Below are 144,179 nucleotides of genomic sequence, written 5' to 3' on the forward strand. Positions count from 1 at the left end.
AAAGAAATCGTGATTTTTGTCCTCCCAAAACAATTTGCTAAACACTCTCTCTCTTTCTCTCATGCACACGCATGAAAGACCTCGTTGTAAAGGTGACAAATCAACAATATCAATTGTATCAAATACAATACCGATTTGTATTTTCCTATTTGATTGTATAGAGCAGTGCAGTGGTTCTCAACCTTTTCAACAGGGGACCCCCCCCCTGACGAACATTACATGTTGTATAACACGGTTCTATTGTAAAAATATCAGATCTATGCTTGAGGCATTGTGAGCATGTAGATCAGCTATTTTTTACAATTTCTGCCTCCAATAGTAATATTTGACAATTTGACCAATGTTTAATTTCTCATTTTAGAGGCATTACAAAGTTCTTAAATTGTCACTTTAGAAATGTGCATATACCCTCTATAACTTTGTGTTGGTTTGTTTACTGTTGAGTGAGAAAACAATGTTGCACATTAACTTAATCATCATAATTTGGGGACCCCCCTGGGTCACCTGGCCCACAGGTTGAGAACCACTGGTATAGAGACTATGCATCAGTCTGTCAATGGAGCTGATCCTGAGTGGCAAAACATAAAACAACATGAAGCATTGGAGTTTGGAAGCGCTCCTCCTCACTCCTATACCGACTCCTCATGACTCTGTTTTTGCCACTCAGCAGCGTTTCCGCATTACTTCCGGGTACGGTAATGTCACGTGCATATCCTCTATTAAGGGTTCCCACACATTTTTTCTTGTGTTTTTTTTCCAAAACTTTTCCAGAATATTTAAGCCAATTTCCAGGACTATATAACAATAATTCAGCTCAATAACAGGTCGCTTACTCCTATGCGCAATGCCCAAAGACAGGTAGTGTATACCAGGTGGTTCTCACCTTTTCAGGCTGTGACCCCCGAAATAATCATGTTTTAACTGGGGACCCGGCACCCTGACGAGCACTAAGAGTTGAGGAATTTTGTATAACACGGTTCTATTGTGAAAATAGCAGATCTACATGCTCACAACGCCTCGCAACTATGTAGAGCATGTGAGCATGTAGATCACAATTTCTGCCTCTAATATTTGACAATTTGGCCAATGTTTAATTCGTCATTTCAGAGGTATTAACAAAATCAATAACAAAAGACAATGCATAGATATTTTTTCCAGGACCTTCCAGGACCCTTGATAAATTCCAGTACTGGAAAAATATTTTTCTAATTGCAAAATATTTCCAGGAATTTCCTGACCGTGGGAACCCTGTCTATTGCTTTTTGTTGCACTCATTTCTTTTGACCTGTACGGCACTTGGTCAACCAGTCATTTTTAATTGTGCTAAATAAAGTTTAATTTTGATTTTATTTCATGAGCAGCAATGAAACCGTTGTTGGGACGCAGGGTACAAATTCCCAAATGTATATTCTGTAGTTTTTTTGTATGACAAAAGTATAAACCAGGCTCCAGCAGGATAAGAACCGTCATAGAAGAGGCTTTCATCAGAGCAGTTGTTGAAATGTGTTTCATTGTTATAACAGTGCTGCATGCAGTATGATTGTTTTACCAAACAATATCACTCCTTCCTGTTGTCTGCACCAAATATATGCGGTATTAACATACACTGCATGAAGTGACTTGTGTGGTATTGCTTTAATCTTTTGAAAACAAAATATGCTCATGATTTTCTATATACACACACACACACACACACACACACAGCAATGCAAGAAATATACATGCTTTCTTCACAAGCACTAAAGCCACACACAAAAATATCTTCTCTTAACCACCTTTGTCAGGTTTTCCAAAACAATTAAATTAATCAAACAAAACAACTCTTGATGAGGTCAGTAAAGTAAAAAGTCTAGCTATTTAAAGGATATGTTCACTGTTCTTCAACCATATCACCCACTCTGTATATTATAAAGAAAATCAGCCAATCATAGACTTGTATGGAATGCGGTTAAGCTCAGTGTTTCATAAGTCAGTGCACGTGTACAAGCAGGTGGATACAGTAGAATAACATTTTCTCTGACCTTTTAGGAACACATTTTCAACACTGCAATAACCAATTGATCAGTATTCCAACAAATGAAACGTAAATTTAAAATATGACAGAACTTTAGCCAAATCATTACGAAAATGTGAATGGGTGAATGTGAAATACATTGTAAAGCAGTAAAGACGCCCTAAGGGCCCATGGGCTCGTGCACATGGGCGCGTGCACATGGGCACGTGCATGCATCCGCCTGGGTGACGGCAGACTGCTGGGTGACTCAGGGCGAGCGCTGGCGCTTTGGCAAGAGATCAACTTTGACTAACAAAAAAAAACGCACAGATCTGGTTGGTTGTTTAAGTTGGAAAAAATGTGGACATATATGGAGATGGCTCACCTATGACATCATACATTAGATGTCTGACATCATAGACCACATGAGACTGACACAATATGCGTCAGTCTCATAGTCTCTAATAATAAAGGGACAAGGATGTTTATTGATGACATCAGATCACGCCTCAGTGTGACATGAGGCATGCACGCACAGGATCAGCAGGTTTTCATTGTAAATGTGACCGTGGGTCGCAACAACGAAAATATAGGAATCAACAGTCTAATAAGGCTTAATTCATAGGAAAACAGACCATCTAGCTTGCAATCTAGCTTGGGATGTGACGTGTGGTGGGCCTTTAGCCTATTTTAACCCACTGAATGCCACCCTTTAATAAAAATCTACAAAACTGGTGCCAGCCATTTTGTTTAATTTCACCTTTTTATGGGGGCCAAAATCATATTTTGTACTTAAATTACATACATAAATCTATGCTTCTATCGAAAGCCACACTACCCCTCTTACAAAGGAAAAAAATATATATTTATATATATATATCCTATCATTAGATTTGGGCTTCAATAACTATGTCTTGATCATTATGATATGTATATGCTGTCATTAGGATTGTGCAATGGCCTTTGAAAACCACCAAGTGGTGCTCTCCTACTATCTGATCGTCATTTAGGATACAAGAGGCACCTTTTTATTTTTTTGGACTGGGGCCTATCCGTTTACATTATGACCAGGCCTTTTTTGCTAACATCCTGTAACAAATTCCGAGCCTTCGATCTCGATCAGGGGCTCATGAGTACATGTGTGTCATGAGTACCTTACTTTCGTCTGGGGAGCACGGGAAAGTGTATAAATGAACGTTTTTAGTTAACAGAGAAACCAATGTGAGAAATGTGCCCGGAACCAATGTCCGGACTGTGTTGCCCGTCGGACTGTATAAACGGTGCTACAGTCAAATCGGTCCGGTCGCGGAGGCAAACGGTATGAGTTTAGAGCAGTTTTTGGGAATCAAAATTAGATTATGAAATATAAAACTTTTGATTAATTAAAAAGACGTTTATTGCGTGTATGGCACTACAGATCAAAGACGTGTTTATGGCATGATATGAGTTAAAAGGTATGCAACTCCAAAATGCAACTAAGCATAAATCAGGCTTAAGGTCTAATAATGTTGAATAACAGCGAACCTATCCTTTAACCTCAGGGTTCCTCACAGATCTTCCAAATGGACCCTTGCAGATACGCAACTCAGAGAGTAGAAACGGAACCAAATGAACCCGGGTTTTTTCAAATTAAAACAAAGTCTGAGACCCATAAACGCTAGGTTAAGTAGCTTTAAGTCTCTTGGCCTCTGTGTTCCCTGGCATTGGTTCGTCCGGCTGGCGTTTGGCACCGTGTCCCTCCTTGTCCACCGCAGACAGCTGAGGCTCGGTGGCGCCGGCGGTGGCAGCAGCAGTGGCGGCAGCGGCCATCTCGTGGAACTGTCTCAGCTCCCTCCTCTCTCTGCGCTCCTCCATCTCGCCGATCTCCAACGCAAAGAGGGCTTTGAGGGCGGGGATGAGCCTGGGGATGACTCGAAAGTCTCGGAACCGCATCTGAGTTGGGTCAGGATGGGGAGGTAGAGGAGGGGAGAGGGACAAGAATGGATAGATGTAATTCACTGGTTTAACCCATCCAGACCTGAAAAATACCTCAAAAATGTCTTCTAAATCCTAATGGTTTTCTGAAAAACGTGTGTTTCTTTATCTGTTTATACCTCGTGCTGATTCCATTTCTGACTACCTTAACACAATCACCGCCAGGTATTTATTATTGAGGTTGGTAACCACCGCCAGCGATTTTAATTGATTTACCTTATTTTGAAGACCTGTGGAAGCCACTAGGTGCGCACGTTGTGCAAGTTCACGCACATTCTCACGTCCACCTCAGATGTCTTCTTTCACCCAGAGAAGAAACATTGTTACGGCGACGAGCCGCCGCTTAGATACAGCCCAGCCCGGTGAAAAAAGACGTTTCTCGACGATCGCCGTGATTTGTAGTAAATGGAGGCTTTCCACTATCTGGTGATCCCAAAGCATCCCCCTCATTTAGACCGCCCGTCCCCATCAGTGAAGCAGGTAAATACTCGAAAACAAAGGCGAAACGTTAATTTGCAACCTTAAGCTCACAGACGGCCCCACTAGCCATTGAGTCCTGCCGCCGGCCCTGTCCCAAAGCATCATGGTAAACTGCGTTCCTGCATAACTCTGTGTACAGGAGACCGGGGTGTAATATAAAACAATGAAAAGAGCAATTGAGGGACATTCTCCTCAATGTCGGGGAATCGCAGCTTTTTGAAATGAGAAGTGTTCTCCTCAATGGCAGGCGATGTGTTTTAGAAGTATTCAATCAATCAATCTAATAAAGTATTCAATCAATCAATAAAGAGCTGTGGTTTTTAAAATGTTTATGCCCAGTCGGAAAGTCAAAGTTTTAACATTTTAATTTGGTTGTTGGCAAGTTTATTTGTGAAGCTAATAAAGTTGCCTTATACAACATGTGCTGGGAATGCGACATCTAGTGGCTAAATGTTGTCTATTGCAGCTTTACAATGTACTACTAGACCATTAAAGGGTCTGTAACTCTGAGAGTGTACCGTAATTGGATAACGGGTCCACTTGGTTCCATTTTTACACTCTCAGCACTGAGGATTTTACAATCTAGACTGGGGTTCCGAGATAAAGAACAAAAACAACAACAAAAAGTATCAAATCGGGGTCTGTGCTCTGCGGCCTAATAATGCATATCAAACTGGGGGTCCATGAAATGAAATAAGTTAAGAATCACTGTAACTTAACTCATCCCAGCGTTGCTTTCGTCGACTAAAACTATGTGAGAAAAAAAGTCTGTCCTTTTTTCACAGAGGAAATCGAAATAACTAAATAAAAACTAAGCTATGATGACTAAAACTAATGCTAAATAAACAAATAAACACAAGACCAAAATATTAGGGAGGGACTAGTGGAGAAGACATCCTGTAGAACTAAAAGACAGTCATTTTACTGGTATGATTTGGTTGCATTTTGAAAATAGCAGATCTACAAGCACACGTTGCAGTGCGACGCGTTGTGAGCTTGTACAGTAGATCAGCTATTTTCAGCATGCAACCAAGTGTAAAATCAGGCATTAAGGCGTCATCAAGGCTTGCCAAAACAAATTTTTTGGTGGCAAAATCAACCGTAGATTTTGTCGACAAAAATCTTATGATATTTAGTCGACTAAAACTAGACTAATAAACCTTTTAGATGACTAAAATATGACTAAAAACCATTTTTTTTTTTTTTTTTTTTTAAATACCAGGACTAAAAACTAAATCCAAATTCCCTGTCCAAATCAACAGCGACTCACCCTCATGTGGTCGAAGGAGATGCCCACCCTGTCGTTAAATGGGTTTAACCTATTTAGGCCTGAACACATTATGACGCAATATTTTATGCTTTAAATATTAAAAAATAGCAGATATACAAGCTCACAGCGCGCTGCGAGCTTGTAGATCTGCTATTTTTGAAAAATCGTGAAAATTAGAATTTTGACCCGATTCTATAAGTGTCTTTTGAATCCTTCTAAGATTTTTGGAAAAAACCCATATTTCTATGGGGTGCATCTCTCCACTCCGACATGTCTCCTTTCCGACATGTCTCCATTCCGACACTAACCCTATCTCTACCCCTACCCTAAACCTTAGGCCCATGGGGAGTGTCGCCACTCCGACAATAAGAAGTCCATTTCGGAGTGGCGACATGTCGGAATGGAGAGAGCCTCCCATTTCTATGTCAGCAATCTGGCCAGCCATCGTCAAAGAAAAGGTACTTTTCACTTAACTGGAGCTCAGTTAGTCTGTTCTTGAGAGACTACTATGTCAGAGGTTCTCAAACCTTTTCATGTGAAGGACCCCCAAAATGATATGTATTTGGCCACGGACCCCCATTTCAAAATATCTAGTTCCAGGGACCACCCAGAATCAAAATTTGAGTTACAACCGTTCGCTTTGAAAATACATATATTCAAAGATTTGCAAACATTTTCATGACTTTTTCAAAAATAGCAGGATCTACAAGCTCGCAGCGCGGCACTCGGTGCCGCGCTGTGAGCTTGTAGATCTGCTATTTTTCACTGGTTAAAGCAGTCAATAATTCTAGGCCTAGATGGTTTTAACTCACCCTCATGTGGTCGAAGGAGATGCCCACCCTGTCGTTGAAGTCCTCACTGAACAGGGGGATCTTGGCGTAGCGCTGGCTGAAGTGGTTCAGCATGATGAACTCTGCCTTCATCTTCATGCCGATGCCGATGGCCTGGGAGGTGGTGCTGTCCGGGGAAAAGCAGATAAGCACGCAGGCCATGAGACTAAATACCAGTGTACAATTTTAATGACGGAAAAAAATATAATCCTGTTCCAGACAATGGATCCAATGGAGTTATGAGATTCAGTCCCAAGTTCTAATAAGGTTTCATTGGTTTACAACTTTCAACCTGGCTTTCCTATTTTTTGGGCATTATAAGCGATATAAATTGCAAAACTAACAGATCTACAAACTTGCAGATTGTCTAGCTTCAATATATTTTCAATTAAAAAAAGTATAGCTAACTAATTGTAACTAATTGTTACTAAACCCACAGAGAAACATAAAGTGCTGGCCTACTGGTCCGGGCGCACACCACTTAGGCATTGCCAAATAGGCATGGATGTTTGGTGGCGGCGCCGGTTCGATTCCCAATCCGGACGACCTTTGCCGCATGTCACTCCCCATCTCTCCCCCCATTTCCTGTCAGTCTACTGTCCTATCCAATAAAAGGCATAAAAGCCCCAAAACAAAGATACAAGGTTTCGAACTGGCAGTGACAATATGTTACACTGCTGGCATCTAAGATAGACCAGGCTCTATGGGGAAAACACAAGGAACTGCAACATGCACACAAAAAAAAAAAAATAACACTTTTTCTTTGCAAAAGCCAGTTGGCCAAATCAATGCATTTCTCAGAGGCATTATCTGTTTTCTTGATTTGTGTTAAATTCAGTGAGAGAGGAAGAAGGCAGCTTCTTAATACACAGCCTTGATGAAAGACACGAATAAAAAGAAAGCTAAAAGAAAAATCAATGGCAATTTTAGGGGAGAATGAAGCAGGTAACAATTTACTCAAAAAATGACTGCAATCTTAAAACAGCAGCAAGAGCATTTCCATTGTCCGCTGAAATAGAGTACTACTATGTCTCCCACTCCCATTGCAACTTTTTATTTTCTTGTGAGGGGAGGGTCATACATTTTGAGCATTTGCATTTCCACCGGTAAGGCCGTTAAAGCATTTGTGAACACGAAATGTTTGTTGATGCTCTAACTCTCTTTCTTGGCACTCTGCTATGACTCCTTTCCAATAAAGAACTAATATAAGTGAAGTGTGCCGTGTTAGCGTATTTCACAGCTCCAGGGTTTGTTCTCATGCGCTATGGCTCGGTTTCTTCAGAAAAAACTTCTCAGAACCTTATTTTGGGCCTTCATGCTCACCCTACTAGCCTTGAGTTCTGGGAACCCATGGCCGGGGCAACTGGTGCTGTGGCTGTGGACTGGTCAAGCTGAGGTGACTGACAACACAGGAACCCGACACTTTAAAACATTTAGGCCCAGAATTATTGAATGTTTTAACTATTGAAAAATAGCATCTGCTATTTTTGAAAAATCAAGATTTTTTTGCAAGTCTTTGAATATATCTATTTAAAAGCGAACATTTGTAACTCAAATGCAAATATCTTTGCTTCTGGGGGACCCCCCAGAAGCAAATTTTGCTTCTGGGGGCAGTGGGGGGTCCCCGGAACAACATATTTTAAGGCCAAATACCTGTAATACCTGTAATTTTGGGGGTCCTTGACAAGAAAAGGATTGAGAACCACTGATTCAGAGGAAGGATTTAGAAGTCGGGTCAAAGATCAGGTCAAAGATATTCAAAGACTTGCACACATTTTCACAATTTTTCTAAAATAGCAGATGTACAAGCTTGCAGCGCGGCACTGAGCTTGTATATCTGCCATTGTATATCTGTCATTTTAGATTTTAGCTGTTCAAAAACAGCACATAATACAAGCTTGTAGCACCATGAGGATTTGTGCAAATCTTTGTATAAAAGCAAACACTTTTACTCAAATCTTTGCTTCTGGGGGTCCCTGGAACGATATATTTTGAGATGGGGGTCGGCGGCCAAATACAGATAATTTTGGGGGTCCTTGACATGCTTCAACACCACTGATATAGAAACTGTTACGATTTAGAAGACATTTGTAGGTAAAGCTCCCGAGGCAATGGGCGACGCGTTGTCAGCTTGTAGATTAGGCTATTATTGGAAAAAGTCCATCCCTCTTCAAGGCTGGTTATTCTTTGCTTATTGTGTTTTGCGAATTGTACAGAGACCCATTGGGGTGATGATGCACTATAAATAAATAAAAACTGAACGGAACTGCTTCTGGTTATAATGGGAACGTAAACAAACAAACAAAAAAACATCATAGAACTTCACGGGCTGCAGAAAGTTTCAGGTGACGGAGGGTTCTGGGTAGAGATGGTCCGACTGCAAAATTCTTGGCCGATACCGATCCACCGGTTTTATGAAGGTCTGACCTGCCAAAACCGATTTTTCCGGTACCTATTTCTTTAGCTAAGAACTAGAAAATAGGGTTGCTCCAATACCCTTTTTTTCAGGCCAAGTAGGCCTACAAGACATACTTCAATTTGAGTACCAATAAGCTAGAAGAACACTAATGCCAAATCAATCACAATAGTACAATATCCAAAATCACAGACAATATCCAGTCTAATCTGGACTAGGCTGGAGGAAAGCAGGTGACACATTCTTTTTTTCCCCCTTCTTTTTGGAGACTACATTGACACAGGATTATGGAATATATCCTTACATTGCAAAGGTAATCAGCACCATCTGTATTCTGTTGGCTGCCACTAAGTAGACTGGCTGCTACTTGCTAATGATTACTTTAGTCACAGGACCAGCACATCATGCTGTGCAGTGCCATAGACACAATTGGCATAAAACCGGTATTTATGTCAGTGACCTGCCGGTCACCGATTCGGCTGGTTTGATATCATACCTGCCGCTTTTTTTATATTGGCCGATTCCGATTTCCATCCCTAGTTCTGAGTTCACCCTTTGTAGTGGAGAGCTGCCATCAGACATTAACTGTGACATGTACAGTACATACCTATGTCTCTTCTCCACAGCCTCCTCCTCCAACCCATCTTCCAGGGTCGCCTCGTGAATGAGTAATGTTGCGTCCTTTCCTTAAAAAAAATAAAAAGAAAGCAGAGGAATGAATGAACGTGAATCACACAGCCGCTGCAGCACTCAAACCTGATTCATACGTATACAGATCCATCTAGAAAAATTAGTATATTGTGTGAAAAAGCATTGCAGATGCCATAGCACCCCAAGTCATAACTGACTTTGGAAATATCCCACTGGACTTCAAGCAACTCTGACTTCAGAAGGTTGACATTGCTTATAAATCCTTGATTTGAGTGGTCTCATGTAATATTGTAATATTTTGTAATATGGACTTTTGATATTCATGAGCTGTATGCCATAAAAAAATCAAAATTGTAACAAAAAAGTTTGTATCTATATGAAAGTTTCAAGAAATATATGAAAGTTTCAAGTTATTTTACTTTTACGCAATATATATATTTTTTAGATGGATCTGTATAGTACCCCAGTGTCCAGGTCTGAAAATAACTGACCTACAACAAGCTCAGACACTTAGTTAGTAGGGGTACAACCGATAACTGATAGTTGCAGCCTAGGTTGTGGGCTGGTAGATCTGCTATTTTAAGCGTGGGATTTACAATTAATCGGGATTTACAGACACACTCATCGCCTGCTATGAGAGCAGATCGACGGTATCGGAAAGATATTCACGCAACTATGTAAGGCAGTGGTTGTCAACGTCTGGTCCGGGGACCACCAGCGGGTCCACAGGTGCACTTATATCTCTGTAACTCATAATAATAATATATATAATATATAATATTTTGTCTTCAACATATTTTTTTCCCAAAATTATATTTGAAAAATAGGGGTCGTCTCATAATCAGAGTCGTCCTATATTCGGGCCAATACGGGTATGTGGATCACTGAAATAACAAATCTAACACTCTGGGTTGAGGTGTACTGACCCATGAGCACCAAGGCGTCGCAGGGCATGGTGTCCCCAGAAAACACCAGCTTCCATCCCGACTGGTGAGTGATGCTGCAAGCGTAGGCGCTCTTACAGTGACGCACCAGACACGCCTGGACCTACAGTGAGAGAGCAGGAGAAGAAAACACTAGGGATGGGTCGATATGAAAATGTCATATCACGATTATTGTGACAAAAGAAATTGCGATTTACGATATTTTATCGCGATAATCCAAAACCATTATCCTGGGGCGGAACCAAAAAATAGCAGATCTACAAGCGTGAGCTTGTGGATCGGCTATTTTTTGGCAAAGACATTTGATAAGAGTGGGAAAAAAATACTGTATCAAGTACGTATATTATAAGTACCTTTTACCAGAGGGTTTAAGTGCTACCAGAAATGCAGCTCTGCAAAAAAAAGGTGAATTGATCCCAGTGCATGACGGAGGACGATATCGCGATAAATCAAATCTCTACGATACGATTATCGCGAGTGTTTTTTTATCAAGATAAACAATAACATCGCATATCGTCCCATCCCTAGATTGTGACCAAAGAAATTGCGATTTACGATATTATTGCGATAATCAAAATATCCCCCAAGATATTTTTTTGGCAAAGAGATTTGGTAGGCAGCTCAGCAAATAAAAGGTGAATCGATCCCAGTGCAGTGATGGAGGATAATTCCACACACCTTTTCCAAGTTGTTTTTCTTCAGCAACGCTTGGATGAAGGACTTCTGGTTATGGTTGTTCACCTCTGCTCCTTCACACAAAGCGTTGTTCGGGACAAAGCTGAGAAAAGATCAAATCAAATCTTATTATTAATGATATGTGTATGTACAGTTTCTGTCTGTTATTTCAATATCTACAGAACCGCCAACCCGACAAATACGGACATATAAAAGGCATGCATGGAGATTATTCAAAGCCAAAGATCCAACAGCTATGCCCAGATATGGTCATTCGCATATACTGTATGTGAAGAATCATGACATGATGGGTGGAGGAAGTTCCTACTGTAGTTGTACATTCTACATCAACAGTACTGTTACATTGTAAATGTCTCGCATTCAAAACCAGCTGCATGTGCAATGCTCTGGAGGCCACTCTGTTAAATATGAACATTATCTGTTAACTTTAAAATACAGCCAGTCAAAAGGCCAAGCATGCATTTATCACTATGCTGAAGATTCCTTTAGCTCGCATCACCCCAATTTCAGGCTCTTGAACACTTTTAGAACTGCCTTTAGGGATTACTTTTAGAGGTCCAGTAGGGTCAGAAACCTGCCTACTGTAACACTTCAGATCTTCCATCACTGCAATAGGCTCACGTAGAACACTCTGTTCCCTTCCAGAGTCTAGACCAAAGAGGGCCATCGTAACTTCAACATAAGGCCACACAAATGACTTGGCTAGTTTTGAAAGTTTTAGGGCTTAAAGGGATATTTCACTTTCAAAAAAACTTTTGGTCATTTTATCGTCTAATCAGGCATTTATGAACACCCTGAACAGTAATTTGCTTGATTCAATATTTAGATATTTGATGTAAATGTTACCAGGCCCTCCAGGCCCAGGGTCTCTCCCCACACACACCCATTATAACTTCAAACTTCCTTTTAACCATGATAGATTCATTAAAAACACCCATTATACCCTCCTAATACGTGAGCAAGCCGTGTTTTTTCGATAACTTTCTTCATTTATTTTTAATAATTATTTTTTGTATTTCATTTTTTCCATTTTCCCAAATCATTATTATCGGATCCAAACATCTGGTTGAGGTTTAGGAGGTTTTTAAGAGTGTGCGTCCACCTACTTGACGTGGCTCAGGACCTCCTCACAGTGGTCGTTGTACTGGTTGAGCCAGGTCATGATCTGGAGCGGGGCCATCAGGTAGATGGGGCTGAAGGCCTTCCCTAGAGTCTCCTACAGTCAGCACATAGAAAGATAGATATATAGATACTCACATGTCACTCACATGTAAAATAACCACTTATAGTCACACATCCAGACTGCACTGTACATTGGCTATTTTCAGCATGTGACTTGATAAAGGATCGATCTATTGGGATATTTTCCAAATACTAGACGTTTAAACCATAACTGATGCAGAAAAACGCAAATCTTAACAAATTCAAATCACTGTCTAATTACAGTAAGACAAACAGAAATTTTATCTACAATAATATTTCTATTTACACATTTTTATACAAATGAGGACCCTGAATGGAGGGTCCAGAGAAGCTCATTACCATCAGGATATGAAGCTGAGCAATGAGATCATGGAATTTAATTTATAACATTTCTTCTCAAATCATTCCTAAGCTATCAGTCAGATTCAATTACCATTGAAACGTAGGATTTGAAAAGGGGAGAAAATATTAAGTGAACTGACCAGTGCTCTTTTCCTCTGGTAGAGCAAGTTTAACAGTCCCTGGGATAGAATAGAACAAAAAAAGAACATACACAAATATCAGGAATACAATGACAGTCGGCTGGTATGACAATGATTACTTTAGGTGAGTCATTCTAAGAGAAAATAAGGCCTAACCCCAAAAAAATTGATACAAAAGGTTTTTTCAATGGATTCTGGTAGCATTGGGCATGCTAAATAACATACTCAAAATCTACCAAAATCTACCTCCCCGAAAGCCGCCATTTTCAAGATGGCGTCCCAGATGGTTGCGGGGAGCTTAAAATGGCTATATCTCGAATGGAAAAAATATTTCAAATGCTTTTTCAACTGATTCTGGTACCTCAGGACATGCTTGAGAACATACTAAAGATTTACGAAAATACACCTTCCAGAAAGGCTTCATTTTCAAGATGGCACGTCCATGATGGTTGCTTATAATGCTTATAACCTGGGATTTATATGTAAAAAATCATAACAATTATGCACTTGGTGACTAGTTTTAGATTGTTGGCATGGTGTTAGGTATGGGCATAAGGCCTTCAAAAAAGATAGCAAACAAGTTGGGCTCACCCCCTAGTCGTCTGTTTGCAATGAATCCAATATTAAATAGGTCAGTATATGGTTGAAACCCCAAATAATTGATGGAAGAGAATTTTCAATGGATTCTCTTACTAGTGGGTATGCTAAATCACATACTAAAAGCTGAGGGGAAAAAAACTACTGGAAATGCATACTTTTCAAGATGGCACATATTCCCTCCCAATTTATATGCATTTTAAGCTCCCATGGACGCCATCGTGAAGATTATGCCTTTTCAGTGGTTTGTTTGTCTTAAAGGGACTACACCATGAATTTACATTTTTCCAATTTTTATGTATTTTCTTGGTGTCCCACCAGCAACTTCTATCCTCACAAAGTCCTATTTCTGACCATTGTGTCTTTCTCAGTTTATGGGCAGATCTATGTTGGCATGTCTCAGAACGGTCCTGATTGTGAAAGGTCAGATTTGTGATGTCACAAGGCCTGAGAAGGAGGCAGGAGGAGCTGGGAGAGGGTTGGGGAGGGGTGGGCAGGCCTGAGAAGGAGGCAGGAGGAGCTGGGAGAGGGTTGGGGAGGGGTGGGCAGGCCTGCTGAGCAGGAGGTGGGGAGGAGTGTGGGGCCAAAACTGGCTCAATAGCGCAGTCCTCCCACTCAGGACAAGGTGGTACTGCAGCTGAAAATGCTCTGAAAGCCAGGCAGAAATGACAGGGGCTCTGTATTCGGGAGTGGTAATTTAGCCTCAAACCTTTTCAAAAACGTTTTTGGGACACAAACAGTGTTATATAAATTATTTTTAAATGCATGGTGTAGGACCTTTAAGCTTTTAGGATGTTATTTAGCATACCTAATAGTAACAGAATCAATTGAAAAATCTCTTCCATCAATTATTTGGGGTTTCAACCATGTATAGACCTATTTAATAATAGGTTAATTTCAAACAGACCACTAGGGGGCTAGCCCAAATTGTTGCCGATGGTTTTTGAAAACCTTATGTCCGTACCCAACACCATGCCAAAAGTCAAAAACGTGTCACCAAGTGCATAATTGTTATGATTTTTTACATATTAAATCCCAGTTTATAGGAATTTAAAGCTCCTGCAGCCACCGTGGACACCAGTCACACGCCATCTTGAAAATGAAGCCTTTCTGAATGGAATATTTTCCTCTATTTGTAGTATGCTCTAAAGAATGTCCAGAGGTACCAGAATCAGTTGACAAAATATTAGCAAAATCTTTTCTATTCGAGATATAGCCATTTTAAGCTCCCCATAGTCAACTAGGACGCCATCTTGAAAATGGCGGCTTTCGGGGAGGTAGATTTTGGTAGATTTTGAGTATGTTATTTAGCACACCCAATACTATCAGAATCCATTGAAAAACCTTTTGTATCAATTTTTTTGGGGTTAAACCTTATAATGACTCACCTACTTCAGAAATGGCAGAGTACATGGGCAACTGGCGGCCCGGGGGCCACATGCGGCCCCCACCTTCACTTAATGCAGTCCGCAGGTTAATACCAGAATACTGATATATTATTGATTTCAGCTGTTACAATTCCAAACATGACCTGCTTTAATTACATCATATTAGTAGCTTAATGACTAGTATGGTAATATTAAATTACTTAATTGTATAATTAATTGTATTTATTTAAGTTCATGAAGTTAACATGAGTATATAACTAAATGCGTTTGAAATGAAATCAAAATGTTACATTTCAGGATTCCAAAAAAAAAAAAAAAAAAAAAAAAAAAAGATTCCGGATTCCAATTCAAAAGAAGCACAAATAGCCGATCTACAAGCTCAAAACGCATCGCGAAGCGTTTTGAGCTTGTAGATCTGCTATTTTTTGCTGTATGACATTATGACAAAGTAGGGCGTAGCAATATGCAACGTGGCCCTCTGGAGTGAAGGTGGAAATATAGTGGCCTTCTCCATCATCAAAGTTGCCCACCCCTGGTGTAAGCAAACAAACTGTACCGTGTGGTGGTCAGCGTGCATGTGAGAGATGAACACCGTGGAGATGCTGGACAGAACTTGGTCGACGTCGTCTCCGTAGTGCCTGCACAGCTGACCGAACACCCCCTCACCACAGTCCAACATCACCGACTGACTCTGGCTGGACGGACGGACAACGACATGTCACCAACAGTGGAGGAGGAGGTACACAGACTTTTGTACAACAATATCAAAATATGTTGTTTGCGAGTAAAAGTCCCTTATTCAAATCTTGGTGGTCCCACCAGAACAACCTCCAGCCGTAAGGGTCCGTTCGGTTCCATTTGTACACTCTCTGAGTTAAATTAACTCATAAGATCTGGAACGTGTTATTACTTTAACCATTATGTTATGCTTTAACTATTAAAAAATAGCAGATATACAAGCCGCGAGCTTGTAGATCTGCTATTTTTGAAAAATCATGTTTTTGGGGCAAATCTTTGAATATATATATTTTTAAAGCAAATATTTGTAACTCAAATATTTGCTCCTGGGGGGTCCCTGATACATAATATTTTAAGACGGGTCGGTGGAAAAACATCTAATTCTAGGGGTCCTTGACATTAAAAACTTTGAGCAACACAGATATGGAAACATACGTTTTTCAGACAAACCATTAGGATTTAGAAGACATATTTAGTTATTTTTCATGTCTTATGATGATTTTACAAAGTAGATCGGGCACCGCACCAAGAGATTAAACATCATGTGAAATGGGGGTAATGCACATCAAACTGGGGGTCCTTGAAATGAAAAGAAATGACTGCTGTACCTGATGTTGACCAAGGTGCCGCTGACATTCCTCAGCTTGGTTGGGATTGCAGATCCTGTTCCCAGGAAGACCACCTCTGGATAGCTCTCTGCTGGTCCTGCATGAGGAACACAAGCCTACTGTAAACGACCTGCTCTACAAACCACCATGACCAACGATACCTTATCAACCATTACACACCACTGTGATGTCCAGTCCATCACCAATTCTAATCAATTAAACCCATTTAGGCCTAAAATTAGTGGATGCTTTAACTATAAAAAAAATTGCAGATATACAAGCTCACAGCGCGGCACCGAGTGCCGCGCTGCGAGCTTGTAGATCTGCTATTTTTGAAAAAGTCGTGAAAATGTGTGCAAATCTTTGAATATATGTATTTTCAAAGCGAACGTTTGTAACTCAAATTTTGCTTCTGGGTGGTCCCTGGAACTAAATATTTTGAGATGGGGGTCCGTGGCCAAATAAATATCATTTTGGGGGTCCTTCACATGAAAAGGTTTGAGAACCGCTGACATAGTAGTATAGTATCTGACATAGTAGTCTCTCAAGAACAGACTAACTGAGCTCCATTTAAGTAAAAAGGACCTTTTCTTTGACGATGGCTAGCCAGATTGCTGACATAGAAACACAGGTTTTTCAAAAAATCTTAGAAGGATTCAAAAGACACTTATAGAATCGGGTCAAAATTCTAATTTCCACGATTTTTCAAAAATAGCAGATCTACAAGCTCGCAGCGCGGCACTCGGTGCCACGCTGTGAGCTTGTATATCTGCTATTTTTCAATAGTTAAAGCATAAAATAATGATACACAATAATGTGTACCCGTTCTAAATGGGTTAAGCCTTACCTGTAGTTTCAGATCCCTTGCCATAATAAGAAGAAGATCTACAAGCTCACAACACATTGTAATATGATGATGCGTTGTGAGCTTGTAGATCTGGCATTTTGGGGACAGGGGCACACTCATTTTTAAACCAAATCTCTTTGCAGAAAATAGCACACAACACCAGATTAGCTTTTTTCACAGAATGTTCACCTATTATGACATGTCCAGAACGCTATTGACACTAGGGTTTATGTACCAGCTCAGTGGCCTTGTGGTTAGAGTGTCCGCCCCGAGATTGGGAGGTCGGTGTTCAATCCTCAGCCGAGTCATACCAAAGACCATAGAAATGGTACCTGATCCCTCCCTTGGGGATCAGCATCAAGTTGGACATACTACTATAACTAGTACATACTAACTATTACTAAATAGGAAATACTAACTAGTTGGACATACTAACCCATGTCCAGGGGATGAACTTGTACATCATGAAAAATACGTACTAAGTAGTGTCATGTCCAGGGGGTGAACTTCACGCTACAGGAGAAAGGCTCCTGACCTATGGGTCACAGGCTACTAAAAAGAAACACTTGTTGTCTTGTCTTGACCCTCACTCCTGAGCCTCATTAGTCAAGAGCGTTTCAGGCAAAAATCGTGCACTTTTTGAAAGAAGCATGAAATTTGGCACACAGTTAGAACATGCCATATGGAACATTTTTGGCTATAGGGCCATCGCAGATTTGTCTTGGGAAACTTGTGGGAGCCAATCAAAGTTGGGCTCTCATAGACTTTTTTGTAAAATAATACAAAAAATAAATATGCTTTAAGTAGCATGTAAGGGGTTTTTCGGGATTTTGAATCCAAGAAACGGCCGCCACAAAACTGTGAAAAGTGATGACTCATCACTAAACCATAGTTTTATGGGTCCGTTTTTAGCCCAAGGAATGTTTTTTCCTGCAAAACAAATGTTTGCATTGGATTCAGAATCCCGAAAAACACCTATTTTGACCCCTTACATGCTACTTAAAGCATATTTATTTTTTGTATTATTTTACTCTATTATAAAGTCTATGAGAGCCCAACTTTGATTGGCTCCCACAAGTTTCCCAAGACAATTATGCGATGGCCCTATAGCCAAAAATGTTCGGCATGTTCTAACTGTGTGCCAAATTTCATGCTTCTTTCATAAATTGCACGATTCCATCAAAATACTGCCCGAAACGCCTGGACTACATGGCTGTCCAGAGCAGAACTCACCAGACAGCAGTGCAGTGTCAGTGCTACAGAAGTGTCTGCACTCCTCCACTTCTCGCACAAAGTCGGGAACCTCCGCAGCCTCTTTCACAAACTCCTCCGTGTCACAGGAGGGGATCGCATCTCTAAACAAACAAGTGACAGAGTGAGAGGGGAGCGTGCACACAGTCACACACGCACACAGAAAACAATGGAGGGGAAAAGTGAGCGACTCTAAAAGCTGCAATCTGTATTTAAATTTCTCTCAACAGAGTAGAGGGACCAACCACCGAAATTGCATTAGTTATATTATATTACACAGTATATACTGTACAGTTATAACTTTTCATCATCTTCATCCATTTATTATTATTCATCATTACTTGATTTTTTTTTAATTGGAGGAAATTCATAATTATTTTAACCGATTGTCCAGATCGGTTAAATAACACTTTAATTTTCACATTTGACCTGGCAGGCCTTTCTACTGGCACTAGAGAAGTATGACAAAAAGAAAAGGCTTGTCAGATGGAGGGAAAGCAACTGTAGTCGAGTGCAGTGTTCCATTCCACATTGTTTTATGTGACAAGTTGACGAAGGACAAAAGCCAACCTTTGCCATTCCATCGCAGGTCTGAACTGAAACTTCAACAGGCACTCGGCTCTGACGGTGGGGACGGGCATGTTCGCCCGGCTCTCCTGGGGAACCAACAATAGAAAACTTCAGAATCTCACAAACAGAAGTGACAAGCACAACTGCAGTAATGCTGCACTCTAGGAATGGGACGATAATCGTTATCATCGTTTATCGTGATAAGAAACACTCACAATAATCGTATCATGGAGATTAGAATTTATCGTACAATTATCCTCCGTCATGCACTGGGGTCAGTTCACCTTTTATTTGCAGGGCTGCATATCAGGTAAAACAGACCTGGAAATAATGTACTTGATAGTCTTTTTTTTCACTCTACCAAATCTCTTTGCAAAAATTAATAAATAGACGATCTACAAGCTCACAACGAGTCGCAGTGCGATGCATTTTGAGCTTGTAGATCGTCTATTCTTTTTTATTATTTTTTTGTAGATCTGCTATTTTTTGGCAAATGTTCCGCCCCAGGATAATGGATGTTGGGGGATTCTTTGATTATCGCGATAGTAGGGCTGTCACGATATGACATTTTACATGACGATTAATTGTCACTCAAATAATTGCGATTAACGATTTAATTGTTTTTGTCGTTGATAATTACATTTCTGTTTGGCTTTTAGGCTTTGAAGTTGCACGTGGCAGATAAGACACATGACCTAAATATACAAAGAAATAATGGACATATTTGACAACTTTCCACTTAAAAAATAACATTGATAGTGGAAATGCGACGCGTTGTGAGCTTGTAGATCTGCTATTTCCACTATTTTGTACTTTAAAAAATATATATATGAAACATTTTCAACATTCACGATTATGACGATTATGAAAAATAATTGCGATTATGTAAAATAATTGCGATTAGACGATTATGTAATAATTGTGACAGCCCTACGCGATAGTATCGTAAATCGCATGACATTTTCATATCGTCCCATCCCTACTGCACTCCAAAGTAAATGGTGTATCTACAACAAACTACAGCCAAGGCATTACCGTTGCTTTGTAAGGCTTGAGGTTGGGAAAGATCTCTGGGTGAATCATGTTCAGCTGGGCCTGGATCTTCTGGCTTCTGATGTTGTGGACAGTGCAGGTGTGCTCGTTGAGGATCAGATGCTCGGTGGTGGAGGGGAACCTGGAAACAGACACGGCATTTTATGTTTGGTTGCGCTCAGGTGTTGCGCTCTGAAAATAGCAGATCTACAAGCTCACAACGCGTCGCAGCAGATCGGCTTTTTTCAGCATGCAACCAAGTGTAAAATCAGGCATTTGGACTAAAATCTTATATTTAGTCAAATACTAGACTAAAACTGTTCAGATGACTAAGGTTTTACTAAAACTACATTTGATTCAAAGACTGACAAAATCCACTGGCAAAATCCACCCTTGTCACCAAATGAGGTGACACACAGTAAGAAAGAGTACCTCTCCATCCACTCCTTGTATTCATCCGTCTTCAAGATGGATTCTGGAGTCATGTGGACCACTAGTGCAGCAGGGTCTTCACTGCCCCCGGTTTGGTATCTACAAAACATAAACACACAGCACTGGAGTCACTGGACTGTTACATGTACACTGCTCTCTACAACACAATACTAAGCCTTTATCTGGTTCAGTGGTTCTCAAACTTTTTCATGTCAAAGACCCCCAAATTGACACTTATTAGCCTGCGGATTTGAAAAGATTGCCAGAGACCTCCCATAAGAGAAGATTTTTACGACTCTAGCAGTGATTCTCAACCATTTTGATTTCAATGACCCCAGTTTGACATGCATTAGGCTACGATCCCCATTTAATCGTCAGGGTAACATTTCATAATAGTGATAGCCCTGCTTCTGTGGACCTGCACAGCGCGTTTACCTGCCCAGCTGCTGGTCGCTGCAGACGGCCTTCAGGAACTCTTTAGAGGGACACTCCACGATGAGGAAGGCCGGTCCCGGGTCTGTGGGAGTGCACACCTGCTCGGGCCGGATCTACAGAACAACAGGTCATTAACCACATGAACACCTAGCATCCCTAGTCTGGGCAGGGCATAATAGGAGAACATTCTGGGGAGAAAAAAATACCGGTAGCTTGAAAATTCAAGAAATCCTATCCTCCGTCGTTCTTTTGTCGAACACGACAAAAGAAAAAAGCAATGGCATAGTAATCTACTGACAGTGGGAAAGGAGTTCAGAAGAAGAAAGAGAAGAAAAAATAAAAACGCCAATTTAGGTGGGGAAAGGATGTAAGGAGTCCTGTTACGAGTAAGATGTTGAAAAAACGAAATCACTACCTCTTTTCCTTCGTAAATGACACTTTTCCCATCCTTAAGCTGTTTAATGAGTTGGCCGATGGCTGCTGTGCCGCTGCAAGAGAAAGAAGAACAAAATCTAAAAGTTTAGTGAGAAAGCACATTTACAGTAATGTACATTTGTATCTAAAGTACCTTTGTATCTAAAACACACAGTCCACTTACACGGGCAGACCCAGCTTCTTTGCTTCAGGGACCAAAAAGTTTCCTTTCTTGGGGTGCAGCTGCACATGGGGAGAGAACATTCCTTTCAGAAATGTGTGAATGTGACACAGCGGATCCGTAAGCTTACAACACGTAGCGTGAACTTGTAGATCTGCTGTTTTCAGCACGCGACACCATCATTAAAATACTGATTTCTTCCACGTGTGCCTCATATACTATGTAAAGGCCTCTTTACACACCGGGGCGTGACAAATCAATGATACAAAAATGCTTAATACTAGTGTTGTTTGTTTATGTATTGTGTGACTTCTGTGTCCTGATGGCTGCTTGGCAGAAAGGGAATTTAGGCAAGGACAAATAAAGAAATCAATCAATCTACTTACAGTACTTACTTCCAGGCAAATATTTCACCTCAACACTATGTGTCATTCACAGAGGTTGATGCGGAAGTTTGGAAATATCGTGGGGTTGTTCCGAACAATACTATTTTCACTACTTTTACACAAAAAGTAGTGAAAATACTACTCTATCAAGTAATTGATAGAATAATGGCTAAGCAAATAATGGATATCTGCAGCCCTATTAGCCATCCAGTCTCTTCACATTGTCTCTGTGACAGGTTTTAATAACAGTGGCTTCCCTGTGGATAATGGTGATCTCTGTATATGGGGGGAAGAACTACTTGAAAAAAATATATATATTTTTGGGCAAATTTAAACGCACAAAGAAAAAAAGAAACCGCCCAGATGTCTAAAGACCTTAAGAATATTTGGATATTCAGTACCTTGCAAACGAATGCTACCACCAAGGATTCATCTCTGGTTGTTCTGCGATGTCCACCTATATTCAAACAACATTATGCATAAACCCCATTAGGTATATGTGTTACACCACAGAACAGTGGTTCTCAAAACATTTTCATGTCAAGCTCCCCAAGACTGGTAGAGATTGAGAACCCCATCTGAAAATGATGTTGTGCCAGGGACCCTCATAAAAACAAAGCGAGGATTTTCAAAATGTTTTGATAATGGCAAATCTGCAAGTTGCAAAGCGTTGTTGTGAGCTTCTAGATGTGCCTGTGGTTTGGTGGTCTGTCTTACTAAGTATAGTGGGTTTAAGTGGTTATACTTAAGTGTATTATTCCAAATATCATCAAATAATATTGCAGCACCCCTGGACTTGCATCATGGCACCCTAAGGCAGTGGTTCTCAAACTGGATTCCAGGGACTCTGTGGGTTCCTTTAGAGGGGTCTAAATTGACCCATACAAACAAGTCTGTAACTCTGACTGTGTACAAATGGTAACATGTTCATTTGGTTCCATTTGTACACTGTCAGAGTTAAGGGGAGACATTGACGGCACACACTTTGAGAAGTAGTGCAAAGCCGGGCTCATTTGGTTCCATTTGTCAGAGTTAACTCTTTTAGTGCCACCCGTTCACCACTAGAGGGCGCCCAGGTGCCATAGAAAATCCCATAGAGATATGCTGGTATATGCAGAAGCCCTGCAGCCATGACTTGCCTGAACACTTTCCTTTGTGCATGTACAGGAAGAGGATGAAGTTAGCTTGAAGTTAGCTATTGGCTACCAAGCATTTTAGAAGCCTTATTTTCGTCAACTTAGCCATGATTAAACCTTGCACAGCTCATGCATGGGAAAAAAACAGAGAAGAATGAGCTCTAAAAAATCCAATGCAATCCTGGATTGCATTGGAGTGGATTTGTGCAGTTTGTTCACAGCTTTCAAACAAAAAAATCCGATTGGAAATCCGTTCAGGCATTCTTGAGATAATCGCCATTATGTTTTACATGTTATGTAAACAAACATGGCTGCCCTGTATGTTAGATGGGGTTGTATGGGGGTGGAACATGCAAAATCGCGATTGAAATCATGTTCACTAGATTTGATGGGGTCCAAAAAAAAAATTTCAATTTTTTTTTTTTTTTTTTTTTTTTTTTTTCAAAAACCGAACATGTTCGGTTTTTGTATTTCTTAATACGTTTTAATAAACCGAACATGTTCGGTTTTGGCACTAGATGAGTTAAGGGGAGACCTTGAAATATGAACGTTTTAGAAACACTGCCATAGGATAGTACGGCACCCACTTTGAGAAGTATTGCAAATCATTGAGGAGGGCCATGTGTCCCTTGGTGCTCACCTGGACTGCCAGACCTCCTGTTGGTCCGAGCGCCCTGGTCTCCCGCTGGCCGCTGGGATGCGCTGTTGCTGTTCTGTGTTGACCGGGCCGGGAGCTGTGTGCCGTCGCCTGTCCACTGAGCTGCAGAATGGACCATGGACAAAAGACGGATGCAGATTCTTAATAATCTCCACACACACACACACACACACACACACACACACACACACACACACACACACACACACACACACACACACACACACACACACACACACACACACACACACACACACACACACACACACACACACACACACACACACACACACACACACGGCTGGTGGGATTGGAGCAGTGATTCTCAACCCTTTTCTTTTCATGGACCCACACCCAGAGACCCCACATGGGATCCCAATGTACACCGCAAAGTATTGTTCTCGGTGTTATGTTAAGTGCCAGAGTATACAAATCTGGAAAGGGACACTGTTAAAAATAATACTGAAGACGAGGGTCCATTTGGTTCCCAACTATGAATCATTAAGCTTGATACCCCCCTGGAACCCCCTCAAGGACCCCCCTGAGGGTCCTCAGATGACAGGTTGGTAACCATTACACTACAGCTTGGCATTCAGCCCCAGGTTCTGGTACAATCAAGCATGGAACCAACAACTTCATTGTGTTGGCACACATCACATTATAAACACAAAATGTCAACCGCAAGATCTTCAAGGACGAAATTATAGAACATGTATAGAAGTGAAGTAACATTACAGGATATAGCTCCAAGAATGAGAGAAACTAAAGTCAATTGAATCCAGAGTTATTGTGGCTGATAACCACTTAAACCATAGCTTCCTTGTTATAGTTGTTATTCTAGAGGTTAAAATGAGAAATACATTTTCTGGACACAGTTTAGGTCAATCCAGACTCTTATAAAGGTAAAGGCTAGTATAAAAGAACATTCATATGTAAAAAACATTCTAAAACTAGATAACTCGCACCCAAGTGGTCTCTTCCAACATGAGAATGGCTCCACCTGCAGGGCACGAGTGGTGCTGCAGTTTGGGATGAACTCAACCACATGGAATGGTTTGTTTCATTGAATACTTAACAGATTTGCCATTAGCATAGTCACTTTACGTACTACTAGCTGTAGAATCCTCTGCATCCATACATTTAGATATCCTTCACTCAGACATTATAACTCACCAAATAAGGGCACTTGAAAGACCATCATGGTGTTGTCCGAGTACGTCTCTTCGGTATACGGTCTAACGGCTGCAAGATTACAATACACAGTTAATAAATATGGCGTCATCCACCCAATAGATCACATAATGTCACCATCATACTAGGCTGACTTCAAACATACATAGTTTGATGTCTTCCAGTGGTCCAGAAAACACCTTGATGGCATTCAGGTAATTCTCCTTTTGGGGACAGAAAGGGACAGACATGAGGAAAAAATGTGACATTAAAAAGGAATTAAGGATACAGAAAACAGACCAGGGGTCTTCAACAGGGGGTCCGGGACCCCTAGGGGGTCCTCAGAGTTACTACAGGGGGTCCTCCAAATCTTCCAATCCTTTTTATATATGTCCATATTCTGAGAACTTTAGCCAACAATAGCAGATCTCCAAGCTCACAACACCTCGCACTGCGAGGCGTTGTGAGCTTGAAGATCGGCTATTTTCGGCAAGGATGTTTGGTGTAGAGGGGGAAAAAAGAGTAAAGTTCCAGTTTATTAAGGAATTGACGGTTCAAGTGGTTAAATATCTGAAAACACAAATTGACATGAATCCAAAATACACTGATGATTGTGATGTCAAACAATGAAATTATATGGAATCTATCAAAAGGTTGTGGGGGGTCCCTGCTTCATTTCTCTCTCAACTAGACATCAAACTCCTTCCAGAAACATGTGCAGTTCATTCAACTCACCAGCTGAGGGGGTCCAGAGAGCACACACTCTGGGACACCCGTGTCCTTCAGTGTCAGTATCATCCCTGTAGCGAAAACACCACCATTAGCATACAGCTGATAGGTGGACACCATCAGCACATTAAACAAGCACTGAAATTGTTTTAACAGCACCCCACGCATCACTCCAATGGATTCTCATACTGTCTGCCAAACCAGCCACTGTTGACTGCAGCCGTTTAGCCCTCTTTTTTCATAAATCGGTGCTATTGAACACCCTTACGTCTGGTATCCAAGTTTCCTACATTATTTACCTTGTTGTAAAGTGACTAGAGTTCTTCCGTACTCTGCTTATTCTGATTCCATACTTGTAAGTCGCTCTGGATAAGCAATTTAGCGTCTGCTAAATTGCAAATTGTCTTTTTTAGCCTCAAACATTATATTACTCTACTGCAGGGGTGCCCAAAAGGTAGATCGTGATCTACCAGCAGATCACCAAGGGTGTGCAGGTAGACCATATGACATGCCTCTAAAAATATATAATTAAAATATAAAAAGAATACGTCAATATGACATCAAGAACGGCCTGTCAGCTCCATTCATGGCTTCTAAAGTAAACTTTGTTCAAGTAGTCAGTAGCATTACAAAGAACCCCAAAACCTACCACTTCCATACAGAATGGGATGAAGACTTTTCCCCCAGTATTTCCCATTTATTTCCCCCTTACAGTAAGTGTGTTTGTCTAAAATGTAACGCCAGTGCTGCTATTCCAAAGCCCCCCTCTGGCCCTCAGCTAAAACATTTTGGATGGTTAGATCATGTTGAGCTAGTCATTTTAAAAGTAGATCACACGTCAAAAAAGTGTGGGCACCCCTGCTCTACTGGGTCCAATATCATTTAACTGATATTGGACCCATTTTTTAGTTTCTTTCCTTCTCTCTCTCCACCTTTATTGAAACTGCAGTGATGGAGAGTTGGAGACTTTCACACACTTCTTTACTTCTATAAACATGTGATATTACGTTGAACTGAGATTCCAAACACAAACCTGATTTATACTTTGTCATACAAAAGTGTCGCTCAACAAAAGTAGCCGATCAACAAGCTCACCACACGCAGGATCCTCGTGACACGCCATGAGCTTGTTTTAATCTGCAATTATTTGCGAGCGTCACTATCGTATAACGGTGTATCATTTAAGCACAACACACAGCAAAACCGCGGGGGATTTAATATGTGTTGTTGGGTGGGTGCCAGACCTGATAAACCCCCAACATTCGGCCAGCTCACTCTGGTCAAGAAGATGTTATCCAGACGAGCAGCTTTCAACCTGTAAACAGGGAAACGACACAGTAGACATTTTGTTAAGTGACTGACTGGGCCAATGGCGATTTATTTGCATTTATATGAACCACTGGCAATGGGTCCCCACCAAGCAATGGGTCCCCAGCAAAAGGATTGATGATAGTTAAAGTAGGAACCAAACTGACCCTTATGAGACTGTAACTCTTGGAAGTGTACAAATGGAACATTGTACACTGTCAGAGTTATGGGGGTCTTATAAATATAAATGATACCAATCGCGGGGGTCCTTGAAATGGAGATTTGAGAAGCATTGGTATAAACCCCACCGGTTTTTACCAATATTTAACAACCAGTGGTCCTTGAGGGATTTCCAGGTGGTCTCCAGCTAAATGATGGAGAGTCATTAACCAAATGGACCCTTATCGATGTTTAACTTTTGAGTGTAAAATGAAACCAAATGCATCCGTAAAGGTCCATTTTGTCAGATTGTACACTCTCAAGAGTTACATTATTGTTAAACATCTGCATTACTTGATTTACAAGAAGTCTACACAATAACCGAATGTAGAAGAAATCTTATTTTGATCAACGTTTGCCTGCCTGTTATCTCTCCTATGGTACCACATCAATTCAGCATGGAAATGTGGACAAAGTCCAACAACAACAAAATATTCTTTTAAGTGTTGGGTCCGAGAGGCTAGATCTCATCAAATGGTGGCCGTGGCTCAAAGGTTGAGAACCATTGGTATAAAAAACACTGGAGGAAAGAACACTTACTTGTGTTCCTGCATGAGCCTCTGTGTGCCCTCACCACAGTTGAACAGGTACCTGCGGTAGTGGGGAGGAAAATAAGCATTTATCAGTGGTGGATCTGGGATCGAACTGGGAACCCTTTTGGAACCCTCTGTGTCTGTCTGTCCCTCTGTCACACTTTTGCCCCTACTCTTATCTCCGCCACCGTTGCCCATATGGCCCTATCCATGCCAAACTTTACACACAGTACATACTCCTTGGCTGGCAAACCACAACCTCCAGCCCTGATTTCTCACATGGCTTTCTTCTAGCGCTACCATGAGGCTGATTTTTGCAAAACACATTTTTGGACACTGCTCCTACAGATTTTGCCCTAAAATCACGCAAAGCGGTGCACAGTATCTCTAAAGTCATCTCATCAACATGGATCTGTCCCATGTCCCATATTCCCTCCTGATTGGAAGTTTGTGTATGCGACGTGACAGTCGCTTATCTCCCGATTAGGGAATCTTACTGGTAGGTTAAGTAAATAAAAAGGACTTTTGTTTGCAACAGTATTACTGTAGTATATAACTACATTGTGGCAATGCTACTAATCTGAGTACTTCTTCCAACGCTGGTATTGCTCCATTGTGGTCATTTCTACTTTTACTCCAGCAAAACAACAGAGTATTGTTGTTACCTGTTGTACTCTGAGAAGACGTAGAGCGCTGCAGCGTTACCCCTGCTCCCTGAAGACACCACCTGCAGGTCAGACATGGAATGTGCAACAATTAATCAAACATCCTTAATCAATTTATAAAACTACTTTTGATCATTGATTTTCATAAAATAGATTTAAATATTTTAACACTTGAAAGTAAACAAATTAAATTGGAATAGTAATGAAGTACATGCCGTGTATTCAATTACTTTTTCGATATTGTTGTGGTCATTCCAAAATGTGTTATACTCTTATCCACCTCAAGCTGACTCAGGGAACTATGCTCATTGCTCAACAATCCTCCAATATAAAGCACTGGTGCATTAAAACCTAAATTCAAGGACCTCCACTTTGGCATGCACTGCATGATTAGAACCAAATCAACACATTCTCAGCGTACAGGTCCATCTCATCAGCTAGCTGGGGACCCCCGGAGGTCCTTGAGGAGGCCATGGACTCCTGGGGGGTCCCCGGACCCCACTGAGAAGCAGTGATGTGATTGTTATACCTGCAGGTAGACGGTGGACGGTCCATGCATGTCCCCACCGCGTCTGCTCCTCTGCTCCTTGGTCTTCACATGCCGAAGAGGCTCTTTGATCTTCTTGGCTTTCTTTGAATTCATCATAGTTTTGATATTATTATCATTGTTGTTGTTGGTGTTGTTGTTGTTGTTGGTCGCCATGGCTCGTAAGAACAAACACTGGAGGAAGCGATAATGTTGATGATGATCAGAGCATGATCTGGTCGACTTGATGGAGTTCACAACATGCAGCAAGGTGAAAGAGCTTCTCAACGTGCGAGCAGCGTTCATAATAAACACACACTCACTCAACAGGGTTTGGCCGTCTACAACAATGTCACACACGAGTCTGGTTATAAGGTGTCATCGTCGTTAACTAAGGATAAACATCTATTCTACACGTTGCAAGGAGAGAGAATTTCATCCATGTGATGTTGTGGATTATTTTTTTCCTCCGGCGACTGTTGATGACGTGTACGCTTTTGAAGGCCAATCGCAGCTTGGGACTTCTTCTTCGTTTGGTTGTATGAAGGGTTGCATCCATTGATGCATACCGCCACCTACTGGGCCAGCGTGTATCTATTCTGCCACAAGACCCAAATTGTTATCTTTTTTTTTTAAACTGTTAGGATTTAAAAGACTTAAAATCAGCCTATATTATTTTGTTATTTTTCCAGAAAGGGAATGGAGCTTGAGCTATGCACCGTAAACCATGACATGATGACAATAAAGTTGAGGAATGAAGTTGATCCTCCCACTCCTTTCTCTATCTCTGCTCTCCACTCCTCTGTGGTGCTGAACGGTATCTGAATCAGAGAGTAGTGGGAGTGTCGAGTGTGTGTGCAAAGTTTCACACTGATCTCCTGCCAGGCAGCAATAGCTGCTCCCGGTCAGAGAAACAGATGTTCTGCCCCCGAATGTTAGAACTGCCTATTCTGTTCTAAACCGTAGCCTACTTCCTTCATTGACCAGCGTCCCCTAGGGTCCTATATCTTAGTCCCCTCCGTTTTCTCTCTACACTAAAGGGCCATACCCCTTGTGCCATTTTTTTTTACTATTTTGAAAAACATTTTTTTAATATTTCAAATAGCTGATCAAGCTCACAATGTAGATCGGCTGTTTGAAGTATTTTTTTATATTTTCCAAAATAGTAAAAGAAGGCAAAGAGGTTTAGGGATAAGGGGTAAGGCTGACATTGAACGAAAATATAGCTCTAAATCTCTTTGGCAAAAATAGCCGATCTGCCCCGTTTAACGGTTCAACAACTGTCATAGTAATTGTGTTGGACACTCAATCTTCCTGTTGTTTTGTTATTGTGACTGCTCTGAAGTGTGATCTTTGTCCTGGCAGGTACTGTTTTATAGAGGACCTAAGAAGAAGAGAAACATAAAAGAGTCAATAAGTACACACACGATTAAAAAGGTGAGATAAAGTTTAAGAGGTCTATAGATAACACTCACTCTGATTAGAGATAACAAGTGTGTGTGTGTGTGTGTGTGTGTGTGTGTGTGTGTGTGTGTGTGTGTGTGTGTGTGTGTGTGTGTGTGTGTGTGTGTGTGTGTGTGTGTGTGTGTGTGTGTGTGTGTGTGTGTGTGTGTGTGTGTGTGTGTTTTACCCTTTTGACAAGGCTACAAAATATATGTTCTTGACATATGCATTTGTGTTAATCTATATGATTTAAAACATCAATCATTGTGTATTGAATGAGAGTTGTTGCTGCTATCAACTCTACAGCAACATTGAAACTTTCATCTTTACTGTGGTAAGACCTTAGCTGTATGGGGTGTTGATGCATAAAATCATCCCTTAAAAAATAGGATTGTGTAGTTACTTAGTTTTATGCTTCTAAAGAAATTGAAATAAAAGGTTTGGTGACCCTGTGACAATTCCTTTAGTCTAGAGTCACGCTAAAGCCAAAATACTTGACATCAGATATCTAAAAATCAAATGGGTGGATTATCATAAAACATGTCCCATCCAACAGATTGGTCGCAAACAACATCTCTCTAAAAGTGCTGTGATCTTTGTCCTGGTTGTTTTATAGAGGAAATAAGGAGAGAAAAATAAAAGCATAATAAGTCACTGAACACAAGGAAGTTTAGATAATACTGGGTAATTAATAAGCACGTGGCAGAGATGTATTTAAACGGGTCAACAGAGAAGCTCAGAACACAAGAGAGAAGAGAGAATGATTGCATCCAGATACAGAGACACAATGTTGGCATTGCTGGGGTTGTTGTTACTAGGCTGCCTGCCCAGTGCAGAGGCAAGGGGAGACGAGGTCAGCTTGAATGAGATTCCACAGCAGCTTGGGAATGGAGCAGCAAGGATCAGTGCTGTTCAGTCTGACTCACAGGTAGGATTGTCACCAACACGACATTTCAGTCGATGCTTAACTGTCATGCAACTGACTATGATTAATGATATGATTGTATGTTTTTTTCCCTTATTTTTTGCATTCATTATTTGAACATACATTTAAAAAATAAATCCAAATTAATTTCTGTTTGCCTTTTAGGCATTTTGCAAACACAAATTACAAGTTGCAGATATACTGTATGAGTATGACAGATATACAAAAGACATGACTGACAATGACTGGAATCAAATATGCACTAAGGCCAAAACAGGCCATATATTAGTAGCCTATATCATTTGACACTTTTTTAAAAAAAATAGCCGATCTACAGGATCACAATTCATAGCATCACGATGCGTTGTGATTTTGTGAATGTGTTAATCGCCCATTTCAATAGATGATTTTATACATAGTTCTTACGATTATGCCAAATACTTGTGATTATCTCAAATACATAATTGTGAATCAGGTGACCATGTATGTACTAACTGTGCCAGGCCTACCCACAGGGAGACCAAGCAGCAGCATCTACCTTCACCCAACAGCCAGCCTGCCAGGCTGACATCCATGCTGTGCTGAGAGAGATGACCGCTCTGATGACAGAGCAGCGCATTGAGCTGAGACACACCCAGCACGAGCTACGAGCTGCCATGGAGAGACTCACAGAGAGTGAACGTCTGATGAAAGGTATGTTTATTGTCTATATTGTAATATTTTATGTATCCTTTATTCAACCAGTGCAATAACACATTTAGCCGTCCATCTCTTTTCCAAGTATGCCCTCACCAAGAAGGCAGCATAAACAGAAGTTTCATATTTAAATAAATACAGTATAAGAACAAGAATACACAAGTAGAATAAGGGGGGTGGGGGAATTACTGTAACAATTTAAAAACAAGTGCACTCCGGGTGTCCGGGTGTCAAAATTTAGCATTTAAGATTATCAATTCTAGTGAGGGAATCTAGCTTCAAATCCTTTTAGTAGATTCCAATAAAAGGGGGCAACATCGCTCAAATTCAGTTCTCACAGAGAGAACAAAAAATAAAAGTTTAGCAACTAAATACATTTGCAGACATATTTTACAAAAGTGTTTGCAAACTTCATATGAATATACATGTATATCATATATTTCCCAGCTGCTCTTCACACCATTGAAGTCAGATCCAATACCACTGAGCAGGAGGTACAGCTTCTACAGAAGCAGAATGAAGGTAATTGGCAGAAAATATGTGTGCGTGTGCATGTGCACTGGACTGCAGATGTTTAATTTCCCTGCTACTACATGTTTTACAGTCAAACAAGTGGCTTTCTCAGCCTCTCTTCTGGCATCTGGAGGTGGACACACAGGTCCCTTCAACGTTCACACTATACTGATCTACAGACATGTCATCTCCAATGTTGGTAACAGCTACAATCCAAACACAGGTATGGGATATCATTGTATCATACAAATTGTACATTTTTCACTCATGGTTGTACCACAAGGCAGCAGTGGTGGAAGATGTTTGACCCATTTAAACCGGGAACCCCTTTTGTGGTTTTTACCTTTCAATCCGGGAACCCCCGGGGTAGTTGTTGCTGCAGTATACAGTACATAGCAAAACATATTTGACGCTTTTCCTGAAATTGGTCAGGATTTAGAAGGTGTTTTTAGAATCAGCCTCAGGTATAAATGAAGTGAGTAAAAGCAGCAATAGCACAATAAATAGGCTACTCTGTTATTGTTATAATATAGCATTGAATACAGAACATATTATGTCCTGTATTCAAGTAGCAAAAGTTAATGTAGTCATTATGCAGAATGTAAACTAACTAAACTAAACTAAATTGTGTTTCCCATACACAGGTTTCTTTACTGCCCCAGTAAAAGGTGTCTACCAGTTCAGCTTCTTCCTCCATGGTGGGGGAGCAGGTCATGCTACAGGAGCTGTGTTGGTTAAGAACGGCCAGCATGTAGTTATCGCCTCGGCACATCAACCTACACACAGTGTGAACCCATCCAATGGAGCCTCTCTTCTGCTGGAGGCAGGGGATGTGGTCTATGTCAAACTCTGGAATCATGCATGGATATATGACAGTCAGAATCACCATAGTACATTCAGTGGCCATCTGCTGTTTACAGTGTGAGAGGAAGAGACATTGATTTCACTGTAACATAAATGACTGTTAATATTGCATCGCATCATCATCATTTTCATTGAATAGCAAGATTAGCAGAACTACAAACTCACAATGCATTGACATGCCAGGTTGAAAGTGGTTACATGTTTAAACAATGTTATTTTGCTTCATTATGATGTTACACGTGAGAGTTATCTATATTAAAGTTATAGGATAATAGATTCTGTATGACAAGTTGGACTGATATCACATTGAGAACATACAGCCAGTCAATGGATGAAAGTATGTTTTCATTTTGTGCAAAATGATGAACTACCTCCAAACATACAAGGCCTGACCCCGTTTTATTCCTTTTTATTTCCTCCTGCTCTTTCTGTTTCCGTTTATTTTTTATAGTGTTTATTTACTCTCAAACTAATTTGATGTAAAAACCTTTGTAACTGCAGCATTGAAAAGCTCAAAATGTAAATAAACGCATTGATCATAATGATGTTAATTATTTTGATATCTTTCTATTAACTCAGTAAATATACTGTACATCTTTCAATAAAGAAATATATATTTCATGCCCAGACCATTTGATGGAATCATGTTTGTAAAATACAATCAAACCACCGTTATAAATGAATGTTCCACTGTCTGACTTTAAATAGTGCAGTGGTGATTCCTGTGCAAGATCTAGGGAGGAGAATGAATGTTTACACACCCAGAGATGGGCAAAAATACAAAAAATCAAAAAGGTGTGGGGGTGGAACACAGTATTTCTGTAGCCATTAAAGTTGTACTATGTAACTTTTTTTATAAAACAAATCTTAAAATTCTCCTAACTATTAAATCACAAAAGTTTTAGAAGATCCGCGCCGTGAATTTCAGCCTGTAAAGCCTTCTCTATATGTAAACTGAGATCCTTGCCGTGGACCGGATCTCGCGCCAAAATTGCGTCATCACACTACCGGCCAATCACAGCGAGGGTTATACAACTGCCGGCCAATCACAGCGCATCTTGAAGTGGGGTCGCTATGGCAGCCATATTTGTTGTCGCCCGTTTGTACCATCCCTTCTCTAGGTAATTTCGCCTACCAGGCAGGGTGAAGGAGTCCGTATCTCTGGAATTACTGAACGCACAGGAACAAGGGACCCCTTAAAAGATAGATCTCAGCGAGGTGGAGGCAGACGCGGGGGTCTGAAGGTACGAAAAACGGACGAAAGACGCGGACGCGACCGCGGTTTGCTATAGGGCTAATGACCACTAGTTGGGCAACTTACACAGTATGGCTTTAAACAAAACGGGTATTTCTTACATTGATGCTCCTACATATTATCATGCAAGCACCAGTTAAAGTTACTTTCCATCCCTCATCCCTCATCCCACATCCCATAACCCACACACTGCACATCATTTCGGAGCTCATATCTTTGAACGGGTAAGGGCTAGTTATTATTAAGGATCAAATCAAATAAAAAGTACATATATGGGCATTCTCAGAAACAAAATCCCTTTTACGCCCATATTTATGGTTTTTTGATTGAAGGCTTTATTAGAAGTTTGCATAGGAAAATGTACAGTTTCATGACGGTACAGTTCACTGGTACAAGGTCTACTAAAAGGAGATCCATGAAAAGACTAAGCTTATTTCAACAGGAAACCATTTAAGTATCTCATATAACATTGAATGACAGACAAATAGAACACTATGCAGTAGACATGTGAAGAAAAGGAAAAAAAAAGAAAACAGTAAGTCTAAACAAACAGTAAGTATATACAAGGAAGGGGCAGGGGAGGGTAGGGTTGGGCTAGGTTTTTACCAGTTGCGAACAGCCTGTAAGTGGTTTTTCAGGGCAATTTTAAAGGATGCTAGTGATCCACACTCCTTTATGGCCTTCGGTAAGGCATTCCACATTTTTGTGGTATAGCAGAAGAACGAGTTTGACCCTTTCTTTGAGTTGACTCTGGGTTGAACGTGATCTGTGGCACTGCCTCTGGTGTTGTAATTATGGACATCCTTAACGTTTATAAAGTATTTTGACAGGTACTTGGGTATCATAGTGGTGTAGTGTATCTTGTACACCAGGCCCATTGCAAGTTGCTGTACTCTGTCATCTACTCTGAGCCACCCCACTCTTAACTGGTGAGTAGCGGTGAGGTGAGTCTCATAGGGAAGGTTAAGCAGGACCCTAATTAGTTTATTTTGGGCTGTTTGGAGTTTAGTTTTTAGGGCTTGTGGGGCGTCACGATACCATACGTGACGAGGGGCTGGATTATTGCACCAGCTATGGTCTTCAGTGTGTTGAAGTTGAGGGGCTGGATTATTGCACCAGCTATGGTCTTCAGTGTGTTGAAGTTGACCATTGGGGCGATCCTCTGTAGGAAACGAGTTCGTTGGTTGATTTTTTTTATTACTTTAGAAGTCATCTTTTCGCTGGAAAGATTAGCTTCAAGGATACATCCTAAGTAAGAGATTTCGTTTTTTCGTGTTATGACCTTGTCACCCACTTTGATTGTGAAGTTATCTACCTTTTTGAGGTTATGATTTGATCCAAAGAGGATGGACTCAGTTTTTCCCAGGTGAATTGATAATTTGTTGTCGTTAAGCCATGTGCAGATCTTACTCAGTTCAGAGTTAAGTGTCTTTTCAACCTGCAAGTGGTCCTTGCCCGAGACTAGGAGAGCCGAGTCATCCGCGAACAGGAACAGGTTGCAGTCGCAAGCAGATGCCATGTCGTTCACGTATATTAGGAACAACAGAGGTCCCAGTATGCTACCTTGAGGAACACCACAGCTTACTGGGAGGGGGGGGGGACAGGGTACCGTTAATCTCCACCACCTGTTCCCTCCCCACCAGGTAAGATTGCATCCAGCTCACTGCTGCGCTGTCAAGACCGATGGCTTTTAGTTTCTCAATCAAGATTGAATCAAGATGGAGATCTCTGATGTCATCAATCCCAGGCCCTAACTGGCCCAAGAGCCTGCTTTACTCTGATTTACACTCTACCTTCCCCGAAAACGTTAATATTATATTAATAAAGGATAAAATAAATAAAATGTCCATATACAGTATGGGCATTCCCAGATAATGCCCTGTTAGGGTACCCCCTTATGCCCAGGCATCAAACACAGGCCCTAACTCGCCAAGGCCCTGCTTGGCTTTACTAATTAATATAATTGTATGCCCATATATCCCTGTCCCAATGTCATCAATATTGGTAATGCCCATATATGGGCATGTTTTGACATAATTTTGTTGACTATCATGCAGGGGTCTCCATATATGGGTAACTGGTCCGATATACATCACTGGCCAGATGCCAGATGGCCAAGAATTGGCGCGACCTTGCCCTTTAGGGTGAGGTCGCATGTCACCCTGAGGCGTCTAGTGTGTACCTCCACCGGCTGTCTGTCAGTCTGTCAGTCAGTCTGTCCGTCATCTTAAAACATCACATTGATGGATTCCTGTTAATTAAGTAGGCTATGCCACTAAAACGTGTTACTCCACACAGATAGGGTACTATAGGGAACATCAGTGGAAGAGGGAGAGGAGGAAAATATACCAGCAGTCCTCCAGGGCCTAAACATCGACGATGGACCCTTCACAATCAGCGAGCTCGCCAGGGCAAAATCCACCCTGAGAGAGGGAAAAAGCGCTGGGCCGGATGGCATACCTCCAGAGGTCTTGAAGAACTGCGACCTAGACAACCTCATCCTAGACTTTTGCAACAATGCTCTACAGCACAACAAGCAACCTGAAATATGGTCTCTGTCTAACATCATCCCGGTGCCTAAAGCTGGGGACCTCTCAAAGCCAGACAACTACAGAGGCATCAGCCTGACATGTATCACTGCTAAGGTCTTCAACCGAATGATACTGAACAGGATACGGCATGCCATCGACCCTCACCTGAGAGAGAACCAAAATGGTTTTCGAGAGGAGAGAACAACCGTAGCACAGATCCTGGCATTAAGGAGATTAATAGAGGAGGTGAAAAAGGACAACCTAGCAGCTGTACTGTGCTTCATTGACTTCAAAAAGGCTTTTGATTCTATCCACAGAAGCAAGATGGTGAAGATCCTTGAGGCCTACAATGTCCCTCCCAACATTCTCCGGGCTATCGAGACCATGTACGCAAGAACAAGGGCCAAAGTGGTGACCCCAGATGGCAGCAGTGAGGTGTTTGACATCCGAGCTGGTGTAATGCAAGGAGACACCCTAGCCCCCTACCTCTTCATCATAGTTCTAGATTATGCGCTCAGGAAAGCCATAGGTGGACGAGAACAAGAGCTTGGCTTCACGCTAACACCAAGGAGGTCAAGGCGGCATCCCGCAGTAGTTCTGACAGACCTGGACTATGCGGACGACATCAGCCTGCTCTCCGACAGCATGGAACAAGCACAAGAACTCCTGAACAGGGTGGAGATAGAGTGTGCCAAAGTTGGTCTCAGGCTAAATGCTAAGAAAACTGAGGTTATCACCTATAACCTACCTGATCACTCACCTCTGACAACAACAGAAGGAGCTGTGTTGAAGGAAGTCAAGGACTTCAAGTACCTGGGCGCATGGGTCGACTCAACTGAGAAAGACCTTAAAGTAAGGAAGGCACTCGCTTGGAGGGCCCTGAACGGCATGAACAGTGTATGGAACTCTAGCCTCCCCCGCCAAATCAAACTTAGCTTCTTCTTTGCAACAGTGGAGTCTGTTCTCCTCTATGGCAGTGAATGCTGGACCCTGAAGCCAACCCTGCAGAAGTCTCTAGATGGGTGCTACACTAGAATGTTGCGTGCAGTACTCAACATCAACAGGAGTGCACATGTTACCAACAGGAGCCTGTGTGAGGGAATACCAAGGGTAAGCGAGAAAATTGCCACCAGAAGAATGAGACTAGCAGGACACTGCCAAAGACACCAGGAGCTTCCAGCCAGCAAATTGGTACTGTGGGAGCCAACACATGGGCACCGGTCGCGAGGACGTCCCACAAAAACATACGTGGACGTACTCAAGGAAGACGTAGGGACACAGAACACCAATGAGCTGGCCAGATGTATGGAGAACCGAGATGACTGGAAACAACGATGGAGGGCTCGTCTGAGGACGACCTAGAGAGAGAGGGATTCGTGAAGGGAATGTCTGGATTGAAAGGAATGCAGTGTCACAGCTATCGGAGCCAGGAGCCATTCAGAGAGGGACGGAGTTTGTGGTGTGGTTTACTGTAACATACAACACAGACCAGAAACAAATCAGGTCCAGTAACATTACCAAGGTAAATGCTTGCTTTCACACACAGTCAATGCCACAGCCAAATCATCGGAGCCAGGAGCCATTCAGAGAGGGATGGAGTTTGTGGTGTGGTTTACTGTAACATACAACACAGACCAGAAACAAATCAGGTCCAGTAAATGCTTGCTTTCACACACAGTCAATGCCACAGCCAAATCAAGTTCTTTATTCACCGACTTCAAATGAATCTGTCCCATATGCATACCCTTGCATGCGCTAAATGTGCTCTCACAGAGAGAACATGTTTGATGGTATTTTCTGCGTAGTACTGTGTTTTATTTGTCTGTCATTCAAGGACACCAATTGAAACGAGCCCGGAGGCTTTCTTGCTGTGTTTATCCTTTTAGTTGACCTTGTACCAGTGAACTGTACTGTCATGTAACTTTACTTTTTCCTATGCAAACTTCTATTAAAGTCTTCAATCAATCAATCAGAGAGTGAGAGAAAGAGAGAGAGAGAGAGAGAGAGAGAGAGAGAGAGAGAGAGAGAGAGAGAGAGAGAGAGAGAGAGAGAGAGACCAGGCCAGGGTGCCCCCAGCTTGTAGATCTGTATGTTTTGTATGACAAAAGTGCACTGCCTCTCTAAAATTCTCTGTGTGTCCCTAAAGTATCTGAACAGGCATTACTACCCATCGAAAGCCTAAATGGTAAATGGTGCATTTACCAGTATACCGCCTTTATCCAAGGCGCTTTTCAGAGATTATGCATTACATTCACCCATTCACACACATGGCAGAGGAAACCATGCAAGGCGCCACCAACCTGCTTACTGGGAGCAATCAAGGGATCAAACAGAGTCTTGCTCAAGGACTCTTCGACACTAACTCTGGGGGAGCCAGGATTGAACTGGGAACCCTTCTGGAACCCTCCGTGTTCTAAGACGGCAACTCTACCCCTGAGCCACTGCCACCCTATTGCCTGTTGCCTATTATGATGACAGAGAATATAACACTATAACACCAGAAAAATAACTGTTATTAAAACTCATATTTTACTTTCTATGTTGAACATCTCTGAATTGTACAGAGATGAAAACACATTTTCTCATTCACGTTAGCGTAGGGTGACCAGATGTCCCCCTTTGCGTGGGACAGTCCCACATTTCCATGACTTTTCAGGCGTCCCACAAATTGAGACTCTGTCCCACATCGAGACCGGCACGCAGGCTCCAGTAATAATCAAAGCGCAGGTGTTGATAGGTGAGCAAGCTAGATACCTTTATGATAGATACCTTTATTATCCCAAGGGGGAAATTCAGTTGTCCAGTTGTAGCATAGCAGTATACAGTATTTACAAAGTTACAGAGAAGTAAGAAAAAAGATAGATAAGAGTAAAAGAAAAAAAAAGAGCAGTACAGTACCAATAAAGAGAAGGTGCATCAATAGAGGGGGTGAATAATATATAAGTATATATACATAAAGTGACTTACAAAAAGAGACCGTAACAGTCAATGCTAGTTAGTGCAACAAGTATCTCACTGACATTGTTAAACAAAGCAGAATACTCAGAAACTACTACTACTAGCTAGACACGTACAGCATTGCTCTCTCACGTGAATAAATTATAGGGTTGGGTATCCTCCTAATAATTGGCTTTCCATTGTAAATCTCTCTCATTGTCTCTTTCCCTGCAAGATGTTTTTAAGCCTGTTAAAATATCATGAGAAAAATATCCCCTAAGGCTACAGCAGGTTACTAACAAAACGATAGGCAGTATCAAATGACCTCAAAGCATTTAATAGCAAGCAACTTAAGTAGCCTAAGTTGCTATTAAACCCCCCGCCTGCCTGAGTGCCCGTCCCACATTGTCCCACACAAACAATTCTTCTTTCCCTCGAATAACCAGTTTGGATCTGGTCACCCTACGTTAGCGTTAAGTCAGTCTGCTCTCTCGTTTCTACCCAGCTACATGTCGAGTGCACAGCATCAGCACCACTGAACAATGGTACAGTTGGTTTGTTGGTTGCATAACTTGTGAATTGCAACAAAATTATAACTGGTGAGAAAGAGACGGAAACTGGCACCGATAAATACTTCACACCCAGTGTTCTTTCGGGGAAACTAAAATGAAGGCATGAGGAAGAAAACTAAAAATAATTATGCACTTGTGGAGGTTGGAAGGCAAACAACTACATTTGCCAATTGCGGTCACACTCTCATTATACAGTAGGTTGATAACGTCATGTTTTAGATATCCTGTTTGGCTTGCTGGCTGGGTTGGTTACCAATACACACCAACACATTCTCACTGCCGAACACTTTGCAGGGGTACATTTGGTCAGTGTTCTTACAGTCTTGGTCAGGGAGTCTTACAACTGGACTCAAATATAGAGCTTGTATAAGACACAGTGAAACTGTTAACGTTCATGGTGCCCCCTATGGGCAGGAGTAAAAGCTTTTTAGGAGGTGCATTCTGTAGAGGCCCCTCACTCAGCCCTCAATATACAATAGGAGTCTATTTCTTTTTTCTTTGTTTTGTTTGGTTTTGAACAAATACTCTAAGTTCCACCCACACATATTGAAGGCAATTAAAGGCAAAACCCTGTTTGACACTCCTTGTCACATGACTCACGAGACCATAAGTGAAAATGGTTTATGTCTGAATGGGTTAATAAACACGTGGCGTGGATCTATTTAAACAGCTCTACAGAGACAAGGAGCTCAAAAGCCGAGAGTGAGGAGATCTGGAATGACTTCATCCAACAGATACGGAGTCACCATGATGCTTGCATTTGTGGGGTTGCTGCTACTAGGCTGCCTGTCATGTACCGAGGCAAAAGGAGAGGTGAAAAAGGTTAGCCTGGATGAGTTGGCTTGTTGTGAGCTTGTAGATCTGCAATTTTTTAATCGATGAAGTAGGCCTACCTATATTAATATGGGCTTAATTGGTTAATGTATTATTGTTAATGTATTATTTTGAATATAATATAATTCAAGTATCTTATATAAGTATATATGTTATTTTTTCCAAATTATTGTAATGTACTAAAAAGTACAACGTGTAGATGTGTAGGCCAGATGTATAAAATATTGAAAAAATCACACCCGTGTGAAGTGGTAAATGGTAAATGGTAAATGGTGCATTTATATAGCGCTTTTAATCCAAAGCGCTTTACATAGATTGTGCATTACATTCACCCATTCACACACACATTCATACACCGGTGGCGGAGGAAGCCATGCAAGGCACCAACCTACTCACCGGAGGCAATTAGGGGTTCAGAGTCTTGCCCAAGGACCCTTCGACATTAACTCAGGGGGAGCCCGGATTCGAACTGGGAACCCTTCGGGATTTATACCCTTCGTGCTCTAATACCAGTTTCTCTACCCCTGAGCTATGCCGCCCCTGTGCCACACACACACACACACACACACACAGACACACAGACCCACACAGCCACACAGCCACGTATAGTGGAGCTGTGTGTGTGTGTGTGTGTGTGTGTGTGTGTGTGTGTGTGTGTGTGTGTGTGTGTGTGTGTGTGTGTGTGTAGATCATGTGTACCGATTTTTGTGACATTTGAAGAAAATATGTAGGAAAAGGAGCAAAAAGTGTGTTTTGGAGAAAATTCAAGATGGCGGAAAATCTATCCTGGCGCAAATGGGCGTGGCCTATATGGGGAGATGCGTCTTGACCCAAGGAATCCAGGGAAAAAAGAATTTTAATTTTCCGATCTACGGTTCAAGAGTTACGGGGCAAAACGTAAAGTGGGCCGTTATAGCGCCACCATGAGGCAGAGTGATGTAATTATTTTTCGATTCATTCTTAAAATCATTATGAATCTCCTCTCCGAGGTTTGAAACTGTAGCTCCTATGGTTTACGAGAGAAAAATACTTGAAAGTGATTTCTTGCATTGTCCCATTATAAGTCAATGGGGACAATTAAGCGTCGTTTTTTGCCGATTACGTCGGCATGGTAAGGCGGATCGGAACGAAAGGTAATAGAACACCATTCCCGGCCGAGCCGCACATTTTGATGTATATATTGCGCGAGTGGCGTAAATGGTGCGGCACTAGTTACGCGCCGAAGTCAGGCTACATACACACACACACACACACAGACACACAGACCCACACAGCCACGTATAGGGAGCTGCACACAGCTCCAAAAAGTACATGCTCAAGTAAAGTAACTTTCCCCCACTGCACAGGGAGACAAGGCAGCAGCCTCTACCGTCATCCAACTGAGAGAGATGAGACACACCCAGCAGGAGCTACGAGCTGCCATGAAGAGACTCACGGAGAGCGAACGTCTGATGAAAGGTATGTTTATTGACTATATTGTAATATTTTATGTATCCTTTATTAAACCGGTGTAATAACACAGAGACAGATGTCCATCTCTTTTCCAAGTAGGCCCTCACCAAGAAGGCAGCCTAAACAGTAGTTTCAACATTTCAAAACATTAAAACAAATACAGTACACTGTAAGAACAAGAATACATAATTGGGATGAAATGAGGGAAAAAATAAAGGTTTCCCTGCTTTAGAGAGAACATAAAGTAAAAATAGCAACTAAATACTTTTACTGAAATATGTTACAAAAGTGTTTGCAAACGTGATATAAATATATCTGTATAATTTATTCTCAGCTGCTCTTGCCACCATTGAACTCAGATCCAAAGCCACAGAGCAGGAGGTACAACTTCTACAGAAGCAGAATAAAGGTAATTGGCAGAAATAAAGAAATAAATACTAAATGTGTGTGCGACCGTGCATGCGTGCGTGTATAGAGCTGCACTGGACTGCTTGAATGATTAGGTTCATTACCCGCACATCACATGTGTTTTACAGTCAAACAAGTGGCTTTCTCAGCCTCTCTTCGGGCATCTGGACATGGACACACAGGTCCCTTCAATGCCCAGACTATCCTGATCTACGGACATGTCATCTCCAATGTTGGTAAACACTACAATCCAAACACAGGTATGGGATATCATTGTGGATCAATTATCTTCAAACTTTACAGTTTACAGTTTGTGTAATTTTTTTTCGAAAATCTTTCAAAAGTAAACTCTAACCACAAGACAACTGAGCTGATCTGGAAAAAAAAGGAAAAAATAAAAAATAAAAATGTACATACTGTAGTCAAATTCAAGTATAGTTAAAAGCACCTCAAACTTAGTTACGTTCCACCACTGAAAGGCAGACAGTGAATATTAAACTAAATCAACCTTTTTATTTATGTATGTATGTATGTATGTATGTATGTATGTATGTATGTATGTATGTATGTATGTATGTATGTATGTATTTATTTATTTATTTATTTATTTACTTAGTCTTTCCGGGAAATCATGTTTTGGCCATACTGCGCTCTCTTTTTCCACTTTCCACTGTTTTATCATTATTTGTTTAAATCATGTGAGAAATAAACAAAATGTAATGTGTTTCCCATATACAGGTGTCTTTACTGCACCTGTAAAAGGTGTCTACCAGTTCAGTTTCTTCCTCCATGGTGGGGGAGCAGCTCATGGCACAGCAGCTGTGTTGGTCAAGAACGGTCAGGGTGTAGTTATCGCCTATGATTCTGAACATCAACGTGCACACAGTGTGAACCCTTCCAATGGGGCCTCTCTTCTGCTGGAGGCAGGGGATGTGGTCTATGTCAAACTCTGGCAAAACTCATGGATATATGACAATGGGAATCACCATAGTACGTTCAGTGGCCATCTGCTGTTTACAGTGTGAGAGGAAGAGACATTGATTTTGCTGTAACGTACATGACTGTTAATGCATTGTATAATCATCATTATCATTGAATAGCAAGATTAACAGAACTACAAGCTCACAATGCATTGCAGTGACGTGTAGCCGCCTAGGGACGCGCCAGGTTTTACATGTTTAAACAATGTTATTTTGCTTCACTATATGTTACACGTGCAAGATATATTAAAGTTATAGGATAATAGATTCTGTATGACAAGTTGGACTGGTATCACATTGAGAACATACTGTACAGCCAGACAATGGATGAAAGTACATTTTGTGCAACATGTTCAATATTATGAACTACCTCCAAACATACAGCTTAAGGCCTGACCCCTTTTTATTTCCTCCTACTATTTCTATTGTGTTTATTTTTATAGTGTTTATTTACTCTCAAACTGATTTGATGTATTCTGGAAAACATTGTAACTGCAGCATTGAAAAGTGCAATATGTAAAAGAAACCTTTATGTTTATTATTTTGATGTCTGTCTATAAACTCAGTACCGAACTGTCCATCTTTCAATAAAGAAATATATATTTCATGTCCAGACCATTTGATGGAATCATGATTGTGAAATTGTTCCTGTGCCAGATCTAGGGAGTAGAATGAATGTCTACAGAACATTGTTTTGTAATTTAATTGATTAAAAAGGCAGGCTCAGTTATTTATTGGATACTATAGCCAAGCGACTATAGTATCCGACACTATTCTTTACTTCGAAGGTCATCCCCTGTGTAAGGTATCGAGCGAATGAAGAGATCCTTTGTTCCTGCTGCTGTTAGATTCCTTAACAAACACCGCTAGCTCTGTTTTGGGAGGGTCTCTTTCTTTTCTTTTTTACTAATAAACCATACCAACCATACCATACCAATGATGTGTCATAAAAATGGAGGATACAAAATGTCACTGTTTCAAGAATGAGTTCTGCATGGGGCTATATGTGTAAGGTCCAACTGATCCAGCAGATGGCACAAAGTAACAACAATCTCCCAGGGGGAAGAAAGTCACAGTCATGAGTTGGTTCTTCACTATTCTTCTTAAGGTTCAGATAATCAGATTGACACCAGTGGTGGAAAAAGTACTATATTTCTTTACTTAAGTGTAAGTATACTGCAATGTAGAAACACTCTGTAAAATTAAAAGTCCGGTATAATAATAATATCAACATTTAGCAAAAGTACTAAAGTATTGGCATCAAAATAAAGTACCACAAGTAAAAGGGTCCGGGTACTAAAGTATAAATATTTTTTCTCTTCAAATTAAAATTGAGAAAATTAACCAAATTTCCATGTTTTACTTTTAAACCATAAACGTACTCATTATGCAGAATGTCCTGTTTCACAAGCATATCTGTATTTTCAAATAGTCAAAATTTAAATAGGGCTGAAGTGGTTAATGTTTTAATAATTTATTTGTTGTTAATTTAAACTAGTAGCTTTCACATAAGTGTAGTGGTGTAAAAAGTACTGAACATTGGAAATACTCCAGTACCTCAATATTGTAAGTAAACAGTACTTAAAAGTACTTACAGTAGGCCTAGTTACTTTACACCACTGAGTGACGCCATCAGTTTGCCTGACTGGCTTGGTTGAAAGACTAGTGAGTGAACTATAAGCCATTAACAACCTGCAGAATGTTTATCTCTGCCAGGCTGATAGGCCAGAAGGTGTAGGTTTTCATCCTGGTCTGTAGTGTGTCCATCTACTGTATGTACAGCTAATCAATGACACCACTGGAGAGATTGGCTACAAACCTTGCATCAACACTCCCAGTAGGAAGAACCGCCACCGGAGTCCACCCCAATTGTTTTCAAATCAGCCTCATAGTGGCACTAGACAGATATTGAACTATGCTGTGTAGGCCATACAGTCCAAAAGATATTTTTAAAAAATCCACTGGATTTTTTGGAGATCATGCCACATCTCCCCATATTAGACTAGGCCCTAGGGCTCTAGCCTGGTTCCAGCCCATAGACCCACCCACTCTCAGAGTTCAGCTGAGTCTGAAATCAGGCTACTAGGGCTCGCCCATTTCCAAATGATCATAACGATGAAACTCGTAACATCTGCTCGGTGGGAAGTGACACAACAACAGTTATAATGTCAGCTGTCCCAGGAGGGGAATCAGATTATCATTTTCAAGGATCACTGGTTTCTAAAAATTCTGGTTCTACCAGAACAAATCCATAGGCCTATACAATGATCACATATCACAGCATGAATGGTTCTCATCCACGACAATATAATGGACACTCTTGTTCTGACTGACATTCCCTTTGTTTTAAACTGTGATTTCCATCATCAAGGCTGAGAACAGCAACACTTTCAACGGTTCATCATATGCCAGAGGAGTCACAGGTACAATTGAGTGGTATTTCCCTCCAGTCTTTGATTTGCATAGTCATGGTACGGTGGTTTGAGCTGCCGACCAGAATACCTCACCACTGCTCCCAGATGTTCACCTCTCACTGAATTTACATGAGGTTTGAACGCTTCATGGAACACACACAGTTCTGATATGTCTGTGGTTGTCATAAACCAGGGTTTCTCTTTCTCAACCTGTGGATTGGGACCCAAACATGTACTGCCAGGGTCATGGACAAAGAACAACTTTAATACAGAATATAGGATTATTGGGCTATTTAAACCTGGAATTTAAATATCAAGAATCAAGGTTTATTTATCACTACTAATATTGGTACGATCGAGAAGTGAAATGTGTATGAGATCCTCAAAAATACTTTGCCACAACAATACAATGACAAATGAATAAATACATCAAATAAATATAAAATAAATTTCTCATCTACACAATTCAATGTCTTAAGTAGGCAATTATTGACATTGACATTATTTAACCACATTAACCCTGGTATCCCTATTTATTGTTAAAATAGCTGATCTACAAGCACACATGTTGCGATCGCCGATGTGCAGTTAAAAGAGTAGTTCACCCCCAAAATGACTTTTTTTCTATTGATTAGTCACTCCATGGAGAGTAGAGTTCAATAATATTGTTTGGTTTTTGTCACATTCCTAAGATAAAACTTTGATTCGAGTAAATTTACCCCCATTCATTCCGGATGGGGATCCGTTTCGAAACGGGTCCCCATCCGGAACGAATGGGGGTAAATCTATTGTTATCACATTTTTGTCTTTGGAATGCGACAAAAAACTAAAAATATTATTGAACTCAAGTCTCCATGGTGTGACTAATCAATAGAAAAAAAGTCATTTTGGGGGTGAACTACTCCTTTAAGTTAAGAGTGTATTAATTACAAAAATGCTCACTTAATTTATATTGCATTTTTAGTCTATAAACAGATACAGTACATCTTTATGTGTTGAATGAAGCAACCATCCAATCAGATGGAGCGTCTCAACTGCATCCCGCAGTGTTAGAATAAATATGAATGACAGAATGCCGACTTCATCAACTGAAGAAGGCTGTGTACAGTGTGTAGGCCGCTACTCGTGGGTTATCCCAGTTTTAATCATTTCAATATGAACTAGACATCTAACAATATAGAGGCTTTTGAACTTTTTCTCTGGAAGAGTGCCTTGGTTTCTTTTTCCTTAATTGATCAAAGCCAGTTGTCAGAGCATCTCTCTACAGCCCACACTCCCACACTGTGAGTGCAGGATTCAACCAATTACATTCCTTAGCAAAATCCTGTTGTTTTATCTTATTTTATTGATTTCTGAACATCTCTATTGATTGTCACGAGGTGGATAAGTGCCCCCTCCAAAATGACACAGACCGTGCGTAAACAAAGCAATAGTAGCCTAATGCCACTCTATGCCTCTAACACTAGGAGCAGGAGTAATAATGACAAACAAACAGTGACATTACAATATCAAACATTTTTTATTTTATTTTTATTTTTCCTTCTATAAAGCCGTACATCTTCTGAAGGCTCTATATCTACTTCCCACACTGTGTCCTGGTGATGTCAGTGGAGCGTGTGTCTCCCTCATGGGTCACCTTGCAGGAGAACACCTCCCCCTGCTCCCACAGAGCCTTGCTCAGGGTCAGGGTGCTGCTGCAGGCGTAGCGGCCGTCCTTCTCCCCCTCCTGCGAGGTCAGGACCCCGGCCGTCACCTCCCTCCCGTCCACCTCCCAGCTCACCCGGGCCCCCGGGGGGTCGTAGCCGCTGAGCAGACAGGCCAGGGTGGCCGAGACCCCGGCAGAGAGCTGCTCAGAGGAGGGAGGATGCAGAGAGACGGAGGGCCTGACCGTCACACCAGCTGGACAGAATAAGAAGACTGTGAATGAAACTTCATATCGCTTTGTATGTACAGCAAAGAATCATATAATGTAATATACACAATAGAGGAGAGACAATCAATTTGATTGACTTCATTTGACTTGTGTGTACAAATAGCATAAATGAAAAGCACACAATGAATTAAGTTAATTGTTACACTATAGAGCAGGGGTAGGCAACCTAGGCACGGGTGCCAACATTGGCACAGTGGATGGTTATCACTGGCACACTGGCAGAAGTATGAGAGAGCACATACATCTATATGGAACTTACAGCCTGCATATACTGTAATTCTACATTCATTCAAGATGATAACTTTGACTGGGGAGACTGACTAGTCTGGGAGATAGAGTCTAATTATCATTAGGCCTACATCCTAATGTAAAATAATATATTTCTAAAGAAGAAGGACAAAAATAAAGGTTGTTATGTGTAGCCTGTCAAAATCAATTGGAAATATGACATGTTGATGTGTTGTTATGGCACACTGACTATCAAGAAAATGAAAACATGGCACTTCATGTCAAAAAGGTTGCCGACCCCTGCTATAGAGCATAAACAAACAGAGACAGTTTAATGTAATACCGTTATTATACTGTAGTTTTGTATTTTTCACTCGTTTTTCTTTTTATTTCTTTTTGACTTTTGGGGTTCAATTTCAGTTTAGTTTTAGGGTTTGGTGCTTTAGTTAAATATAGTTAACATTCTTTGAAAAGGCTTACAGTACTTTTAGTTTTGCTTTTAATTTTAGTGTTAGTTTAGCCGATGTATGGAGAGATTCAAAAATAGCAATAATAGCAGATCAACAAGCTCACAATGGGATAGTGACGTGTTGTTAGCTTGTAGTTATTTTAGTTTAAATGAAATAAAAATAAACAACTAAAATCATTGGGAAAATGTCCTTAGTTGTGGTCTATACTTGTTAATATTTGTCAATATTTCATTTTAGTATTTTGGGTGGATATTAATCTTATCTTCCAATATTCTTTTTAATCTGCACCAGTTGTAAGCCTTTTTTTAATAGCCAAAGTAAATGTTTTGCCAATTTTATTTTTCATCTACATTGTACAATGACATCTAGTAACTAGAAAGAAAGAGAGGCAGTCAATTATATTAAACTCTATAGATTAGAGACAGAGAAATACTGTAAATTACAGTAATTAGTTAACTGACTATTGCACTACTTTACTGTACAACATTTTAATTTCAAACTATTTTAGAACTACATGAATTATGGATTTTATGTCACATTAAGTCATTTTGAAAATGTTAATCATTTTATGTAATGAAGAACTTCTATTTGTAATCAATCTAACACACAGTTCAAGCTGGTGATGAAAGAATAACGTAATCCTTTATATTAAAAAAAGAAAAAAATATAATATAAGTGCTTTCAGATAATTATAACACAGGTCAGTCATCAACAAAATAAGATAACTGAAACAGGAGATAAACAAATCTGTATACTTACTTTTGACGAGGAGTTTTGTGCCTCCACCAAAAGTCCACCACAGTGATCCATACTGATTCAACCATCGTACAAAAACCTCCGCTCCACATGAATGACTCCACTCAACCTCCACTCGCTTACAATGTACTGAACAGTTTTAGTAGCACCCGTGAATTACTTTAATTAGGAAGCCTATCTCTTATTTTATGTTACTTACTGTTACTTTCTCAATTATTAAATACTTGAAATGTGTAATTGAATTTCCATGTATGCATAATGGTAACAATGATTTGAGCCCAATGACATTCCAGGATTTCCTTGTGGAGGGTATTCATTGAGCATAATGTTCTGTTATGACTGTGTTCCAAGATCCAGATTTCTTTAAAAATGTGATGGTTCAGACCTCAGCAGGGTGTTGTCCATCAACCAGTTGTTTCATAAGACCACTGTAGGGTTCCTCAAACCTCAAATTCAGTTTCATCCAGGAAGACTGGTTAACAGCTGTTCTCAGAAATAGTCATTCCTTAGCAATACAGTAGTTCCTATGGATAAGCAGCTCTGTTTGCCTGGCATCCAGCCATGCTACTATAAACGGCATCCATACTGGCCCCTATGGACATGTCCAATATGTACAGTAAGTGTAGTCAATAATCCAAACTCTCTTCTGATCCATGTTGCCTTAGCCATGAGTACTGGGCCATGGCTCCTTGCAGTAGTTTTTGTAAATCCAGTGTAGAATCCTTAATTTCTGATGAAACCTTCTTCGTCATTCTCCAGATGCACTTGCTCTTAAAAAGGTTGCTTGTGATGTTAATATTCAAACATGTTGATATGTTCTCCCTCTAAATACTAGTGTTGAAATTAGATTTTACATGAAGAATATGTGCATGAATAATTAACTAATAAACATGTCTTCCAAAATAATGTTATTACATTCAGTTCTGATGATTAAGAGTCATTTGAGTTCTTCATATTATATATAGGAATGTTCTGACAGGTCCCAGTGAGTTGTTCACTTCCTCGTCTATTGATGGAGGTTTTTGTACGACTCTGTATCACTGTGTGAACTCACATGGAGAACAATATTGACTCATACAATAGTAAACGCCTGTATCTTCAGCATGCACTCCACTGATGGTCAGGGTGAAGGCAGTCCCAGATCCACTGCCACTGAACCTGGATGGAATTCCTGACTGACGGGTACTTGTGCTATAAATGAGGAGTTTAGGAGCTTCTCCGGGCTTCTGTTGGTACCAGGACAAATAATCTCTTTTTTCTGGTCTGCATGCTAGACTAACTGAGTCTCCAACATTAACAGTTTTCACTGAAGGAGTCTGTATCACACTGAAGCCCCATGTTTCTGCAAATAAAAACAAACACACAAACATACAAATATCAAATTAAACGATCTGAAAATGTCCTCTTATCTTCTAATTAAACATAATATTTTTAACGATGTTGTCCTTTTTAAATGGAAGGGCAAAAGGTTTAACACATTAATCAGCTTTAAGTCTTTTTTATTTGAAAAGTTCTGTTCTTAAATTGATCTTCACTTGATAGTCACTGATCTATGATGGGATTATGTGATGATCGTTTAGATTTTAGAATTGATCAATACATAGAATTTGCAAACAAATCAAGGGTAGTAGATTTATAAATTAGTTAGTGTTACCTTGAATGCAGACAGCACATGTCAGGATGAAGATGACGGTCAAACACACAGCTTTCAGAGTCATTGTCACGAGGAACAGCTTCAGTCATGAAGGGTTCAACATGCTGAACTATAAACTCTCCCTGAGCACTGAAGTGTGTCCTTCAAATATAAAGCCTCCTCTCTATGCAAATCATCTTAAACGTATCTGCTATTACCTCCACTACTGTGTGTCTTTAATAGTATATGGAAAAAATAAACAGTTTATTATGTGATGTACTGTATACGTGTTCAACTATAGGCTACCAACATTACTAAAAGCTATTATTTTGTTTTATTCTCACTACAGACGGAGTGCCTTGGAATTATTTTCTTTTTTTCATATATCCCTACCTGCATTACAAAGAACACCTGTCTATCAGAGCCAACTGATCCAACTGCAGCGTTAATCACAACACCATTTACCACTTCAACTTGTACCTACAGTATGTACATGTCTGTGAAGCCCTACCGTGTACCTAATTATTTATCCATCTTTTCATATGACCATCTTATAAAGCAATTTTAACTCCAAAAATGTACCTTATTTAATGGGATTACATGTTTTGTTTTATTTTTTTGTTTTATTTTTTTCAGGCGAAGACGAATTAATGTTGTTTAACACCTGACCAACTACCACATAAACTGTTTTCTCAAAGACCATTAAAGGCAGCATGTGGTAATAGATTTAATAGCAGTTGACTTCCTACAGGAAGATGATTTGCATAGAGAGGAGACTTCATGTTTGAAGGACACACTCCAGTGCTCAGGGAGAGTTTATAGTTCTGCATGTTGAACCCTGAACTTGTTCCTCGTTACAATGACTCCAAAAACCATGTTGACCATCATCTTCATCTTGACATGTGCTGTCTGCATTAAAGGTAAGACTGAAGGTTATTTGTTTTTAGCTACAGCAGGTTTTGTGATCTTAAACATATTCCATTAATCTATTGTTAAATAGAATAACATGATCTTCACAAAATCTCATCAAATAGAATTTGGGTTCAGGACTGTGAAATGAGGCTCAATTATAGGTAAAAAATAACAAGTTACCGTATAGAACAAAACTATTATAATGTGTTAAGTATTTTGATTTGTGTTTAATATGGATAACATCCTTAAAACACATTAAGTACAGTAATAGTAGACACAATGGACTCCTTTCTAACAACAAGACTTTTCAAGTATACAATAACGACTCCGTCTCCTTCTATTTAATAAGGATAACATCATCACAAATGTAAGATGAGAAGACATTTCCAGAAGGTCTAATTGCTGTATATATATATTGTTTGTTGTTTGTTTGTTTGCAGAAACGTGGGGCCAGGTTAGAACTCAGACTCCTTCAGTGAAAACTGTGAACGTTGGAGACTCAGTGAGTCTAGCATGCAGAACCAGTAGGACCCCAGATTATTTGTCCTGGTACCAACAGAATCCTGGAGAAGCTCCTAAACTCCTCATTTATAGCACAAATACCCGTCAGTCAGGAATTCCATCCAGGTTCAGTGGCAGTGGATCTGGGACTGACTTCACCCTGACCATCAGTGGAGTCCAGGCTGAAGATAAAGGTGTTTACTACTGTATGAGTCAAAACTATCTCAACAGTGTCTGGTCGTTCACACAGCGATAGAGAGTCATACAAAAACCTCCCTCAACAAAAAAGGAAGTGACTGGAACGGCTCACTGGGACCTGTAATGTCATAATCACCAGGATAAAATTTGTATTATAAAATATATCAAAGGAGTCTTATTCATCAGAACTGATTGAATCTATGTATACTGTATGTCTAATGTGTTTTGATGATCTTGATCTTGCAGTTATAGCCTATTTAAATATAATAATAATATAACATAGTATAACATATTTTACAATTAATCATATCCTTATATGGTCTTATTTTATCACTTTCTTCTTCTTCTACACTTTATTATTAAAAACAATCAGTGTGATAAAAGTCTTGTATATTTTATTTGGGGTATTTGGGGTCTCACCTGAAGTGCCCATATATTATTATTTTCTGTAACTGTACATGTAGGTATATGTGCATGCACCTTTACCATTACCAAATCCAGGTCATAAATTGGACAGGACAAACAAGGCCTTGATACAACAAATTATCACACACAAACACACACGTGCATGCTTGCGTGCATGCTTGCGTGCGTGCATGCGTGCGTGCATGCGTGCGACGTGCGTGCATGCGTGTGCGCGCATGTGTGTGTGTGTGTGTGTGTGTGTGCGCATCAGGTCCCACTCCTGATGCACAGGTGTAAGTTTCCCACAAGCATTTAGTATAAATACACAGTTTTCCACACAAATCTGATGACATTGTAGCCTAGTTCCAGACCCTGAATCGCTAGCCACAAACGAAATGTCAATTCAGGCTGAGTGTCAGGCTAATGACATTGACCATTTTTTAATGGCGTGTACAGTAACCACCAGCCACATACAGTATAATATAAAGGACCCTCACAAAGGAGACAAGGGGTCTCTCTGTCCTCTCTGAACTAAGATGGTAAGATGTATTACACTGACCTATTGAGGGAAGAGGGGTTTGTATGCTTGACCAGAGGAATTATGTTAATAATAGGCATGCATAGGCATATGAATTTACGTTAGTTCAATCTGAAGAGCTATTTTTGTCCAGGCCTATAGTAGGCTAATTTGTGCAACCTTTTCCTGTGAGCTTGTTATATAGGTGTTTTGTAGGTAATGGCATAATTGTTGTTATTAATAAGTTATTATAAAATATTGGTCACTGTGGCAATGGCAGCAGACAAATTACATTAATGTTGTAAATGTTCTTATTGTAGCCACTCTATGAAGCAGTGTTTGTCCTGTGTGTCCTATGACTCCGGTGGTTGTGAGTTCTCTACCACTGGACTGTCATGATAACGTCTACAAGCTGGACAACAGTGCTACCAGTGGAGTCTACACAATGTCTATTGAAATTACAATCATACATTTACATGAACAATATATGTATTGATTAATTAACTCATATGTCTTCTATATGATTTTGGAAAATGTTATCAACAAAATTCCAATATTAGGCCTATATAAATATCCAATTAAATTCTTACCTGTATTTTTATCATCCTGATGCTTATATGAGTCCTGTTGAGTTTGTTTTTATGATAGTCATTATGAACGGCCCCAATGAGATTTTCCAATAACTTCCTCTTTTATTGAGGGAGGTTTTTGTACGACTCTGTATCACTGTGTGAACGACCAGACACTGTTGATAGCGTTTTCGCTCATACAGTAGTAAACACCTGTATCTTCAGCCTGGACTCCACTGATGGTCAGGGTGAAGGCAGTCCCAGATCCACTGCCACTGAACCTGGAGGGAATTCCTGACTGACGGCTATTTATATAATAAATGAGGAGTTTAGGAGCTTCTCCAGGCCTCTGTTGGTACCAGGACAAATAATTGGAATTATATGGGCTCACACTGGTTCTGCATGCTAGACTCACTGAGTCTCCTACATTGACAGTTTTCACTGAAGGAGTCTGAGTCACACTGACCACTTGGCCCTGTGTTTCTGCAAATAAAAGCAAACACACACAAGCAAACAAACAGATATATAATTAGACCATATGGGAATGTCTTCTTATCTAATTAAACATACATTTGTAATGATGTTATGGTTTTAAATGGAAGGGCAAAAATGTATCCACACTTGATAGTCACTGATTTATGATGGGATTACGTGATTATTGTTTAGGTTTTAGAATAGCTCAATAAATAGAATTAGCAAAACAAATATTTGAGATAAAAATATCTATAACTCGATAACTAGAGTTATGTCTGCATGTTACCTTGAATGCAGACAGTACATGTCAGGATGAAGATGACGGTCAAACACACAGCTTTCAGAGTCATTGTCAGGAGGAACAAGCTTCAGTCTTGAAGGGTTCAACATGCTGAACTATAAACTCTCCCTGAGCACTGAAGTGTGTCCTTCAATGATAAAGCCTCCTCTTTATGCAAATAATCATAAACTTAACTGCTATAGGCTATTACCTATACGAACATTACTAAAAGCTAAAAGGTTTTTTTCAAAGAAGTACTGCTAAACTCCAAAAGGAGTTTACTTGTTGCCTTGCTCAGAAAACAAATTAATATATTTTTTCACTAAAGACGGAGTGCCTTGGAGTTCTTTTCCTTACTACAGTCTAGTTTTAGTTTACTTTATTGACACAATTGTATAAAACATTGGGTCCAAACAATAATCAAAAACCCATTAATTAATAAAAAACTTTAAAAAGTACAAATTACAATACATTAAAAAACAACAAAAAACACAAAATCCCTTGAATCAAACAACCGAAACTTTCTGTTGCTCCAAAAGTGACAGGCAGGCATGCAGCATACGCAAAGTTTCTCTGTTAGTTGCCGCAAAGAGTGAGCTCAGATCATCAAACTCAAGTCCATACTTTCTTCTGATGTCCTGTGTGAGGGGACACACTAGTATATGCTACACCTTTTGGAGTTTAGCAGTACTTCTTTATAAACAAATGCATTATAAAAAGCCCCTGTCTATGAGCCAACTGAATCCTGCAGCACTTTGTTATCTTTTTCCACTTCAAGTTTCAACTTGTACCTACCGGTATGTATGTGTCTGTGAATCCCTATACGTTACCTAATTATCTATCCATCTTTTCATCTGTCCATCTTATGAAGCTATTTTAACTCCAAAAAATAACCTTATATAATAGGATTACATGTTGTTTTGTTAGTTTTTTTTCCATTCAGGCAAAGACGAATGAAGCAAGCTTTAATGTTGTTAACACCTGACCACCTACCACATAAACTGTTTTCTGAAAGACCATTAAAGGCAGCCACTAGTAATTGATTTAATAGCAGTTGACTTCCTTCAGGAAGATGATTTGCATAGAGAGGAGGCTTTATCTTTGAAGGACACACTCCAGTGCTCAGAGAGAGTTTATAGTTCTGCATGTTGAACCTTGAACTTGTTCCTTGTGCCAATGACTCAAAATACCATGTTGACCATCATCTTCATCTTGACATGTGCTGTCTGCATTCAAGGTAAGACTGAAGTTTGTTTGCTATTAGCTACAGTATTTGAGGTTTTGTGATCTTAAACAATATTCTATTAATCTATTGTTAAATAGAATAAAATGATCTTCACATGAGGCTCAATTATAGGTAAAAAATAACAAGTTACCGTATAGAACAAAACTAATAATGTGTTAAGTATAACGACAAAACCTTTCAAGTATACAGTAACAACTCCGTCTCCTTCTATTTAATAAGGATAACATCATCACAAATGATGAGAAGACATTTCCAGAATGTCTAATTACTATATATATTTTTTGTTTGTTTGTTTGTTTGTTTGCTTGCAGAAACGTGGGGCCAGGTCAGTGTGACTCAGACTCCTTCAGTGAAAACTGTGAACGTAGCAGACTCAGTGAGTCTAGCATGCAGAACAAGTACGACCCCAAATTATTTGTCCTGGTACCAACAGAAGCCTGGAGAAGCTCCTAAACTCCTCATTTATAGCACAAATAACCGACAGTCAGGAATTCCATCCAGGTTCAGTGGCAGTGGATCTGGGACTGCCTTCACCCTGACCATCAGTGGAGTCCAGGCTGAAGATGCTGGTGTTTACTACTGTATGAGTCAAAACTATATCAACAGTGTCTGGTCGTTCACACAGTGATACAGAGTCGTACAAAAACCTCCCTCAACAAAAGAGGAAGTGACTGGAACGGCTCACTAGGACCTGTAATGTCATAATGACCATGCAGGTAAAAGATTTGTATTATAAAATATATCAAAGGAGTCTTATTCATCAGAACTCAATGTATGTATACTGTATGTCTAATGTGTTTTGATGATCTTGATCTTGCAGTTATAGCCTATTTAAATATAAAAATAGTATAACATAGTAAAACATATTTTACAATTAATTATTGTATCCTTATATGGTCTTATTTGATCACTTTCTTCTTCTCCTCTTTATTATTAAAAACAATCAGTGTGATAAAAGTCTCCAAAACAAAAAAAAAACAAAAAAACAAAAAAAGACTAGTCGAGTGCTCTAGTATATTTTATTTGGGTGCCCATATATTATTATTTTCTGTAACTGTACATGTAGGTATATGTGCATGCACCTTTATCATTACCAAATCCAGGTCATACATTGGACAGAACAAACAAGGCCTTGACACAACAAATTATCACACACAAACACACACGTGGGTGCTTGCGTGCGTGCGTGCGTGCGCACACATGCATGTGTGTGTGTGTGTGCGCATCAGGTCCCACTCCTGATGCACAGGTGTAAGTTTCCCACAAGTCTACTTCCCAGCATTTGGTATCAATTCACAGTTTTTCCAGTCATCGATAAACATTCCACACAAATCTGATGACATTGTCCATTTTTTAATTGTGTGTACAGTAACCACCAGCCACATACAGTATAATATAAAGGACCCTCACGAAGGAGTCAGAACAGAGAACATCTCTCTGTCCTCTCTGAACCAAGATGGTAAGATGTATTACACTGACCTATTGAGGGAAGAGGGGTTTGTATGCTTGACCAGATATGAATTTACGTTAGTTCAATCTGAAGAGCTATTTTTGTCTAGGCCTAGTAGGCTAATTTGTGCAACTTTTCCTGTGAGCTTAATTTTATTGTTATATCATATAGGTGTTTTGTAGGTAATGGCATAATTGTTGTTATTAATAAGTTATTATAAAATATTGGTACAAATTACATTAATGTTGTAAATGTTGTTATTGTAGCCACTCTATGAAGCAGTGTTTGTCCTGTATCTCCTATGACTCCGGTGGTTGTGAGTTCTCTACCACTGGACTGTCATGATAACGTCTACAAGCTGGACAACAGTGCTACCATTGGAGTCTACACCATCTGTTGTCTATTGAAATTACAATCATACATTTACATGAACAATATATGTGTTGATTAATTAACTCAGATATGTCTTCTATATGATTTTGGAAAATGTTATCAACAAAATTCCAATATTAGGCCTATATAAATATCCAATTAAATCCTTACTTGTATTTTTATCATCCGCCCTGATGCTTATATGAGTCCTGTTGAGTTTGTTTTTATGACAGTCATTATGAACGGCCCCAATGAGATGTTCCAGTCACTTCCTCTTTTATTGAGGGAGGTTTTTGTACGACTCTGTATCACTGTGTGAACGACCAGACACTGTTGATAAGGTCGTAACTCATACAGTAGTAAACACCTGTATCTTCGGCCTGGACTCCACTTATGGTCAGTGTGTAGGCAGTCCCAGATCCACTGCCCACTAAACCTGGATGGAATTCCTGACTGACGGAGCTTTACATAATAAATGAGGAGTTTAGGAGCTTCTCCAGGTTTCTGTTGGTACCAGGACAAATAATTTGAATATGGGCTCATACTCAGTCTGCATGCAAGACTCACTGAGTCTCCCACATTAACAGTTTTCACTGAAGGAGTCACACTCATCTGGCCCCACGTTTCTGCAAAACAAACAAACAAACAAATAGGCCTACATTATAATTGGACCATCTTCAAGTTAAAAAAATAGAATCATCTTTAGGTACCGTAGTTTTATTTGAAAAGTGCTGTTCTGATACTGATCCTCACTTGACAGACACTTGTCTAAAATGTATCAACTTATGGTGGTTAGCTCAATCAATACATAGAATTCGTAAATATGTTTGAGATTATCTCTTTTATATCCAAACAAAGATTACATGTCAGGATATAGGAGATTTATAAAAGTGTTAGTTACCTTGAATGCAGACAGTACATGTCAGGATGAAGATGACGGTCAAACACATGGCTTTCAGAGTCATTGTCAGGAGGAACAAGCTTCAGTCATGAAGGGTTCAACATGCAGAACTATAAATAGCTAAGCAGATTAAGTAATGGTTTAATCGTTCACTTTGTGATACAAGCGTGAAACTTGGTACATATACTCTTCAAATCCTGCTCTCTTCAAAAATAGCGCTGGCCACTCAAAATTCCAAGATGGCGGCCCCCAAAATCCAAGATGTCCGCCCAAAAATGTTGTTTTTCCTTTATAACTCGAATTGCATTCATTTTAAGACCCATAAATTTATTGGAGTTGAATATAAAGATGGGCATTGCGGATGTTTTGGTACCGAGTACATGTCTGTATCTATTATGGTTCTTGAGATACAGCATACTCAGAGCAGATTAATGGCTAATTTCATATGAATCGTTCATTTGTAATGCAAGCATGAAATTTGGTACAACTACTCTCTAAGGGCCACTCTTATAGAAAAAGGCGCTGGCCACTCAAAATTCCAAGATGGTGACCTTTTTTTTCAAAATGGAAGCCACCTTCTCAGAGGAGATCTTGATATAATAAGAATAAGAATCGTTCACTTTGTGATACAAGGATGACATTTGGCACATTTACTCTGTAAGGGCCACTCTTATGAAAAAAGGCACTGGCCACTGAATCATTTGTTCCTTTTTCAAAATTTGCCTTTAATCTGCTCCGACTATATGCTGTATCTCAAGAACCGTAATAGATACAGACATGTACTTGGTACCAAAACATCCGCAATATCCATCTTTATATTCAACTTCAATACATATATGTTAAAATGAATGCAACTCGAGTTATAAAGGAAAAACAATATTTTTGGAAAGACATCTTGGATTTCGGGGGCTGCCATATTGGAATTTTGCGTGGCCAGCACCTTTTTCCATAAGAGTGGCCCTTACAGAGTAAATGTGCCAAATGTCATCCTTGTATCACAAAGTGAACGATTCTTATTCTTATTATATCAAGATCTCCTCTGAAAAGGTGGCTTCCATTTTGAAAAAAAAGGTCACCATCTTGGAATTTTGAGTGGCCAGCGCCTTTTTCTATAAGAGTGGCCCTTAGAGAGTATTTGCGCTAAATTTCATGCTTGCATCAAAGTGAACGATTCTTATGAAATTTGCCATTAATCTGCTCCGACTATATGCTGTATCTCAAGAACCGTAATAGATATAGACATGTACTTGGTACCAAAACATCCGCAATATCCATCTTTATATTCAACTTCAATACATATATGGGTCTTAAAATTAATGCAACTCGAGTTATAAAGGAAAAACACGATTTTTGGACAGACATCTTGGATTTCGGGGGCCGCCATATTGGAATTTTGCGTGGCCAGCGCTATTTTTGAAAAGAGAGGGATTTGAAGAGTATATGTACCAAGTTTCACGCTTGTATCACAAAGTGAACGATTCTGATGAAATGACCATTAATCTGCTTAGCTAAAACTCTCTCTGAGCACTGAAGTGTGTCCTTCAAAGATATGCCTCCTCTCTATGCAAAGCATCTTAAACTTAACTGCTATTACCTCCATTACTATATTGTGTGTCTTAAATAGTCTGAGAAAACAGTTTATTTATATTTATATACATGCTCAACTATACCAACATTTCTAAAAAAGCTATTATTATTACAATTTTGATTCATTACATCGCCAATTACCACTTCAACCTATACGTATACAGGTATGTGTTTCTGAATCCATGTATAGTACCTCAGCTGGACCCCAGGAAAACTAACTGTGCTTTGGGGCACAGCTAATGGGGATCCTAACAAATAAACAAATAACCCTAATTATCCAGCCGTCTTTTCATCTATCCATCTTATAAAGCTATTTTAACTGCAAAAATAACCTTATATAATGGGATTATATGTTGGTCATTGTGTGAGTGTGAGCATGTGAGCATGTACAATAGATCAGCAATTTTCACAATTTCTGCCTATTTGACAATTTGTCCAATGTTTAATTTGTTATTTTAGAGGTATTAAAAAGTCCTTACATTTTTGCTTTAGAGATGTGCATATGCACACTTAATCTTTGTTTACTGTTGAGTACTGTTTCTTTTCTTTCTTTCTTTTAGATTTATGGGTACTGATCCATTACAATAATACATGCAGCATAATATGCCTAAAGCCATATCCAAACTATAACAATTTAACTGATAATCAGTAAGAGTTTTTTATTTTGAGCACAGTAGTGACAAATTAATAGCTTTCTCAGTACGTTTTTCTCTTTAGCAAAGTTACAAAGTTTTCTCTTTTTTTAGCACAGTTTATTTTGAGCACTGTAGTGACAAATTAATAGCTGTGCATTGTGCAAATGCAGGCTTTTCTCAGTACAAGATTGTCTTCATGCCTTTACTAGGTCTGACTTTATCCACCCTCCATGTGTCTGGCAAGGATTTCAGCCACTCCTAGACGTTCTCGCGTTTCGCGAGGCGGGTCTTAACTCAAGCCTGGTGGGTTTAGGAAACACGCATAAATAAATGCAGAAAAGCCCAAGATATCTTTTTGGCTTCTGAGCCCACCTTAGCCTACATTAACAGAGGACACCATCCTATTTCTCATACTGGCGCTTGAAGCTGTGAACAATGTCCAGGTCAAATCTCTGGAGAGAGAGAGAGTTATGACAAGGAAGCTGTATGTGGCAAATGATGAACCAGAACCATTGGAAATATGTATATAAATGATGACTGCATAAAGACACACAGGCAAAAATTAAAAACCCTTGGAGCAAAAGGAAGGAGGAACAATCATAATAATCATGATCATCTTTATTTGTGTATATCACTTCTCAAAAACCTCAAACTAAACAACAACAAATACATACTGTAGCTGAAAATCGTTTGTTTTCATCAAGGCTTGTGGTCATGCAATGAAGGTCAATGGCTGAGCATGCAGCCAACTCCTGAAACACAGGTGCAAAGTTCCCACAAGTCTACTTCCCAGCATTTGGTATCAAAATGTTTCCAGTCATCGATAAACGTTCCACACAAATATGTTGAAATGGAAAGTCTTTGGATGACGTGTATGATAAGCACCACATATGATATAAAGGACCCTCTTCAATGACACAGTCAGACAGACCATCTTTCTGTCCTCTCTGAACCAGGGATGGTAAGATGCATTTCACTGAAGAGGGTTGTAGCCTATGTTTGACCAGAGGAATTATCTACAGAACATAGAGGCATATATGCATAAGAATTTAGGCCTAGTAGGCCTAAGTATATGCTATTATTTTCTGTGAGCTTGATTTTATTGTTATAGGTCCCATGTACTGTATATGGTATAATTGTTGTTATAACTATTAACTTTATAAAATACTGGTCACTGTGGCCAGTGTCAGCAGACCAGCGCAAGAAAAACATATTTCTTTTGTTCATTTCTTTTATTGTATAGCCGCTATATGAGGTGATGTTTGTCCTGGGTCTCCTGACTCCGGTGGTTGTGAGTTCCCTGCCACTGGACTGTCATGACGTCTACAAGCTGGACAACAGTGCTAGCAGTGGGGTCCACACCATCTATCCTGTTGATGAAGATACTGCTGTAGAGGTCTACTGTGACATGGACACTAATGGAGGGAAATGGACGGTAAGAATGTTTCAATGTGCTGGAGGATGCTTATATCTTTATTTTACTGTTATGTCAAAGAATGTTTACTGAATCCATTGAAAGTGTGTGAAAAGGCATATCCATATTAGCCTGATAAATCAGTCCGCACATCAGAGTCTGACGCTTGCAGTCAGGCTATATCCATATAGCTTCCTCAGTTCCTGTAAAAATGACTCCAAGCATATGGGAGATTTGGCTGAATGGACCCCAGATCACAATGTTTTAATGTTTGTAAACAAACAGGTATTTCCGGGTAGAATGTCAATGGACATTTTCACAATATACATATGGTGTCCAGAATTAGCTTGTCAATCTATGGATGTTTATAAGAAAATAATATTTTTATATAGTCAATCATTATTATATTTATAGTCTATATCATATAGTTATATAGAATTGTAGTCTTTAACAATACATGTTCTGTTCTGCAGAAATAAGGTTAATGAATAGTATTGCTCCAATGCTACCACCCATACAAAACATTTTGGTTGTGGTGATGTCATGATGATTTGGTCTATATTAATTAAGTTTGATTTTTGTTTTGGTGTCTGGTAAACATGCACATCTCCTATTGATTGACTAAATTTCCCCCTTGGACTAAATTTCCCCCTTGGGATAATAAAGGTATCTATCTATCTATCTATCTATCTATCTTGATGTTGAGCAAATTATAATAATAATAATAATTATTATTATAATACAAAATTAAAATAACAATAACAGGTAAATGCTATTTTATATATTTTTTAAAGAGAGAAAAAAAAGGTCATATCATATTTCTGTCCTGTCTCTGGATTTCACTCTTTCTGTCTTTCTTTAATTCTTTTCACTTCCCCTTCTCTGTGTGTGTTTTACTGTTAAGGTTTTTCAAAGGCGGGTGGATGGCAGTGTGTCGTTCTACAGACCCTGGGACATTTACAAGAGAGGTTTTGGCCATGCTGATGGAGAATACTGGTTAGGTGAGAAGCTATATTATGTTGACTATAACTATGTCACTATCTAACATTAAACTGTATTACGGTATGTTGTGCCTTATGCCTCATTCACACTACAGATATATAGTTGAACGTTTTGCTTGGTAATTCAATGAAATCTCAATGGAAACCAGCTTTAAAGATGCAGGAGATGCTCCAAACAAAGCTTTGAAAGCTTTAAAGCTGGTTTCCATTGAGATTACATTGAATTACCAAGCTAAACGTTCAACTATATATCTGTAGTGTGAATGAGGCAATACTCTTATGCCTAACTGTCAAACTGTTACATGTCCTTGTGTATATCTTTATGTACTGCAGGGCTGGAGAACCTCTACTATCTGACTGCATGGAAAAGAAGTGAGTTGAGAGTGGACATGGAGGACTTCAGTGGGAACAGTGCATTTGCCCTGTACTCCTCCATCTACATCGAGACAGAGAGCTATGGCTACATGCTGCAACTTGGTCATTACGAAGGAGGATCAGCAGGTATGTTTCATAAGTAGAAGTGATCTCCACAAATAACTGCAATCACACAGCACAGTCCTCCTGTGTGTGTGCTATTTTCCACTATTATTTATATTTTATAATCTTCTACATATTTTTGAAAATAATTTCAATACAACGAAAAATGTAGGCTACTTTGGTGTACTCAAATATTTCAGTATTTGAAAAAGCAAGTATTACTTTAACTCAAGTAGAAATCTGACAGAGAAACTTTCACTTGCAGTAGAGTAATATTTGACTAAGAGTATCTATACTTTGACTACTGAGATACTGGGGTTAAGTACTTGTTTTTTGGTTGTGACACCATATATACTTATACTCCTTCTATGATCTCCTTTTTAAATTAATGCAAACCATGATCTTTCAAAGCTAATTTCTTAATCCAGCCAATCACCCAACAGTAGCTCAGACCCACACCGATTAAATTATTTTCCGTCCAATTATGTTGGAGAGGCGAGACACTACAGGTGAATAGGGTAACAAAATGAACTAATAACCACCACAATGAAACTTTTCCAGTTGATTACTTACATCAAGACTAAGAATTTTTGAATTACAAGTTTTCTGAAATGATATGTTTAGATATGCAAATTAGGCATATCTGCGCTAATAATGCCCAATTTGCATACATTTCAGGTACATAAATCTGAAGATTGGATAATGCCAGGTTCAAAACATTTGTTTCCTTTTCTTGACATATTAGAGACAAAACAAATTACAGAGGGGATTTTAGATATCTCTTTTTATCGCTCCATAAATCATAAAATAGTGATAAAATGTGATGTAAATCAGGCTATGAATGATATATCAACAAACCCTTCTGTAAAAATCTTCAGGATATAGATAAGAATAAAACTGGAAGGTTTGGTGTATGTGGGTGCAACTGAAGTGGAGAGTTATGTACCTAAGTATGAGGAAAAACACATTTTGAGAAAACGGCCTTTAAAGATCAGACACACCCCCATCCTATACAAACCAATTGTAACTTCAAACTCCATTTTAATCATGTTAGATTCTGCGAGCTTGTAGATCTTTTGAAAAGTCTTTGAATATTTCAAATCCTTCTTTCTATGTCAGTGGTGCTCAAACTTTTTCATGTGAAGGACCCCCAAAATGTTATGTTTTTGGGCACGGACCCCCATCTCTAAATATTTAGTTCCAGGGACCCCCCCCCCGCCACCCCCCCCCCCCCCCCCCCCCCCCCCCCTCTGAAGCTTAATTCAAGGATTTGCACACATTTTCACAACGTTTCAAAAATAGCAGATCTACAAGCTCGCAGCGCGGCACTCGGTGCTGATGATGATGATGACAATGACGATGATGATGATGATGATGTGGTCATTGTTGTACTGCCCCTACCTTCCCTTTTGAACTCTTTCCACACAGGTGACTCACTCTCCTATCACAATGAAAAGAGATTCTCCACTCAAGACCGAGACCAGGATGGCGATTCATCTTACCATTGTGCTAGAACATCTCTGGGGGGGTTCTGGTATGGTCCCGGTTGTCATACTGCAAATCCCAATGGACTTTATCGTTGGGGAGCTGATGCCACACATCATGACAGTAGTGTCATATGGCATACATGGACAGGTTGCAACTATTCCCTGAAGTCTATCAGTATGAAGATCAGACCAGTAGCCCCAAGAGAAGACGAGGATGAAAATACAGATGAGTAGTTTCATTGTAGCAGAACAGTCCTGTCTGAGACATGAAACACAGGTCAGGACTCAAATCTCTTGATCCCATTATTTGTCATTTAACCATGTCAATGGCCAAGAATAACAGATTTTCAACCCAACACTAGACAAGTGACCAAAACTCCCTATTTTTTGGCATGTCATTATAATTGTAAAAGACATTAGAAGGTAAAAAAGCAAACATTGTCTGAATATTTGTATTAAGCAAAAATAGACCTACAAATCTACAACACATGGCATTTCAACGCAATGTAAGATTGTAGATTGGCTATTTTCACTATTCGTCATTCAATGAAGTATTAGTACTATGTATAACGTGTAGTAGCCTATAGCCTCCAGCCTGATTACCTGGTTTGACTGTCTGTCTGATCCCTGTCTGTTATGGTTGCCTTCACTGTTTGATCTCCTGGTTCTGACTCTTGTCTGATTACTGGATTAAACCTTGTGGACATTAAATTGTTGTGTTTATTTCCTTTTACAACAAATCCAGGTTATAGACTATTTGTAATAGACTAATTGGTTAAATGAATGTACTATTATTTCCTATATTCCATTGCTGTAATAAAGGGACTTTATTGATTATCAGACTAAAAACATTATTCATTATGAGTTTAAGACTTGATTGCTCTTTTCATTTATTTCATACATTTAACATTGCGGTGGTATAATCTGCAAGTCAAATACAGTCTAGTTTAGACTGTTTTTATTATCCCTCAAGAGTCCATGTTTCAAAGACAGTGGTATTCTTGCTCCTCTGATCAGTGCAGATTAATTTAATCCTCATCTTTAAATGAAAATAGCTTTATTAGCGTAAGTGGGGGTCAGAAGGCATCATGTAACATAATGTGGGAGGAAGTGAGAGAGCAGGACAGAACTAAGAACACACTAAGAGAATGACAAGGCTTAGCTCATAGCGCCCCCTCATGGAGTCATTTTAAATGTTGTTTGTTTTAACATTTTTTTTAACATTTCATAGGATTTGATGAATTTATTATGGCTTATTCCAACAATCTAATTACAGATACATTTGCAGTTAGTGACATTTTTTTCACATGCGGTTTAGAAGGAAGAAAATACAAGAAAATTGTGTCAAGGCCACCTGCCTCCAAATTTAATTTGACTCACAGCTATGATGGAGGAAGGAACAGAAGCTCACTGGGTGCAAGAGGAGGGTGTTGCAGGCTGCAGCTACAACAATGCTACATTAGACTGAGAGATACAATTTCTTGGCAAGAAACAGCTGTATATTTTGTACACTCCTTAACACAAAGTGGGGTCTGGGCCCTCAGGGGTCCCTGAGGGCCACCGGCAAAATGATTGACCGTTATAATATGTACCCTTTCAGGTAATGAATTGCATTTACATAGCGCTTTTCCAAGTGCTCAAAGCGCTTTACAATGGTTCATTCATTCACATTGGGAGGGAATATGTACCCTTTCAGGTCTGCAACTCCGAGTGTATATGGAAGCAAATAGACTCGTCAATTTGTGCACTCACAATCATAACTATTGGCAGCATAGTCTACAAAAGCTAAATTAATACTCCTGGATAGCATTTCTTCTATTCACTGAGTGTCTTTCACAGTAGCATAATATTAATCTAAAGGATAAAATAAACTCTAACCTGAACTCAAGTCTCCGTATGTTCTATAATAGCCTAGAACATATATTTATCAAAGCCCATGCAATTCCATAATAATTCCCAACTAGCAGACACTATCTTATGTTCATTATTCAATAATATCTGGCTGTGTGGAGTTTCAATACCAGTACACCCGTTTCCAAAGGAAATGTATTCGGAAAATTACTTGTATTTTCTATTACTATTTGATTTAACTATTTAGCATATTGATGATGCCGGCATGTGGCATGATTGACATATGCAAAATGCAATAGTCTACTTTAAAGATATTACTTAATCAAACTTATACTGTCTTATTGATATATTTTTGTAGACTATATGATTATTCTATGATCATTATTTAGTTGAATACACTGTTCTGAGAGGTAGGCAAGTGTACACTATTGTGACAAATAAATTAAAATATATAAACCACAAAGGCTACAAATGATGAATTTAACTTTACCACAGTTGTAATATTTATATTGTCTAGGTAGTTGGCACTGGGTGAGAAAATGGGTTGCAAAACCGTGGGATAAAAATATGTTAAAAAAGAACGATTGTTTTGTGGGAGTTCTCCGCTTCTCCCACTCTGCCTGTCAGATTGCCTGTATCTCTCTCTCTCTCTCTCCCCCCCCCCCCCCTCCCTCTCTTTGTTCCTTCACAAACCAGTGACACCTGGCATATCATTTCATCATTTAATAGGGGCAAGTTATAACTAAAAGATATAGGATATAGTTCATATCCACCCAATAGTTGGTTAATTTGCTAATTATAGTTTTTGTTCATAATAACTTTGGAACAGATCCTGTGTCTAGGTGAGACATGACCTTTGACACAATCCAAATGTCTCAATAGAAGAGCAGGGGAAAAAACACACCAATTGTATAAGTCATAATAACATTAACTAAATTAAATTTTAGTAATTCAAAATGTGACATAGCCATCTATCCATCCGTCTTCAGTCAAGGCAGGGGAAACCCTAATGGAGCAAAAGGAAGGAGAAAAATTATTTGTTTTCATCAAGGCGTGTGGTCGTGCAATGAAGTTGTATGGCTGAGAATGAGGCCAACTCCTGATGCACAGGTGCAAATTTCCCACAAGTCTACTTCCCAGCATTTGTTATCAACACACACGTTTTCCAGTCATCGTTGATAAACATTCCACACAAATATGATGACGTGTAGTCGTGTATGGTAACCACCACATACAGTTAGTATAATAAAAAGGACCCTCACCACGGAGACAGATGGTCACAGACCATCTCTCTGTCCTCTTTGAATCAGGATGGTAAGATGCATTTCACTAACGGAATGGAAGAGGGGTTTGTATGTTTAACCAGAGGAATTATGTATATACTGTAGAGCAGGGGTAGGCAACCTTAGGCACGGGTGCCAACATTGGCACAGTGGAGGGTGATCACTGGCACACTGGCGAGTGAGAGAGAGGATTTTTATTAGTTTCAAAAAGCCCTGCTGTAGAGTATTCATAGGCATAGGTTTTACATTAGTTCAATCTAAAGAGCTATTTTTGTCTATATGTCTAGTCTAGGCCTAGTTATGCTACTTTTCACGTGAGCTTAATTTCGTTGTTATATAATGTATGTATTTTATATGTTATGGCATAATTGTTAAGGGTAATAATAATAATAATAATAACAAAGTTATAATAAAATAGATCTATTGATCACTGTAGAGTGGCAGCAGACCAGCATAAGAGGAAAAAAACATTTATTTTGTCCATTTATTTTATCCTAGCCGCTATATGAAGCAGTGTTTGTCCTGTGTCTCCTGACCCCGGTGGTTGTGAGTTCCCTGCCACTGGACTGTAATGATATCTACAAGGCGAACAACTGGGCTACCAGTGGAGTCTACACCATCTACCCTGTTGACGATGATACTGCTGTAAAGGTCTACTGTGACATGGACACTGATGGAGGGAAATGGACAGTAAGTATATCTAAGTCCTGCTGGATGTATGTCTATTTTACTGTTAGGCCTATAGACGGGTTTCTGGTCCACATTACACTGATAAAACTAGATGCGTGCGCAGGGTCCGGTACCAAAATTAGCCAATGAAACCAGCGCTCCCCAAAACAACAGGTTGGGGATTGGACGGAATTGATTACATGATACAGTCAGCTGTGCATTTAGTCTCAATGTTTGTAAACAAGAAACATGTCTATGTGATATTATATACAGAAAATGTTCACTGAATGCATTGAAAGTGTGAAAAGTCCATGGATGGCAGACGGACACGGACATGATGTGCTGTTTCTCATAGTAAACTGCGACCTTCGGTCGCAATCAAATTAATGTATAGGACACCCGGCCAGAGCTTGTGTCATTCAGTCATGAATATGATATTCTATCTTGAAACTCTGGTTAACCCTGTAGCAACTCATAATAACGGCTCATAATGTAATAAGGGCTCATAATGTAATAAGAAAAATGTAATAAAAACTCATAATGTAATAATTAGCTCATAATGTAATAAAAAAAAACGAGCGCATAACGTAATAATGGATTTTTCAATAATGTAATAATGTAATAATGTGTTACATTAAGAACCTCCACATAGGAGGCTCATAATGTAATAAAACTTCATAATGTAATAATGCATTTTTGATTACATTTTGAGCTGATTATTGATAGTTTTTATTACATGTTTTTATTACATTATGAGCCCTTATTACATTATGAGTTGCTACACACATTGCCAACTTTGTTGATGAAGAATGGAGCAACTATCTGCTAAACATGCAGCAAATGAATACATATGGGGATAATTTAGCTGTGAAGAGCATCCACAATGTTCAATATACAGTTCGTGATTGTATCGACACTGGGTGTTGATGCAACATCGATAATATCCCCATGTGGTCAGGATGACGACAGTCTGCCATTGCTAGTTCTGGGTCACTTTGCCGAAGGTCATGTGGACCATTATGTAAGTCTTGATGGACCAGTCACACACTTGATTCAACCCAGCAAACATTTTGAGGTATATTAGACGTCTAATATACGTCTAAACTTATACAAGAGGTCTAAGTTTATACGTATAAAAATGGTCTACCAGAGGTATAGATATGCAAGTTTTTTAGACGTCTAAGTTTATACCTGGGTCTAAATTTAGACTTCTAATAGACGTCCGGCCGTTAGGTCTAAATATAGACGTCTATTAGACGTCTAAATTTATACCCAGGTATAAACTTAGACGTCTATTAGACGTATATTAGACGTCTAGTCTAAGTTTAGACGTCTAAAAAACTTGCATATCTATACCTCTGGTAGACCATTTTTTATACGTATAAACTTATACTTCTAGTTCAAATTGTTTAGTGGGAAAGAGCACACCATTTCGATCTGTCCATACTTAGGGCCAGAGTGAGGGCCTTACGGCGAGAGTGAGGGCCAGATTTAGGGCCAGAGCAGTGCAGGATTTACCTTTCATGGTGCCCTTGCTTGGACCTAGTTTGTTGCTTTTCTATCCCACAAAAACATCAATCAAACAGGTAGCCACATGTATCACAGACAAGCTCAAATTCTAAATAACAATAGTGTAGAATATGCTGAAAGATGGTGTATGAAACAACAGAGACGTCCATACATTAGTATAATGACTTAATAGTAGGGTGACCATTATTTTCAGCTGCTCAAACCGGGACCCGAACCATTGTTGCCTAAAACCGGGACCCTAAAAGCAATGTGCACGTTATCACGCACGCGCGTGCCCATTCTCTAACGTTCGTGCAAGCGCACATACACCGCAGGGTTGCAAAGAGGCAGTGAGTCATTGACAAACAGCCTCAGCGTTGAATTCAGACGCGCAATGAATTTGTACATGTTTTCTGATTGGTTAGGTGAGCATGTTTTCATGAAAAGAACATGATAAATGTCTATGCAACCACTGAAAACAGATACTATTATTGGTACAATGTTGAAAACTGGGACATATTAGTGTTTTATAGATATTTGTTGGGACACCGGGACACGCAGCTTGAAAACGAACAGTCTGGTCACCCTACTTAATAGTGTGGTCTCAGTTGTTATATGAGATACATGAAGGTTTCCTGTGCAAATAAGCAGAAAAGCTTACTAGGATCTCCCTTTAGTTGACCTTGTACCAGTGAACTGTACTGTCATGAACCTTTTCCTATGCAAACTTCTAATAAAGTCTTCAATCAATCAATCAATCAATCAATCAATCAGGGATAGATATCTCTGCAGCCGCACTGAGGCGCTCCAACACAATAGTGCACGAGTTCTTTAAGAGTTGTGCATACTAGTATCCACCTAACTTTTCTTCAAAACCCTTAAGTGTAACCATTCATTACAGACAGCTATGTTAGCTTAGCTCATGTGACTATCTTTTGTTTACAGTTGATCCTCTGGTGCCCCCCTGTGGTTGTTGATGCCCTGTGCTTCAGCACGTCAAGCCCTATTATAAATCCGGCCCTAGGCCAGAGTGAGGGACCGACCAAGTCAGGGCCAGAGTGAGGGCTAGACTTAGGGCCAGAGTGAGGGACAGATAAGTGGTGCGCTCTCCTCTGCTTCCTGGACTCTTTGAATCAAGTGTGTGACTGGTCCATCAAGGCGTACATAATGGTCCTCATGACCTTCGGCAAAGTGGCCCAGAACTAGCAATGGCAGACTGTAGTTATCGATGTTGCATCAACACCCAGTGTCGATACAATCACGAACTGTATGTTGAACATTGTGGATGCTCTTAAATGATTTCCATATGTATTAATTTGCTGCACGTTTAGCAGATAGTTGCTCCATTCTTCATCAACAAAGTTGGCAGGGTGTGTAGCAACTCATAATGTAATAAGGGCTCATAATGTAATAAAAACATGTAATAAAAACTCACAATGTAATAATCAGCTCATAATGTAATAAAAAACAAGCGCATAATGTAATAATTAAAATGCAATAAAAGCTCATAATGTAATAATCAGCTCATAATGTAATAAAAAATACGTTATTACATTATGACGTTTTATTACATTATGAGCCTCCTATGTGGAGGTTCTTAATGTAACACATTATTACATTATTGAAAAATCCATTATTACGTTATGCGCTCATTTTTTTATTACACTATGAGCTGATTATTACATTATGAGTTTTTATTAAATTTTTCTTATTACATTATGAGCCCTTATTACATTATGAGCCGTTATTACATTATGAGTTGCTACAAACCCTTTCTGCCTCTCTCGAACGCTCTCTTTCTGTTTTCCCCTTCCCATTTCTGTGTTTTATTGTTAAGGTTTTTCAAAGACGGATGGATGGCAGTGTGTCGTTTTACAGACCCTGGGACCTTTACAAGAGAGGTTTTGGCAATGCTGATGGAGAATACTGGCTAGGTAAGAAGCTACAGTATGTTGAGTAAACATGTTCTAACAAAGATGTAACTACATTAAATGGTTGACAACATTATCATTGACAGCTTTCTTGCATCATTATGGCATAATATTGTCCATGCATGGACAAAAACAATATGCTTGCATGACACTTTAACACATGCCTAAACGGCTACATGTCCCTGTATCCCTATTACTGTAGGTCTGGAGAATCTCTACCATCTGACTGCATGGAGAAGATATGAGTTGAGAGTGGACATGGAGGACTTCAGTGGGAGCAGAGCGTTTGCCCTGTACAGCTGGTTCAACATCGACTCAGAGGAATACGGGTATATGCTGCACGTTGATCGTTTCCAAAATGGAGGAGCAGGTATGTTTCCTATTAGGAGCACAAATAACTGCAATTACACAGCAGAATCCTGAGTGTTCATTTGAGGTATACATAAATAAAAAATAAAAGGTTCAGGTGGACTTCAACCACCTGAACAGCATCCCTATTCTGGGGGTGAACATTCACAGAAAATAGCAGATCTACAAGCTTGAAACGTGTCATAATGTGACTTGTTGTGAACTTGTGGACAAACACTTTTTGGCAAAGATATTTAGTGTAGCCTATGGGAATACAGTCAAAGAGAATACTGTAATAAAGTTATTGTTGTATTTTTGGTAACTATGTGTGCTGCGAATGTACCAAAAAAATAGGTTGAGGTTCCTGAAAGTTGTGATGATGATGATGATGATGATGTGGTAAATGTTGTACAGCACTTACATCCCCATTTGAACTCTTTCCACACAGGTGACTCACTCTCGTATCACAATGGACAGAGATTCTCCACTCAAGACCGAGACCAGGATAGCTGGTCTTCACATTGTGCTAGAAGGTTTCTGGGGGGATTCTGGTACAGAGATTGTCACAGTGCACATCCCAATGGAATTTATCTGTGGGGAACTGGTGGCACACCGGAGCGAATTGGTGTCGAATGGACTTCATGGAAAGGTGGAAACTATTCCCTGAAGTCTATCAGTATGAAGATCAGACCAGTAGCCCCAAGAGAAGATGAGGATGAAAATACAGATGAGTAGTTTCATTCTAGCAAAACAGTCCTGTCTGAGACGTGAAATCAGGTCAGGACTCAAATCTGTTGAGCCCAATATTTGTCACATGTCCACTCTGATGTCACTCACCAAAAAATAACCGATTTTCGAACAAACAATTGAGAAAAGTGACACGATATAAAAAGATCCTTACATTTTCCCAAAATGTCAAAGATTGCCAAATATTTTTAAGCAAAAACAGCAGACCTACGAACTCACAACGCATCACAATGCGATCCAATGTAATATTGTAGATCAGTTATTTGTTTCTATTTGTAATACAATAAGTATAGGAATTATTACATGGCTCCTGAACCTTGACTGAACTCCGGCCTGATTACCTGGTTCTGTCTGATCCCTGTCTGTTATGTTTGCCTTCACTGTTTGATCTCCTGGTTTGACTCTTGTCTGTTTACTGCATGGATTAAACCTTATGGACATTAAATTATTGTGTTTATTTCATTTTACAACTAATCCAGGTTATAGACTATTGGCAAGTTTAAAATATGATTATATTATTATGAGAATGTTGCCAGTGTAACAGATAATGTGATTCCACTTGCAATACCTCTATTACGGTAGTTTACCTGAGACCGCTGTGAGCTTGTAGATCAGCTATTTTCACCAGATGTTCACCCACTGTAACATGCCCAGACTAGGGATAGTATGGACTCATGAGTTTCTATACCGAAAAGGTTTAATTGTGTAGACTCAATGGTTTGAGCTTTTATAATGAAAAGGTTGTATTCCCTTTCACGTTTCAAATTCAAAAATAGCAAAAGATGGCAGGTCGACAAGCTCAAAATGCGTCGCCTCGTGCAGCGTTTCGAGCTTCTACATCTGCTATTTTTGTGTCACACTGTACGTATGAACAACAAAAAATAACACTGCAATTGTATAGTGTAATTGTATAATTCTTATTGGAAGATATATCTGGGTACTGTCAGTGTCTTTTCCTGTGGGAGACCTCACCTGTGTGGCTACGCTCTGGGAGAGTGCAGCCAAAACAGTTACTTTTCAGGAAAGGGAAAACTAAATAGCTCCACTGCAGTTATCTATAGTAACAAGCTCTCCTTAATACCTTTTATTGGTTCAGTATTTGTAAAACGTGTGAGCATGTAGGTCGGCTATTTTTACTAATTCTGTGTGACACTATTACGAAGTAGGGCATACATTTACAAAGGAAATGTACGTTAAAATGTTATCAGCAACGATATGAAATGTAGACTGTAACTTTAGAACGACACCAGCACTCACTTTAGAACAAATTCTTCATGTGTTTATTAAAGGGTTCCCTCCAGCAGCAGCAAACAAATGGACGTTTCGGCCCAGTGGGCCTTCCTCAACGTGTAACTAACGGGCTGAAGCATCCGTTTTTTTGCTGCTGCTGGGGGGAAATAAATGAAGAATTTGTTCTAAAGTGAGTGCTGGAGTGCTTGTTCTAAAGTTCATTGTTTGCCCGAACCGTGCACCCTATAGTATATTGTTGAACTACTCTTTGGCAAGTGCTCCTCTTTCCATTGTTTTAAGTATACTGCTTTACTGTCATCAGCAACAAAAAAAAGACAACACACCAGCTGGTTTTGTTTCATTTATAGTCCATTTGCACGGCGAGGAGAGACGCCTCGCCTCGTCACACTGCTGGACAGACAACAGGTCCAGCAGTGTAGTTCTAACTGTTTAAACTGCTTATGCTCAGTTTTATACACCGTTGTACGAGAAAAAGTATGAACCCAGGCATTAACAAGAAGCAACGGTGCATTGGGACAGTGGTTTTCAAACGCTTTTGTGCCCAAGGCAAACCGCTCTCAAAAGGCAGACATGTCTTTAAAAATAAATAGCAGATCTACAAGTTCACAAGCGTGTAGATCGGCTATTTTTGCTATTAAAATGATTTAATATATTTGCTCGTAATGACGTGACGTGATCACATAATAAATAGGTTATAGAATCTGACTCTATATTGGGGAATTAGTTCACACCTACTGTACTGATTTAGTAAATTGAAATAATTCACAACATTTTGTGTAGTTGTATCCTGTAATATCACAATAATAATGTGTGCTCGTCACTGAATCCCGAGGCACGCCTAATCTTGTGTCGCGCCACACCAGCGTGCCTCCGCACACCGTTTGAGAACCACTGCGTTAAAGTCATACTGTGTGACAACATCTGTTTTTGATATCCTTCACTGGTATATATGTTTCACGATTCCACATAAATGTGTTTTTTGATAACACGCATGCCAAAATGACAAAGGCAGGCCAGAAACTGTACCAAAAATGTACGTCATTTACGTTGTTTTAAAGTCAATGACATGAACTTGACTGGTACTTCTGTGGTTTTGTTTCGCACTGAATTCTGGGAAACGCAGTTCTAACAGCACCACGAGCAGACCCAGAGGTGTCCAAAATGAACGTGTCACACAGTAGGACTTTAAAGATACCAAACACCATGCTCTGCATTCACATACATGGAACAGGTGCAACCATTCACAGAGAGCAGGATTCCAGTATGTCCATTTGAATCTTCAAATTAAAAAATATTCCACAATGTGACCGATTTCCATAAATACATTTCCATGTTATCCCCCCCCCCACATATATATATATATATAGATAAGGTCTCTTATGAAGCTCACAGGTGATTGAAGCTACAATCCGTTACTTATTTTAGAGAAGAAAATGCTATTTTGAAGGGTCTGTAAGTGTTATGTTTTTGTTACAAATTCAAAGCTCTATTCTGACAATAATCAATTGCAATAGAGTGTTTGTTCAGTCTCTCCAGCTCTTTAGTAAACAGATAATACATTTTCAGGTCAGGGATACCATTTTTATCCAATCAGGAGAGAGCGCAAGGATCATTTATCATTCAGGTTTTCACTAGTCTCTCCTTTATGATTAATCTCTCCTGATGGCTCAATAACTCAATAGATGGCTCAATAACTCAATAGCAATGATTTCAATTGGAAAATAGAGCTAATTGATACTTATTTGAACACTAGAACCAAAGTGTCCCTGTTCTGGTAAAATATTGGTGTGAGCTTGTAGATCGGCAATTTTCAGCAAAGAGATGTCGAAGGAAAAGATCTGCAGCGTTTAATAATGTCAAGTAGGGTTTTTTTATTTTTACAACAAGAGTTCATATTTTAATTGTAATTAGAGAAGTGGGTGGGTGGGTGGGGGCATGCATACAGTGGATAAATATACAATAAGCCGGCGATTTCTTTAGTACTATTTACAGTAACACTACTACACCCATAAGTCACATCTGCCCTTGAAATATTGTGGTGCTTATTGGGAATGAGCTTATTGTGTCTAAAAATTACATACAGTATTTAGCCACTTGTACCCATGCCCCCACCCACTGAAATAAAAATCATTAAAATCTCTACAATTATAGAAAGCAGTAAATGAAAACATTTTAACACGCATCTTTTCTATTCTCTAATTACAATCTAAAACTTGAAACCTTACTGTAAAAAAAGAAAGTTGTCCTTTAACACAATAGAACTAGAACTAGTGCATGTGCAGTGGTTGGAGGTTGGTCTGAACGCTCTTCCACTGAGACTGTATTTACTGTACATCCTACTGGATGACAATAAAGTTATTTGAAGCGGACAGCCATAGACGGCCGTAGTTTGCACATTATTGCAATATTATTACTGCAAAACATATTGGATCTAAGTCTTACAGATTGTATCTTCAATTCAGCGCCATTATACTTAAATGCCTGTGTCTGTGTGTGTTTGTGTGTGCGTGCGTGTGTGTGTATGTGCGCGTGTGCGCGCATGTGTGCGTGCGTTTACGGAGACGAGAGAAAGCGAGGAGGACAGCGGGCAGGTGAACGTGGATATATCATACAGATGTGACTGAAATGAACTTATCGTTTTCTTATTTTATTGCATGTGGCGTCGCGGCCGCCTTTTACGGTTCGTCTCTCTTTTTTTTTTTTTTTTTAAACACAGCAGCAACGGGACCAAAGAAGCACATTTACACTGTAAGTTTTGATTTACCTATTATAATCATTATCGTTATTATTATTATTATGACACATTTTGTTTTGCAGGGTTTTTCTTTTTTCTCTCTCTCTCTTCAGGTCGCCATTCATTTGTGTTTGTTTGTTTTGTTTTTCATCATTGCGCCATCGATCTAGGAACCCATCTGCAACAAAAAGGGAAAAAAAACAGCGCCCCCTGCTGTTTGTTTGCTTTTCCTTTGAACTTGCGCCATCAGTCCACATACATGGGGGAGCTGGGAGAGGTGGGCATCTGGTCCAGGTGTCTGCACACGTAGCTCGCCACGTCCACCGAGCGCTCCTCGTACATCTGGATGAACGGGTGTCTCTGGAAGGGGGAGGAGACCAGTGCAGTGTTGATTTCCTCGACTAAAACTATGACGAAAAATGTTTGTCCACTGAATTGTTTCACTGACGAAAACTAAATAAAAACGAAATAAAAACTAAGCTGTGATGACTAAAACTAAGACTAAATATATTGACAATTTCGTCAACAAAATTAAAACTAGACTAAAACGTTAGGGAGAGACTAGTGGAGAAGAGAGTCATTTTATGTTTGGTTGCTCTCAGGTGTTGCGTGCTGAAAATAGCTGATCTACAAGCTGTGAGCTTGTAGATCTGCTATTTTCAGCACACAACCAAGGATAAAATCAGTCGTTACGATGCTATCAGGGCCTGCCGAAATACATTTTAGTCGACTAAATCAACTGTAGATTTAGTCGCCTAAAATTGTATGATATTTAGTTGACTAAAATTAGACTAAAACTAACACTTTTCAGGTGACTAAATTATGACTAAAACTAAATGACGTTTTATTGAAAAGACTATGACTAAAACTAAATAAAAATTTGTGGTCAAAAACAACACTGGACCAGTGGTGTCAGTTCGGCAAAAGCTATAAGGTATGGCAACAAGACACCAGTCATGTTGCCATACCTTAGCAACAGGCATGATGAATTCATTTTAAGAAGTACATTTAATTTCTTTCCCCCTTTAGCCAAGCTATGGCAGCTGCCATCCCTTGCCATACCCAATTGACGCCTCTGGAGGAGACACGAGAGTCTGTGCGTTAGCACCAGTGTTGATTTTGACAGCAAACTTTGATTTAGTCTTGGTCAAAGTCTTTTGAATACATTTTCATTTAGTTTTGGTCATATCTGCTGATTTTAGTCCATTAAAACAACAGTTGATTTTGAAAATTATCTTGGCCAGCCTTGATGTCGTTGTAATGGCTGCATGCTGAAAATAGCCAACCTACAAGCTCACAAGGTAGAGCGCAAATGCCGAGCATAAAATGACTTGTCTTTTGGTTCTACTGGATGTCTTCTCCACTAGTCCCTCCTTAACATTTAAGTCTAGTTTTTATTTAGTTTTTGCCAGTGAAAAAAGGTAGACGACAAACATTTTTCATCATAGTTTTAGTCAACAAAATCAACACTGATAGGAATCAATCTATGTCCGTATTCTGACATTTTGTTAGTATATTTCTGACTTGGATCATAGAAGCGCAAAGCGTAACATTTCCCCCACACAAGCGGTTGATCCGTCAACTGTACATCTCCAGTAAATCATAAATCGTACGGATTGCTGCTTTAAAAGACCTCTAATATGCATAGAGTGTCTCGTTCTGTCTCGTTTCTTTTTCGGGTCAACCCTGGTTCATACCACAATAAATATGTATACAGTATGTCAATTATTTGATTTTGCATGCCATGATAACTGAAATTGTTGCACTCACCAGCAGCTCTTTGTACTTTGGCCTTTTTGAATCATCCTTTGTAAGGCTTTGGACAAAGAAAGAAAGAAAGAAAAAAAACAATTAACAATAAAGCTCTCAAAGAGGATTATTCCAGTTCAAGACAATGTATATGTTTTATCCACCAGGGGGCACCAGCTTGTAGAGCAAACTTGAGTTTGTTCTGTCAGGGGAAATACTGTCAGCTACAATCAGCTTTCTTAGCCACTAAAAGGAGTAGTTCTCCTAAATGATTCACATCAATTACACATCCCATGGAGACTTGAATTCATGGATATTCTTTAGTTGTTGTTGCATTCCTATGACAATAATTTGATGATAATAATAAAGACCCTCATGTATCTGGTGGGAGACACAAAGACTCTCCTTTGTGTGATAGGAAATAAGTAATTTCTTGGGTGAACTACTCCTTTAAGACGAATATACTTAGTTGACCGGTGTCCCTCAAGGCTCTATACTTGGTACCCCTCCTTTCCCCCTCTTCATCGCCTCTCTTTGCCGAAAATAGTGAATCTACAAGGCTCATAACGCATCGCGATGCGTTGTGAGCCTGTAGGAGTGAGAGTTGAGGTGTTCAATTTAGTTTGACTCGACGACCAGGTTGAGAACCACTGGTAAATAGAACCACTGATATGGCCATTTTCAGTAACAACATCACCATAGATGAATAGTAATTATTTATTTTTCCTCACCACACGTTGACGAAGTTGATGAACTTGGGAGAGAAGCGCCTCTCGTCAGAGTTGCTGAGCTGTGGAGGGTCTCCTTTCACCACCTGGGTCAGCTGGTCAAACACGCTGTTCCACTTGGGGTAGGGAAACCTCCCTGTGGCCAGCTCATACTGGAGCGCACACACACACACACACACACACACACATGCACACGCATTATTAAAACCCACTAAGTCCTGAAAGATACCTAAAAAAAGTCTTCTAATTTCTATTGGTTTTCTGAAAATAAATTACGTTTCTTTATCTGTGGGGCTCAACGTTTTTTAATGTTATTTTACCAAGGACCCCCATCTAAAAATATGTTGTTCCAGGGACCAAGAGAAAGAAAGATTTGAGTAACAAATGTTCGATAAAAATATATATATTCAAAGATTTGAACGCATTTTCACAATCTATCAAAAATAGCAGATCTACTATAGCACTCGCTGTGAGCTTGTATATCTGCTATTTTTTAATAGCTAAAGCATAAAATAATGGTTAAAGCGGTTTGAGTCAAACGTGACACAGATGGTCTAAATGGGTTAAAAAAACTATAACAACATAATACATAAATTAGAATTTCAGAAACCTCCAAAGAAAATAGCATATCTACAGAATCACAACACGTGGCATCACGGCGCGCTGTGAGCCTGAACAACTGTGTGTGTATATTGTCTCTGTCGGGGTGGAAACCTTTTATGTCCGAAACTGTTACTTCTCAGGACTCAAACTCAAAAGCAGCAAAAGTAGCAGATCTACAAGCTCAAAACACGTTTTCGCTTTGAGTTTCGAGCTTGTGGATCTGCTACATTTAATGCTTTTGTGTGACGCTGTAGCATGATCAATAGCAGGGCATACATTTTTGAAGAAAACACAAAAAGTTACTAAATGGAGATAAGAGGTTTCTGCCCGACAGCAAAGACATGATCATAGTGGGGACTGCGACTCACCAATGTGATCCCCAAACTCCACACGTCAGAGCGAACATCATAGCCTTGTCTGGACGCGCTGGGGTCTATTCTCTCTGGCTGAAGGTCCGTGAAGACAGAGAAGGGGATAAAAGGATCATTAAAAACAAACACACACACACACACACACACACACACACACACACACACACACACACACACACACACACACACACACACACACACACACACACACACACACACACACACACACACACACACACACACACACACACACACACACACACACAGCTTTAAATACTAGAAATACCGCATTGTGGTTGTGTGTTTCTGGAACCAGTTGCAGTTTACATCTGTGTCTGTCCAGACTTGTAATACATGCAGTGAATGAAGACTTAACTAAGGAATTTAACCACAAATGGTTGATCTGAGTCCCATTCCGATGGCTCGATACTAGTGAATTGCCATTGTGGGTAAGGCTTTCGCTGAAAATAACGGATTTTCTGCAAAAGCCTAGGGTTTAACTGGTTTTGTGACGTTAGTGATCTTAACCTTTGACCACCTGTATCGAATCTGTTCGTCCTTGCGTCCAAGTGGACATTTGAGCCAAATGTCCTGAAATCCCCTCACAGCGTCACTGAGATAACACGAACACAATAGAGGGACGGACAGACAGACGTGCGGACGGAAGCACGACACACAGACAACCAACCAAAACTAAGTGTCTCCAGCCTAGGCTGTCGCAGGCGGAGGCCTAAAAACCCCAAATAAAACCATTTCATACGTAAGTAGGCCATATTATTTAAAGAACGACTTCACCCATTTTCAACCTACCTTCGTGTAATTTGTCCTCACTAATGCTCTCATAATAACATGTCCACCCGGACTGTGTTTCAGAGGAGGGCTGTGGGCAGTTCAGAAACCCGCCTACCAGTGACATCATCGATGATGGGGAATACAAGCTAATAGAAACGGCAGGCTTTCTATTCCTGGAAAAGTTAGCATGCTGTGATGGACGCCATTGTTCTTATCTTAACACAAAACAAAACTAAAAAGTAAATCTTGACGAAAAGAAATGTCCACATCCCTCCTATGAGACACATACAGAGCATTATTGAGGACCAATTATTTGAAGTTCGAAATCAGACTTCTAAATAACACAGGTTACAAGGAGGCTGTTAGATATAATAATGCGATTGTCCATGATTACACTATTGAAAGATGCACTGAAAATAAGAACATTTCCCATATACCGTATGTGTATTGGAATTGTTTTTATGGATAATAAAATATGTCCACCATGCTGGATAATTGGACATACTGCCCTGTCCTGCTGCTTACATCCTTCTGTTGAGTCCACAACAGAACGTTGTGTATCTCTCTCTATCTAGATCAGTGGTTCTCAAAGTGGATTCCAGGGACTCTGTGGGTTCCTTTAGGGGCGTCTAAATTGACCCATATACGTCTGTAACTCTGACAAGTGTACAAATGGAACCAAAATTAATGAACCCATACAGGTTTTTGTTCACTGTCAGAGTTAAGGGGGGACCTTGAAATTTGTAAGTTTGAGAACATTGCTCTAGATAACGCCCCACTGAGAATACCAGAGCCCTTCACTGCCTCTGGGGCATGTTGACACCTGCCCAGTTTATGCTAACACAATGCCTCTGGATTGTGAGCTGCATGTTTACACCTGCAGATTTTATGCCAACGTGATGCCTCTGGATTGTGAGCTTGGACATAATTTCCAGGTTGCCTTTCTGCCTCTGCCTTTTGGGGATCTTTATTGATAGTACAGTGAAGATGTGACAAGAAACAGAGAAAGCGCCGGGGAGTGACGCGCAGCAAGGCTCCGCCAGGCCCAGGAATTGAACCCAGGACTCGCTGTCAGCCTGCATTAGAGCCTACTGTACATGTATGGTACGCGCCTTAACCACTAGTTCCATCCATGCCCCCACCACCGTGAATTCTAGGGGTTCCAATCCAGTTTCAAGACTGTGTATCTACAGTATCGAAACGAACACAATTGAGGGTATGCTCGTGACATCATCATCATACCCGGAAGTTATGCGGGAACGCCTACTGAGTGACAAAAAACTACTTTCTGGCCTTGACAGCCCTTGCATCCAAACAGAAAAGTCCTATCTGATTGCATTAAACAACGTTAAACTCGCTTTGCCACTCGATTTGCCATTCACTTTATGCATGATAAAGTTTTTTATATCAATTACAATTTTGTAATTGGCTGCTCTAAATTTATACATAAAAAATATAAAAAATATAAAAATAAATAAAAGCTGCTATTTTAGGCACAGAAAAATATAAATATAGCCTGGCCTGGACTTATTACACCTGCATGTCGTGGCTTATTACGTCAGCCTATTGCCTCACCGTGGTCCAGAACTTAGCGACATAGCCAAAAAGAGCACTGCAGAAAATTCTATATCAAGATGACTTATCGCGTAGTTCAAGTTCAAGGCTATAGAGAGGTCCAGACTCCAGAGAGGCTGTGCGTGTGTGCGTGCGTGTGCAAGTGTGTGTGAGCCAGTGAGCCAGGCCCACGGTGCGGAGTGGAGGGGAGCACCTCTCTCTGGGTTACTCACGGCCTGGATTAGACGATGATGTCACCCCAGGCAATGTGGGACAAGACCATGCTGCTGCAGCACTGACGCAACTCTGCGCTACAGCGGCCGTGGCTACGACACACTATATATACACACACACTGCACACCTGCAAGGCCTGACAACTAGCTCAGTCTGCACTAGGGCTGTCACAATTATTACATAATCGTCTAATCGTGATTATTTGACATTATCGCAATTAACGTCGCATCGCGACGCGTTGTGAGCTTGTAGATCGGCTATTTCCACTATCAATGTTATTTTTTAAGTAGTAAGTTGTCAATGATGTCAGTAATTTCTTCGTGTATTTAGGTTTTGTGTCATATCTGCCATGTACAACTTCAAAGCCTAAAAGCCAAACAGAAATGTAATTATCAACGACAAAGACACAATTAAATCGTTAATCGCCAATTATTTGAGTGACAATTAATCGTCATGTAAAATGTCATATCGTGACAGCCCTAGTCTGCACATCACAGAATCTCAAATCCTTTCAAACCCCGGTTTGACATGCATTCACCATTTTGCACGATATCTCCTGGGACCCTCATCTATACTGTGATATGCTTCCTGTTTTCTATTGATTACTCATGCCATGGAGACTTGAGTTCAATACACATTGTTGGTCTTTGTCGCATTCCTAAGACAATAAATGGATTACCATGTATTCCGGATGGAGACCCAAATGCATTTGGGTCTCCATCCGTAGATATTATTGAACTCATGTCTCCAAGGCTTGAGTAATCAATAGGAAAAAAGGGGCATTTTGGGGGTGAACTACTCCTTTAACTCTCAGAGTTGCAGAGCCGTGAGGGTAGATTTGGTGCCTAACTAGTCATATAGGCTGGGGGCCCCTTGGAACACCCTCAAAGCCCCGTGGGGGGGTCCAGACTTTGAGAACCAATTGTCTGCATAAAGCCTGAAGTGTACTTGGTCGTGCATTGTGTCGCGTACCAGAAATAGCCGATCTACAAGCTGTAGATCTGCTATTTCGTGCCGTGTGTGACAATGGCATGCAAGATAACAGCAGATCGTTTTTCAGGTAAAGCCCACTCCATGAATTATGCTTCAGATCAGCGATCATTATTTTTCAGACAACCGAGACATGACTTTGCCATAAAGTATAAGAGGGTGGGATGGGAACACTAAATCCAAACATCTTAACCACTATTCTAAAGGGGAATTGTCTCTTGGTCATTAAGCTTTTGGTGTTCAAGGCAGAGGCTGTGAGCTAGTCTGCTACACTATCTGATCACACCACATGATAATGACAGATATAATGGGCGTACGTTATGGCTTACATGTAAGACTGCATGAGACACTACTGTATATAGACCGGCTTCAACAACACCCAAACACAACCAGGACAGCCACACATCTATAGGAGTCCTAGAAATAATCCACACACACACACAACACACGCTCAATTCGTGCGGTATATCCATCACAACTGGAGAACACAGTATTGAAGAGTCACTTAAGTGCTGTACTGAAGACGCGACATTCCCATAGTATCCGCGTGCCGTGTGTGTGAGCCAAATGTGAAAACACAGAAGCACAAGCTGTACCGACAGACAGACAACGTTGTGTTTTTACATCAGATATTTCTCACCGCAAGTCTGTGTGAGAGAGAGAGAGAGAGAGAGAGAGAGAGAGAGAGAGAGAGAGAGATAGAGTGAGAGAGTGTGTGTGTGTGTGTGTGTGTGTGTGTGTGTGTGTGTAGTGATGGGTTGGCGGGATGAACGGGCTGCCGTACTGGAAACAGGAAACCAGAGACATGCGGTCCCTCAGATTCCTGGGCTGTGAGCTCACGGCCACAGGGAGGTCCTCCAAGACTTCACTCTCTGACCCAGACATGAATGAATGAAATCCTCCACCCATCACACCCCACACCCATCACACCCATCACACCCCCCTCCCCACCCTGGCCTCTCAGAGGTCGCGTGGCAGAGGTGTGCCTCTACGTCGTGTGGTGGACTTATATGCCAACTCATACACTGAAATAAAAGTGCCTTAAATGACAGTTCTGTGAGTGCTGGTATTCTCCTTTAAAGATTCTCCCGTGGAAAGTAACCACATACATTTACTCAAGTAGTGTACTACTTTCAATACTTTTACTTCTACTACATCTCAGAGGCAAATATTGTACTTTTCTTTTGTTTTACTCCACTCCACACTCCATTCCAAACTTTAGTTACTAGTTACTTAGATTTAGATTGCTATAACAAAACATAAATGATCTACTTCAGCCCTATAGACATTTCAGCCGTTTGAAAATAGCCGATCAACAAGCCTGCCGTTAAGCAAGCTTAAGCGATGCGACGCATTGTGAGTGTGTAGATCTGCTATTTTCAAAACGATTTTTAGACATTTTGAAAACTTGAAATGGGACATTCTGCATAATGAACACTTTTACTTTTGTCAGGCCCTACTTTACCTATATTTTGATGCCAATACAATATTGTACATTTACTCAAGTAAATTCAGAATAGTGTTTCCATATTGTGATATTGATGCAATATTGGAGTACTTTTTCCACCACTGTCTCGCCTCTACGTCCCTGATAGCCGCCTCGCCAAATTTAGAATGGAAACTGCTGGGGTGGTCGTAGTGGAGAGAGCGGGTGGGGTGGGGGGGACCCAACTCACGTCATTATAGGGTAGTATGTATGTCAGAATGTCACATGCACATACTGGTGCTGTGGGAGTGCCCTCTGTTGTACACAGACACGCTCATAAACGTGATGGAGACATTAAAACAGACATGCTCATAAATGTATGATTGAGATATCGAAGTCCAGTGCAAATAAACATGATTGAGACATGGGACGGACGCGCTCATAAATGAGGAAATTGAGAATTGAGACATCGAACATAAAACCAAAATGGTTTCCTTCGCCCACGGAATTCGATTCCAGTTGCTCGTGGCTGTCAGTGCCTCCTCGTTGCTTTCCGTGCAACGCAGGGCGGTCGCCCACCCCCCCCCCCCCCCCATCCCCAAAGACGAAAGAAATAGAAAATAAAAGAAACACTCACAGCCATGTATGGTCTGCACCCTGCGTCCCTGGTTTTGGCGATGGAGTCAACAAGCTGACCGCTGATGCCAAAATCACACAGCTTAATATTGCCATTCCTGTCCAGGAGAATGTTGGATGGCTTAATATCTGGAGGGGGAGAGAGAGATGGAATAACGTGGTACAAATCAAGAGGAAAACACCATGAAGATTAGACAGGAATACGGTATAAAAATGTATCCCTTTTTTTCATCAATGTCACGCAGCGCTTAACCACAGTGTTATGTTTCATTCATTATAGCAACGACCAACGATATTGCAGCTCAAGTAATGCATTTAACCACATTATTAGGCATGTAACGATATATCGTAAATCTATTACAATCGATTCAAACTGGTGACAATTTAAGCCCTATTTGTAACTATACCTTTCTTTCAAGACGCAAACCCTTTTTGGGGTTCTTGCTGCTATACAGTATAGTATGTAGTACTAACACTGTCAGGCAGAAACCTTGTATCGCCAAGTTTTCAAGGTTTTTTCGTAAAGTGCCCTCATACAAGACTGTTGCACAAAACTAGACAAAATAACAGATCTACAAGCACACAGCGCCTCGCGGGTGTGCTTGAGAATAAGAGAATTGTATCTTACCTCTGTGTATAATCTTCAAGCTTTCTTTTAAGTGGTTAAGTGCTTTCACAGTCTGCAAGGGAACACACAAGCTTTAGTTATAGTTTCAGTACTAAAGACATTGTCAATTTAAAGATAGATGTATAATAGTGCACACACACACACACACACACACACACACACACACACACACACACACAGCCGCACACACACAACTTACAGCTAAAGTTATTTTGCCTAATATTTCTTCTGGAATCACATCATCTAATGAGCAATATACATATTTGTAGAATTTGTCGAACGAGGTAGACATAAGTTCCATACATATCCAACAGTCCCCCTGGAAGAGAAACAAAGGAAAAGGTTAAGGAAGAAACATTGTTAATGCTAACCAACACACAGTGGTGTAAAGTAACCAATCAATGGGGAATCCAAGCTAATAGAAACTTCAAGATTTCTATACCTGAAAAGTTGCAATGTTAAAGTGGAAGTCATTTGTTCTCGCGATAATAAAAATATTTTTTTCTTTCTTAAAAAAATATTGTTTAAAAAAGAAATCTGTCAAACAATGATGTCACTGGTGGATGGATTTGACCCGCCCACAGCTCTCCTATGAGACCCAGACTGAGTAGAAAAAAAATTGTGCTATTTTATCATGAACACTAGTGAGGACCTATTATGTGAAGACAGGTTGAAAAGTGGTGAAGTCCTGTTTAAGTACTTTTTTTTTTTTTTACCTCACTGAAGTATTTCAAATGTTCAGTACTTTGACTTCAACTCCATTACATCTCAGAGACAAATATTGTACTTTTACTCCACTAAAACTATTTGACACTTTGTCGATTTTTAAAATGTTCTTCTGTTTGGCAAGCGACACAGTATAAAAAATTATAAATTAGGCCTAAAGCACACTCTTAACTTTAGTAGATATTTGGGTTCGAACACAACGTGTTGGATCTGCTATTTGCCATTTTTTGCAGGATGTTCACTAGGATTCAGGTTGTTAATGCATATTCTATGTTAACCCATTTAGGCCTAGAATTATTGAATGCTTTAACCAGTGAAAAATAGCAGATATACAAGCTCACAGCGTGGCACCGAGTGCCGCGCTGTGAGCTTGTAGATCTGCTATTTTTGAAAAAGTCGTGAAAATGTGTGCAAATCTTTGAATATATGTATTTTCAAAGCGAACGTTTGTAACTCAAATTTTGCTTCTGGGGGGTCCCTGGAACAAAATATTTTGAGATGCAGGTCCGTGGCCAAATAAATATCATTTTGGGGGTCCTTGACATGAAAAAGTTTGAGAACCACTGACATAGTAGTCTCTCAAGAACAGACTAGCTGAGCTCCATTTAAGTGAAAAGACCTTTTCTTTGACGATGGCTGGCCAGATTGCTGACATAGAAACATAGGTTTTTCAAAAAATCTTAGACGGATTCAAAAGACACTTATAGAATCGGGTCCAAATTTCACGATTTTTCAAAAATAGCAGATCTACGAGCTCGCAGCGCGGCACTCGGTGCCGCGCTGTGAGCTTGTATATCTGCTATTTTTCAATAGTTAAAGCATAAAATAATGATACACAATAATGTGTACCCGTTCTAAAAGTACAGCAACGATGTTAAGTACAGCAACGATGGTGGTAGATCCGAGATGAGCCGTTTCTCACCTCTCTGAAGAGAGCTCCATAGAACTGGACGATGTAGGGACAGTCGTTGCACCTCATCACCACGTCCAGGTCCATCAGCAGCTGCTTCTGCTCCTTCTCGTCAACCGTTGATCGGATTCTCTGCGAATCAGAATCAACGTTAATTGTTACAACACAGGTTCACATGTGTAAAATAACAACGAATAGATGGAATTAGTTTTGAGTTCCACAATTTTTGTTGTTTCCATAAAAAGAGATCGGGTAAAAGAGGGGGGCAGGTGGAGTAAGGGGAAGAGAGGGAAAGTAAAGGGGGAAAGAGAGAGGGAAATGTTTTACTTTTAGCCAATCTACAAGCTCACAATGGATCAGCTTGTAGATGGGAGAGGGAAAATTAAAATATATTTACACATAATATATCAATACGGTGCTGAAAGTATATATATTTTTTTTTACTTTTAGCCAATCTACAAGCTCACAATTGATCAGCTTATAGATGGGCTATTGTAAATAGATTGTCGGTTTCTGGCAAAGAGATTTTTTTGTGTCAAGGAAAAAAAGGAGTGCAGCAATTATAGAGCCCTGGTATGGGGACCCCAGATTTAATAAAATATAGACCATGAAAATGCTTTGTGCAACAATTGAAAGTTGTCGCTGTTGGATGGAAATCAGTGTTTTAACTGTTACTTTTCAGAAAATGAAGAAGAAAAAAAGACTCCAAAATAGTTATTCAGTCAAAAGCTTGAATACTTTTCACAGATTTAAAATGTATAAAACAACTTTCATTAAAATGTTGCATTGCAGTGTGTTGTGTGCTTGTTTTTGGTAATTTCATGTGACACTATCATATGACACTATATGACAAAGTAATATGTTTGTTTTTGACTTAACATAAAAAGAGGAAATATAAGGTTTCTGCCTGACAGTGACACTCTGCCACACCAGTGGTTCTCAACCTGTGGGTCGGGACCTCCAGGGGGGGTCCCCACATGATTTTGGGGGTCCCCCGATGACAGTGAAGTGACAATTTAAGGACTTTTAAGACCCTTTTAAACGTAAAGAAAAAGACCATTACTGCATTGAAAGTAATCAACAAACTATACTATGAAAAACGGACAAACATTGGCCAAATTGTCAAATAACATAGGAAAGAGGCAAAAAGTGAACTTGTGAAAATAGCAGATCTACGGCATTGTGAGCTTGTAGATCAGCTATTTTCACAATATTTATCTGTCCTATAATTCCAAGTGCTTGTCAGGGTTCAAATATGATGATTTTGGGTGAGTTCTAGCTCTGGTCCATAGCGTTAGGAGTTCTCCTTAACACTATGGGTGCGTTCGGAAACCCGCACCGGGTGTGTGCTCAGTGTAGTGAGTGCAGTGGGCGTGACGTTGGAGAGTGCGTTCAGTGTGGCTTATTTACGAACGACCAGTTTTAACAGGCAGCTGTGTGCTTTTTCACTCTGAACTCTGAAGGTAAACTTTCTGAAAAGCAGCAGTTGCTGTATGCTAACGTAACGTTGCTATTAGGAGATGTAGGTCTAATTCATAACATTGGCATACCTGCTGTTAATTTACATGTTGATGTGTGTGAAACTATCAAGCCCAAACGACCAATTAAGCTGCAAATGCTGCATTTTGCGGTAAATTTCACAGCTGAGAAGCATTCGAGACACGGCCATGAAAACCAACCAATCAGAACACCGCACCACCGCACCACACTGCCTAACCCCATCTTCTGAGTAGGGTTGGTGAGTGCGTGCACTCAACACACCAGTGCGCCGCGCACTGGATTTCCGAACGACAACGCACCAAGTGCACCGAATAAACGAACGACAACATGGCACACCAGTGCGTTGAGTGCGCATTTCCGAACGCGCCCTATGTTACTCTACATCTGCTCCGGCCAGTACAAAACCGGTGCAGAGAATGGGCATGGGCTGAAATATCTAAAAGGGCCCTTTGGTGGAAATATCGAAAAAATGTCGGTGCTTGATACCACACTGAACAAGTGTGGTAACAACAATAATCAAGTGAATACTAGAGATGTGGCGTAATGGCATGGATTTCTACACAGAGAGGGCAAATCTTTCAACATAAGATGCTGCATTCGAGTTTGGACAAGGCAATTCTCTTGAATGCCGCCTTGAGGTATGGCACAAAAACAGGGCATTTGCGTTTCTTTCACCATAGTAAAAACGGCATTCGTGGTCTGGAGAGGGCACTTTTTACACACAAGTAAAAGGGCAGGGGCTCAAGCCCCCTTTGATGTCTATGTGTGCACGTGTCTGACCTTGACAGCCATGATCTGGTTGGATGGCTTGTGCACCATCTTGTTGACCGAGCCGTACGCCCCTCGTCCGATCTCGCCCAGGTCCTTCAGGTCCTCGGCTGTGAAGTCACAGTGCTCCTCCGCCGAGATCTTCAGCTTCCCTGACGACTCGATGCTGTGCGTCCTCATCCTCTCTCTGAACCAATGACATGACACAAGCAGCGGTGTAAAAAGTAGTCACATTTTTCTTTACTTAAATAATATAATCTGCAATGTAGAAGAACTCTGTTACAAGTAAAAGTCCGGGATTCAAAATCGGCTTGAGTAAAAGTACAAAAGTATTGGTATCAAAATGTACTTAAAAGTACAAAAGTAGAAAGTACTCGGTCATTATACAGAATGTATCATTTCACAAGTTTTCAAATGTATAAAGATCTTTGAAAATAGCAGATCAAAAAACTCACGATGCGTCACGAGTGTCCTGACTTTTTGCATGTCATTATCGAGGGACAGTCAAAGAAATTAGTGAAAATAGAAGATCTACTACATGTTTTGTTGTAACATGAAATTACAATATTGGATTTAAAGTGTTGTCGTTTAGGTTTTCTTCTTTTTAAAGTTAAATAGCTCTATATTCAGTCATTGTTATGGAGTGTATGTTCAGTAACTGGGGTCTCCCTGTCTCTTCAACTCTTTAGTAAACGGAAAATACATTTTCAGGTCAGGATTACAATATTATCCAATCAGAAGTCATACAGACAGGATCAACAAAAACAAATGCAGGTGAAGAAGTAAAACAAATAAATAAGCAGACAAAATTGGAACTGGAACACTACAGAATTGAATCTGATAAATGATCTTTGTGGAATTCTCTCCACCTGATGGGTATCTTGACCTGAAAATGTAGTTTCTGTTTTACGAAAGAGCTGGAGAGAACAAAGACTCCATAGCAATGATTACCATCAGAGAGTTTTAATATTTTAGAAAAGGAAATAAAAATAAAACCATTTTAAAACTAAAAACATCACTTACACCAACTTCAAGTGTTTAGACAAACACTGATCATTTGCATAAAGTAATCATAAAAAGATAAAACCCTGACGAGAAAGAACAGTATCACAATCACAAGTCACTCAACAGAGGAGCACCCCACACCCAGGTTCATGTCATGAACATGTCTGGTGGACCTAACGGTGGTTACTTACATGTGGGGGTTCTGGAACGGTGGCCCCGCTGTGTTCAGCATAAATCTAGACGTCGACTTGATCGGAGGGTTGGCGAAGTTTAACTTCAGAGCTTTGCGTTTACCTGATGGTAAATGAAAGCAAGCATAATAATCACCATCTGATTTACAGTAGAAACGTGGGTTTAACACTAACAGGGCAAACCAATGAATTCAGAAGACTGAATGATGTCAGATTATTACAAAGAGAAACACAAAACGCAGGAATGAGAAACCAAAATAACGTTGCTGTCGGGCAGAAACCATGTATCTTCACATTTTTTGTTTTCTTTTTGCTTGTAGATTTTCACTATTTTCAAATGCTTTTAGAATGATAAAAAAAGGTCGTGATAAAAAGGAAAGGTTTTGGTTTCCACCTGACAGCGATGATAAGCAATGAGCACATTGAATACATTTATTTAAATGTATTCGAAAGGGTCATGCATTTTCCTACATCAACGGGACGATGAACAGCAAATCAAATCATTTTCGGGACATTTTTACCAAAGCCAAATTGAATACGCTGAAATGTCTAATTTGTTGTGTGTGATATTTTCATCCATTGGCACTTGGTTATTCATACCGCGAAGAAGGCTACTGTCGAAACGTTGGTTGTAATAAATTCGTATGGCTATGAGCTGTTCGGCCTCCTCCTTGTTTTTAACAATTATTTCTACCGTGGTCAACAACTCCTCAATGCCGCTGTGCGCCTCTTATTCTGTGTTTGCCTGACTACAGTAGGTTATCCATTAACATATAATGGCCCATGTTCCTCAAAGGCTATTGATTGAATTGGGAAGAGGTATAATGGAGGAAAACACACTGCACACACTGTACATAAGATAACCATGTTGTGCCATTATTTTGTCGCGTACAATGACGTATACTGTATAGGGCTGAAGTGGATAATTCTTCATGTTATAGCCCTATAAATACGTATTTCAGAGAGTTGACAATATGTTTTCTTACATTATAGGCCTTTTGTCACAGCAGCCATGTGTAATGTTATTTCCTTCGCAGTTGTTACCAATGATACTAATTAAGGTTCTGTGACATTCAGGTCAAATGTGCATGATGGCTCACTGGAATGTAAATACTTTTTAATTAGTATCAGGAATACCTGTGATGGAAATAACAGTACATTATTTAAGTTAATATGGCTGCCGTGAAAAAAGGTGTATTGTCTACCTCTGAGTGCTAGTACAGAGGCTGTGGATATTGTTTTCTTTTCAAAAGCAAATATATGACAATAGCATGCGTATAGGATGGATCCCACAACTGTGCATGCGTTCACGCTGCAATTCCCAAAGCCCATGGGGTCTACAGGCGCAGTCCAGGAAGACACCAACAAATATGTGACGAAGACATGCTTCCCAAGGTGGCCCCCACTGTGATTTCACCTCGAAAGGAGAGGAAGCATCCTGCACTAGCTAGCCTAGCACCACCCAAAAATACCACAAGAATGTGTATACTCAGGATTCCATTGGACTTAAGTGGAAGATACAGTTTGAAACAAAACCTTTTTCGAGTATGTGTCCCTGTCTCAACAAGCAAGAGCTATGCAAGTCATGCCAAGAGAGCCTCTTAGGTGTGTGTGTGTGTGTGTGTGTGTGTGTGTGTGTGTGTGTGTGTGTGTGTGTGTGTGTGTGTGTGTGTGTGTGTGTGTGTGTGTGTGTGTGTGTGTGTGTGTGTGTAGGCTGAAACAAATGCAAATTGGTTGAACAACAAGACTGTGACCACACCAGGGACAAGGTTCTTTGCTTGTTAGTACCACACTGAAGATATGAGATAGAGCTTCTATTACCGACTTTGATGGGAACTACAGTCATTAATGCAGTGGCTCCCGAACAGTGTTCAGGTGTGCCTTGGGATTTTCTGACAACCACACATTATTACTCCAATATAAACAACTACACAATACTACACATTGAGGTCTTTGCAATGTGTGGCCTAATACTGCTAGTTTTAAACTCTGTTAATTAACGAACCGCAGTGATTTACGCTCGGACATTGGCGTTATTCGAAAGACCACGAGATGGTCGCATATTTCGTAGAGTCACCGATTTCACAATAAAGCTGCCATGCTGGAGGATGGAGGAAGATGAGGCAGACATTTGAGTATTGGGATCTGGCCAATAGAAGCTCTAAAAGCCTTAAAGGAGTAATTCACCCCCAAATTGACTTTCTTTTTTACTATAGATTACTCAATCATCAGACTTGAGTTAAGCCTTAAAGGAGTAGTTCACCCCCAAATAGACATTTCTTTTTACTATAGATTACTCAATCATCAGACTTGAGTTCAATATAATTATTTCGTTTTTGTCGCATTCCTAAGCCAGTAATTTGAAGAGACTGTTTGTAGGCCCATTGATTCCGGATGGAGACCCAAATGCATCAATGGGGGTACATTTATTATAATCAAATTATTGGTTTAGGAATGCGACAAAAACTAAAATATATTATTGAACTCAAGTCTCCATGGGGTGAGTAATCAATAGGAAAAATTCATTTTGTGCCAATAAGGATCCATGACAGGGGAGGACCCTGCCTGTGTTTGCTTTAGCCTAACAGTGGTACTGTAGACTGCTGGCTTTACTGAGGCAAGCATTAGTTTCAATGTGCTGTGCACTAATAATTGTAGATCTACAAGCTCAATTGTAAGCTATTTTCAGTGCACGACACACACGTATAATCACACGCATGCGCGCGCAATCGCACATACACCAACAGCTTTATCGTATTCCAGGGAGAGGAAAATGTGTGCAAAGTCACATTGACCTATTACATATCGTCGTTGTCGGGTGAAAACCTTGTATGTCCAAAACCGTTCGTTTTGCATTTGTCATTTTAAAAATGATTTAAACTAGTGGAAACAGCCGATCTACAAGCACACAACGCCTCGCGGTGTGAGGCGTTGTGTGCTTGTAGATCTGCTGTTTTCACTGCTTTTGTGCGACGGCCTTGTATGATGAAGCAGGGCTTTACTTTGTGAAAGAACAAACAAATTTGAAACTTGCAGATACGAGGTTTCCACCTGACAACGATGATATAGTAGACTGATGCCAGATTCCCGGGTCTGATATTGATCCCCATTTTGGGGAATTCAACTATAATCAATTAGAAAAAGGAACGAGGAACGATACGGATACGGACCGATATGGGCCACACTGATTTATCGGTCGGGCTCTAGTTATGTTATTGGCTAGCGGCACACGCCTAGGATAGGATCTGGCGACTGTTGGTTTGGATTAGTGGAGAATGGACAGGACAGATTCCCTCATACCAGACGGTGTCAGACGGAAGCAAAGGGGTTGAGAACTGTTGGCGTTGTGGCAAACACACGTTTTGCTTACTTGGGGGAGCTCCAGACAGGTTAATCTGAAAGCCTAGAGGTGTGAAAAGACAGTTTGTTGTTTTGAATTTTCCATTTCAAACAACACTGTTACGCTCACGACACACATGGCATCGAGCGGGTCAATTTGCACTATCTCTGAAACAGGGCTTAAGTGATTCATTCATTCCCTTTTGGATCTGGAGCTGCAAGTGTTGGGGAACCCCTGTCTTAAAGGAACAATAAGCTTCTTGTTTTCTTTTATTTCTTGTTGCTTTGACCGTCACTGTAGGGCCCCATATTTGAAACCAAACGAAAAGACTGTATAATGACACAAAGTCCATCCCTTGTGTTTCTCAGTTCCACCTTTTCACCAACCGGATAAAATGGAATTTTGATGAGAATTTAATGTACTCCCAGAGTTCCAAGGGATGTCCAGCTCACACTATGAGCCGAAAGATAACAGCTCCACTTGAAGGTCAACCTCTAACTTGGCTACTAGATAGGTCAGTGGTTCTCAACCTGTGGGTCGGGACGCCCAGGGTGGTCCCCACATGATTTTGGGGGGAAAATAGCCGGTGGGCTGTTTTCACAATATTTATCTGTGTATCCGAGACAAACTAAATGTTATGCCTCAAATCTAGGCCTGTCACAATTATTACATAATTGTCTAATCGCAATTATTTTGTCATAATCGTTTCCATGTTGAACAATGCTAACATATTTTCAAACATTTTCAAAAATAGTGGAAACGGCTGATCTACAAGCTCACAACGCGTCGCGATGTGACGCGCTGTGACGCGCTGTGTGCTTGTAGAGCGGCTATTTCCACTTTCAATGTTATTTTTTATGTATAAAGTTGTCAAAAATGTCAGTCATTTCTTTGTATATTTAGGTTATGTGTCATATCTGCCATGTGCAACTTCAAAGCCTAAAAGCCAAACAGAAATGTAAATGTCAATGACAAAAACACAATTAAATCGTTCACAATTCATTGTCATGTAAAATGTCACAATCGTGACAGCCCTACTCAACTCATACAATTCCAAGTGCTTGTCAGGGTGGGGGGTCCCCATTTCAAATAAGATTATTTTGGGGGTCGCGGCCTGTAAAGGTTGAGAACCACTGGGATAGGGAAAACGCTTCTACGAGTGACCAATCCCAGAAATCGTCTTGCATCAGTGGGCTGGGAAACATACCAACGCATTCCAACATGGTGTGAAAACTGAAAATGCATTTGCCGGAACTGGAATGCATTTGCATGCAAACAACACATGAAACTAGACAAGCAAAATGGAATAACTGTCTTATGTGACAAATGTAACAGATACAATATAAGAGTGAAAGTCTGTACACTATAGGGCTGAGCAATATGGGGGGAAAAACATTATTATTATGTACATTTTCGTCAGGATATTCTATTTTAGCAGATTTTTTTATATACATTATTATTATTATAAAATAAGGCTAACTTGATTAAAACCAAGAAAAGTCTATGACGTCAGTACGATATCCAAAATCCCAGACGATAATTTGTCTCATATCACGATATTGATCAAATAATTGTTATATTGCCCATACCTAGAGTAAACAAAGGGGGGAAAAGGGGGGGGGGAACATAAGGGAATCTGGAAATTAATGTGCATTAAAAGGATCAAAAGGATGACATTACATATCAATACATTTGTTTGGGGGGGAAGCTCACCGTCATTTTGCATCAAGTGGAGAGTTAGGTATTGTTAGCATAAAGGTAAGTGGGAAAACAAGTTGTCAAGGAAATGTATATAAAGAAAAGGATAGCAATACAGCAAAGTGAAAGTGTAATATCAAACAAAAAGCTGGTTAGGAGTGATGACACTGTTATTCCTGATTTACACTACTTACACTTTCACTACACTAAGATGTCGATTGCCAGAAACAGAAAAAAAAAAGAATCACTACTGTTTTGACAAGTGACAGCATTGTACATAAACTACACATTAGAGATCACTGCAATTACATCTCTTGGTTCATAATAATGTTGGGTCAAAAAAGGTACCTACTGTGATGAGAAGTTGACATGATACAACTCAACGTATGTATTTATTTTGAATAGGGACATGATTGGAATGTGACAAGCCAACAAAAGAAAGGCATAGTGTTGCTGACCATAGTGACAGTGTAATTTAATGGTGTACAAACATGTCGCCTTAAAGGTGTGCAAGTATGTTTGTGTTTGTATATTCAGATTGCTTAAGTGTTTGTTCAGTAACTAACAGGGGTCTGTCTCCCTGTCTATGCATCTTATTTAAAAAAAAACTGAGCAGACAAAAATGGAATTGAAAGACTAACATTTAAGCTGATAGATACAATGATCTTTGTGGGGTTCTCTCCCCTGGGTGCATTAGACTTCTATTCCAACCTGAAAATGTATTTTCTGTTTTAGAGCTGGAGAGAAAGGGAGTCAGGGAGAGCGCCCCTGTGACTGAACCAACAGACGGTATAGTAGAAATAAAGCTTTGAAACAAACAAACATACAAAAACATGTCACTTCAATCAAACCTTCAAAAAGCTGTTAGTGGATTTTGGTCAGTTGGAAAGACGATCTTATTATAATAACTAAAGATTGGCCAGAAAGGTGAATAGAACCATCTGTGACAAATGCCTCATTGAGTTTGTGTGGGTTTTGGGGGTGAGGCCAGGCATTGACACTAAGGCTTGCCCCCGGCAGGTAAATAAAATGTTCGGGCAGGTGAAGTTTGCTTTCAGGTTGCCCGACCGGGCAAGTGCTCATTTGAGAGGGGACGGAACCGTCTATAAACTCAACTGTCTAAACACCTGAACGTGGCCAGTGTACTCTGTCTTCTGGTCTGCGGAATTTAGAATAAGAGGCGAGCACGGACTACCTATATGTGCTGTTTTTACTGTTTTTACTATTTTAATGTAAAATAGCAAGTGTGAAACCATAGACATATTCAATCATAGCTATGTAGGTTTTTGGATTCGTAAGTATTGAGGTACAGTATGACATTTTTATCGCACAGCCCCAGAAAGGAAAGAAATACGGTGTTAAACTGAGCTGTAATTAAAATAGGGTTAGGGTTATAAAACCTATCATTTTATAATGGACAATTTACTTTTCGGGCAAGTAGGCATGAGCTTTGGGCAAGTAGAACATGACCTGTACTTGCCCAACGGGCAAGTGCCTCTGAGACCTTAGTGTCAACCCCTGTGAGGCCCAACAATGCTGTGTCTACCGTGCTACTTTTACAAGCAGGAAACACACTACTTTCCAAAGTCTGATTCAGATAAAAGAAGCAAATGTCACCAAGGTCCTTTCATGCCACAATAATAGAAGAAAATGTCAGTCAGGCATAATAATAAAGTTTTAAAATCATCTTAAGCCTGATTTATATTTTATTACTGTATATCAGTGTCACATGCCAACAATAGTCGATCTACAAGCTAATGCGTCCGAATGGTCTATTTTTGGCATGGGATACTGTCGTGCGACAGAGCATCAATTAGGCATGAGTCTACTAAATCAATAAAGTGTGTAGCTACCTGTTTCGCTTTGACATCTCCAGCAGGTGTTGGATTCTGCAAGTTTTAAATGATACAGTGTTTGTACAAAAGCAGAATTCTAGAAGAGGCATCCGTTTCACAGTGGTGGGAATGAGACATAAATCTTAAGGTACTTGTGTTGACAAGCCCTAAAGAGAATGCAGGCTCTGGCTTCAAGAAGTCCTTCCACAGATCTCAACTTGGATAGTCAATGTTTCACATTCAGTGGTTCTCAAACAAGGAGTCAAGGATCCCCAAATCCGTACGGACAATACTTTTTGGACAATAAGAGAAGATTTGTGATGTTAGAGTAGATTTAGCAAAGCATTCTATATACTGTGTAGTAGGGATGGGACGATATGAACATTTCATGTCACGATTATTGTGACCAAAAAAAAATGCGATTTACGGTATTATCGCGATAATCAAAATATCCCCAACATCCATTATCCTGGGGCTGAACATTCGGCAAAAAAGAGCAGCTCTACAAGCTCACAACGCGTCGCAATTGTGGATCGGCTATTTTTTGGCAAAGAGATTTGGTCAGTGCAAAAAGAAAAAAAAAGACTATCAAGTATGTTATGTACAGGTCGTTTTACCAATTATAGAAGATTTAAGTGGTACCGGATATGCTGCTCTGCAAATAAAAGGTGAATTGTATCGTGGAGATTACGATACGATTATCGTGATTGTTTTTTTTAATCACGATAAACGATAATAGCGATTATTACCCTAGTGCGTAATTGGGGAGATATCAGTGGAAAGAGTGAAACACACAGTATGATCTCGATTGTCGTTCTTATAAATTCTCTTCTAGCCTGTGAACTTTTATTGAAATTAACCGTTCCCTCGTTTTGCTGGGTACCCCCTGGGAAGGGAACCCCCCCCCCCTCAAGGACCCCCGGGGGTCCCAGGGGACGCCCTGCTTTGAGAACCACTGCAATGGGGGTGAGGCAAAGGCAGTTCCACCAGAACAACAACAGATTATTATAATAATCATGCAATGTCAGGAATAGTAATTGTGGAGCATTTCACATCGTGTATCAATCTGAGTTCATATTAAAGACTGTATGTGGGCCAGCCTAGTAATGGCCACCAGGTCCAGGACTCAACATTACATTTAGTTTTAGGTCCAGTGGTTCTCAACCTTTTTTCATTTCAAGGACCCTCTTGTTGGATGGACCCCCATAACTCTGAGAGTGTAGGCCTACAACATGGAACCAAATGGACCCATATGGGTCCATATGGTTCCAGTTACAGACCTGTAAGGGTCCATTTGGTTCCTATAACTATCAATAATTTAGCTGGGGACCCCCTGGAAACCGTTCAAGGACACTTGGGGGTCCCCGGACCCCGCGTTGAGAACCACTGGTCTGACCGTCTGGGCTGTAATAACAGCGTAATAACAACATGAATCCTCAATTATGAGGAGAAATCGCCCAAAAGCAGATGCATCATAATCCAGGGCAGGAATGCTATGCTTTCCACCACAGCGACACTGCAGCTAAAAAAGCGATGCGACGTTTAGCGTCGGTTCTTTTCGGCGAGCGACACCCATTGGGCCGGTGGTGGAGTGTAGCCTATTATAGGCCATAATACATAAACTCAACCTTCACTATCATGTAATAGGGGCTCGCTTGATGTGGATCCTTCCTTACCCTGCATGTTGTTGGTCATGGTGGTGATCTGTCGGCTGCTCTGCTGCTGCTGCTGGCCGTTAGTACTGCTGTTGTTGTGGCTTGTGGATGATGACGATGACGGTGGTGATGACGGTGGTGATGATGATGTTGAGGTGGTGCTGCTGGTGGTGGTGTAGGGAGAGGGAGTAGGACCGCTGCTGCTGCTACAGGGAGTCGCCATTGTTGTGTGTTTGAATTCCATCAAGCAGCCAGACAGACAGAGAGAGGGGGGGGGGGGGGGAGAGAGAGATACACTCTTATATGAGAGAGAGAGAGAGAGAGAGAGAGAGAGAGAGAGAGAGAGAGAGAGGCTGCAATGCAGAAAGACACAAGCAAGTTGGCAACCTACTGAGATGAGAAGCAACCTCACCCTCTTCCTATCCTCTTTCACCCCCTCCTGCGACCCCGTCTTATTTAATTTAATTATATTTTATTTGTATTTGTAATGAAGACTACTAGGTGGGAGGATTAATCAATATGAATAACCACATGGGTGATGGCTTGGGTGATGTGTCTTATTATATTATACATATTAATATAATAACCTCGACAAAAACATCCAGTTGGTTTTCTGCTAGCCACGGAAACCCAGGCTAGTTTTCTGCTCAGCAGCAGCTAGCGGAGCCGCTATCAGCTGACCGCGTCGAAAATGGCAGATCTACAAGCTCTCTCTCTCTATCTATCTTCATAGATATATTCTCTGTGAGCTTGTAGATCTGCTGCCATTCTCTCCCTGTCAACACACGCACATGCGCATTGCGCAGGCTGATGCCTGATGCAGGGCGGAGGGGGGGACAGCTTGGTTGTGATTGTGAATCATAAATACAAAAGTATCACATTTAACCTTTAACCACAACAACTCCCCAATAACTACACAAATAAACATAATAGTTTCAGCTTTAAAGAAGAAAATAAGTGTTTCCGCCCGGTTTCGAACCGGGGACCTTTCGCGTGTGAGGCGAACGTGATAACCACTACACTACGGAAACTGCTGATAATATCAATGTCAAGTTCGGTATTTAAACACATCTGTTCCAACATTAGTATATTTGAAAGTGCATGTTAAATACAGTATGACTATGAAACAAATTGTGATATGTTTTTCTTTCGTTTTCCCAAGCAATCGTTTTACAAAGGTCGCAATAAATAAAACATAGGCTAGTGTTTCGCCGGCTCCAGTTTGCGCCCCAAAACCTGACGAATCTGCCGAAAGTGACGAATCTGCCCTTAATTCTGTAATTTACATAGCCTTGTCTGGAGTTAACTTACAGTAAGTTGTCGCACGTCGCGTGCATTACAATGGATCATATTAGCTGCAAGGAGGAGCAGGATCACACCAAAACATACACATTTCTCTTGTGGAAAGTCTGCAATGTGTGCATGTCTTTGTTCTTCGCTTTAGCAACGTATGTGCAGGTGAGCTGTCAGCTGTGTGTTGTCTTTGGTCAAAGATCAAGTCCATATAAGTTCATAAGCTATAACATAACTAAACATTTGTGATTTCCCCTTAGATCAATGACCCCGATGCAGGGTGGTGGATGGTAAGACACACCTTGTGTATCTGTCAGTATTACTTACAGATAGGTCATTTACTAGTAATTTGGTGTATGTTGTGTTGCAGATTGGATATGCTGGTCCTGCAGTCCTGTGTTTATGTATTGGCATCAAACCTCACGTGACAGGTAAGGTCAAGGTGAGGATTTAAAATACACTTGAATTAGGTGTTGGGGAGTAGGCCTATGTTAAAAGGCAACAAGCTCAATACAGTGTTTTAATTTGGCTATTATGTTCTGGCCTCTACACTTCCTGTTTGTTTTTGTTTTTTGTTTTTTTCATTATTATTATTTTTTTCTTTTTTTTTGGGGGGGGGGGGGGGGGTATTGCATTATACTGTCATCTAGTGGCTATATTGTTCTGACAGTAATTAAATATAATTTATTGCCTAATAATTCAAACATTTAGGTAATTAACCAGTACCACTTCTTCGTTGACGGGTTAGGGTTTTTACTAGGGGGTCCCTTCATCTAATGTTCGCCCCAGAATAGGGATGCAAGGGTTCATGTGGTTGATAGGTGATTAACATTGTGGGTGTTATAATAGTGATAATATGATATACTACTGTATAGTTGATTTGATCTCATTCTGTTTTCATTATACTCCAGAATCATCGATTTGGAGGAGTTTTGCTGACATCCATTTGATAATATCGAGTGCAGTTGTTGGCATGTTAGGATGGACACTTTACAAAGAGCGGATTACAAACATCTTCCAAGAAGAGGAAGGGAGGTATTAAAAGTAGTTTTCCCTTTCTTTTATCGGTGGGTTTCCTGCTTATACTTAAGCACTATTATTATTTGGTAGGGGTTTGGGTTGTGTACGTTATTTAAAAAATAAATTTGGAACCAGGTTTTGTCATTTGAATATAATACTGAGGATTTTACAATGTTCACTATTTTCCCCCAGGGAGTTTTCTGGTCTCATGTTGACGGTCATCTGGCTCCTTCTGTGTCGCGACTCTGGAAGGTATGACGATTCTATGACAGCAACACGCATGCCTCTTATCTGAAAGTGTCATTTATTTCAGTATCTTTGGCTTCAGAGAGTGTACCTATAGTCTTGCGTAGCCAGAAGATCGGAGTTCTCCACATGGGCTGGAATAGCGGCAAGAACCGCCGCTACGTTCGCTGCCCTGATACCCTCCCAATATAATTTACAATTCAGGCATTTAGCAGACTCTCTAAATCCAGAGCAATTTACAATAGCAATGATATTTACAATAATCAATACATCAACATCAGTACTTCAAATGCATAGTAATAATAATCTAAGAAAAAACGTAGGTAGACCAAGCTAAAAACTTTGTAAAAAACGTTATATAAAAATGTTAAATAACTAATATAAAAGACCCACCTAACGATTTGCAATTTAGGCATTTAGCAGATGCTCTTCATCCAGTGTGATTTACAATAAGCAAGGTAATACATCAATACATAACAAAAAAATACATGGCATGGATGCAGCTGGGACATATCCTCAGTGATGTAGCCCAAGCTCATCGGGGTTTCAGGTCTCGCAACATCATACCCCTCACTTGGGTGACCCAGCCAGGGTAAAAAAATATTCCGCAAAGCCCGCAATGCCGTTTTGGTTTTACATTTCCAAATTGTTACCCCCCAGTTTGGAGCCCAGGGAATTTTGATGGCACCAGACGTATTGGTAGTGGGAGATCTCGGATCATCACACTGTACACATTTGTACACTCTCTGAGTTACAGATGTTATCGTAACTTCCATCTCTATGAAATGTTATTTGACAATCTTTTTTCTTTTTTTCTTTTTGCTGTACAACTGCTCCTCAGGAGTCCTGTAGGGATGCTCAGAGTGTCAACTGCTGTGGCCATCACCGTGTTCCCCTTTGTGGCTTGGGCTTACTATTACATCAACAAGGATCTGAGAACCAACTGGCCGTCCCACTGCCAAACTGCCATTTAAACATCAATACTGTGTATTCCAGACTTGTTTACTAAAGCCAGAGTCAAAGTAATACTGGACGATGTTATTGCACTTTGAAAAGGAATCTCTCAAATGGCTCGTGAAACGTTCCTGCAACAATTGTAATGCCAATTGGTACCGTAGATTACATCATTAATCATAGTATATTATATAAAAAGGGAAGTTTTAACTATTGGGCAACATATTGTCGTCCTAAACTGCACTGAAATTGCACTTATGACTGTCTTTTACAGTATTAAGCAAAAACAATATTCCGTATCAGATTGAGTGGTGTCAAAAATGTTGCTTCTCTTCTCACAGAATATTGTACAGGTGTGGAGACTGTTGTGTCTAGCCTGGGATCCTTTCACTTTTCAGGGTTTGATCCGGTTGGGAGTAGAAACACTCTATGTCATGTTGTAGTCCCCAAATTACTACAATTTGGCCGGAAAGATCAAACCGGATTCAGTTTTAACCCAAAAATAATTCCTCTGCGCTCAAGGACATACTTTTAGGACTTACCTAATAAACCCCTTGATGCAGCGTAGTTTTGATTTTGGAAAATGTGTGACTTGAGGTTAATCATAATCACCTATAGCCAGGTTGTTTGGGCCAAAATCACAGGTGGCATTTGAAGAATGGTTTCTTTTTGTAAAATGTAGCCCATTTTGTATAAAAAAAGAATAAACTAAATAATCAAACAGTGCCTCTGACAATACATTTAGCATCTTGATTGTATTTACTTTATAAACACTAGCCCTTACCCGTTCAAAGATATGAGCTCCAAAATGGTGTGGGTTATGGGATGTGCACTGTGCACACAGTATATGAGGGATGGAAAGTAACTTTAACTGGTGCAAACTTTAACTTGCATGATGTAGGAGCATCAATGTAAGAAACACGTTTCGTTTAATGGCTACAGAGATCCCCCCCCCCCCCCCCCACCACCCACACACACACACACACACACACACACACACACACACACACACACACAGAGAGAGAGAGCTGGTTAAGCATGTTGCCTCATGCTAGATGCAGAATAGATTAGCCTCAAGCTAGATGCAGAATAGATAGTAGATACACCATAAAAATGCGAATATACAGCATACGATTTGTGAAAGTGACAAACGGGCTTCACAGTTATGTTAGGTGTGTTCATATGCTAATTGTGATGCGATTTCAGATCAATTGCTCCAGCCACTGAGGAGAAACGCTGTTTCAGACAGACCATCGAAGCCGGTGGACAGACAGACACTCACTCACTCACTCAGACAGACAGACAGACAGACATTCACTCACTCACTCAGACATTCGCAAAATTATAGTATAGACTAGACCTTACCCGTTCAAAGATATGTGCTCCAAGTTACTGTAACTGGTGCATGCGTGAGAATATGTGGGAGCATCATAATGTAAGGAGCAGCCCATGGAGGAGTGTATATTTATGATGGATACAAATAATTTAACAGCAAAATTAGGTGAATAGAAGTATGGGGATGTATGCACTTACTGTCTCTACATAGTTTTTTCCATACCCGTTGGAAGATGACCCGGTGCATGCATGACCCATGAATGCAGAGAGAGAGAGAGAGAGAGAGAGAGAGAGTGTGTGTCTCTTCACTGCAACATTCCTAACTGTGAGAGAGGTGTGTGTGGGGCTATGGGATCCCATGGCCTGGAGGAACGGACCGTAACCCTGACAACAGGCTGAGCTGAACAGGCTGTGCACCATAAAAATGCTAATATACAGCATACGATTTGTGAAAGTGACAAACGGGCTTCACAGTTATGTTCAAAGATATGAGCTCCAAAATGATGTGCAGTGTGTGGGTTATGGGATGTGCACTGTGCATACAGTATATGAGGGATGGAAAGTAACTTTAACTGGTGCTTGCATGATAATATGTAGGAGCATCAATGTAAGAAATACCCGTTTCGTTTAATGGCTCCCCCCCCCCCCCCCCCCCCCCCCAGCCCACCCGCCCACCCGCCTGCGCACACACCCGCCTGCCTGCACACACACACACACACACACACACACACACACACACACACACACACACACACACACACACAGAGAGAGCTGGTTAAACATGTTGCCTCATGCTAGATGCAGAATTGATTAGCCTCAAGCTAGATGCAGAATAGATAGTAGATACACCATAAAAATGCTAATATACAGCTAGCTCTGGTCCATAGCGTTAGTGGAGTTCTCCCTAACGCTATGTTCCTCTTCCTCCGTATTCCTTGGCAAAACCGGAACACCCCGCCGTCTGGTCCGAAAATAACAAAAACTGTTTCGCCCCTCATCAAACCAAAGGTATCAGTGGACAGTTGAAAGCTTACTCTACTTAGTGGACGAGGTCTGAGCCCCACCACACGATTAAAATACATTTGTAGGGCAAAATGAAAAATATTCCACCGGATGGAGACGCTCTTCCAGGTTTTTACGAAACAGTGCTTCCAACGTCGCAGAGTTGAATAACACCCAGTGGTACTAATGCTCAGTGTAATTCGGTCCTCTGACCTGCGCGGCAGTAGTGAGTTGGCACCTTGATGGCGACGACAAATAGTGAAAAACGAGAAGAAATGGAGTCTCCATCCGGTAGAATATTTTTCATTTTGCCCTACAAATGTATTTTAATCGTGTGGTGGGGGGCTCAGCCCGCGTCCACTAAGTAGAGTAAGCTTTCAACTGTCCACTGATACCTTTGGTTTGATGAGGGGCGAAACAGTTTTTGTTATTTTCGGACCAGACGGCGGGGTTTTCCGGTTTTGCCAAGGAATACGGATGTAGAGGAACATAGCGTTAGGGAGAACTCCACTAACGCTATGGACCAGAGCTAATATACAGCATACGATTTGTGAAAGTGACAAACAGGCTTCACAGTTATGTTAGGTGTGTTCATATGCTAATTGTGATGCGATTTCGGGAGCGTGTCGCTATTTCGACGTGTCATTTGTTCGACGGCCCGCAATTTCGACGCGCCGATAGTTCGACTTAGGGATCGCGAGATTTCGGCGCCGCTGTTTCGACGGCACCCTTTTTCGAAAAAAAGGACGGCAATGTTTCGACACGACAACTGTCCGACACAACAACAGTTCGACAAGGCAGCACGGTATTTCGACAATGAAAAAACAAGTCTCTCAGCGACACGCTCCCCCCGACAGACTCATGGTGCCAACGCTCCAGCCTCCAGTAGGAGCGAGCAACCCGTAGGTCGCTAAATGATCTCGCCCTCTCTCCGCTCCTAACCCAGCCTTCCCCTCCCCCGACCCTTCTATCGTTTCTAGGCTATTTGTTTTCTGTCATTTACTCGAAATGCACTCCTCTTGGGTTATCGCGCCTCCTAGCGTGCGATACAGAGCTACACATATGCTCCCGAATGACAAAGTCGGAGGGTATGCCAGTCAAAGCGCCCCGCCCCAACCGAGGGCATAAGGCGCGAGACTGGCATGTGTACTTCCTCTTCCGTTCCTCTGCACGCATGAGATACGGACGTCTACACATGTTACTCTACGACAGATAATTAATTCTTCAAGTTACTCAGTCTAAGATCAGTTCGAATTCAACTTTAGCCTTAGCGGTGAGTAGGACCATCACCCACGGGTTTCGTTCAACTTGGTCTGTTCTTCTCTGTTTTGTTCTTCGCTGTTTGCTGCTAACGATAACAAGCGGCTAGCCTAGGTTAGCTTAGCTTACCGTCGTCATGTCTAGCGAGGGTCTGTTTTCACCACCCCTCCCTCGACGCTGCGGGGATCCGGAGTGCAGCCGCTTCATCGCCGCTGAGGACCCGCATTCCATCTGCCTGGGCTGTCTGGAGCTACAACACGCTTGGCAAGGTTTCTACTTCCCAAACAGCTGCGTGTTCTGCGCGACGATGGACGCGGCCGTTCTTCACCAGCGTCTGCTGGTGGTCATGAACATGGACGCTGCAAGGCCCAAACAAAGCCACGTCGCTCGGGGAGCTCAGATGGAACACGGCGCTCAGATCCCCGCCACGCCAGGACAAAGAAGCGGGCCTGTTTCCAGCACCGCAGCAAGGTTTGTCCAGGCGGCTCCTAGTGTTTGCGAACCTATCCGCAGTAGCTTCGCTCCGATGTACACTATTTCTACCACAGCGCACAGTGGTGGACCCGGCATGTTCGGCTCTACCCCGCGCTTCTCCTTCACGCCCGGTCCTGGTTTGACCAGCACCGGGCCTCTCCAGGCCTCCGCCGCCCTGCAGGCTAGCCTCCAGGGACCACTCCAGGCGGGGCCATTGTCTCCGGTCGCCGCCGAGGCGGCCACCAGTGGGACTCCTCACCCCACCAACCCGTTCCTGATGACTCCAACGGTCACCGCCCCCCCCTCTTTCCCCCCTCTCTTAACGTCCCAACAGAACGTGCCACGTAAAGTGCCTCGCGGCTCGGACGAGTTTGGCACCTCCGAGGAGGAGGAAGATGCCATGGAAGGAGAAGAGGAGGAAGATGAAGAGGAGGAGGAGGAGGACGGTTTGGTTCAAGAGGAGACAAGTGAGGACATTGTGATGCTAAGCCCCCGTCATGGCGGCACCCCTCGCACCTCACCCCAAGCCCCCCCCATCGCCCCTGCCAAGAAGGCAGCGGTGGATAAGGAGAAGGTGGGCGCCACAGCAGAATCCACCCCACAAGAACTGGACCTGCTGGCAGTGGTTGAGCTGGCGGTGGCCAAGATGGGCCTCACTATGCCAGTGGAGCCTCGCCCTGCGAGCTCAACGGAGATCAAGTTTGCGGGCAAGAGAGAGGTACAGACACCAGTCCCTCGCTCTCAGAAGCTACCCGCTACCCCGGGGCTCAAAGAAGCTCTCCATTCCACATGGAAAGAACACAGAGAGCCCGGGAAGATGGCTCTGTCAACCTCACTGGCGGATGAGGACAAGTTTGGCGTGGGCGGCCTTCCCCCTGTGGATGTCGCCACTAATCAGTTCTTCTGTGCCCAGTTTAAACCCACGGAATGCCCCTTCACTCAGGAGCCTGTGCCCAAGTTCAAGAACAAGGACGAGAACAAGGTCTCCAACATGGTAAAAAATGTTTATAAAGCTGCAGGGCTCTCTGTGAAAAGTTTAAACGTGGTGGGGCTGATGAATGGAGCCATGGCAGAGATGCTGCTCCAAAACAAGGACCGCCTCCCTCCTGAAGCCTATGCTGAATGGGATGCCATGCTACAGCTGGCAATAGTGAGCAACGTCCATGCCATCCAATGGGCTGGCAGAGGGATGGACGTCGCTGTCAGCATGGAGAGGTTCAGGTGGCTGCAGAAAGTCCCCTTCCAAGGCGACGAACCAAAGGCCAGCGAGAGGCGAGAGGAGCTGAGGGGCCTGGACACAGCCCCCAACAGTCTCTTCGAGGGAGCGTTACCCTTCCTCCGTGTCATCACCGACACCAATAAAGCCCAAAAAGAAGTGGTGGATGCTGTTTTGGGTAAACCTGATAAAGGGAAAGAACAGTCAGGCTACTCAGGACGCTCTTCCCGTAATAGGGAGAGATATCAGGGACCCCCCCGACAGGGCGGGAAACCCCATCGTTCTCCTAGAGCTCCGTCTTCCTCCTCGGGCACGAGCAGGAACAGAAGTCAGAGCAACCAGGGCTCCCAGCACCAGGAGATGCGCCCACCAGCTCGCCCTTCATACAGTGCAGCAGTGAGGGGGCGTGGGAGAGGGTCGAGAAAATGACACTTTGAGAAAGAGGGCCTTCTCACCCTCGGCGCACGGAGACAGGGTCATGGACGGCTCTCCAGCGCGCAAGCACAGTGCACTTTTGATCCTGCCACCCAGGGTGGAGGAATCCAATGTAAATGTGAATTTTGTTACTGTGCCAAATGTTTTCTCCCAAGTAAAGAATGTGTCTGCGAAACAAGGTCTCTTCTTTCACAATGCACACACAATGGAGAATCCCCAGTGGGGACATCCATATATAAATTATGCATGCCCAGTACCACAATCACAAACACAAACAGCCTTCAAGGAAACCCCCTTAAGGGGCATTTCCAATATAAAAGGTTTAATTGTTCCACAGCCTCAACTCAAGGGCCGGAACAACAAGTGTTCCCCCCTTCCGACACGAGAGGGCGCCAAAGCGCCAGCCAAGGTAAGAAGGTTGCAGAGAGGTCTTTCTTGTTTAGCTATCCCAGCCCCAGCTGCGACAGCAGTATTAAACAGGGTTTTAGACAGGACGTGTTTACAAGAATGCGTTCCTTTTTACACTCCTCCTCTGCCTCCTGTCCCACCGTGCAACAAAGTGTTGTCGCCGGTGATAAAGGCATTAAACGTAAGGCCCTCGCTTCACAGCAAGACGGTGTCACGCTCAGTAGTAAGTCACGTGTCTCAGTCTCGAGTCCCTTTGACTTCCGCGTTACCGGTGACGTCAGAGTCGTGTCCGGGGATGCACATACCGTGCATTCCTATCAATCACATTCCGTTAGGTCTGACGTCAGCTCCCATTCAGAATCCTTTGTCAAAGCATTTAACTCAATGGAAAGCATGCAAGCCGTGTCCCTGGGTGCTTGAGGCAGGGATACAGGCTACAATTCTCAACCCAGCCTCCCTTGTCAGACAGAGTGATATTCACGCAGGCAAAGGGGCAGGCCGCTTTGATTCTGAGGGAGGAGATTCACTCTTTATTGGGGAAAGGAGCGATCAGGGAAGTTTCCACAGATCAGCTCGGTCTGGGGTTTTATTCTCATTATTTCGTTGTGCCAAAGAAAGGGGGGGGGCTGAGGCCCATTCTGGACCTAAAAGCCCTCAACAATTTTCTGGTAAAGTACAGTTTCAAAATGTTGACGAACGTAGCGCTATTGCGCTCGATCAGAATCAACGATTATTGGACGTCCCTCGATTTGAAGGACGCGTACCAGCATGTGGGAATTTACCCCCCACACAGAAAATTCCTGAGGTTCGGTTTCGAGGGGAAAGTGTACGAATACACTGTTCTCCCGTTCGGCCTCTCTCTGTCTCCCCGCGTGTTTGTCAAAGTGACACAAGCGGCTATAGCTCCCCTGCGGCAGCAGGGAATCCGACTTGCGACGTACCTGGACGATTGGTTAATAAGCGCAAGTTCAAGAGAGGAGGTGACACGTCTCACCAATGTGGTGATGTCGCAGTTAACCTCTCTGGGGTTCAACATAAACTTCAAAAAGAGTATGTTAACACCAGCTCAGCAGACCACCTTTTTGGGGATCTCGCTGGACTCAATAAATATGACGGCTCGACTCTCACAGGAGCGATTAGTCAAGATCGTGGCCTGCGCGAAATCTTTTCGCGTGGGCAGAGTGGTCACGTACAAGCGCTGCATGATTATGTCAGGGCTGATGGCCTCAACTATCCATCTACTCAGGCTGGGCAGGCTGTATATGAGGCCTTTTCAAAAGTGGATGTTGGCACTCAAGATCCACTCGACACAAGGTCGCCGCAAGGTCAAGGTGTCCCCAGGGTGTGTGTACACACTGAGACCGTGGGTGGACGTGACTCTTCTGTCCCAGGGGGTCAGTATGGGCGTGGTGGTGTCACGGAAAGTGATCACAACGGACGCCAGCCTCAGTGGTTGGGGCGCAACGCACGAGGGCCGTTCGGTGAGGGGAGTTTGGGACTCCGCTCTACAGAAGCGGCACATCAATTTCCTGGAATTAAAGGCAGTGTTTCTGGCGTTGAAACATTTTTTGCCTTTTGTGGAAGGGTGTCACGTGTTGATCAGGACGGACAACACGACGACCATGTGCTATATCAACAAGCAGGGGGGCCTCTCCTCCCCGGCTCTCAATCAGCTGGCGCGGGATCTGACGCTGTGGTGGGAACCACGTTTGGCGTCGATCAAGGCGTCGCACATTCCGGGGCTTCTGAACAGCGGAGCAGATCTGCTGTCCAGGGGGGAGCCCCTTTATGCAAATTGGTCCCTCCACCCGGGAGTGGTGAGACAGATTTGGAGCAGGTTCGGTCAGCCTCAAGTCGACTTGTTCGCGTCAGCAGAGAACGCGAAGTGTACACTTTTCTTCTCTGCGACGGGGCCAGCCCCACTGGGGCTGGATGCTCTGGCTCACGACTGGCCGAGGGAACTGCTGTACGCGTTTCCTCCGTTGGAACTGATCCCCCAGACTTTGGAGAGGGTCAGGCGGTTCGGCCTCAAACTATTGTTGGTGGCTCCGGGGTGGGGCGTGTGGAGGTCGGAGATATCTCCCCTCCTTTACGGCAACCCGTGGCCTCTGCCGCCAATCAGAGATCTGCTACGGCAGGCAGGGCAGGAGATCTTCCATCCCGACCCGGCGAAGCTAGACCTTCAGGTTTGGCCCGTGAAGGGGAGTCTTTGAGCGCTTTGGGTCTGACACCAGGGGCGGTTCAGACTATTCAAAGTGCTAGGGCTTCGTCCACGCGGTCGGCTTATGATAAGAGGTGGAGGATCTTTGAAGACTGGTGTGCGGAGCGTACGTCACCGGTGGTGGCGTTTGAGGCTCCGGTCCAGCTTGTTGTGAATTTCCTTCAGGAAAAGTTAGAAAGTGGTCTTGCCTTTTCTACCATTAAAGGTTACTTGGCGGCGCTGTCAGCGTGCCATGTGGGCTTTGAGGGTAAGACGGTGGGTAGACACCGTCTGGTGGCTCGGTTTTTAGCGGGTGTGCACCAGCTTAAACCGGTTACTAGGTCCCTTTTCCCATCGTGGGATTTGGGTGTGGTGTTGGACGGGCTGTGCCGTCCACCGTTTGAGCCTCTGGAGGCGGCGAGCTTAAAGCTTTTGAGTTTTAAGACTAGTCTTTTGTTGGCTTTGTCTACAGCCAAGAGAGTCAGTGATCTACATGCGTTATCGGTGGACCCGGTGTGCATGAGATTCTGTGAGGATGGCAAGAAGGTTCTGCTAAAACCCCATTTGGCGTTTGTCCCAAAGAACCGTGTGATTATACATGAGCCAACCGAGTTGGTGGCTTTTCATCCTCCTCCGTTTTCTTCGGAGGAGGATAGGCGTCTACATTGTCTTTGCCCGGTAAGATCCTTGAGGATTTACTGTGAGAAGACGAGGGCTATTAGAGCGTCAAACCAACTGTTTGTCACTTTTAAAAGTGGTCCTAGACGGAAAGCGGTGGCTAAAGCTTCACTTTCAAGGTGGATTGTGCAGGCCATAAAGATGGCCTACACTTGTGCTAAAGTCCCGGTTCCTGAGGGCCTAAGGGCTCATGACACTAGGGGAATGTCGACCTCCTGGGCTCTAGCCAGGGGTGTCTCGATCCAAGAGATCTGTTCGGCGGCTAACTGGTCGACTCCGTCGACTTTTGTGGTTTTTTACCATTTGGACGTGGCTCCATCTTCATTGGCGCATTCGGTCCTGGGTGTTGCCGCCTCCTCTAGTTAAAGATTTTTTCCCCCTTTTTTATAGCTGAGACCAAGTCCCTTTGCTCTCGGTAAAAGGGGGGGACCCTGTTTCCTTATAAAACGGCTGCTAGTGGGCCTATTAGTGAGTAGGCGGGCTCCAGCCTGTCAGGGTTTTATGAGGCGGACCTGGTCGGCCTATTAGTTCATAAGGCGGATTTCGGTCTGTCAGGGTCTTTCTACTTTCTTCCGCTCTCGAGTCCGGTGGGCTCGGGGCTCCGTGGGGGAGGGGCCACGCCGGGGGTGTGGTCTCCTGTCAGGCGGAGCGGGCGGAATTTGAGGGTGTGCGCTTCCGGGGGTTTATGTGACCCAAGAGGAGTGCATTTCGAGTAAATGACAGAAAACGAAAGGTTTCGTACGAAACCATGGTTTTCTTAGTTTAGGAGAAATGCACTCCTCAAACGCCCCTTCGCGCGCATGTTGCGTGCAGAGGAACGGTGTTGTTAAGAGGAAGTACACATGCCAGTCTCGCGCCTTATGCCCTCGGTTGGGGCGGGGCGCTTTGACTGGCATACCCTCCGACTTTGTCATTCGGGAGCATATGTGTAGCTCTGTATCGCACGCTAGGAGGCGCGATAACCCAAGAGGAGTGCATTTCTCCTAAACTAAGAAAACCATGGTTTCGTACGAAACCTTTCGTTGTTCTGCCTATCTACATAGGCCTACTGTGTTTTATCCGTCCGTCCGTCTGTCCGTCTGTCCGTCTGTCTGTCTGTCTCTGTCTCTGTCTCTCTCCCTCTCTTTCTTTCTCTCTCGTCTCTCTCTCTCTCCCTCCCTCCCTCCCTCACTCACTCACTCACTCACACATACGCACAGACAAACCACAATTTTCTGTGGAGACCGGGTTGCAATGCGCACACACACACACACACACACACACACACACACACACACACACACACACACACACACAGTCACACACACACACACACCAAACGCTCTGAAAGTAGCCTATATAATCAATGCCAAATTGGGAATTATTTTGTAAAAAGGCTATGAACATGAACTGTAGGCAGGGTCTCCATTTAGAAGCCCCGTGGATTTATTAGCTGGAGTACGTGAGTGATCGCCGATTAGGCCTATAATAACCTATTTAATATGCTCTAGACTGTCCCGACAGAACTTATCACAGGGTGTTCGCGCATCCTCTGTCTGTCTGTCTCTCGCCTCCTCGCTTTCTCTCTCTCCTCTCTCTCTCTCTCTCTCTGTGTGCGCGGTGGCACATGCTTAAAATAACATATCTGCAAGCTAACATCCTGTATATCCGACGGTGTTGATAGCTTGTAAATCTGTTATTTTTGCGCATGTAACCATGTAGGTCTACTTGTTTAAAAAAAACTCCATGCTCTGCAGCTTTCTATTGGACACAGACCGGCAGGTTCATAATATGTGCATATAGGCCTATGGCATATGCCCACAGCTAGGGAGGAGAGTATATTTTACGTTTATATGGGGCTAGTACATTTTGCACCCATATTACTGTCATGTCTTAATAATATGTTGCTTTTAACAAGTAAGTTAAGTGATTGGTGGAGCCTGCTGCGCACTGACTGTGGCCATTCATTAGGCTACTCTTAAACAGGGCCGTGCAGTCCATACAGGCAAAATAGGCAGCCCCACACAGGCTGGGGGCCTCATGAGATAATACGACAAATATGCCTTAATACATTATAATTGTCCTCTATAACTACAATGTATAATTAAAAACACCTCAATTATTGTAGTGATGACGGTCGTAGAAGATACATTTTGGCTGGACGGGCCAATTTAAAATGGCGGTGTAAACAAGTTTTAGATGTTGAATTAAACACTTTACTAACCCGGCAAAACATCCTACTGGGCCCGACCAGCCAAAATTTATCTTCTACGTCATCACTGCATGCGACGAACAGTGCAATGGCTCCCCCCATGGGTTGAAAATATAACTTTTTTTCTCTCAAAGGAATATATTGTAAGTGTTTTAAATGGTATATTTTGGTTAAAGAGGGTTATTATAACATATTAAGGCCTACATGGCTTACTTGTCAGGGATCACTTTAAGAGGCAGGGGCGTGCAGAGACATTTTGAAGGGGGGGTACTCAAGTGAAAAAAAGGGCACCTTGTGGAACCATCGACTACCTAGTAGTTGCATTGGTAATTCAGTGTTGGGGGGGGGGGGGGGGGGATTTGAATGATGTCAAGTGGCCGGCACTTACACATACATTACATGAGTTAACAGGTTCAGACAATGGTCTATTGATATGCATACCTGCCCTGCTGTGACATATCTAATAGGTATTGATATGCATGTATAAATTCATTGAATAACCGATTAACCATTTAATCGACTATAGTCCCTGAAAATCGCAGGCCCCCCCTGCAAGTGAAAATCGCAGGGTCCCCCTTTTGCAAATGATGGAGTTCTATCCGTCCGTCATTCAAGGTTATATGAGATACATAAAGGTTTCCTGTGTAAATAAGCCGAAAAGGTTACTAGGATCTCCTTTTAGTTGACCTTGGCTTGTACCAGTGAACTGTACTGTCATGAAACTGTACTTTTAATAGTCTTCAATCAATCAATCAATCAATCAATCTATCTGGAAGAAGTTGCACATGAACTCTGCAGCCGCACAGAGGCACTCCAACAAGACCACTCTGACAAGCTAAATGCTGGGTGCAGTAAATGTATTTGTCTGCATAAAGGCAATAATTGAAGTAGCTATGAATTGAAATATAATTAACAGGCTGCCTGTGGACACACATCCATTTACATGCATTTATTGTGAGACAAAGGTTTAGAACCACTGCAAAACAGGCACTTAAAAGTTATTCTTGTTCTTATTATCATTAAGGTAGTTAGTTATTTGTAGGTAATAACTCTGATATTCCCATTATGTTATCTTGTAGCTATAAAAATTCATGTGAGAGTGAAGCACAATTGCTTTTTCTTATTTTGTTTATATGGAATTATTTTTGAAAAAATGCTAGTTTGCATTAAACTCATGATTTATTTTCTCATATCTTAATTATTTGAAAATATTTTCAAACGAGCACAGGTCTCCACCAGGCCACACAAATCGGTCTGTTATAGCGCCACCATGAGGCTGATTTAAAAAATGTGGGGCAGAGGTTCTGAATTAGCATCCAGGGAGTGTGTGTGCTCAGTTTGGCAGCGATGGGGCCAACGGCGCCGGAGATTAGCTGGTAACAACCAGGCCACACAAATCGGCCTGTTATAGCGCCACCATGAGGCTGATTTGAAAAATGTGGGGCAGAGGTTCTAGATTGGCATCCAGGGAGTGTGTGTGCTCAGTTTGGCAGCGATCGGGCCAACGGTGACTGAGATTAGCTGTTCACAAACTGCGAGGACGCACGGACGGACGCACGGACGGAGGGGAAAACATACTCTCCCTCAGCCTTCGGCTGGTGGAGACAATAATTAAAAGGAAACCAAATGTAAACAGGCATTTACTTGCGACTCCTAGAAATTGGTCCGCAACCCACACACACATGGGTCCCGACCCAGGGGCCTCAAACTGGGGTTTGCCTGGGTCCTCCTAGGCCCTAAGCACGGCCCTGCTTATCCCGTAAAGATTACTTTATCCCACGTCCTCAGGTAATGTTGAGAGAGAGAGAGAGAGAGAGAGAGAGAGAGAACACTATAGGGTCGGGGGAGGTAAGGCTGGGTTAGGAGCGGTGAGCGTGTGTGTGAGAGAGACTTTTTTTTTTTCTTTTTTTGTCGAAATACGTGCAGCCTTGTCGAAAGACCGTGCCGGCCAGTCGAAAGACCGTGCCGCCCTGTCGAAAGACCGGCGTCAGTTTTTTCGAAAAAACGTGCCGTCGAAACAGCGGCGCCGAAATCTCGCGAACCCTAAGTCGAACTATCGGCGCGTCGAAGTTGCGGGCCGTCGAACATTTGACACGTCGAAAAAGCGAGATTTCCCCGCGATTTCAGATCAATTGCTCCAGCCACTGAGGAGAAACGCTGTTTCAGACAGACAGACAGACAGACAGACAGACAGACAGACAGACAGACAGACAGACAGACAGACAGACAGACAGACACTCACTCACTCACTCACTCACTCACTCACTCAGTCAGACATTCGCAAAATTATAGTATAGATAGATGTGTTGCTGCATGAAATACAGTTACAGTATAAAGTCGGTAGGTGTCAGTAGTATGTTCATACCATAGGTTCATACTTCATACAAGTCAAAAGTCAGGATAACAACGAAGATGCAGGCGCACGTGATATCCGGTTATGGATCCCATTGTCTGGGGGGACTGTCACGCTATGATTGGCTAATCGTTTGTGCGCTAATTAACACGGCAGGGGAAACCTTTTTGTGTTTTATTTATTATTTTGTGTAGTGTTAAAAACAAAACGGAATCTATACTTTTATTTACAGCGTGCTTTGTACACATTTTAAACATAAATGTTGAATATGGTCTAATCATAAATATTTGATAATAGTAGGTAAAGGTCGCCTAGCAACCAACTAGCCAATCACAGCGTGGCTGTGCCCCCGAGGTATGGTATGGGCTCTACACTGCATTTTACTGACAGCTCTGGGAGCGGTGTGTCAGCACGGCGTCCAGAACGACAACGAAGTTGTTTGAAACGATCCGATCTGACTCCAGGTCTGCCCGTCTGGTGTAAACGTTGTGTAAACTTGTTATTACACTTCCTTGTCCGTGCATGATCGGACTGTGCAAACACAGAACGAGCATGGCCGCGACTTCTAGTTCCTTTCACAACATGTCGTGTCTGCTGCTGTTGTCGCATCGCAACGTGTCGCTGCTGCCGAGATGTCCCCGTTATGGACAGATACTGAGGCTGACACACGGTCACTGTGGTGCCGCTACACCGCGGAGGACGATCCGCTGGCTGCTACCGGTAGGTCACTGAGACACTGACTGCCCATAAATCCGACATCTCATTAGTTCTACATTAGTTAGGGGCGTATGGGTTTAGTTTAGGCATAGTTTACTGAGGTTAGGTTTAGGCATTGTAGCATTACCAGGTAAACATTCATTAGGTTAGCATTCACCAGCGTTGGCAGGTTTAGTTAGTATTCACCAGCGTCTGACTAATGGGACGTCGGACCAATGCCATGGCATTTTGGCACCCATTCACACAGACAGCATTGATTGATTGATTGAAGGCTTTATTAGAAGTTTGCATAGGAAAATGTACAGATTCATGACGGTACAGTTCACTGGTACAAGGTCTACTAAAAGGAGATCCATGAAAAGACTAAGCTTATTTCAACAGGAAACCATATTAAAGTATCTCATATAACATTGAATGACAGACAAATAGAACACAGTACTATGCAGTAGATATGTAAAGAAAAAAAGAAAACAGTAGGTCTATACAATCAGTAAGTACAGCATGATGATGGTTGGTGATGATGGAGGCTGACATGTTGATGATGATGGTGTTTGTCTATAACGTGGTCTATCTATTCTTCTCCACGGTGTTTCGTTCACACCCCGCAGGTTCAGGAGGGCTGCTGTAGGAGGATATCAGCAACAACATGGTGGTTGCCTGAGTTAACCTCAACCAGAGCGTTTTCCTCCCTCCCACCCCCGCCCTCTAGTGGTGGTGGCGGTGGTGGTGGCAAAAAGTTGGGGGTGAGTACCATAGCTCCAGGTACTGAGGAGTAGCTCACCCCCAAAATGACTTTGTTTCACTTGATTACTCACGCCATGGAGACTTATAGTTCAATTATATTATTTTGTATTTGTCACATTCCTAAGACAATAATTTGATTACAATAAATTGACCCCTATGATTCCGGATGAGGACCCAAATGCATTTGGGTCCCCTTCCGGAATCAATGGGGGTACAAGTCTCCATCAATAGAACATCTGTAGAAAAAATGTCATTTTGTGGGTGAACTAAAATGACTTATTTAACACTAACTTTAAGTAAGTCGCAGGGTTTCCTGCAGGAAAAAGTCTTGACCAGGGGGGGATCTCATGGCGCACGCGCAAAGCGCGTGCGCCGAAATTTTTTGATAATTAATTAATTAATTCGAGTAATTAATTCACTTAATTTTTTATATTAATTCTTATTTTTGCCCTATAAAAAACACATGAATGTGCCCATGATGACAGAAAACACAACTACATGCTATCATTCACATTTATTCAACATTGAATAGGCATTCAGGAGATACCAGCCCTTATGTTTTCTTCAAATGTAAACAAACATGGCTGCCATGTTTGAAAGATAGGGTTGGTATGGGGGTTAAACATGCAATTTCGCGATCGCGATCATGCCTAGTACATTGTTGGAGGTCCAAAAACTTTTTTTGAGAAAAAATTTTTTTTTGAAAAAAAATAAAAAAAAAATCTTTTTTTTTTTTTAGTCCCTTGGGGGGGCGGGGGGGTTTTCAGGCCGGGCGGGGCGCCTGGCCTGTAAAGTGCTGCAGGAAACCCTGAAGTGTTAAATAAGTGTGTGAATGTCATGTGATGTCATACACAGGCAAGTTCATTGTAAATGAACACAGATCATTTTGCTGTGTCAGTGTCAACTCATCTCACAGCATGCAGGCTTTCTTCTAGCCGTCCCAACGTTGGTCTTTGATTTCCTTTTTAGTCGATATCAAACCTGTCAATATTCTAAGGGCGCCTCTCCTGTGCCATTTATTTATTCAAGTTTGGTGAGGTTGAGAACTGAACGTTATAATGTTGATTTCAAAATGACTACATGCTAGTTATAGACTGTGGAATTTAAGGGTTATATCTAGAGAATACAAGAGATGTGCGTTAAAAAAAGGCATAACGAAATGACCGATCAACAACCAATGTTTAGCTAGACAAAGCCCATACCGATCGATCAATCTATTTTTATAAACCAGATAGTTCCAGTGGTTTACAGTTATTTTACTAAGGGGTGTTGTTAGGCATAACGTGGGGTGGAGTGGCCTAAGTGCCATTCACACTGAACACTATAAAGATAACCATTGTTCACCATTGTATTTGTTCTAGTCTGTGTGCAGTTACAGTTATAGAGCTCAGTATGAATGGCCCTTAATAAAAAACTAAATTAAAACAAGCAAACCCACTCTGGAAACTAACTGAAACTGAATTGAACAAAAATTACTAAAACTAAATAAAAACCGAAGAAGAATAGAAAATGAAATACTAAGTCTGATAATAACCACTGCTATTTGTGTGATTGTCTCTTCCACAGCCTGTGACTTGGAAATCCTTAGCGGTGACGATGGCACTCGGAGGGGCGCTCCTTGGAGGAATGAAGTACTTCAAGAAAGAGAAGGAAGAGCGTAAGAGCATTTCAGCGATCTCCATCACTGATAGATAGATTAGTTGGATCACTGTTTCCCAATCAGTGGGTCGCGACCCGTTTGTACTAGGCAAAAATGCTAAAAAATAGCAATTCTACAAGCTCACAGTGATGCGTTATGAACTTGTAGATCGTCTCTTTATGAACTTTTTTGAACGTTTTTGTTAAAATAGTGATATATAGCTCTATACTGTGATGGTAGTCATTGTTTGTTCAGTAACTGTAACACCCCCGGCCTTTTGCATGTTCAGGTCAGGATACCAATTTTATCCAATCACGAGAAACTCCACCAATTAATAATGAATCACAATCAATTAGACAGTGTTTCACTTACAATTTTGTCTCGTTTGTTTGTTTAATTACCTCCAATTTCACTTGTTTATCCTGTATGAGTTCTATCTTGATTGGGATTAGTGAAATTGTTAACCTAACCTGCAAATGCATTCTCTGTTTACCGCCAATTTCTTTGGTTGGCATACAGTATTTCCTACCTTGAATTATACAAGCTAAAACTAGTAATGATGAGTAATGATGATCGGGTTTTTGTTTGCAGTGATTGAAAAAGAGAGGACCAAGTCACTGGGAAAGCCGCTGCTCGGGGGTCCCTTCTCCCTCGTCGATCAGGACAATAAACCCACAAAGAGTGAAGACTTCTTTGGCCAGTGGGTCCTGATCTACTTTGGATTCACGCACTGCCCGGACATCTGCCCAGACGAGATAGAGAAAATGATCGAAGTCGTGGATGAAATAGGTAACACAATATATTGTGTCTTGTCTGGTGGGAACCTCATACTGTATGTCCAAAAAAAAAGCGGAAATAGACAATCTAAGTACAAATATTAACATTCTGTATTTTTGGGGGCAAGATTTGCCCAAAATAAAATAATAATGTTACGGTGTGCCACCGTTTCATCAAAATGTCCCATTCTTGTGTTTTCCCTTTCTTTTCCACAGACAGAATCAAGTCTCTGCCCGACCTAACGCCAGTTCTCATCACCATAGATCCAGACAGGGACACACCAGAAGCTATGGCTGCGTATGTAAAAGGTACCGCTATGAGGATGTCCACAATGAGGAGTGTCCCATAAAAAGAGCACAGTATAGCCTCACTGTCAGGCAGAAACCATGTATCTCTATATTTACTTTTGACATTTGTCTTTTCAATGAAAACCCTATGTTTTATACTAAATCGTATGACAAAGTCACACTAAAGTACCTAAAATCTACAAGCTAACAAGGTGTCAAGATGCGATGCATTGTGAGCAAGAAGTGGATGTCCTATCTGTTTGGCATAACTTTGCTTTTAATGACATGCCTAGAATAGAGACATTTGATTTTTACATTCCCTGAAAAGTAATGGTTTTGGACATATGTACAAGGTTCCTGCCCAACAGTGACCATATCTATTATGCTCAGCATCTCACACCTAACCTATGGGACCTCCGCCTTTTGGCCTCCTGAAAGATTGGATTTTCAGGCCTGTTTTGAAGGAAGCCACTTGGATTCAGTTACACTGATATATGTCCTGACATTATCCATAAAGCATCGCAAGTTCCGTCTATTCATTCAGCAGCTTTGAGTTTTAACACACATCACTGTTTTTCCCCTCCAGAATTCTCCCCAAAGCTCATAGGCCTGACGGGGTCCCAGGCTCAGGTGGATCAGGTCTCCAGAGCCTACAGAGTGTACTACAGTCAGGGACCCAAGGACGAGGACAACGACTACATTGTGAGTAGTGGTGTAAAAAAATAATCAAATTCAGCAATGCATCGCAATTCAGCCGTGGACGATTCTGCATCGATGCAGCAACGTGACATAATTGAGTATGGTCTGTACCATTTACAGTATATATTTTATTTTATGTTAAGACATTTATGTCAAGGAGACACAAGAGTGATTGATTACACAGCAGTTTCTAAATAAAATATGTTGTTCACCTGGTGAATCGTAATCAAATTGAATCATGAGGGAAGTGCCAATGCACACCTCTAATTGTGAGTCGCCTGCTTTCACTTTGATCTCAATCTCAACTGTCCCTATATTGGGCTATTTTATATTGACAAAAATGTAAAAAGAAAGAAAATAGATGATCTAGAAGCTCACAACCTGACAGCTTGTGAGCTTGTAGATCTGATATTTATGTCGTCTCTGTCGGGTGGAAACGTCATATAAGACAAACTTACTTTTCAAAATTCAAAACAACATCAAAAGTAGCAGATCTACAAGCTAGGATCTGCTACTCTTTGATGCTTTAGTTTGACGCTGTAGTGTGATCAGATAAGGTGTTAATTTACAAAAAAATACCAAGTTCTTAAAATATGGAGATAATTTAAGCGGTTTCTGTCCAACAGCAACATATGAGGAATTTGTTTGTGGTGCCCTCAATGAATTATTTCTAGGCTTAAGTACTTGTGATATAATCCACTGATAATGTTCAGTTGAAGACACAAAGGATACACAGATATACAATAAATGGTGGTTCGGTCATATCTGTAAATATACTAGCATAAAGGAACACATTGTGAGCTTGTAGATCTGCTGTTTTCAGCACAACATATAAATAAATGAAGCATTCATCTCCCTCTTGTCTTTGGCCATCTTCAGGTGGATCACACGATCATCATGTACCTTGTGGGCCCTGAGGGAGAATTTGTGGAATATTTTGGACAAAACAAAAAAAGCAGCGAGATCTCCAGTTCCATAGCAGGACATATGAGGAAATATAAGAAGGCGAAGTAAGCCCTGCACACACAGCACTGCCACGACCCGTTCCGGTCAGTGAAGGACTTTTAAACGGAGAGCAATGGCTTCTGTCATGACTTGCGTGGGCTCTTCTTCAAGGGAATTGAACGGACTTCCACGCTGCCATTTTACGTGGCATCCCGTGTTGTATTTATTATGACTGAAGTGAAGATGTGTGCAGTTACTTGCCCACATCCTTATTCCAAAAAGGACCATGTGCAGAACAAATGTCGTAACCATGTGGTAGTGGTACACAAGATCTGCGTTTCTGTGATACACGCTTGGGTGTTTTCATAAAGATGTGTTTGCGTAAGAAAGATTTAACCCCAGGAAAGTGTGGTTATTATTGGATTTTGGTTAGCGGTCGATGCACTGATCTAGGATGATCTGTACTGTATTTTTGTGGTTCACACAGTTTTTGTCTGGGATAGATCCATTACACAGTAAAGTCCTCAGTGTTAGTTTAACTGAGTGTGAAGTATAATAATTTGGATCCATAAGGGTACACTTGATTACATTTGTAATACTGTCAGGGAGTTACCAATGGATACATTCACTGAGGACTTTACTGTAGTTTGGAAGTTATCTTTCCAAATTATTTTTTACAAGCTGATTTAAGCTGCAAAATTAAAAAGGATTTTGGTTTGAAAATGTATGATGGTTTTGGATGTTTAAAAATAATTATAGTTTAGCTTGGGAGCGAACAACAGGAGCACAAATCTTTCTTGGTTCTGGCAGCCTTGCTGTCTGAGTGGACATCTGAATATGAAAGCAGTTTGCTGTAGCACCATAGTGTAGCACTCCTGAGCTCCAACTCTGTTCCATTGTACCAGTTTTACTTTTATGTAAATAAAATCTAATACAGTATCACTATTGATTGATGATCACTTAAACGAATAAAACGGTCACTCCACCCAGTGCATTGAAACCTGATCTTACCAATCCTTTTATAAGAACAATGTATTTCTATAAAGGAGACTATACTTCACCTCAACTTTATTGTCATGTCACAGGTTTACAGGAGAAAAGGTGTGTGAAATAATTTTTTTGACAAGCTCCATCATTTACAGTTTCAAGAAAGGGGGGAAAGAAACAGAAACGCAGGTCAATATGATATTGACAATAACCAAGGTGACACTATGGTTAAAATTGTGAATGGTGCCGGATGGTTTGACAATGAAATGTGTCAGTTAAACCTTTATGCAGTTTTGGCACATCACTCGAGCAGTGTGGTGGTCATCGCCTCCATTAAGGCCCTTGTAGACAAACTGTTTATTTTTTCAGCACAAAACAAACAGGCCACATACATTTTAAATGAACACTTCTCTGTGACCTCTTAAACAGAAACACTTACAAAATGTCATCTCAAATCAAACCCTGTAAGTATTCTTGATAATTAAAGATCTGACTTGAGAGATTAGGCCAACAAGGGGTCATCTTTATATTTTCTTCAGGATTTTCCTGTGCTGTAAGTCAAACTCAAATGTTCAAGTGACTAGTAGGCAGCAATCCCTTTTAAATAACACATTTCATCAACCTGTCATTCTAGCCTCTGCTGAAGAAAATGAACGTTGCTGCCATCTACTGGACAAAGCGCTCCAAACAGTGTTGGAGACTTGACTATTGCAAGCAATCACTACTGCACACACAACATAATTTTCTTTCCAACATATACAGTGAGCCTACTACTTCAGAACCTGACTGGTAGATAACGCATTAAGGGAGGGGTGTGTGTAAAAGTGATATTCTTTTGTTAAGTGGAGGAAAATAGCTAATCTAAAATCTCACAATGTGTTGTGAGTTGTGACGCATTGTGAGCTTACAGATTGGCTATTTTGCTGAATATTCACCTGTTATGAGTATGACAGGCCCTGTAGTTAAAACATCAAGGAATACACCACCAAATTACCTTTTTTCCTCACAATATTTACTCGTAGACTTGAGTTCAATAATATATATTGTGTTTTTGTCGCATTCCTAAGCCAAATGGGTACATTTATTATAATCAAATTATTAACTTAGGAATGCGATAAAAATAAATGTTTATTGAAGTCTCCATGGGGTGAGTAATTAATAGAAAAAAGTCATTTTGGGGGTGAACTATTCCTTTCATGTGGAGAGGGGATTGCTGGACAGGTTTTTAAGCTCTTAAACCTTTACTGATGCCCCAGAGATGTCTATACTTGGTCTACTATTTTTTGAGCGGTGCTAACCGCTCCTACCTTTGACTTTGTGTATATATCCCTATGTGTGCTGTACCAACAGCTCACACGAGACTAAGTCATAAAAAGTACGCAGAGACTGACATCACCACAGCTGACGTCACGAGCGTTTCTCACTTTTCACAGGTGCGATTCTACACCAATATATGTCTTCGACAAAAATAGCCGGTCTATTATCTTGCAACATGTTCACTGAATGCTCGGCTATTATGACGTCCACAGGATAGGGACACTAGGGTTCATGTAGTTAAACCTTCTAATACGCCCTCCTTCAAAGAAAGAGGAGCGTGCTGCTGCACACCGGGGCCACCGACACTGGTCTCCCAGCAGTCAAAGCCAGAGCCTTGCAGCTCCTGCACAGCGTTCTGGATGACTGAGCGTTCAGTCTCAGGTCTTAGCAGGGTTATGCCACAGCCCCCTCCCCCAGCGCCAGTCAGCTTGCTGTGGAGTCCTCTGTCCAGAGTGAGGCGGCACAGCGTGTCCAGGGCAGGGTGCCCAGCGCCCATCACGTTCAGCAGGTGCTGGTTCATGTCAATGAGCTCCTCCAGAACGTCGTAGTGCTCTCCTGTGACGGCTCCGCCGCTCATCTCCGACAGAGTCTTCTCACAAGCGCAGGAGATCGCCCCCACTGACTCCAGCACGGGGTACATGATGGAGGGAAACTTGTTGATTTTGTCCTTCACTCCGGCGACAAGGGCCTTGGTGCTACGTGGCACCTTGGTGTTCGTGAGGAGGATTCTCAGCGACGGCGGCCTGCTCAGCGGCGTCCTCTTCCCGGACGAGAACCTCAGCACGCCGCCCCATGTCCCCACAGTGTTGTCCACCCCTGATGGGTCACCGTGGATGATGGTCTCCCCTTGAAATGCCCAGCTGTTGATCAGCTCCATGTGTTGCTGACTCCAGCTGGCCATGTCGTCCCAGTCTTTGAGAGCGGTGGGAATGGCTCCGCTGGCACAGAGCAGAGCAGCAGAGAGGCACACCGAGAGGGCAGCGCTCGATCCGAGGCCCGCTCCGGTCGGCAACTCGGACCACACGGTCACTTTCATACTGGGCAAATCTCCTGATCCAAACAGGGAGAGGTACATGTAGAGGAACGATAAGGTGGCCATGCTGCAAGTGTCCATGTTCCCATTGGTTACACCGATGAACTCACGTAGTATCCTGAGAAGTTCCTCATCCGGCACTTTGACCTCCTCCTTCCTAACATTAGAGTCAGGAAGAAGCCGTTTCAGGTCAGAAAGATCCCAGCTGACGAACGTGTCGATGTTTGGAAGATTGACAGCAACTTTACCCGTAGAGCTGGACTTCAACCATAAATATGTTCTCAGGTTCAAACTCACCGCCAGAGCAGCCTTTCCATGAACAACTGCATGTTCTCCGTGAAGGATGGCTTTACCTGGAGCAGACACCATGCATTCTTTGACCTGCATTGCTATCATTTGTAAAGTGTATAGGGAAAAACTGGAAGTGATGGAAGTAGGAAAAGGGAATGAGAGGTTTGATGTGAGATGGAGAGGATTGTGATGGTGCGAACGACAAAGATGGTGATATACAGAACAGAAACAGAAGAAAACAATATGTGATGATGGCAGTTGACTGTGAACCCAGCCATGACAATGACAGAGTTGATCTGTCTGTCTGTCTTTCTGTCTATCTGACTGACCCAGGAATCTCGTCTGTGTATCTGTTGACTCGTCCTTTGCCTAAATATGGAGATGCCTGATGTCACAGTACTGACATCATAGACGACTGACGTCATAGAGTCCTCTAATCAGTAGTTATTTCTGGGACCCCAATCTCTACTGTAAAATAGCCTGTTAATTTAACTATGTTAGTACAAAATGACACTCTGAGATACAGATCCATGTGTCCCTTTGGTTCATACTGTGTAACTATCAGTAATTTAACTGAGGACCTCAGGGACCCCAGGGACTGTTAGTTTGCTATGCTAGCGTTTTTGATGTAATGTTCACCCACAAAGCAGCTAAATCTGGATGAAAATAAACATGTGTATGGATCGAATATGGTTCTTAACATGAGACTGATCTAACACATAAGTGTTGTTTCCCTATTTTGTGGCAAAAAGAATGATGTGACTTTATAAACACACACTGGCTTCCGTATAAGTTCCGTTCCTGGATGTGGCTGGTAAACAAGGAAATGTCTCTTCCTGGTGGCGGAGAAGTGTACTTTTTTCTTTAAATAATGTAAAGCTGGTTGCACACTGCTGCGTTTTTCGGGCCGAATATTGGAGTGAATTTCGGAGAGCGTGAATAAAAAAATCAACCTCACGTTATGTCAGTCACGTTTGCACACTGCTGCCCGTTTCGCGCACCACTCGGTCCCTTGCTCTCTCTATCTCTCTCTCTCTCCTTGCCCTGAAAAACGCATTTCGCAACGAAAAACGCAGCAGTGTGCAACCACCTTTATGCTATGATTTTCATGTTGCAATATTGTGACCGTTTTAGAAAAGCAATAAGCCACGCGAGGCTTGTGGTTACCGGGGTAGTATACACCGGCTGAGAGGGTCGGAAACACTCGGCTTTCGCCTCGTGTTTCCCAACGCCTCTCAGCCGAATATATTATAGGATATAGCCTACAATGAGATTGAGCAAACAGTTTTGTTTAAAGAGAAAATATATCTGATGTGGCTGAACAAGGAACGCTGTCTGTCAGACAGACCCATGATGTTTACCAGGATAAGAAATAACACTAGAAAAGTTGTTATTTTGAGAGAGAAATGTCCCGCACACTTTGATATGGTTTATTTTGATGATAACTGTTGTAGCCTACTACAATCTATCTCAATGTATACAGTAATAGGATCGTCATGGGTAGGTTGTGTAAAAGTTGTAGTGCACTTGTTATTATTATTAAGTGACGTCCCTCGAAGATGGCGACGGGAAATACGTCATCTGGAGCGAAACTCCTCCCTAACTCCGCCTTACGCTCGGTCTCCATACTACCCCGGTAACCACTCGCCTCTTGTGGCTTATTGCTTTAATATATATATATATATATATATATATATATATATATATATATATATATATATATATATCAAACTTTATTAAGGACACTTGATCCATAGCAACATAAAAACATAAAAATAACATACAAATACAAACAAGGGTGGACATAGTCCACATAAAATCATAAATGATTATACAAGCTTAAATAATAGTTCCACAATTTAGAAACAAACCTGTTACCTGACCGAGCTCAGTAAAGGGTTTGTCAAGGTTAAAATTACACTGTTAGCAGAATCAGACAGCCTACACAATACACATACATTTGTACATGAGGTTCCGCAACACAGCGGAGCAGATGGGTACACCAATATTTACAAACATTTCACTTGGACTGCTGCATTGTGGTAGGCCTACTCTAAAGCATATATGTAGATGCTGTTGTCGCTGGTTCATGGCTGGTACTAACTGTGGGGGCTACAATCACCCCCCTGATCTTTGGAGCGCGCCACACTAACATCATAGGATACCTAACGAATAACTGAGCATGGTTGGGCTCTTACAGTACATGTTTCTCCATATATGGGTAACAGGGGTCTCCATATGGGTGGTCCGATATACTGTAGGCCTACATCACTGGCCAGATGGCCAAGAATTGGCGCGTCGCCCTGTATCGTCTTACTAGTTATTAGTATTCAAAATACAAGTACATGTACATAAAATGCTTATATAATATAGTAGTAATCGAATTGGCTTTGAAAGTTAGACTTTTTAAGATAGATGCAGATCGAACAACAAAAGATGATTGAAAGTAATGTCGTAGTACCAAGTGCTGGTTGTAGTCATCGTTGGCATACTTTACTGTGTTTAACCCATGCAGGTGACTGCAGGTGAAGAGCCATAATGTGGGCCTGGTATATAGCAAGGTAACAACTTGATTTGATGGCACTTATCTCTGGCATTGCATGTTTATAATATAATCATTGAGTGGATATGTATCAGTTAAAATAGGAATGGAAAATAAGCATAATCTATGTGATAAAATGCAATATGGTTAAAAAAAGGAAACATAATGTTGAAGAAATAGTATATTAGGCTATAAATGCATTATAGGGAGTAAATAGTAGAGTATGGAATTAATAGCATATTAAGTGTCTGGTGATGGAGCATGAGTAAACTGCCAATGTGTATTCCTTTCAGTTGGTTGTGCACAGAATTATGGCACATACCAAAAGAGGGTCACATTTACATTTTCACAAAGGTTGTCTAAATTAGACATCAAATTAACTGGAACAGAATGAATGGAATGAAAAATAAAGATGAGAGGAATACCCAAAATAGTGTGAGCATGAATTGATTCATGCTCAGACTATTCATGTATTCCTATATGCATAAACATGCATGTTTTTTTTTTATTATTATTTTAAATTATATGTATTTTTTATTATATTTTTTTAAATTGCATTTCTATGTATTTACATGCATCTTTGCTTTTTTGCCTTGTAAAGTCTTGAACTCTTGTTTCCCCCTGTGAAGCACATTGAACTACCCATGGTCTGAATTGTGCTATTTAAATAAAACGAATTGATTGATTGATTGATTGATTGATTGATTGATTGATTGATTGATTCAACTATCTGTAATCCCTCAGAAAAAAAAAGAAACAGTTATGAAGGGGTGCACATAAACTTTTGGGGCTAGTACTCAGGGGAGCACCTGGATATGTTGCTTTGGTGCGCACCCTATTTTGTAGAATATTTGACGATTTATGTTATATATACATGACCAGGGCTCTGACATGACCAAATAGAACACTCCAATGCAAGTGTTTCAGTGCTGCACATTAAATAGTTGTATTCAACAGTGCCTTATCCAGGGGAGCCGGAAAGGAAAATTACATGGGGGACACCAATGTGGGCGTGGTGGTCACAATGTGGGCGTGGCCAGGTGGTGATGTCAGAAAGTCTGCTGTAAGATTTGACAGCTCTAGACTAGTGATTAGAACACAAATGTAAACAACTCTCTGGAGATAAAGACCACATTGTAAGTGAAAAGTAATTTTGTCTTTCTATTCAAGGGAAATTCAAGGTTACTGAAAGTTAGAAGAACTCCATGACACATTTCATTTAAACAAAAAACAAAGCACTTTATTTAGGAATAAGGAAGGTACAAGGAAGGCAAAATAAACTTAGGTCTAATATGCTGTACATCCAAACAATGTCTAGCAGCCGCCAGCAATGGCCGAACTTGTTTGTACCTGACAATTGCACAAGCGTTGTATTGGAGATACAAGCTCTGCTCCCACAATGGTACTCTAGGCAGCAGCCTAGAGTACCATGTAGCATGTTTCCTTCTAGGAGAAAGTCTGTGACGCGAGGTACTGTAAGCCAGCATGAGACAGACTGATGAGATGAAATGCACATACAGTACAGGCTATGCACTGTAACAGAGGTTCCAAGAGTTTAACGTACAGTATTTCCAAAGTGTGTTAATTGTTTAAGTCACAGATGCATGGTTTTAATATCGTAAATATGAACTGTGGCTAATATATTGTTTTTAATCCACATGGGTCCGTGTTTACTTAGACTAGAGTTTCGAAACGGCATAACAACTGTGGTGGCAGCTGGGTTACTATAGAAAGTGACTTCCTCTAAAACGAGACACTTGTAATGATTAGTGAACACTACTTTTATTTTTTGGTCTACTTACAGGACGTACGTGTTAACGTGTAGTATGTGACACCAGAGCTAGTATCTGATACTAAATAAGTAAATAAATAAATAAGGTACCGGAAACATCTCTTCCACCCTGACTCTCTACTCCTTTCTCTCTTTTCCAGGAAGTTCTGGTTTTCTTCCTCCAACTCTGAACAATGTTTCTGTCTCTCCTCCAACTCTTCTCTCACTGTCACCTCTCTGTTCTTCTCTTCCTCTAACATCCTGGCTCTCTCCAACTCTTCTCTCTGTGCTGTCATCTCTCTGTTCTTCTCTTCCTCTAACATCCTGGCTCTCTCCAACTCTTCTCTCAGTGTTGTCATCTCTCTGTTCTTTTCCTCCAACTCTCTCTGCATCTCTGTTTTGGAGGTCATGATACTTCTGAAGACCTCAGGCAGGACAACCATCAGTCCTTTTTTCTCCACCTCCTCTCTTCTCTCAACTTCCCTCATCAGCTCTTGTTCTAGTTTTCTTTTCATCGCTCTCTCCTCTCTCAGCTGTTTCTCCAGTTCACTTGTTTGTGGCTTAAGCTGCCCGATGTCTCCCTCGTGCTCTTGGATGGATCCCTTTATCTTCTCAAACCACTCCCTCATCTCCTTCTCCTCCATGTGCCTCCTCTCCTCACTGTCCCTCTGAATCTTTTTCTCCAACTTGGTGATCTCTGCCTTTGTATCCAGGTAGATCTTAGTGCTATAGAAGATCTCTGTGTTTCCTGACACCAATTTCTCAATCTTCTCCAGCAGCTGTGAAACCTGACCATCGTGGCTGCTGTCCTTAATGTTTTTGAGGAGGTGACATCTGTTCCCACATTTCTCTACAATCTGCTGATGTTCCTGACTGCCTGCCTGGAGAAACTCCTCAACACTCTGCTCTCCCTTGGAGGAACTGTCCTCATGGAGGAAGATGACAATGCTGTGTTCCCAGCAGCTGTCTCCAAACACCTCCTGCATCATTTCCATCTTCCCTCTCTCCTCTCCTTCAGAAGGCTCTGCTGGTAGGACCAGGAGGAAGGCATGGGGACCTGGAGCAGACTGACTGACACAGATCCCTGCATCTTGCCTCATCTCCTCCAGAGAACGTCCAGAGTAGAAGACTGTAGTGTCCACCACCACCAGCTGTCTCCCACAGACCTCCCCTTCTCTCTTCCTGCTCAGTTCAGAAGATCTCGCCTCAGTACCAAACTCCTCCCCACCCAGGATGATGTTTCCTGCTGCACTCATCCCAGCTCCTGTCCTCCCCAGTAGCACCAGTCTCAGCTCTGAAACAATACAATGGAAAGATGTTTGAAACTGGAATACAGATATCGCACTGAGCTGGGTCACTTCAGTAAAACCAAGTGATCTTAATTGAATGTTTCTCTTATTTAAAGTGCTGAGAGTCACATTCAAACCATATGATTTTCTTGTGTTCATAAAACAAAAAAATGCATGCCTAATTCTGTGGAATATTTAGGATTATACAACAGGTAGTTCCGAAAAAGCAATCTGATTGGTTGAGATAGCTTTCCACCCGTGCGAATAATGAGCATTACCACACAGGTCTCATCAAACAAAGAAATCAGCTGTGCTGGTCGCAAACTAGCTCTGGTCCAGAGCTCTGACAGACCCGTCGGGAAATGACTAGACCGCAATTTCTCAGACCCTACGAGCACTCAACTTGAGTCAAAATAAACTAAACTACTTCACTACTCACCAAACCAAAGGTAGTTTTACGTTGTTGAAAGTCTATTCTCTGTGGTGGGAAACCTCTCAGCACCCCACCCACTGCTCTGAGTATCTGACATCACTGTGATGTCACCTGTGACGTCACAGTGATGTGTCAGGGGAACCACAGTGTCAGGCGTATCAACAAAAAAGACTGTTAAGAGTGGTTCCCCTGACATCACAATGACATCAAAGCATGATGTCAGAGCAACAAACCCATAGACCGACACAATGGTTCACAACCTGGAAATAAACGGCGGTCGAGTTGGATGCATTTATTTATTTATTTATATTAAAAATAGTGTATTTTACAGAGTGGGTGGGGTGCTGAGAGGTTCACCACTGCGGAGAATAGACATTCAACAACTTTGGTTTGGTGAGTAGCGAAGTAGTTTATTTTATTTTGGCTCAAGTTGAGCGCTCGTAGGGGCTGAGAACGATTTCTCAGCCCCTACGAGCGCTAGTCATTTGCCGACGGGTCTGTCAGAGCGTAAGTAGAGCTGACGCTCTGGACCAGAGCTAGTCGCAAACTATGTGGCTACGCTCATGTTTTCAATTTCAGGGACATAGGAATTAAAAAGAAATAGAAATTTCTATTGAATATCTTAATTACAATGAGAGAGATAGAGAGAGAGAGAGAGAGAGAGAAAGAAAGAGAGAGAGAGAGAGAGATTATTACCCGAGGTTAACTTCAGCAGTTCACTGAGGTGAGGGTCCTGCTGATGAAGGTTGTCAATCATTAGTGAACACGACTTGTTTCCCTTTCTCCACACAGTGTCGATGAGTAGCCGTGCTTTGTTTGCCCTGAGGTTTTCTCCTCTGACTTCCTCCATTTCTCCATTGTTGATCACATTCTTCTGCAGAAGTTTGTCCAGCAGAGAATACAAGGTGGCCTCTGAGACTCTTTGAATGAACTCTGCTCTCACACACCTCAGCTTCTTCTTAGCTGGTTTGTCTTCCTGGATCTTTACCACTGTTGATTGATTGATTGATTGATTGATTGATTGATTGATTGATTGATTCAAGTATTTATTAGAAGTTTGCATAGTAGGAGAAGGTACAGTTTCATGACAGTACAGTTCACAGTAAAGGGTCAACTAAAAGGATGAACTCAGGTAAGCCGAGGCTTGTTTCCATTGAGATCCTTCTCTTTAACTCATATAACATTGAATGACTGGCAGATAGAACACAGTACTATACTGACATCTAATATTTGATTAATTGCAAACAGATATGCATGATATTTAGATATCATGCACGCTAGGGGGCGAGCCCAACTTGATTGCGATAGTTTTTGTAAACGTTATAACCATAGAACACCGTACCAAAAATCAAAAACGTATCACCAAGTGCACGTTTTTCACAAATTCCCTCCCAGCTATAAGTATTCTACCAAAACGCTCAACCGTTAACTTAATGTGTACCGAATTTTGTAGGAGTAATATAAAGAAATGTGTTTAGCAAAAATGAGAAAAGGCGCTTCTAATAGGCCAATGTGAAAAGGGTGGAATTTCTTCCTGTGTGTGCAAACTAGTTTCACAGCAATCTGACACTTCATTCATGATTCGAGGCATTTTTGTTCAAAATGAGGCACTCCTGCAAATGGATAGACGCCAATCTTAGCCAATCAGGATGGATTATGATCCATCTTTCTTGATCACATGACTAGCAATCTGGGAACCCATCGTCAAAGAAGAAAGGGCGTCACCTATCAGTCTGTCTCTCTTCCTTTAGCGTTCTCTGAGGCTGTCTCGAGAGATTACATGACTAGAGATAATGTGTACAGATTTGCGTGATGTTTAGGTTTGTTCATTTGTGGCCGATTTTTGCAAAGCACAAATTGTTGGGTATGATCCTGTTTTTAAATGAATGAGCCTTTTAGGTCCCTATGGTCCCATTTATGATGGAAATAATTCAGCATGGCGTGTCGTTTTGTACTTGGTATGAATTGCATTATACGATTTGAAAAATCAGTGTATGTACAGGCCAGGATGATATTTGTAGTCCCATATGTAAATCTATGGTGTTTATTTTATTTTTTTACATGTGAAGTGGGAGGACTGACTCCCCCCTTAAGCCTCGATCAGAGTCGGGTCTGCGGTGGATACCGCGGTGTAGTCTTTTTGAGTCATGAAACTACAACGTTACGTCATTCCTCGCGGTGGAGAGCTTTCCACAGCGAGTCCCGACACATCTCTCTGTTTTTACTTTCAGACAGATAGGCTCTTCACCCCGTTCACTGATTGGTCGACCTAGACCAGTCAGTCACGGTGAATAGGACTCCACCGTGACTGACTATGATGGCCTGCACTTATTTTCTGACTTGAGGTGGAAAGCTTTCCACCTCAAATTTGCGGTGGATAGCTCTTCACCTTAGACTCTGATCGAGGCTTTAGGGTACTACACTGTTAATTGTGAAGCACATCTCTATCCCTCCACCCCAAAACAGTGAATGGTTTATCCATCTGGATGCAAAAAACAGTATCATGACCTACCATCAACTTTAGCTTCTGCCATGTCTCCTGTATGGAAAAAAAAAAAAAAAAAAAAAAAAAAGACAGATGAACACACCGTAAATACATATTGTGCCTATAAATTGTGTGCATCATTGTGACTTGTATAACTGTCTTTGCACGGTGACATTTAAGTTTGCACACTCACAACTGGGTGAGTATATTATGACTTTGCAAGGGGTATCTGAGCATCATAGTCACACTGCCATTGTGTTTTGGGTTCTTGTGGTATGTGTTGTGTGTCTATAGCCCTGTCTATACAGGTTTATCACTATTGCATCAAAATACAGTAACAATAAAGAACAGTATGAGGGAAGGGCTTCCAAACTGCTCCAAAACTACCGGTATAGGGGGTCTTGTCAAATGACATGTGGTTGGACAGAATGTGTCTTTTTCAGTGCCTTTTTTTCCATCATTTTGTTGCTGAGACAGATTCACTTTCATGTCACAAAATTATTCATTGGGGCACAGTACACTGAAGTTTAATTCTACCTGAGGGCAGATTTTGCCAATGCTTTTCAAAGGGAACATTTTTTTTTAACGTAAATCCATAAATGGCCACAAACCACTCCATTCCTGATGAAAAGCATTGACAGAATCCTCACTCATAGGAAGAATTAAACTTCAGTGTGACCATGCTCTAATTTTTATAGAGGGCCCTCCCCTCCTGTCTTGACCTTTGGATACCTGAGCCTGTTGACCGGTCCATTTAGGGATCTAGCTTTGGGGGAGCATCAGTTGTTCGGTAGACTTTTGATGACCAAATATTCTCTCTCTGTCTCTCTCTCTCTCTCTCTCTTGCGTGCTCGTGTGCTCTCTCTCTCACACACACACACACACACACACACACACACACACACACACACACACACACACGTGTGTGTGTGTAAAAGTAACAACTTTGACAGAAATTGGTGCCACGGCAGTCTGCATTATTAAGATCAATTAAGATGACATAGAACTGGCTAGCGACCCCCTGGAGAACAAAATGACCAGCCGCCACTGCATAGAAGGATGAATAGCAATCCCAATCTTGTTCTTGGTGTATTACTAAACCATTGTATTCTTACCAAATAGGAATGTGGACTATTGAGGATGATTTGGGAAAAAATGGGGAGGAGGTTCTTCTTTGCCCTACTGGGAGTGTGCAAACTGTGCATGCACAGAGATTAGCTGCATCCATGTGATGTTTTTTCCTGTTTACGGGCTCTATAAGTGAACAGTGGCTCATCTTACCTCGTTCTCCCTGACAGTAAATTGAAAGCAATGTCTTGTCTGACTTAGGCCCAAAATGGGCACTTTTTGCTTCATTTTGGGTGGGGCGTAGGGTTCTCAGTACATGTGGAAAGAGGTCAATACATTTATGTGACAATTTCAAAAGACAAGCTGGTATTTTTTGTTATTATTTATTATTAATATTTTGCTAATCACAATTTAGCAAAAATGAGGGTATCAGGAATTTTCCACATAGCCTTTTTTTTGTTGTCAACACATACAGTATCCTGTAAAATGTTAAGCATACATTTTATCCCTGAGGGGGCTCTTCAAGTGTGGTCATCCTTAGGGCACTGCTGTTATGAAGCACACCTCAAAACAGTCATCAGGACGTAATTGCGACCGTACGACGCAGTTTACTGTGAGAAACAGCAGCTTCCGCGTCCGTCTGGACGTGTACACTTTTTTACAGTCTATGGGTTTGTCGCTCTGACATCATGCTCTGATGTCACTGTGATGTCAGGGGAACCACTCTTAACAGTCTTTTTTGTTGATATGCCTGACACTGTGGTTCCCCTGACACATCACTGTGACATCACAGGTGACATCACAGTGATGTCAAATACTCAGAGCAGGGATCTCCATAATATGGGCATAAAAGGGATTCTTTTATTTTTTTAAAGATTTGTTTTGGGGCTTTTATGCCTTTATTGGATAATACAGTAGACTGACAGGAAACAGGGGGAGAGATGGGGAGAGACATGCAGCAATGGTCATCCGGATCGGGAATCAAACTGGCGACGCCGCCAGGCATCAACGCCTACATGGTAGACCAGTAGGCCACCAGGCGCCCCGCATAAAAGGGATTCTGTTAGGGATCTCTATATATGGGCATAAAGGGGATTGTATCCCAAATGATGCCCTGTTAGGAGAACCACACTACAGAATCCCTATATGGCCAAGACAGATGGCCAAGACAGATGGCGCGACCTCGCCCTCGCTTTTCGGCCTTAGGTGTCTTACTGTTTAGAAAAAGTATTGTGACCTACCTTGAACTTTGGCCTCTGCGTATCTTCTGTACAAAGGAGAAAACAAGTTAAACACTTAACACACAACATTTTATCTTTGCAATCTTTGTCTTTGCAAATAGACATTTTAAGTCTGCAGGAACCAGACAATGGGATCTGATCTGGTAAGCACTGAAACATCCTGTGAATTTATCTAAAACCTTTGACTAATTGTGATATTCTTTGCATTTTGAAAAGTAAAAGTTGACTCCTAACTTTGACTTTGAGACAAGTCCTCCTATAACGACAGCCGAAGCATTTATGTCAGATCATGTCAGATCATGAACACATAGCATACTGTAGATTGTCTTATTGTCCATCATGACTTAGGTGCCGATCTCCAGGGAGGTGTGTGTGTGTGTGTGTGTGTGTGTGTGTGTGTGTGTGTGTGTGTGTGTGTGTGTGTGTGTTTGGGGGGAGGGTTGCCCCATCTAATACATTATTTCTGATGATGGATTATATTTGGAACAGAAGCAGACTCTACTTTAGAAATCATTCACGCATAAACACTACACGTTTTGAAGGTTTTTTTAAGCCTCCCCCCATGAGTATCCTGGCTCAATGGTTTGAGCCACTGAGGGAGTTGTGTTGTGTTGTAACTTAAAGTAGGAGATCAGGGCTAGTTGCTTTCACTTCAGTATCTTGGTCTCCATCATCCAAGTCACTCAATTTTAATATTCAATTAAAGGACCTCCTCCCCACCCAATCTGGCAGAGATCATGAGTTAAAGTGTTATCACTAACATTAGCACAAATCAAATGGCGAAAGTAGGCGATCTACACAGCGCTGCGGCATGTTGATCTTTGTAAATATTTAGTTTTTGGGAAAAACAGAACGTGAATGGTCCACTGGGCTCCCCTCTGGGCATGTGGTTTTTTTAAGTGTTCCATTATTCCCTCCCCATTGCAGAAAGCAACGGCAGAAGAAACCACCTGTGAAGAAACTTTGTAACGATTTACCGGCCGGTAAGCACGCACGTTATAACGTAGTCCCTCTGTCCCGCTCTGCACATAAAATAACATGCTTTTCATTCCAGTACAGTAGGCTCCAGTGGGACTGGGACTACTGAAGAACAGTGTGTCCACAAAATGAAAATTTCGGGTTGCAATTCAAATATATAAAATAGGCTGATCTATAAGCTCATATAAGCTAAGCTCATGTTGCGACACGTTGTGAGCTTGTTCAAGGAAGAAATGTTAAACGTACAGTTTTTCTTAATTGTGTGTGTGTGTGTGTGTGTGTGTGTGTGTGTGTGTGTGTGTGTGTGTGTGTGTGTGTGTGTGTGTGTGTGTGTGTTAATGCTTACCCCCTCTTATTCTCTGTTATTTTATCTTCTATTTCCTTCTTTATTGATTCCTGGGTTTCCTGACACCGTTCCAGTACTGCTAGTTTCATTCTGAGCCCTACTATTGTCTCGATGGCTTCTGACAACTCCTTGTGTTTTTTGTTTGACTCCTCCTTAAGCTGTTGTGTGTATTCATTGGATTTCTCTGCGTTTTCTCTGGCCTCGTCGGTGAATTTCTTCACAATCATCTTCACTTTGTCTTCATGCTCTTCCCGAACTCTCTGTCGTTCCTTTTCTTCTTCTTGTTGCCTCTTTTCATCCTCTTCTCTTCTTTTCTTTTCATGTGTTTCTCTTTGATTATTAAATTCTTCCTGAAGCTTTTCAATTTTCTTCTGTTCCACTTCACTTCTATCTTCATCATCCTGGCGTTTTTTATCCCACCATTCATTTCTTTCATTCTCTTGTTGTTTTCTAAAATCTTCTTTCAACATTCTTTCTTTTTCTTCTGATTTCTTTTTGTCTCTCTCCAAGGCATCAAGTTGCTCTTTCCACTCCTTTTGTTTAATTTCCTCCTCTTTGTTTCTTTTTCGGTCCTCCTCTTCTCTTTTTTCCTGTCCTTTCTTTCTCTCCAGTTGCAGTCGTTCCTTTTCTTCTTCTTCACGTCTCCTTTGATCTTCTTCTTTTCTTTGATCTTCTTCTTTTCTTTCCTTTCCAAGTCTTTTTCTTTCCTCATGAAATTCTTCATTAAGTATTTTTATTTTCTTCTGTTCTTTATCCCACCATTCTTGTCTTTCCTTCTCCCAAGCCTCTTTTTGTTTCCGCATTTCTTCTCTCAGATTTTCTAACATTCTGTCCTTTTCTTCTGATCCTATTTTTTTCTCTCTCTCCAAGGCCTCAAGTGTTTTTTCCCATTCCTTTCCTTTAATCTCCTCTTCTTCCTTCCTTTTTCTGCCTTCCTTTTCTCTTTTTTCCTGTTCTTTCTCTCTTTCCTCACGAAGAATTTTCTGTTGTTCCTTTACTTCTTCATGTCTCTTTTTGTCTTCTCTTCTTTTCTTTTCATGATTTTTTCTTTCCTCATCAAATTCTTCGCGAAGCCTTTTTATTTTCTCCTCTTCTGCTTCTCTTCTCTCTTTTTCCCATTCTGTGCGTTTTTTTCCCTCCTCCTTTATCCTATTTCTGTCCTCCTCGTCTCTTTTTTCCTGTTCTTTCTCTCTATCCTCGTTTACTTTCTTAATATAATCCTCATTTTCTTTCAGTTGTTTTTCTCTTACCCGTCTCTCCTTTTCAATTTCATCTTTCTGCTCTTCCATCTTTTTTCTCATTGCTTGCATTTCCTCATCATGTTCTCTTCTCAGGGCCTCGGTTTCTCTCTTCATCTCCTCTTCCTTCTCTTTTAAAATCTTCTCCATTTCTTTTTGAATGGCTGCTTCAGCCTCCTGGAACATCACTGTGGTGTAACACCCCCCACCATTCTTCTTCACCATCTCGTCAACCTTCTTCATCAGATCACTGACTTGTTGATGGTTGTTCTCATCCCAGTTGTTGAAGACATGGTATCTTCCTCCACAGTCAGCAATCAGATTCTGAAATGAATCATCACAACACTGGACGTAGTCTTCAATGGTCCGTTTTTCCCTCTTCAGTACGTCTCCTCCTGTGAATAAAATGAGGGTGAACATCCTGGAATTCTTTCCAAATGCAACCTGGATTAACTTCAGTGTCTCCTTTTCCTCTGTTGTGAATCGGCCAATAGGTATCACCAACAGGAACACATGAGGCCCCGGGTGCAGCAGGGCCATGCATTTTATCAGCTCCTGATAAACATCTTCTTCATGGGACATAGTTGTATCAAACAAACCAGGTGTATCAACAACAACAACCGGACGGCCGTGTACCACACGTCGTGCCTTCATGCAAAACTTGGTGACTTTTGATTGTCTGGAATTGGATTTAAATATCGTCTGACCCAGAATGGTGTTTCCTGAGGCACTTTTTCCACTGCCAGTCTTCCCAATCAGCACTATTCTGCAGAAATCGTCACCTGGATTATCAAGAGACATTGAATTAGTAGTAGTAAACATTTTTAGAAAGAGAACACCGTTTTGACCACCATTTTGTAAGAGAATCTGCTAGTTGATCCAGTGCAGTAGTTTCTGGAATAGTTTTTCAAAGGGAAGCGAGTGTTAGCATTGAGCTTTATGTGCAAACCTTCCGTTTATGGGTAACTGTTTCCCATGTTACACACATCCAGCTAGTCACATAACAAGGTGTCACAGGGCTGAACTGCCCATCACAACAATATAATTATGTCTGGTGCTCTGCTAACCTGGTAACGTGTGTGTGTGTGTGTGTGTGTGTGTGTGTGTGTGTGTGTGTGTGTGTGTGCGTGCGTGCGTGCGTGCGTGCGTGCGTTCGTGCGTGTGTGACAACCAAGGCATGGATGTGTTTGTAATAACAACTAGTAACACATTCATGAAAAGGATAATCACTTTTGAACACAACAACTGGTGTAAAAGCGATAGGCTTATAGGCTCCACTCTATGCTATGACAGCTGCTGGGTTCTGCTGGGGAAACAGTAGTCAAGGGGCCAAAACTGAAAAGTGCTTCAGAAATGACTTTTGCGGCTATGTTTGGGTAGAAGCTGACAACCTTTTTTTTTGTTAAGGTACCCATAGAAGAAGTTTTAAGGTGGTTGGCATTTTGAATTTATTTTCTGGTGACTTTTATAAGCCCTTCAATAGTTGAATGCCCATTTCATGCTATAGTCAAATAATCTGATTAAACATTATGCATTTGATGAATTCTTTACTTTTAAATGTATTTCTTTCTATGTTATATTAAAGGAAATAGATAAAAGAACAATATGGAAAGTTATTTTGGATGTTATTGCAATAGATTTGTAAATATTATAGTAAAAGGCAACTTCTTTAATGGTGTTTTTGTCCATTTTGAGTATACAATAAATTACTCCATTCAAAACACACATCACACCAAAATGGATAACACAACAGGTCAAAGAATAACAGCAAGACTAAGAATAAGAACTTTAACAACATTGAAAATGTGTCCTGCTAAATAGACAATATGACAATACAATTGAATATAACATGACAACACTCAATGCTGATGGCAAACTGTACCGTCCTGGGTAGTATCTAATAATGGAAATATGTGGAAATATGTGTAAAGCACTCTGGTATGGTCAAATAATTTGAAAACAAATAATACAATGTATGTAATAACAGTAAAATGTAATAACATACAATTTTGGTGAACTTAATAATAATACCTATTTCCTCCAGCAAGGGAAATTGAGTATTTTCAGCCCAACCCAGCTGATTCGCTGCGCACAAGGAGCACATGAGCAATTAGGGGTTAAGAGTCTTAACCCCGAGTGTTGAAGGGACACACATCGACATTGCTACCCTGGCCTGGAATCACACCTGGGACAACCAGGGGCTCTGGTTCCCCAGGTGGGCTCCCTAACCATTCTGCTATGCCGGCCCTAACTCTTTGAGTTTCACTAGTGAGGCACTGCACCTGGGCTGTATTTGATTGTCTTAAGTACCAGCTCTTATGCCTTAACCTTGAAGAATAGAAGTTTGCAATAGAGAAAAGTCCTAAAGGCCTGTCCATACTGTCTCCGACCACCGAACATTTCGTCGGAGAGTTCCGACTTTCCGACGTACAGCTTTCTAAACTCTAATTCGAAGTAATGCTTTTCAGAAGATGCGAGTGACGTCATTTTGTAGTTGAACCAGACCTTTCAGACGAAAAGTTCTGTGGTCAGATTTAATAAGGACAGACCTTTAAGTTAAGGCATAAGAACTGGTACTTAAGACAATCAAAAC

General features: G+C 41.2%; 8 protein-coding genes across 8 annotated transcripts; 4 read left to right on the forward strand and 4 right to left on the reverse strand.

Moving 5' to 3' along the window:
• Nucleotides 1-1,714: 1,714 nt before the first annotated feature.
• Nucleotides 1,715-29,218, reverse strand: elac2 (elaC ribonuclease Z 2). Its single transcript, XM_080724071.1, has 25 exons — nucleotides 28,766-29,218; nucleotides 28,237-28,298; nucleotides 27,579-27,629; nucleotides 26,756-26,826; nucleotides 25,518-25,582; nucleotides 24,949-25,006; nucleotides 24,786-24,854; nucleotides 23,595-23,714; nucleotides 22,220-22,275; nucleotides 21,436-21,494; nucleotides 21,253-21,325; nucleotides 20,838-20,950; nucleotides 20,403-20,501; nucleotides 19,974-20,112; nucleotides 18,939-19,024; nucleotides 18,351-18,472; nucleotides 16,271-16,367; nucleotides 15,481-15,619; nucleotides 12,940-12,978; nucleotides 12,361-12,470; nucleotides 11,237-11,336; nucleotides 10,541-10,661; nucleotides 9,571-9,649; nucleotides 6,530-6,674; nucleotides 1,715-3,925 (listed from the first exon to the last, which is right to left on the reverse strand). Exons 1-25 carry the CDS (start codon nucleotides 29,066-29,068, stop codon nucleotides 3,656-3,658), a joined length of 2,646 nt encoding a protein of 881 aa, XP_080580197.1. The 5' UTR covers nucleotides 29,069-29,218; the 3' UTR covers nucleotides 1,715-3,655.
• Nucleotides 29,219-48,162: 18,944 nt separating this feature from the next.
• LOC308282669 (immunoglobulin kappa light chain-like) lies at nucleotides 48,163-51,691 on the reverse strand (the record flags this gene model as incomplete). The annotated part of the gene is made up of 3 exons (XM_080723058.1): nucleotides 48,163-48,485; nucleotides 51,052-51,315; nucleotides 51,628-51,691. The coding sequence occupies 3 exons, from the start codon at nucleotides 51,689-51,691 to the stop codon at nucleotides 48,163-48,165; spliced, it is 651 nt and encodes a 216-aa protein (XP_080579184.1).
• A 4,962-nt stretch (nucleotides 51,692-56,653) lies between these two features.
• Nucleotides 56,654-67,500, forward strand: LOC308282670 (microfibril-associated glycoprotein 4-like; the record flags this gene model as incomplete). The annotated part of the gene is made up of 7 exons (XM_080723059.1): nucleotides 56,654-56,699; nucleotides 57,020-57,084; nucleotides 62,897-63,088; nucleotides 63,972-64,068; nucleotides 64,402-64,569; nucleotides 65,974-66,090; nucleotides 67,415-67,500. 7 exons carry the CDS (start codon nucleotides 56,654-56,656, stop codon nucleotides 67,498-67,500), a joined length of 771 nt encoding a protein of 256 aa, XP_080579185.1.
• A 1,720-nt stretch (nucleotides 67,501-69,220) lies between these two features.
• On the forward strand, nucleotides 69,221-74,358 carry LOC308282671 (microfibril-associated glycoprotein 4-like; the record flags this gene model as incomplete). The annotated part of the gene is made up of 5 exons (XM_080723060.1): nucleotides 69,221-69,235; nucleotides 69,665-69,856; nucleotides 73,182-73,278; nucleotides 73,478-73,645; nucleotides 74,072-74,358. The coding sequence occupies 5 exons, from the start codon at nucleotides 69,221-69,223 to the stop codon at nucleotides 74,356-74,358; spliced, it is 759 nt and encodes a 252-aa protein (XP_080579186.1).
• Nucleotides 74,359-76,026: 1,668 nt separating this feature from the next.
• On the reverse strand, nucleotides 76,027-101,938 carry LOC308283331 (dual specificity mitogen-activated protein kinase kinase 4-like; the record flags this gene model as incomplete). Its single annotated transcript, XM_080723748.1, has 12 exons — nucleotides 76,027-78,715; nucleotides 80,126-80,171; nucleotides 80,836-80,984; nucleotides 81,804-81,881; nucleotides 87,440-87,567; nucleotides 88,067-88,118; nucleotides 88,266-88,385; nucleotides 89,715-89,834; nucleotides 91,983-92,157; nucleotides 93,167-93,269; nucleotides 100,058-100,093; nucleotides 101,716-101,938. 12 exons carry the CDS (start codon nucleotides 101,936-101,938, stop codon nucleotides 78,602-78,604), a joined length of 1,344 nt encoding a protein of 447 aa, XP_080579874.1. The 3' UTR covers nucleotides 76,027-78,601.
• Nucleotides 101,939-103,006: 1,068 nt separating this feature from the next.
• Nucleotides 103,007-105,824, forward strand: tmem220 (transmembrane protein 220). The gene is made up of 6 exons (XM_080724295.1): nucleotides 103,007-103,152; nucleotides 103,248-103,277; nucleotides 103,358-103,418; nucleotides 103,899-104,022; nucleotides 104,200-104,259; nucleotides 105,095-105,824. The coding sequence occupies exons 1-6, from the start codon at nucleotides 103,036-103,038 to the stop codon at nucleotides 105,225-105,227; spliced, it is 525 nt and encodes a 174-aa protein (XP_080580421.1). The 5' UTR covers nucleotides 103,007-103,035; the 3' UTR covers nucleotides 105,228-105,824.
• A 13,454-nt stretch (nucleotides 105,825-119,278) lies between these two features.
• On the forward strand, nucleotides 119,279-125,384 carry LOC308283267 (protein SCO1 homolog, mitochondrial-like). The gene is made up of 7 exons (XM_080723657.1): nucleotides 119,279-119,479; nucleotides 120,085-120,219; nucleotides 121,787-121,877; nucleotides 122,451-122,648; nucleotides 122,852-122,944; nucleotides 123,510-123,625; nucleotides 124,502-125,384. Exons 1-7 carry the CDS (start codon nucleotides 119,282-119,284, stop codon nucleotides 124,634-124,636), a joined length of 966 nt encoding a protein of 321 aa, XP_080579783.1. The 5' UTR covers nucleotides 119,279-119,281; the 3' UTR covers nucleotides 124,637-125,384.
• Nucleotides 125,385-127,100: 1,716 nt separating this feature from the next.
• Nucleotides 127,101-128,291, reverse strand: LOC308282672 (mevalonate kinase-like; the record flags this gene model as incomplete). The annotated part of the gene is made up of 1 exon (XM_080723061.1): nucleotides 127,101-128,291. The coding sequence occupies one exon, from the start codon at nucleotides 128,289-128,291 to the stop codon at nucleotides 127,101-127,103; it is 1,191 nt and encodes a 396-aa protein (XP_080579187.1).
• Nucleotides 128,292-144,179: the final 15,888 nt, after the last annotated feature.

The sequence above is a fragment of the Nannobrachium achirus genome (genome assembly GCF_963921795.1).
Source record: "Nannobrachium achirus genome assembly, chromosome: 4".
NCBI classification, from domain to species: domain Eukaryota; kingdom Metazoa; phylum Chordata; class Actinopteri; order Myctophiformes; family Myctophidae; genus Nannobrachium; species Nannobrachium achirus.

Excerpts from the sequence above, each read along its gene's own strand:
- LOC308283267 (XM_080723657.1), top strand. The coding sequence starts at position 119,282 with ATGATCGGACTGTGCAAACACAGAACGAGCATGGCCGCGACTTCTAGT. Across the intron at positions 121,878-122,450 it reads CAAGAAAGAGAAGGAAGAGC|TGATTGAAAAAGAGAGGACC; the intron begins GTAAGAGCATTT and ends TTTTGTTTGCAG. Across the intron at positions 122,945-123,509 it reads TATGGCTGCGTATGTAAAAG|AATTCTCCCCAAAGCTCATA; the intron begins GTACCGCTATGA and ends TTTCCCCTCCAG.
- elac2 (XM_080724071.1), bottom strand. The coding sequence starts at position 29,068 with ATGAACGCTGCTCGCACGTTGAGAAGCTCTTTCACCTTGCTGCATGTT. Across the intron at positions 21,495-22,219 it reads TGGTAGCATTCGTTTGCAAG|CTGCACCCCAAGAAAGGAAA; the intron begins GTACTGAATATC and ends CCCCATGTGCAG. Across the intron at positions 6,675-9,570 it reads GCTGTGGAGAAGAGACATAG|CACCACCTCCCAGGCCATCG; the intron begins GTATGTACTGTA and ends TTCCCCGGACAG.
- tmem220 (XM_080724295.1), top strand. The coding sequence starts at position 103,036 with ATGGATCATATTAGCTGCAAGGAGGAGCAGGATCACACCAAAACATAC. Across the intron at positions 103,153-103,247 it reads CTTTAGCAACGTATGTGCAG|ATCAATGACCCCGATGCAGG; the intron begins GTGAGCTGTCAG and ends ATTTCCCCTTAG. Across the intron at positions 104,023-104,199 it reads TTCCAAGAAGAGGAAGGGAG|GGAGTTTTCTGGTCTCATGT; the intron begins GTATTAAAAGTA and ends ATTTTCCCCCAG.